Genomic DNA, 116,502 nt, shown 5'->3' on the forward strand with positions numbered 1-116,502 from the left:
GTACTGAAAGTTAATAAGATATGTATACATTCCCTGAGTAGGCAGGGAACAATGAGAACTTAGAGGACTGTCCGAACACTCATAGGTTTCAGTTTTCTTTTTCACAGAAAGAAATGAAAATGCTTTTTTTTGTTGTTGTTGTTGTTAAAATACCCAATTTTTAAAATATAAATTTATTATTTATTTTATTTTTGGCTGCCTTGGGTCTTCGTTGCTATGCGTGGGCTTCTCATTGCAGTGGCTTCTCGTTGCGGAGCATGGGCTCTAGGCACACGGGCTTCAGTACTTGTGGCATGAGGGCTCAGTACTTGTGGCTCACGGGCTCTAGAGCACAGGTTCAGTAGTTGTGGTTCACAGGCTTAGTTGCTCTGCAGCATGTGAGATCTTCCCAGACCAGGGCTCGAACACATATCCTCTGCATTGGCAGGTGGATTCTTAACCACTGTGCCACCAGGGAAGCCCGAAAATGCTTTCTATAGATTAAAAAAATTTAATAAAGTTGCTTGCTATTAAAAAGCATGATTATTGATAACCAAGATCTAGACACCCACTGACTTTTCAATAAAGTAAACAGAGATTTCACCAAGTGACAGCATATTATAATTCTATAAATATTAACTGTAGAACCAAGTAATGTGATTAGATCCTTAGTGATGGAAATATACTCCTATGTCATTAAAACTTTGCAACTCAAAAGGGAGCCTTCTTCCATGTATCAGGATCTTATGGGTCTTTAATTTTTTCCCAAGGTTTTTCACTTTGTTTAGTCTTATACCTCTCTTATTTATATCCCATATGGTCCTCTTTGTTAGATTCCATTTTCATTTTGCTGAAGTATATCTATGAGTAATTTTTCCACATAGAATATATGGTGTTAAGCATTTTGAATTCTACATGTTTCTTATTTTGCCCTCACATTCAGTTGACAGTTTGGCTATGTATAGAATTCTGAAAAAGACTCTCTTCTTGACCAAACTTTAGACAGGCTACTCTGAGCCCTCCTTTTGACTATTCTTCACCCTTGGGCTCAGGGCTCAACTTGCCTAGCCCAGTTTTAGCAAGAATCCTGCTAAATTAGTTTAGCAAGAATTCCCCCATTCTTAGTATCTGATCACCATTGATATCTGATGAAGTTATTCATTCCCCACCCTTGATGTCTAAGTCCTTGTCCTGCCCTTAGCAAGAATCCTGTTAGGCAAGTTTAACAAGAATCCCCCTACCCTTCAGGTCTCTCCTCTTAGTAGCTTCCATCCACTGACTCCCTCACTCTGCTCTTTGCCAGCTGTCTTTGCTGTATTTGGAGTTGAGCTCAGTTTTACTGAAGCCCCTCTCCCTTGTTGCAATGGTACTAAATAAAATCTGTCTTTACAGCCTTTAACTAGTGTCTGGCTCTATTTCTTTTTAACAATTCTAGATTCAAATAATTATTTCCTCACAACTTTGAAGACATTCATTGCTAATGATGACAAGTCTCATTCCTTTATAAGAGAACCTGTTTTGTTTGTTTGCTTTTCTTCCTCTTTGGTTGCTTGGTTGCCCACTCATATTCCTACATAGGGAGTTAGCTTGAATTTCCTCTGCATCTGTGTTTTTCCGATAGGCCTATCCCTTAAATTTGGGCTCTATGTGAGAAGGAGGTGAATATCATATCATCAGGCAGTCTTCATTGTAGCCTGCATGGGGAGTAGGCAGGTAGTCTGGTGACCTCTATAACTGACTCCATCATGATGATGGAATGCATTATGTGAATCATTCCTGAGTGAAGCTGCTGTCCCACCCACCCGCCCCTTCCTTTTATACAAGATCTACCTTTTGTCAGATGAAATATTCTCTCTAGGAGCCTGCTCCAGTCGAGTCCCCACTGTCTTCAAAGAGCAGGTATGATGTGATTAGCAGACAACCCCTTAAAAGAAAATAGTTAGTTTCTTCCTTTGATGAATGGCTGTGTCAGATTGTCTGTTGGAAATTCACCAGTGGAGTTCAGGTTACTGCCAGTCAATGAAAGGCATTCAGATGACATTTGGAAAGCAAACAAGAAGCGGAAGCTATATATTATTGCTTTTTGGCCAGCAGCAGGAAGACAAGAGGTTTTACAGTAGCCTCCAAGTAGTTCCCCACAGATTGCCCGCCTTGGTGCTGCATGCAGGAGTAATCATTGCAGTTCCTAAAACTTCTGACTCTTTGAAACCTAGTGACAAGTCTGAGAGCAAAGGATGACTTACTCTGACCTTCAATCCTCCAGCTCTTCTAATGGTTTGATTAAAAGACTATTTCCCTGAAATAAATTCCTTCCTGCTTGAAATATCTAAAATAGTTTCTGTTTCCCTGACTAATCTCCAACTGACACAATGACAAAGACAAGGAGAGCTGGGAAGATAAACAGGCTTTAAAACAAAATTAGGGGAATTCCCTGGCAGTCCAGTGGTTAGGACTCAGCGCTCTCACCGCCGAGGGCCCAGATTCAATCCCTGGTTGGGGAACTAAGATCCCACAAGTGACATGGTGCAGCCAAAAAAAAATTTTTTAAAGACAAAATTGGCTAGAGAAGATCCCATGTGGTAAAGGCAGGAGGTGACAGCTCTGAGAAGAGAGAAGATGAATCCCTGGGGCTCACACAAAGAGTAAATAGCTCAAAAGCCCTTCAAGAAGAAAGTGCCCGGGGGGTTGCTTTTAGACTGTGAGGACACATCCTTGTTTAATACTATAGCCCTAGAGCATAGCACATGTTTGACACAGAATTGGTGTACGATAAACATATTTAACAAATGCATACCCCAGTAGAGAACTGTGCCTTTCTTTGTGCTTCAGTTCGGATGCTTTTGCTTGCAATTAATAGAAAGTCCAACTCAAACTGGCTTAAGCAATAAAGGGGATTTATTATTCCACGTGACTGAAAATTTTTCAGAACTATGCTGAAACGTACTATCAGAACTTCAGGCAATACTTAGTCCAACAGCTCAACAAGGATGTAATTTATTTTCATCCCTTAACTCTGTCTTCTAAAATGTTGGCTTCATCATAAGACTGACTTCTTTTGTTGATTGATTGATGCCCAGAGCTCCAGAATTACGCACTTCCTCTTTTTTTTTTAAAGTAAAATCACTCATTTTATTCATTCATTCCATCAGCTGAGAATTGCTCTATCGTACAAATACAGTATTGTACAAAAAAAATCACAAAACATTACAAAATTGAAAAGTACAAACAGCCTTACTTAATAAATATGACTAAAAGTAGTTAAAGTGGAAATGAGATAGACTTTAGGTTGAAACCATTGTTTGACCCAGCAAACCATACAAGCTCTGTATAGACATTTTTATTTGTACATAATACAGGGCAATCCTATTTTGCCTTGTGAAAGAAATTAAAAGGAATAGACTATGAAGACAGTATTCTCCTGCTAGAAAATAACTGCCAAGTTTGGTTGGGGGCATTTATGCCATTAGTTTTTAAATATCTCAGTTGAATCCAAGAAGCTATATATAAAGCAGGAGGCTTATCTTGTCACAAAGTCTTCTATCTTGTTAAAAAATTTTTTTCCAGAAAACAAGAGATATAAATAAAAACAATTGAGAACCCCAGGCAATCTACTCTAAACATCAACCAGAATACAGAATAATCACTCTGCCATCATCAAATATCAGATTTTCATGCAAGTAAGAGCTGGCACTATTCTTGCACTTTCTCTTTTATATTTTATAGAAAACAGGGAATCTTTGGCCTAGCATTCCTAAAAAAGATATGATTGGATTGGATTAGATCACATGTCCACCCCTGGATCTATGACTGTGATCAAGTGTGCACTGATCTGCTCCACTCCTGAATTAGAGTCAGCTTCCCTGGACAAAATGAATACTATGAGGAGAGACAAAAAAAAAGTTTTCTATTCTTAATATCTGACCTACTCAACTTTATTGCTAATTCTTGGGGGGACCCCCATCTCTGTATGGCTGGGACTGGACTTGCTGTGGGAGTCACTAGATAGATGCATATTCGACAATGGGTAAGACACATCCAAATGACTCCACTTAGTGAGAGAGGATCCCATCTATCTCAGTGACCAGCCCCAACCATGCTTTGGGCAAAGATACTCATTCCCTGGACCTACCCTAGGACCTGACCCACAAGAGGCAAGGCCTGCGTCTTCAGAATTTCCTGTAGCTGCTGAAATGAGTGATCTACAACCCTAGATCCCACTTCCTCTTAACTACTCCAGGAATTAGCTCACTAATTTATTTCCTCTCACTTCTACAGCATCAGAATTTCCTTCTCTATTTGATTGTTTCCATGAGCATACAAACATGCTGTAATTTCTCCTATCTTAAAAAGGGTACCTCCCTTGAACCTCACACCTTCCTCTGGCAATTACCACATTTCCCAGCTTCTCTTAACAGAAAAAAAGGTCCCTTTTAAAGTCGTATGTACTAGAAGTCTCTATTGCCTGTCCTCTCATTTTCTCTCTTTTTAAAAACTAGTCCAATTTTTATCTTGATTTTTTTAAATTTTTTATTTTTTTATTTATTTTTGGCTGTGTTGGGTCTTTGTTGCTGTGCGTGGGCTTTCTCTAGTTGCAGCGAGCGGGGGCTACTCTTCATTGCGGTGCACGGGCTTCTCATTGCGGTGGCTTCTCTTGTTGCGGAGCGTGGACTCTAGGCGCGCGGGCTTCAGTAGTTGTGCCGCGTGGGCTCAGTAGTTGTGGCTCACGGGCTCTAGAGCACAGGCTCAGTAGTTGCGGCGCATGGGCTTAGTTGCTCCTCAGCACGTGGGATCTTCTCGGACCAGCGCTTGAACCCATGTCCCCTGCACTGGCAGGCTGATTCTTAACCACTGCCCCACCAGGGAAGCCCTCATTTTCTCTTAAACCCATTTTAAATAAGCTCTTATGCTTGTAACTCCACTAAACTGCTCTCAGCAAGGTCACCAGTAATTATCACTTTGCTAAATCCAAGGGTTATTTTTCAGCCCTCACCTTTCTCCAGCTTCTCAACAGCATTTGGCACAAGGGATCATTCCCTCCTTCTTGAAACCCATCTTTCATTTGGCTTCCGAGACCCCCCACTCCCGACACTTTCCCTCCTATCTCACTTGCTGCTCTTTCCCAGCCCCCTTAGTTGGTTCCTTCTCCTAGTCCTAACCTCTAAAGGCAGAGTCACAGATCAGTTCTCTGACCTCTTCTCTATTTATACATACTCCCTGGGTAATGTCATTTGTTTAAAAACAATCTATTACATACTGAAGTATTTATGCGGAAAGCAATAAATATCCAGAGTTTGCTTTAAAATACGCCAACCCAGGGAGGAGCAGGGGAGGATGGGACAAGACTAACAAAATATTAATAATTGATGAGGCTAGGTGATGGGTACATAGGTGATGGGTACATAGGTGATGGGTATATTATTCTCTCTACTTTTGTATGTGCTTAAAATGTTTTTCCATAATCCAAGCAAATAAATACAATCCATATACTGAACTCTTCTATATTTATGCTTCAAGCCCTGACTTTTTTTTTTCCTAAACTTCAGACAAGAATTTTCAACTGCCTATTCAACATTTCTACTTGATTCTTTAACAGTCATTTCAAACTCAACATGTCTAAAATGAGCTCTGGACCATCCCCCCTCTCTACCACCACCCTCCCCACCCCCGCAAAACCCTCTTCCTCTCCCAGGGTTTCCTGTCTCTGTACATGACATTACATTCATCCAGCTGCTCATACCAAAACCTTTTTTTTTCATTTGTTTTTTTGAATTTTATTTTATTTATTTTTTTTATACAGCAGGTTCTTATTAGTTATCCATTTTATACATATTAGTGTATATGTGTCAATCCCAATCTCCCAATTCATCCCACCACCACACAGCCACCCCCCCCCAGCCGCTTTCCCCCCTTGGCGTCCATACGTTTGTTCTCTACATCTGTGTCTCTATTTCTGCCCTGCAAACTGGTTCATCTGTACCATTTTTCTAGGTTCCGCATACGTGCGTTAATATACGATATTTGTTCTTCTCTTTCTGACTTACTTCACTCTGTATGACAGTCTCTAGGTCCATCCACCTCTCTACAAATGACCCAATTTCATTCCTTTTTATGGCTGAGTGATATTCCATTGTATATACGTGCCACATCTTCTTTATCCATTCATCTGTCGCTGGGCATTTAGGTTGCTTCCATAACCTGGCTATTGTAAATAGTGCTGCAATGAACACTGGCGTGCATGTGTCTTTTCGAATTATGGTTTTCTCTGGGTATATGCCCAGTAGTGGGATTGCTGGGTCATATGGTAATTCTATTTTTAGTTTTTTAAGGAACCTCCGTACTGTTCTCCATAGTGGCTGTATCAATTTACATTCCCACCAACAGTGCAAGAGGGTTCCCTTTTCTTCACACCCTCTCCAGCATTTGTTGTTTGTAGATTTTCTGATGATGCCCATTCTAACTGGTGTGAGGTAATACCTCATTGTAGTTTTGATTTGCATTTCTCTAATAATTAGTGATGTTGAGCAGCTTTTCATGTGCTTCTTGGCCATCTGTATGTCTTCTTTGGAGAAATGTCTATTTAGGTTTTCTGCCCATTTTTGAATTGGGTTGTTTGTTTTTTTAAATATTGAGCTGCTCATACCAAAACCTTTGGAGTCATCCTTCACTCTTCCCTTTCTCTTATAATCCACATCCAATCCCATCAGCAAAATACATTCAAAACCTGACAACTTCTCACCACCTCCACTGCTACCATCCTTGTCTGTCATTTCTCCCTGGAGCTACTGCAAAGGCCTTGTAACGAGTCCCCTTGCTTCCACTTTGGCCCCTACACTTTGTTCTCTACAAGCAGCCAGAGTGATTCTTTGAAAATGTGAATCAGATCATGTTAATCCTTCCTCTCAACTTTCCAGTAAGGTCCCATCACACTTAGAATAAAGCCCAACATCCTTACGATGGTCTGCAAGGCCTTACGTTATCTGTACCCAGCCTCCAGCCTCGTGTCCCTGGCTGCATCTCTCATGGCTCTCACTTTATCCCCTGAGCTCCAGCACACTGGCCTTCTGCTACTCCATGAGCCCAGCAAACATACTCCCACCTCAAGATACCTGCTATTGGGAGTTCCCTGGTGGCTTAGTGGTTCGGATTCTGGACTTTCACTGCCATGGCCCAGGTTCAGTCCCTGGTCAGAGAACTAATAACCCACAAGCTGCCCAGTGCAGCCAAAAAAAAAAAAGAGAAAGCGATACTTGCTATTCCTTCTGCCTGAAATGCTCTTTCCCCCAAATATTTGCATGGCTGACAACCTCACTTCATTCTCATCTCTGTCCAATGGTCGCCTCTGTAAAGCTTTCAGCAAATAATACGTGTTAGGGCTTCCATGGTGGTGCAGTGGTTAAGAATCCACCTGCCAATGCAGGGGACACAGGTTCGAGCCCTGGTCTGGGAAGATCCCACATGCCGCGGAGCAAGTAAGTCCATGTGTCACAACTACTGAGCCTGTGCTCTAGAGCCCGCAAGCCAGAACTACTGAGTGTACGTGCCACAACTACTGAAGCCCGCATGCCTAGAGCCCATGCTCCGCAACAAGAGAAGCCACCGCAGTGAGAAGCCTGCACACCGCAACGAAGAGTAGCCCCTGTTCGCCGCAACTAGAGAAAGCCCGCGGGCAGCAACAAAGACTCAACGCAGCCAAAAATAAATAAATAAATAAATAGCAAATAAAAATGATAATACGTGTTTATATGTATACAATTATCTATCCCCTTTCCTGTTTAATTTCCACTTATTATACATACATTAGTTTATTACTTGCTTTGTAAGATACATAAGAGCAAGTATTTTGTCTTGTTTACTACTATATCCCTAACACCTAAAACAATTCAAAGCATAAGTAGATAACCAATGTTTGTTGAGGGAAAGAATGATTGAATGAATGGGTCTTAGGTAAGGGTGGAATATAGCTCTACTTTTGAACACTCTAGGATGAGGGGATGTAACTCTTCCCTTCCCCACTGCCAGCTTCTCCTGAACCATGGTGTGTCCCTGTACCATCTACAAGGTTTGTTCTTAGGGTAGAGCCAACTAAGTGGGTATAAGTTGGAGACTTCATGAAGGAGTTGTGAAAGTTCAGCTTGTGATGGTCATGCCCTGAGAGATGAGAAAAGGAGTACAGGGGTTAGTCCGTTCATGTGGGAAAGTGGGAGATAGTTCAGTGGCAGAGAGGACTGGAAACCCTCTAAGAGGACTGAGTGCTCTGGGCGTAGGCCTCCTGCTGGGTGCATTCTGCTCACTCAGATGATATCCTGAGACCACAGATGACTCAGTGGCTTTCTCCTTCTGAATACACAACTTATCGATAGCCCAGGAATAGTCTTGGTTCAGGAGGAACCATGAACAGTACTTCTAGTTACCTCCGTCCCGAGGGAGAGCATTGTTGGGAGAAGGATGGGCACTTAGGGAGAATGAGGCCATTGGTGCCATGATTTTGCCTCTGTCTGCTGGTACCCAATAAACAAGCACCTTTCTCCCATCTATTAATAGCCTCACATTAGGAGGGACCCTTTCAATTGCCTCTTGTGGATGGATTAGGAAGAACTGGAATTTCTTCTATTCTTAATTCCTCTGGCTCACTTGAGAACCATTCAGAACAAAAGAGACCCCAATTTATTCAAAACTATTCTCTTTGAGGAGTTGCTCTTGTCTGCTGAAAAGCAAAATAAAAGACAGCAGGTTAGCTCTGAAAAGCACTGGGATGCTTGAAGCTCAGCTTTATTGGATATTAGCCAGAAACACTAAGCCAGCAGGGCAGACTGAGTCTATTCAAGTGGACATGGTCATTTATTTGCTTAAAACAAATAAAAACTTTTATCTAAGTGAAATAAAAAATGCACACAAGATAATATCATCATGGGGCTTCCCTGGTGGCACAGTGGTTAAGAATCCACCTGCCAATGCAGGGGACTTGGGTTCGAGCCCTGGTCCGGGAAGATCCTACATGTCTCAGAGCAGCTTAGCCCGTGTGGTGCAACTACTGAGTCCATGCACCACAACTACTGAGCCGACGTGCTCAGTAGCATGTTAAGGGGGGATCTTAACACCATCTACAGGTCAGATCAAAACCACCTGAAGGCTATGTATTTGTTTGTTAGAATTTGTTAGTAGCCATAGCCTCCCTGGAGGCCCTGAGAAAAGACAAAGACCAGTCATTATCACTGTGAAAATTAATAAAGGGAAACCTCACTAACGTGAAGTCAGAAGGCCAGAAGGGGGAGCTCTCACTGCAGTAGCCCTATAGGACGATTACTGGAGAAGCTGTCAATTACAGACCCCAGTGGAAGAATCCACAGGAAAGAACCATCAATTAAAGGCCCTAACAGGAAAAGATGTACACTGCATCTCCTGCAGGAAACTGACTACACCAGCAACTCAGTCAATGAGAAACCATCATCACCCTGAACTCTCACTTTGCTCCAATGGGCTTTCATTCAAAACAACCCCTTCCAACTTCCTCCTTTTTCTCTATAAAGTAACATTCCTCTCCTTTAGTTATTGGGTTTGCCTACAGCTTTTGCTATGGCTTGTTTGTCCCAAATGCAATTCCCCTTCTATTCCTGAATAAACCCATTTTTGCTGGTAAAAGAACTGACTGTTTTATTTTTATTATAAGGTCAACAACACTAACATTTATGGAGCACTTGCTATGAGCCATGAACTTTGTAGGAGGTCATAAAGGAAAATCTACACTCCTCCTGTGTCTTTCTCCTTTACTCTCACACTTCCATGGCACTTTGCTTCTGACACCAGATGTGTGGGCTTTCCACATATCAAGCGATGCTCCAACAGCAGCTGGACGTCCTACAGTTTAATTCAGTTCTGACACTAACTTGTCAGATCCCACAAGTCAAGGGCTCAGCCTCACAAGACTGTCTGCCCCCTTCAGATGTTAATCACAAGTCCCAGGTTGTCACTTGTACTTCTGACCAACCGGCTGTAACTCCAGATTCCCATGACCCTTTCCTTAGGTGCAATAATTTGCTAGAATGGTTCACAGAACTCAGGGAAACACTTTTGTTTACTAGTTTATTATAAAGGTTTATTGTAAAGATTATAATAAAGGATGTGAATGAACAGCGAGATGGAAAGATAGGTAGGGTCAGGTCCATGCAGCTGGGCTGTGCCACATTCCTGGCATGTAAATGTGTTCACTAATCCAGAAGCTCTCCAAACCCTGTACATTTGGGATTCTTATGGAGGCTTCATTGTGTAGGCATGATTGATCTTAACTCAGTTTCTAGCTCCATTCCACTTCCCACAGGATGGAGGTGGGTGGGGCTGACAGTTCTAAGCATCTAATCATGGCTTGTTCTTTCTGGTGACCAGCCCCATCCAGGAGCCCACCAAGAGTTGCCTCATTAGGGCTTCCCTGGTGGCGCAGTGGTTGAGAGTCCGCCTGCTGATGCAGGGGACACGGGTTCGTGCCCCGGTCCGGGAAGATCCCACGTGCCGCGGAGCGGCTAGGCCCGTGAGCCATGGCCGCTGAGCCTGCGCGTCCAGAGCCCTGTGCTCCGCAACAGGAGAGGCCACAACAGTGAGAGGCCCGCATACCGCAAAAAAAAAAAAAAAAAAAAGAGTTGCCTCATTAGAACAAAAAACCACTCCTATTGCCCATGAAATTCCAAGGGATTTGGGAGCTCTGTTTCAGGAAGCAAAGACCAAATATTAGAACAAAAGATGCTCCTAAGTGCTCTTATCACTTAAGAAATTACAAAGGTTTTAGGAGCTGTGTGCCAAGAACTGGGGGGCAGAGAACAATTCATATTTTTTCCATTATTTCACAGAAGTTTATGGAGTTTATTTAATTAAGCCAACAACAACCTCATGAAGTGAGCCCAATCATCCTCAATTTTCAGATGAAGAACCCAAGCTGTGAAGTTGTCAAGGTGAGAGAGCAGGTAAGAAACAGAATTTGAAGCCAACAGTTTTTACTCCAGAGAACCACTGCTACCTACGACTTCCAAGTTCTTACGAGACTTATGAACCCACAAGGCGCAGTGGCATCCTGGAGTCACATTTCTGAGGAATCAACTTTTATAAAGGATTTTATGTGGTCTAAGCCTGCACATGCTAAACCATTCCCCCCAGTCCAGTTCCGCCTCATCCATCCCAATCAAATCCTATATACTAGTAGCATTTAAACCCTGGTGGGTGGAACAGATTTTTAACCGGGACAGCTAGAAAGAGGAAACCATTAGGCCCAGATTAAGAGGTGTTTTTCTGGAGAGGTGTGGGGTTCTTGCTGCCTTATCTTCTTGTGGCATCATGGAGTGTTGTGATATAGAGCACCTTCCCATAAACCTTTAAAAGCCCTCAGATGGCCCCCCAAGAAGGCCTGATACTTTCAAAACAAGGCTATTCCTTCCCCATCTTATCTAGCAATACACCAAGACAAGATAAATCCTGACAACATTTTTCCAACTGTTCTCCACACTCCAAAGGAGATTGTAAAACATACTATTGAAAGAGAATCAAAGAAAAGGAAGAGATATCAGGTCAAGATGTCCAAGGACGGCAGGCCTTTGTACCCAAAGCTGGGTGCCTGGCTTTCTCAAGGGATATGGTGCTCCATTTCAATTTCTAGTTTATTGCATGTGTTCTGGCTGTGAGTTGCTTCAAATATTTTTTTATCTTGTATGAGTTTGAACACAAATAAATCTATTTAATAAGTCATATATTGTTGGTACAGAAACTCCTTTTTTACTTATGAGAGGTGGATGTGGTATAAAGAGATCAAGAGGAGGAGCCAGACCGTTCTACAACATCTCTTACCAGAGTTTTTTCACTTATAAAACTGGGAGTGGGGTGCAATGGGCTAAGTTACTGTTTAATTCTTTCAGCTCCAAGATTCTGGGGTTCTATGGGGTCAGATTTGTCAGTAGACCTTAATTTAGTAATTTCCTACTTCATGTTTTAAAAAGAAGAGAGCAAAGAAAATTGTACCATATTTAAGAATTTAAAGTTGTAGGCAACAGCTCCGTATTTAATATGAAAATAAAATACTCTTAAATTTCAGTTTAAGACGATACAAATTTAGCAAGCTAGTTTATTAACTATAAGACATGTACTGAGCAAAGCATAGAATAAAATAATGTTAAAATATATTAAAATACTCATGCTAGAGATCAACATTTAACACACCTTCTTGTTTTTTGAACCCCTTTCAGTGTAACCTATACTCTAGTAAAACTTCTTTTAGTTTAGCATTTCTAAATATGTTATTATTATAAAGTTCATTTTTAGCACAGTCCTTAAATTATATTTATGACAGAGATATAAACTTTTTCCAATTTGACAACTGACACACACTGTTTAACTTATTTCAACTTAATTATTTAAGAAAATTCATAATTTATCAACATATAAGTTTTAAAATATGTTTAAAAATAAATAAAAATAAAAAACAAGGGCTTCCCTGGTGGCGCAGTGGTTGAGAGTCCGCCTGCCGATGCAGGGGACACGGGTTCATGCCCCGGTCCGGGAAGATCCCACATGCCGCGGAGCGGCTGGGCCCGTGAGCCATGGCTGCTGAGCCTGCGCATCCGGAGTCTGTGCTCCGCAACGGGAGAGGCCACAACATTGAGAGGGCCGTGTACCGCAAAAAAAATAAATAAATAAAAATAAAATAAAATGATATGTTTGTTGACCGAATATATTACAAAGTGAAAAATAAGCAAAAGCTGTCTTCCTGACCAATTTTTAAGTTATTATGGGTTACAAATTAATTATTTGATTCGATACAGTGGGGTTGCTGACTGGCAAATAAGAGCTGCCTGACTCATGGAAATAATTTTTATGAACAAAAAAAACTACTGTTTTTAAGGAGAAACTTTTGCTGTAATTTGTGTGCATGTGCGTGTATGTTTGTACAGGGGGTGTGTTTTCTGTGTCTGCAGTTATTTGGAAAATTTGGGGGCAAAACCAAAAATGAACAGAGTTTGACTTAATTTTGTTAATATCTAAATGCAATGCATTTTCAAAATGTAATAGACAGAGCTGGGGTAAGCAGGCTGGCCCACTGCTTTACGAGAATGCAATTTTATCTTGAATCCTTAATAAGGAAGTAATGAGATTCTGGGAACCCAGTTAGAGTTTAACTGGCTGTGCAATTTATCTCCTGGAGACCAGCACAGATAGTCTGATCGTTTCCTACTTCAATCCATGGACTTTCAAAGAAGTCCTGTCTGCAGGTGAGAGTGTCTTGTTAGGTATAATTTGTAATATGTAATATGGATTTTTTGAAAATTCTTGATTTTTAAAAGTCTTTTGGAAATTTGGAATTGGTAGTGAATAGAGAATACCTATATATTTTTAAAATTCACTTTATTGAAGTATAGTTGATTTACAATGTGTTAATTTCTGCTGTACAGCAAAGTGATTCATTCATACATATATATACATTCTTTTCCACATTCTTTTCCATTATGGTTTATCACAGGATATTGAATTCCCTGTGCTATACAGTAGGACCTTGTTGTTTATCCATTTTATATATAAGTTTGCATTTACTAATCCCAAACTCCCAATCCATCCCTTCCTCGCCCCCCTCCCCCTTGGCAACCACAAGTCTGTTCTCTATGTCTGTGAATCTGTTTCTCCTTCATAGATAAGTTCATTTGTGTCATATTTTAGATTCCATATATAAGTGATCTCATATGGTATTTGTCTTTCTTTTTTGACTTACTTCACTTAGTATGATAAGCTCTAGGCCCATCCATGTTGCTGCAAATGGCATTGACAATACCTATATGCTTTAAAAGGCTTTGGAAATTATCAAGTTCACTCATTGAATTCATGCAGTTAATATTTATTGACAGCCGCTATATGCCAGGCACTGTTCCAGGCACTTGGGATAGGTCAGTGAGCAAAGTGGACAAAGTTCCTTGTGGTGCTTATCATAGGAAAGACAGACACCAGCAATAAATACAAAAAATAAGTAAAGTAAATAATGTTAGTAGGCAGTAAATAAAATGGAATTAAAAAAATAATAGAACTGGGCAAGGATTGCTCGTGCCTGTGAGGGTGTTGTAATTTTAAGTAGCATGGTCAAGGTAGATCTCATTGAGAAGGGACATTTGTTCAAAACCTGTAGAAGGGGGGAGATTTAGCCATGTGGTTAGTGGGGGAAGAGGCTCCTAACTAAAGGAACTAACACATGCAAAGCCTCCAAGGCAGAAATGTCCCTGGTGAGAAAGAAGAATAGACTAGTGTGACTGAAGGACAGTGGAAGGAGCTGACAATAGAGGCAGCCAGCCCAGGGCAGGTAGAGCTGTATCAGCCATGGTAAGGACCTTGCTTTTTACTCTAGATCAATATGGCACTATTGACATTTGGGGCTGGATATTTCTTTGTTATGGAGAACTGTCCTGTGCATTTTAAGATGCGAAGCAGCATCCTTGGCTTCTCCCCACTAGGTGCCAGTAGCACCCTGCCAGTGAGACAACCCAAAATGTCTCCAGCCAATGTCAAACGTCCCCTGGAACAAACCCTCCTCCCCTCTGACCCTTGTCATGAACCTCTACCCTTCAGCATCTTTCCCACTTTCGCCCCCCGAACTTCTATCCTCTGTATTTTCACTTTTACATGATCAAGATTGGAAATACTTACATCTGGTCTTCTGTGCTTTGTGTATAAGTTGATTCCAAAAGTGGAAATCAACAACATAATACTTCTGGTGTTTTGACTACGTAATTATTATTCAGAGCAAAGCCAAATCATAAATTCTAATGTATATAAATGTATATAAATTTCCTTTCTTGTGGGATTTTTTTTTTTTGGCCACGCCCCATGGCATGCAGGATCTTAGTTCCCTGACCAGGGATCAGACCCGTGTCCCCTGTGTTGGAAGCGCAGAATCTTAACCACTGGACTGCCAGGGAAGTTCTTCCTTTCTTGTGGTTTTTACCCAGAAGGCAGGAGGAATAAAGCAGAGTTAAAGCTGTACTTGGGAAAGAAGTAGTAGTCACTCATATAATCCAGGAAAATGGAATCTTTTATTGTGGTTTAGACAACACTCTTGTTTCCATCTGCTCAGACATGATTATGGAGTGGTCTTGTTTTGTCTGCCTCTGTCAAAATCAGAGTGGCCTTATCTGACGTTTGTGTTTATGTTCAACAGGAGAACGCTATGGCCAAGCTGTGAGTACCAGGCTAGCTCCTAGCTATGCTAAGGTCCAGATGTGAGTGCCAGGACAGTTCCAGAAAGCATTTAGGTACTGCTTTCACTTTCTCACGATATTAAGAATGTTTGTGATATAAATATATTATGTATTAAAAATTTTAAAGCTGACAATTTTAGGTAAGAAAAGAAATGAAAATTGAGAGAGGTATGTTGGAAAATATAAGTACCATGGTAAAAATAGAGCAGGATAGGAAGGATCAGGAATGTTGGAGAGGGGGAATTGCACTGTTAAATGATTAGAATTAAAATTTTTATTTAGAATTATTATTTATGTTAGACTAAGATAAAAATAATGAGGTTGGGGTTAAATTGAATTCATGACTCTGAAAGGCTTCTACTCAGCCAGTGATATGGTTAGTGGGTTTTTTTTTTTGTTGTTTTTTTGCGGTATGCGGGCCTCTACACTGCTGTGGCCTCTCCCATTGCGGAGCACAGGCTCCGGACACGCAGGCTCAGCGGCCATGGCTCACGGGCCCAGCCGCTCCGCGGCACGTGGGATCCTCCCAGACCGGGGGACGAACCCGTGTCCCCTGAATTGGCAGGCGGACTCTCAACCACTGCGCCACCAGGGGAGCCCATGGTTAGTGTTTATTTTTGGCCAGCTGACACCCAACAGTCACTGAGAATGATACAAATGCAGCCCTAGTACCTAAATCCTTCACGTTTATGCCTCACTAAAAGGAAACCGTGCTTCATGGAAGGCGACCAGTGCCAAATCTCCAGGCAGAGAAACTCCTGGTACGTTTTGTTACTGATGGGAAGCAGCAGTTCGTTAGAGATTTCATGTATAGTGTTGGAGGAGGCAAACGGGCCAGTTTGAGAAGAAAGTTTTCACACCCAGGGACAGTCAAGCACGACAAGCCGAATATTGAAAATCAATGACTGTAATCAACTGGAACAAGTTGAAGCTATAAAATGCCTTGGGGGCTTCCCTGGTGGCGCAGTGGTTGAGAGTCCGCCTGCCGATGCAGGGGACACGGGTTGGTGCCCCGGTCTGGGAAGATCCCACATGCCGCGGAGCGGCTGGGCCCGTGAGCCATGGCCGCGCTTGCGCCGCGACGGGAGAGGCCACAACAGTGAGAGGCCCGCGTACTGCAAAAAAAAAAAAAAAAAAAAAGAGTTGCTTGGCTGAAGAATAACTGTGAAAAAAAAAATCAATGCTTACTCTGATAACATATTCCTCATATGTCCAAGTTGTGAAGAAAGGCAAGGTGTACCTAATAAAGTGGTGGACTTCATAGGAAATCACAGAAATATCTATTTATAACGATAGCCAACACTTATTTAGCACTTTCTATGTGTCAGGCACTGTACCATGAGCTTCACAAGGGTTATCTCATTTCCTTTAATCTTCACAATACTTGATAAGGCAGTAATAATGGTTGACATTTATATAATATTGTTCTAAAAATTTTGCATATATTAATGCATTTGATCCTTAGGCAATCCCATGATGCTATTTCTTTTTTTTCTTAATAAATTTATTTATTTTATTTCTTTATTTTTGGCTGCATTGGGTCTTTGTTGTTGTGCGCAGGCTTTCTCTAGTTGCGGTGAGCGGGGGCTACTCTTCCTTGCAGTGCACGGGCTTCTTATTTCAGTGGCTTCTCTTGTTGCAGAGCATGGGCTCTAGGCACGCGGGCTTCAGTAGTTGTGGCACTTGGGCTCTAGCGCGCAGACTCAGTAGTTGTGGCGCACGGGCTTAGTTGCTCCGCGGTATGTGGGATCTTCCTGGACCAGGGCTCGAACCCGTGTCCCTGAATTGGCAGGCGGATTCTTAACCACTGCGCAACCACGGAAGCCCCCAAGATGCTATTTCTATCATTATTCCATTTTAAAGGTCTGAGACACAAAGAAATTAAGAGACATCTAAGTGCAGAGCCAGAATTTGTATGCATATTTTAAAAATATATATTATTTATTATTTTTCTTGTCTTAGAGAAGGATCATGTTGAATGATTTGATTTCAAATGTATTGTTTGAGCAAATTAATCAAAGATCATTTTATACAGCTGAGTGATACTGGGTCATTAAAGATGTGACTGTATAGTATTTGTTGAATTATTTTTTCTCCATGAATAGGATAAAGGAATCCTATCAAGAACCGCTAAACTCCTCATAGCTCTGAAAAGGTCTTTGGAACAAACACCAATGACAGATAAGCTCTCTTTTTGATGTAATAGCCTTGGGGAAAGTGGACCTGGAGGATTATTGAGCCTGATGTCTTATGGGTAGAAACAGGGATGGGAGATCTCATAAAATACTGTCTTCGGCTTTTCAACATTCTTTGTTACAGGGATCCAGTACCACTAAGGCATGTCTCAAAAGGGTCCCTAATTTCACGTGTGTGGCTAGTCACGAGCTTTCTAAGGAGACTCTTGAATTATAAGAATGTGTACCAGAGAATACCCTGGCAGTCCAGTGGTTAGGACTCGGTGCTTTCACTGCCATTGCCCGCCTGGGTTTGATCCCTGGCTGGGGAACTAAGGTCCTGCAAGCTGCGTGGCATGGCAAAAAAAAAAAAAAAAAGACTCCCCTGGTGGTCCTGTGGCTAAGACTCTGAGCTCCCAATGCAGGGGGCCCGGGTGTGATCCCTGGTCAGGGAACTAGATCCCACATGCCGCAACTAAGAGTTCGTGTGCCTCAACTATAGATTCCCGCATGCCGCAACTAAAGATCCTGCATGCTGCAGCTAAGACCCAGCACAGCCAAATAAATAAATAAATAAATATTTTAAAAAAAGAATGTGTACAATTTCTTTCCATAGAAAAATATATTTTTGATTTTTTATGTAAAAAAATCATTCTGGGGACTTCCCTGGTGGCAGTGGTTAAGAATCCACCAACCAGTGCAGGGGACACAGCTTTGAGCCCTGGTCCGGGAAGAGCCCACATGCCACGAAGCAACTAAGCCTGTGTGCCACAACTACCGAGCCTGCACTCTACAGCCTGTGAGCCACAACTACTGATCCTGAAAGCCACAACTACTGAAGCCCATGCACCTAGAGCGCATGCTCCAGAACAAGAGAAGCCACCGCAGTGAGAAGCCTGTGCACTGCAACGAAGAGTAGCCCCAGCTCGCCACAACTAGAGAAAGCCCGTGTGCAGCAACAAAGAACCAACGCAGCCAAAAGTTTTTAAAAAAATATTAATTAATTAATTAATTAAAAAATCATCCTGAAATTCATATAGAATCTCAAGGGATCCCCAATAGCTAAAACAATCTTGAAAAAGAAGAACAAAATTGTAGGTCTCACAGTTCCTGATTTCAAAGCTAATCCAAAGCTACAGTAGTCAAAAGAGTGTGGTACTGGCATAAAGACAGACATATGGGCCAATGGACAAGAATAGAGTGCCCCCCAAAAAACCCTTGCATATATGGTCAAATGATTTTTGATAAGATTGGCAAGTCTACTGGATGGGGAGAGGTCATGCTGGAGGCTCTAGGGGAGAATCTGTTCCTTACCTCTTCCAGCTTCTGGTGGTTGCTGATATTCCTTGCCTTGTGGTTACACCCCTCCAGTCTCTCCCTCCTGCCTTGTCATCTTCTTTCATGTTATCCTTCTCCACCTCTTTCTTTTTTTTTTTTTTTTTTTTTTTTTTTTTTTCTCGTACGCGGGCCTCTCACTGCTGTGGCCTCTCCCGTTGCGGAGCACAGGCTCCGGACGCGCAGGCTCAGCGGCCATGGCCCACGGGCCCAGCCGCTCCACGGCATATGGGATCCTCCCAGACCGGGGCACGAACCCGTATCCCCTGCATCGGCAGGCGGACTCTCAACCACTGCGCCACCAGGGAGGCCCATCCACCTCTTTCTTAAAAGGACACTTGTGATTGCATTTACAGTCCACCTAGATAACCCAGGATAATCTCCCTATCTCAAGATCCATAACTTAATCACATCTGCAAAGATCTTTTTGCCATATACAGTAACATTTACAGGTTCCAAAGATTAGAACCTGATATCTGTGGGGGCCATTATTTAGCTTACTACCTCCTCATTCTTTGACCACTTCCTTTCTTTAAAGAGGAACCAGTAACATGCTTTACTGCCCCAGTCATGGGATCAGCCATTTCTCCAGAAGTTTTTGTTCCTTTTTAGTGAAGAATGATATTTGAAAATCAAAATGTAGATGCTAGGTGGGCTTATTGCTACTAGGGTGTCATTCTTGTACATCCTTTCACTAGGACTAGGAAATAGGACACCAACTAGGAAATAACGTATGGGTACACACACACACATACACACACATACACACATACATATTGTGTGCATTCTGAAGTGTTGGGCTGGAGTCAGCTTGTATGGGCTTGCAAAAGCCAATAGTTAAATATTCAGGAATTCTGTGAGTGACTGTTAAACTAATGGCAGTTTGAATAAGCTATGGTGGGAATATTTACACCATGGAAATCAGCAAACATTACAAATCAGTGGGGTTTATTCTTTTTTCTTTAAAATCAATGTTTTTTTTTAAATGAGAAAGCCACTTTACCAGCACACTACTACATATGTATCACACACATATACCCTCTCTCTCTCTCTTTATACGTAATATTTAATATTATATATATAAGTATACACAACACACACAGATACACACACACATACATACACCCATTGGGCTCACACCTCTACTTCTAATTCTAGTCCAACATCACACAGTTTGTTCTAGTCTTTCCTGTTTCTATATTTGTAACTATCTTCTCCAGTAGTAAGAAACCTGACTCCCATTATTCTCAATATATTGACTTACTTACTCACTTCCCTGACTGCATGAACCATCTCCTTGGCTCTGTCTCCACTGACCCTGACCAAGAGAACTGCCTCCTTTGCCCTGAACATGAGGGCCATTTATCTGGCCCTGGACCTACTGGTCCTGACAGACCTTTCAAGCTATACCTAAGCCCCAGCCCTGCCAGCCCAGGCCATCGGAATTGCCTCCTTGGCCTGGGCCCCACGTGCCCTAAAGTCACCAGCCAAATCTTGACCTTAGCTCTTCATATTTCCTTCTTTGTCTACACTTCCCATTAAAAATGCTTATTTCCCTGTTGTTTTTAAGTGCATGGTGACAAGCCATCAATTTGACTCAGTCATGTGGGTTGTCATCTGGGACATGCTTATAAATAATAAAACATTATTTATTATTTATCTGAACTGGAAATCTAACTGATGTCCTGCATTTTTATTTGCCAAAATCTGGCAATCTTAGTTAGAGAGAACTACAAATAAGCTTCCTTTAATCCTGAAATACCATCTATAACTCAAGACTTCCCTGCCCTCGCTGGGCTCCTAGCTCTTCCTGTACTGAGTTCTTTCCACCTCACACTTCTGCTTCAAAGGCACAAGGTGTGCCCCTTTCTACGCTTACTTTCTGTACCACACCTTTTCTCTACCCTTGACCTGCACATATTGCTTTTGTTCCCCTCCAAAGAGCTGTCAGAGTTACAGACAGTTGCACGCAGTTTAGTCTACAACTAGAGGGTTTAGTTTACTAATTAGTTCATGTGTTTTTATCTCAGAATACTCATAAAGGAGATGCCATCCTCCAGAAAGCTTTACATAGTTAGCCAGTAATTTGTACACCCACGGCATTCTTTTCATTCCTCCACCAGTATTTTTATCTTCTGTTAACCAAAATTTTAGAAACAAAGACCCGATTGAAATGAAAAGGTGTTTATTTGTGGTTTATTAGGACTGCAGCCCAGGAGACACAGATTCAAGAAGCACTTGAATTGTGTTCCACCGGACTACAGAATGAGGGAGGCTTGTAAAGGCCAAAACTGCAAGGTTACAGTTAGTTACATGAGTTGTTTATCAAGAATTATAATTGGAGCTGGCAAGCAATAAGGGTGCTTGTTAAGTAAGGATTGGTTGGGATCAGAAATGGTTGCATAGTTACAAGGGAGACCTTGAGACCATAAGGTTGCAGCTGGCAGGTGTTGTTCCGAATACAGCTGGTAGTGTTCTTGGGTCTAGTATGGTTCAAAGAAAGTTCACGTTCTCAGTGATGCAGAGAGGTGTCTGAGACCAGATCCTCAATGGCCACCTGACTTCATTTTTGTATGCCTGAACTGTGATTACCCCCATTATAATTTCAATTTGTCATCACTTCTTATGTTGAAAACTATCTATTTTATATGTTTGTTGTGGAATTATCTCCAGAGTAGACTGTTCAGTGAAAAAATAAAATAAAATAATATAAGGAGAAGAACTAGAATAAAGGGAATAAAGCTACTGTATACAAAGCTGTGAATAAAGTATTTCTGAAGGGGCTTCCCTGGTGGTGCAGTGGTTGAGAGTCCGCCTGCCAATGCAGGGGACACAGGTTTGTGCCCCGATCTGGGAAGATCCCACATGCCACGGAGCAGCTAAGCCCATTTTGCAGTGGTGACTTCCAAGGAGGGAAACTATGAGACTGAGAGACAGAGATGTGAGGGAGACACTTTTACTGGAGACACTTTTACTATCTATTCTTTTGTACTAATTTTAAAAACTAAGTGCATATTTTAATTATTCAAAAATATTTAATTTGGCAGGGTGGTGGGGGCGGAATTCCCTGGCCATCCAGTAGTTGGGACTCCTCACTTCCACTGCAGGGAACATGGGTTTGATCCCTGGTTAGGGAATTAAGGTCGCGCATGCCGCGTGGTGAGGCCAAAAAAGAGAGAAATATATAATTTTTTAAAGGCGAAATTATCTGCTTATGTAGGTGTGTCCCTCCTTAGACAGTAAGCTATTGCTTGAGGTCAGGGACCACGTCCATTTCAGTTTGTACTCCAAGAGCCCAGCACTGTGTCTAGGTCAGAATCATAATTTTGGCTCTTTATACATATATAAAAATAGCCTTCCCCCCACTGATTAATTTCTATTGCTATTACTGATATTACCTCAGTTAAATTAAACTGTATTAAATTACTTAATGTCAAACATAAAAATTAATGAATAATAAAAATGATAAATTTCAAATTCAATTATTAAACTAATTTAAATGAGATAACTGTTAAAATAATAAAGCCTATAAAAACACTGGAATTTTTAAAAAATTAGCTGTATTGAGGAATAGTACACAAACAATAAAACACCCATTTAAGTGGGTTTGATGAATTCTGACAAAGGTATGTACACATGTAATGACCACAATCAAGAGATAAAAAATTTCTGTTGCCCCCAAAAGTTCTAGGTCCCCCCTTCTCAATCAATTTTAACCTCCCACACTTGGCCACTGGCAACCACTGAATAATTACATCACCATCTATTAATAGATTTCAAATATATTTAACTACACACATTTAATTTATTAACAGAAAGTCTGTATTTTGCTATTAAATCAAAAAGCAAATGCTGGCCCACAAAAAAAAAATGCATAGTTTGACCATGTTCTTGTTTCAATTCATTTTTTTCTCATTCTTTATGAGAGAGTAAATTTGTCATGTGGCATAAGAAGGAAAAGTGGAGAGGCTGCTGTATTTTCAAGAGCAATAATAGCAATTGCCATTTATTGAGCACCTAATATGCACCAGGCACCATACTGACCCTTTACATGAATCCATTTTCTCATTCCATCCTCACAGCCACCCCAACAGCTGGGTATTCATTATTAAAATCATTTTGCGTGTGGTTTAGAAGTACCCCTGACCTCAACTAAGTATGGTTAACACAAATGCATCACACATTTAACAATACCCCAAATCTCCAAGCTTTAAACAACCCACAACATACTTAAGTAGCAGTAAATCCTGTTAAACCGGGTGCCCTCCCTAGTTCTCAGAAATAACCAGAACTACCACTGTCACTCTGTGGCTCAAGGATTGCTGATCTTGTCCAAGTCTGTGCTGCCCTTTCCTTGACCAGTGAACGTTTCACCTCTGGCCCACTGTCTATGCTGGAGCCAACTCCCACAGGGCTGTGCTGGAGCCCTCCTCCCTCTCCAGGGCTTGAGGGTTGCTCACAAAGATTCTCCAGTAGTCCTGGGATTCTGAATCCACTATCCCAGAAACAAAGGTCTTCTAGGGGGCAGTGTAGATTTACTCCTTGGGCTGACCTAAGGAGGTAGCTCTGCACAAGTTGAAATTCAAGTTACACATAAAAGATGAAGCTTGAGACTCAGAGAAGTTAAAAATCTTGGTCAAGATCACCAGCTGGTCAGCAACAGAATTAGGATTCAATCTCAACCTGTCTGACTTCCAAACAACAACTGCTTTTCACTCTGTTGGGCTATCTTCCTGACCATTCTTTAGACTAAAGGGAAAAGGACATAGCAAGTAAGGAGTAATTAAATAAATATATGTGGAGCAACTGCTCTGTGCCAGGCCCCAACCTATGACATGAACAAAAGAGAAAAGACAGAACTTGTGAGGAGAAATGTTCTTTGGGGAGAACCGGGTCTCAGTTAAAGCAGAGAGGAGACTGATGCTCTAGGGGATTTTGCTGATGAAAAATTACAAGTTCCATGCATTGTAACCCATTCAATCGCTCATGAAATATTCAAGCTCACAATGACCTGGGGCTGTGTTAGGTGCTGAGACGGAGTGGGGAACAAACAGATATGTACACTGTCTGCAAGTTTACAGTCTCATGGAGGGGGAGGCATAAACAAATAAATGAACACTCACATGTATAATTACAGATTGTGGTAAGTGATATGAAGGGAAAAGAACAGGTTGCTAGAAGAGAGAAAAGAAAGGAACCTACTTTAAAAGAAGAACCCCAAAGATTGAGAAGGCACTGGACAGGTGAAGAATGTTTCAGAGAGAACAGCAAGTACAGAGGCCCTGAAGTAATAAAAAATGAGGGCTTGGGCTTCCCTGGTAGTGCAGTGGTTGAGAGTCCACCTGCCGATGCAGGGGACACGGGTTCGTGCCCTGGTCCGGGAAGATCCCACATGCCGCGGAGCGGCTGGGCCCGTGAGCCATGGCCGCTGAGCCTGCGCGTCCGGAGCCTGTGCTCCGCAACAGGAGAGGCCACAACAGTGAGAGGCCCACGTACCGCAAAAAAAACAAAACAAAACAAAACAAAACACACACACACAAAAAAAAAACCCCAAAAAATGAGGGCTTGAGGAGTTGAAGGAAGGCCAGTGTAGCTGGGGCTGCTCAACTATCACTGGATGATACTGTGTCTCAATTCCATTTAGTACATGTGGGAGGGAGTTCCAGGAAGAGGTGACAGATTGAGCAAAGACACAAAGGCAGGAAAACTATAAAGTGCGGTGGAGTGGTGACATGCTTGGGGAGCTAACAAGCAACTCTGTGCTCTTAGGAGTAGCAAGCAGTTGAACTTAAAAGCCAGGTTGTGGGGCTTCCCTGGTGGCGCAGTGGTTGAGAATCTGCCTGCCAATGCAGGGGACACGGGTTCGAGCCCTGGTCTGGGATGATCCCACATGCCGCGGAGCAACTAGGCCCGTGAGCCACAACTACTGAGCCTGCGCGTCTGGAGCCTGTGCTCCGCAACAAGAGAGGCCGCGACATTGAGAGGCCCGCGCACTGCGATGAAGAGGGGCCCCCACTTGCCGCAACTAGAGAAAGCCCCCGCACAGAAACGAAGACACAACACAGCCAAAAATACATAAATAAATAAAATAAAATTAAAAAAAAAAAAAGCCAGGTTGTGTATTTTTATTCTATTTGAAGCAAAAAGGGGGTAACATGTTTAAACAATGGAGGTAAATTTAAGAAGATGGTCAGGGAGTAAGTGGATGACCTGGAAACAGCGATATCCCTTGGAGCGCTCTTGCAATAGCCCAAGCAAGAGGAAAGTAAGATTTGCCTAAGGGTAGGTGGTACAGTGAAGGAACTGCCCCTTCCTTATATCCAACAGATATAAAATTCCCCAAAAGGAAGAGCAAAGAAGAGTCCTCCAGGGGAAATCTCTGGCAGGAGGGAAAAGGTTGAAACAGTGTCTGTGAGGTTTTCAGAGTTTCCACCTCCTTTGGGGGTTCTCTACCTTTGAGGCCCCTGACTCTTCATCAAAACACAGAAACAAAGCCTCCTAGCAAGGAATACCTAAGTTCCTGGGGTTCCTGTGAGCTGATGAGAGCAAGTCCAAAGGAGAGGGCCTGCGAAGGAGTGGTGACAGTCATGGGGGATAATCACTCAAAAGGAGGTTCTAGGGTATAAATACTGCTACCTCACGTGGCAGCTACTCCCTCCCACCAAAGTCTTCTTAGACCTTTAGAAGATATGTTCTCTTTCCCTGAGCATGGCTAAGTGGAAATAGGTCAGACATGGGTGGAAGAAAATTTCCTAAGGACAAATTGGTAGGATTTGGCATCTAACCCGATTAGATTTTGAGGAAATGAAAGAGAGAATAGAAAATAATTATGAGAGAAGCCTGGGTGTTGGAACAGGGGTGATTTAAGATCTTCTAGCTGCCTTTACACTGATTCTTACCCTCCGTAAGCAAACTTCTGATGCTAATATTTTTCCCAAGCCAACTTTTCTATAGGTATGCCGTTATATTTCTCAGGATAAATTAGTAAATTGGGCTCTTGTGATTTAATCGTCACCTAGGTGAAATGACAGAATCAAGTTCTTGAGTTTGCAAGTCAGAAATTCTAGCCTGGGACTTCCCTGGTGGCTCAGTGGTTAAGAGTTCGCCTGCCTGTGTGGGGGACGCGGGTTTGATCCCTGGTCCAGGAAGATCCCACAGGCCACGGAGCAACGAAGCCCGTGCACCACAACTACTGAGCCTGTGCGTCACAACTACTGAAGCCTGCACACCTAGAGCCTGTGCTCCACAGCAAGAGAAGCCACCGCAATGAGAAGCCTGTGCACCGCAACGAAGAGTAGCCCCCGCTCGCCGCAACTAGAGAAAGCACAAGTGCAGCAACCTCACATCCCCTTATAGCACAACCCCATTTCTATGCCAAAATCTTCTCAGAGGGGTTAATTCTCCCCACCCTATCCCTTTGCTTTTCACTTCTTCTTGAATTAATTCTTCAACCCTCTCTAGTCAGGGTCCATACCAGACAGCCACAGAAACTTCTGTAGTTAAGGTTATGAACAATACTCATGGGGTCATATCAAATGATCACTTTCTGTCTTCATCTTACCCAAACGCTTGTTAACGGTCTACACTGCTGACTATTCTTTTCCTGCTACTTTATTCTTTTGTCCTCAGAAATATCACATTCTTCTGGATTTCCCTCCACCTCTTTGGTTGCTTCTTCTCAACATTCTTTGCTGGCTGGATCCTATTCTTCTGACATGTCGATCTTGGAGTGGTCCAGGACTCTCCTCTTTTTTCTGTTTGAGGTCACAAACTGTCAACTCATCACCCAAACTGAACTCACAGGTGGGTATTATATGTTATGCAGTTTTTACAATGTGAAATTGTGTTTCTTTTTAAAAAAACAAGCCCATATTTCCAATTTCTCTTGGAGAATTAGAAGATCTAGCAAAATAGGGTTTGCATTCTCACACCGCTGTAATTTGCTGGAACTGAGTACATTCTGCCTGGGTCATTTCTTTTTGTGTGTGTGGTTTAAACAGCAGCAATTTATTTTCTCACAGTTATAGAGTCTTTAAACCCAAGATCAAGATGTCAGCAGGATTGGTTTCTTCTGAGGCCTCTCTCCTTGGCTTCCAGATAGTCACCTTCTCACTGTGTCCTCACATGATCTTTCGTCTCTGCACATGGATCCCTGGTGCCTGTGCATCCAAATTTCCTCTCTTATAAAGACACTGGTCAGATTGGGTTAATATCATGCTTTGTAACAGTCAGATTGAATTAGTACCCTAACAACCTCACTTTAACTTAATTGTCTCTTTAAAGGCTCTGTCTCCAAAAACAGTAACATTCTGAGTTACTGGGGGTTAGGGTTTCAACATTATCAATTTTAGGGGGCAAAATTCAGCCCATAACATCTTTATGATCTTTGTTGATTATAAAAGTAATCTATGGTTTTTAAAAAATCAAATTATACAGAAATGTGTAAGTAGAAAGTCAAAGTCTCCTGTCATCTCACTTCTCATGACAATATCTCCCAACAGTTAGGCGTAATCAGTGTTTCTTGAAAGAATGAGTGAGTGAGAATGGGGTGGGCTTCATATTACACCTGAAAAAAATGAGGCACCAAAGAGGCTAAGCAACTTTTTCTAGGTTATAAAACTAGTTAATGAAAAGAGACCCAGGACTTCCCTGGTGGCGCAGTGGTTAAGAATCCACCTGCTGGATTCTGTTCGAGCCCTGGTCTGGGACATCCCACATGCCGCAATGCAACTAAGCCCATTCGCCACAACTACTTAGCCTGCGCGCCACAACTACCGAAGCCTGAGCACCTAGAACCAGTGCTCCGCAACAAGAGAAGCCACTGCAATGAGAAGCTCACGCACTGCAGCAAAGAGTAGCCCCTGCTCGCCACAACTAGAGAAAGCCCACGCACAGCAACGAAGACCCAACGCAGCCAAAAAATAACTAAATAAAATACATTAAAAAAAAAAAAAGCGGGGCTTCCCTGGTGGCGCAGTGGTTGAGAGTCCGCCTGCCGATGCAGGGGACACGGGTTCGTGCCCCGATCCCGGAAGATCCCACATGCCGCGGAGCGGCTGGGCCCGCGAGCCATGGCCGCGGAGCCTGTGTGTCCGGAGCCTGTGCTCCGCAACGGGAGAGGCCACAGCAGTGAGAGGCCCGCGTACAGCAAAAAAAAAAAAAAAAAAAAAAGCGAACCATACCCAGTTCTACTAATTTCTCATCCAACATTCCTTCTACTATCTTATGCTACTCCTTTTTTATATTTGTTGCAATTTTTTGTGTGTGTGTGTGGTACGCAGGCCTCTCACTGTTGTGGCCTCTCCCGTTGCGGAGTACAGGCTCCGGACGCACAGGCTCAGCGGCCATGGCTCACGGGCCCAGCCGCTCCGCGGCATGTGGGATCTTCCCAGACTGGGGCACGAACCCGTGTCCACTGCATCGGCAGGCGGACTCTCAACCACTGCGCCACCAGCGAAGCCCTGTTGTAATTTTTGAATAAAGACGCGTTCCTCATTTTTAATGTTAAAGTTGGTAAGTTAAAGATTTTATATTTCTCTTTAAAAGTTACCAAACTTGGGAATTCCCTGGCGTGCCTGGGTCATTCCTTAACCAGTTCACTACTTCCAAACATCTAATATCCAGCCAGCTTTACTCATTTAGGTCACCTGTCTATGTCATGTAAGAATATGAGTTTATGACGCCTGATTTACCTTTCCCCAGGTAATCTCATCTAGTCCCACTTAAATACCATAAACTTTTACATTTTCTTCTTTTGTTTAACAAATATTGATTGCCCACATGCCAGGAACTGCCTTACCAGACACTAGGGATAGGGCATTGAGTAAAATAAGTCACCCTACTTTCAAAGAACTTACCTTCTAGCAGGTGAGACACACAAAATAGTGATAATGTAAAGCCAATTAATATGAACAAAATGAAAAGACAGCAAGGGATAGAGAAGGCTATTTTAGACAGGGTCATCTGCCCCTGTGAGGTCATAGTTGAACCTGAACGAAATGAAAAAAGGAAGGATTCGCCAGAGAGAGGAAACAGTAAGTACAAAAGTCATGGAGTGGGCTTCCTTGGTGGCGCAGTGGTTGAGAGTCCGCCTGCCGAAGCAGGGGACACGGGTTCGTGCCCCGGTCCGGGAAGATCCCACATGCCGCGGAGCGGCTGGGCCCGTGAGCCATGGCCGCTGAGCCTGCGCGTCCAGATACTGTGCTCCGCAACGGGAGAGGCCACAACAGTGAAGAGGCCCGCGTACTGCAAAAAAAAAAAAAAAAAGAAAAAGTCATGGAGCTTGTCTGTCTTGTTTAAGAATGGCAAGGTCAGTGTGGCTGGAGCCCAGTGAATGAGATGAAGTGGTGGGAAGAGCATTTGGAGAGGTAACAGGGCAAATACAGATAGGACTTTGTAGGCTCTGGTAAGGATGACGGGGAGCCACGTGAATGTTCTGAGCAGGGGTGAGTGATGTGATCTGAACTATGTTTTGTTTTGTTTTGTTTTGAATTTATTTTGGTTGCACCAGGTCTTAGTTGTGTCCCGCGGGCTCCTTAGTTGCGGCTCACCAGCTCCTTTAGTTGCAGCATGTGTGCTCCTTAGTTGCGGCTCGTGGGTTCCTTAGTTGTGGCATGCGAACTCTTAGTTGCAGCATGCATATGGGATCTAGTTCCCTGACCGGGGATCGAACCCGTGTCCCGTGTATTGGAAGGTGGATTCTTCACCACTGTACCACCAGGGAAGTCCCTGAACTATGTTTTAAAAGGAGTTATGTGGCTATCCTGTGGAGAACTGACTGGAAGAGGGCAAGAACAGAAATAGCTAGCTCACTGAAAAGGTTATTACCTAAGTTTAGATGGGAGGTATTAGTGGAGGGGTCTAGGGTGCTAGATCTTGAGGAGGTGAAAAAGGGTCAGATTTGAGAATATATTTTCAATTTAGAGCTGGGATTAGCTATGGAGTGTGAGAAAATGGAGTTGAGCACGAATCCAATGTCTTTGGCTTAAGCACCTGAATGAATAGAGGGGTCACTTACTGAGAGAGGAGCAATTTTGACATGTTTTTTTGTGAGATGACTACTAGATTGCCAAAGGAGATAGTTAGGGGGCAGAGGCTGGATTTCAGGGCAGTGGTGATAGCATGTCCACCTTTATTATTTGTAGGGCCTGGAAGCATGAGCATAAATGGAGGCACACACACCATACGTCTAACTATTTAGAGTTATAACCAAGCTAACAACACACTGTTAGATAAAACACGTTCTATCCTTCTAACTTAATAAATGCACCTTTACAACCATGAAGTTATAAAAGATACATTACAAAACTGTAATATTTTTGTGTGTGTGACTGAAAATTGGCAAAATATCAAAGATGACTGAATTTAATTTTTATACATTTCTGGGCGCTCTATTGATGGGCCAGGGATTTTTCTAAAATAAATTTATTTAGTTTATTTATTTATTTTTGGCTGCATTGGCTTGCTGCGAGTGGGCTTTCTCTAGTTGCAGCGAGCAGGGGCTACTCTTGGCAGTGGTGCGCGGGCTCCTCATTGCGGTGGCTTCTCTTGTTGCAAATCACGGGCTCTAGGCGCGCGGGCTTCAGTAGTTGTGGCACGCGGGCTCAGTAGTTGTGGCTCGCAGACTCTAGAGCACAGGCTCAGTAGTTGTGGCACATGGGCTTAGTTGCTCCACGGCGTGTGGGATCTTCCCGGACCAGGGCTCAAACTCGTGTCCCCTGCATTGGCAGGTGGATTCTTAACCATGGCGCCACCAGGGAAGTCCATGTGCATCTTTAACTTGACTAAGTATTACACATTCTTCTCCTAAATGATGTACCAATTTATACTTCCACCAGCAGTACATAAGTTCTATTTTCCTAACTCCTAACACATGGTACTAATTTAAAATCTCTGCCAATCTGATGGGTATGAAATTATATCTCACTGTTGTTTTAATTTGTACTTTGATAGTTATAGTAAAGTTAAATATCTTGTCATGGGTTTATTGGCCATTTGGGTTTCTTTTTTTTGGTGATCTACCTCAATATCCTTTCTCTACTTTTCTATTGGATTGTTTGCTTTTTTCCTTTTGATTTTGGGAACTTCTTGGGATAGTAATCCTTTGATGGCTATATATATGGTGAATATTGTCTAATCGTTGGCTTGTCGTTGTGTGCCATCTTTTAAAACTTGTGTTATTACAGAATTAACAAATTTTAATGCAGTAAAGCTAACAATATTTTGCCTTATGGTGTGTGCTTTTTGGATCTTATTTAAGAAATTCTTCTCTATTTTGATAACATAAAGATATTTATATTTTCTTTACTCCATCCAGCATTTATTTTTTGGATATGCTTTGAGGTAAAAATCCAATTTAATTTTTTTTTTCCCCTTTTGGAAAAAAATGTTCCAGCGCCATTTATTGAAAAGTTCACCCTTTACGTACTGACTTGTAATGCCCTCTCTATTATAAACCACTTTCCCATGGGCTAGTCTTCATTTCGGCCTCACAACCTCCATAGGCTTGCTTATTTTTCTTCTACTGGGGATGCTTTCCTTTAACGCTCTTCTCAGGGCTGCATCTCTCCCGTTCTTCAGATCGCAGCTCAAATGTCATTCCCCCATATCTAGATTATATCTACAGGTATGTCTGTCTCGGTGACCCCACGACTCCAAAAGGTCTGGAAGGACTGCAGTGGGCAGGAGGCCCTGGTCAACTGCTGCCAGGCCGTTGCCCGGGCGGCTGTCGGGGAGGCCGCGGGGGGGAGGAGCATCCCGAGTTCCAGTGACGGAATCCAGCGGGCGTCGGCGTCGCCCAGGGGTGCGTCACAGAGCGCGGTTGCCCGGGGGCGGGGCCAGGTCTGAGTCACGTGGCTTGGTTGCCTACGCGCTGCTGGGCCGTGGGAAGATGGCGGACGGAAAGGGAGACGGCGCCGCCGCCGCCGGGGCTGGGGCTGAGGCTCCGGCGGGAGTCGGAGCCGGAGACGGAACCGAGACAGAGTCCATGGCTCGGGGTCATAGCCCTACATCTCCGGCGCCAGGAGCCTCAGGGCTGCGACCGTGTCTATGGCAGCTGGAGACAGAGCTGAGGGAGCAGGAGGTGTCGGAGGTCTCATCTTTGAACTACTGCCGGAGCTTCTGCCAGGTGAGGGGCGGACTGGCTGGCTGAGGGCGGCAGGGCGGGGAGGCCAGGGGAAGAGGCCCCGGGCCCGTTGCTGCAGCCGGGGCCGGACTGAAAGGCGCCACCTCCATGTCTTGCCGCGCCCCCGGGCCGGGAAGGCCCAGTTCGGAAGCCCGACCGCTGGCCCCCCTCAGCCACTGCCCGACTTCGGCCACCGCCAGGGCGGGTTGCGCTGGGTTAGACTGAGAGCCCGAAGGGCGCCGGCAGCTCCCTGGAAGGGCCGTGCCCTGTCGTCGTTGCCTGTCCCCCCGGCTGGTGGTTGGAGCGCCATTGCCTCCTGAGGGATTGATTGCTCGCTCGTTCCTTCCCGGAGATGCTTTTTTGAGTAGAGTGCAGATCTCCAAATTGGAAAACCTGGGTTTTCCTAGATAATCCGGAGATATATGTTGGGGCCAGAGACTTATGTTTGGAGTCAACGTCTTCTGGGCCCCTAAAAGATATGACAGTTGGCTTTGAAAGGCGTCTAGGGCTTTCTGCTTAAGGATTGTGGAGCTGGTTGGCTGGTTGGTTTTTACTGCCTTTTGGGGGGGGGGCATCAAAGCTGTTCTTTCGCCTCTTCTATATTCCTTTGAGAATTGTGCTGCCAGAAATGAGGCTCGTGATCCTTGTAGTGGTTATTAGGCTCTTTGAGTAGAAGAGGATTGGGAAAGATGAGGAGTGTGGTCTCTTTTGGCAGTTCTGTGACCATTTCTGTGCCGTAGTAAGTCCTAAACCTATGATTACATATTTCTTGGTATGCTTAGTTTCGTTTCCAGGATCACGCCAAGATTTTTCTTTATAAATTTAAAGATGTGCCATTATTATTTCTACGTCTGCTTGTTTGTTCTAATCAGGTTTTGGAGCCGCCCCTCTGCTTCTCACCTGGTGCACCTTAGAAAATGCAAAATAATCGTTGGCACTTGGGCTCTTAATGAGTAGTTGAGTGTGCTGAATAAATTGCGGTGTTCCAAAGTTATAATTTTGAGGGACAATTTGCTCTGTTGGTCCGGAGAAGAATCAAAAATTGACTTGATTGAATGTTTTTCTCCCTCCTCTCTGCTGAGCCAGAAGCACTTCATCTCTGAATGGGTTTTGTCCTTGTTAATCTTTTCCATACGTTGTATCACTCCAGTTTTTATGTCTACAACCCTCAGCCTTTCCCTGAACTCTGAAGTACTAAGGTGTTCTTTGCTTCTTCACCAGCAGTGAACATTCTTAGGACACATATTTACTTTACAAAGTTTTACTGACTCCATAGGATGGTGCCAAACACTTTACCAAGGGCTGAGGAAACATAAATAAGACTGCACTTACCCTTGATGAGCTTACGGTTGGGAGGCGGTAGTAGAAATAACATTATTGCCAGTGCAGTTTTGGTAATGATGGAAGAGGAGGCGTTGTAGAAATACTGGGAGAGGCCAATTTAGATGGGGTGGGCTGGGAAGGCCCTATGGCTGAAGGGATGAAAATGAGTCTTGAATATCGGGGAAGGGGATGGTATTCCAATGTCAAAGGTAGAGATGAGAAGGAAAACAGTGCTTTGGGAGAAGAGGGAGCTAATTGGACCCGGATTAGTGAGGAGGAGAGCAGAAACACTGTTGGTTTTGGGTAAGCCTCCTAAGCTTGCGTTGTTTTCCTAGAAGAATAGCAAGAATGGATATAACCCATCAAATTGAAGCTTGTCAGCGGATAACATATATATATATATATATATATATATATATATATGTATTCATTCTGCTTTATGCCAACTGCTGGCAGCTCTGATATCATTTTAACTGAATTTTAATGTATTGAGTATTAGTGATACTTAGATATGTGAGGGCACAGAAGAATTTTAAAAAGAAAGTACTTTTGTAATTTGTCTTTTTTATGAAGTTCCTTTTTTTGGCCTGAAATTTTCCCAAAACAATTTTTTGCACTAATAAAATAAAAGGAGTATCTGTGACGGTATATTGTAATAGAAAGCACATTGGATTTCGAGTTAGTTGGGTCTTAATTGTGACTCTACTACTTACTAGCTAATAACCTGGGGCAAACTATGACTGTGAGATTATGTTTTGTTTTCTGACCTTTATCTTGTAGTGCTTTATACAAACAGTAGACAGAAAGTTTATATTCAACCCTTCACAGTATTTATCACAATATTTTTGTCACATTTTCCCCCCCAGATAAAATCAATAGGGTATCCTTTCTTACCAGATACAGAAAAGTTTTTAAAAATTTTATGATGAAGTAGGAATAATTTCACTATCCAAATTTGAATAGCTTTTGGTTTCACATTTGAAAGGCAGAATAAAATTTATTCATCTACTGATTGTGTGTGTGTGCCTGACATTGCATTGAGTGCTGGAGATAGGAGCCTGCCCTGCAGGAGCGCCTAATGAATGTGTAGAGAGATGTAGTTGTATTACATTATCATAAAGGCCTGACCTGTGCTCTCTGGGATGCTTAACTGCCACAAAATTATTTCCATCATGTGTTTAGTTTAGAGATATTGTCTTAAGGACTTATACTGTGCCAAGTAGATCCCTCCTGCAACAGGCTGGGACCGTATTCTCTCTAGCTCTTGCAGCACTTAAAAGAAATGGCTCTGTCTTTGGAATTGCACCAAATCAAGAAATAAACTAACATATGAAAGGATAGAGAAGCTTGTTTCATTCTGGGCATGTTTTCAATTTTCAGAAGTTTGTGAAGATGATCAAAATGAAACTTCAGAAGTAATAGTTACTAAGAAAATGATATTTAGATGAAGTTGTAGTCAGTGAAAATTTGTATTCAGTGATTATGGGATGTGTGTGTGTGTGTGTGTGTGTGTGTGTGTGTGTGTGTGTGTTTTCCCCTTCCCTCAGTTCCTTTTCTGAAAACATTGTCTGCCAGACAGACAGTATGGATAAGATTAACTCCAGAAAACAGTCTTTCTTTGTTTTGCTGAAAAATTGATGATATCCTCTCAAATTCTTGCTATATTTTGGGAACCCAGATTCCTGAAGTTTTCCAACTGGTTGTTGTATTTGTAACACAAATTTTGAACACTTTTAAAGTAGACTTCATTAATAACTTGAAATTATACTTTGAGACTATCAAGCAGAGTAGTTTTATGAGTAAACCTTGTTTATGAGACACTTTGAGTTCTGGAACTAACAGTGACTTTGTAGATTTTTAAATGTTAAATTAGGTAAGTACTGAATGTATATCATTTTCCCCTAGATTAGTGATTGAGTTCAAAGGGCCTAAATGAGATGGGCATACTGGCTTTACCATTTAAACTAGCTGTGTGACCTTGGCACATGTTATTTTCTTTAAACCTTAGTTTTCTCATTGGCAAATGGAATAATAACAGTACTTACTGTTCTCTATGTAAATACACTGTTGTGTGGACTAAATAAAACAATCTCTGTAAAAAACAATGGCCCTAGAATTATCTGAGTTATCCAGATTTCTTGGAATAAAAAGTCTTAACAGCCTTGCCCCCAGCTTACTTTTCAGCTCTTACCTAGCCTATCCCATCACCCCAGTTCTACTGTTACTTATTCAGGAGTACTTTAGTTGGAGTTCGTGGATCAAAGTGGGATCTCAGTTACTCCTATGATTAAAATTTTGCCTGTGAATTTCCAGATGCATTATTTTGGAAAAGATGATCTTAATTTTCATTGGATTCTTCAAGATCCAAGACACATGTTAGGTTTTCAGTAAATATTTCCCAAGTGACTGATCTACAAAAGGATGGAATTACTACTTTAACAAAAGCTCAGCTCATTAAGCATTTTTATGTCTTTCCCTTTCATTGTGCTGTTCTATCCTGTTCTCTCATTTTCTGCATGGCAAGTTTTCCTTCTCTAGGGCCCAGTGCAAATGTCACCTTGTCTGTGAAGCTTTCTTTGATTTTACTAGATAGATTTCCTCTTAGTTGTTTGTGTTCTTTTGACACTTTGCACATACCTGTGGTTTTAACTCCTTTCCTTGCTGTCACCGTCTTAGTTCAGGCTTCATAATGTCCTTTTGCAGCAACTCTTCACTAATCTTTCTTGCCTTCTTACTGGCCTTATCAGCAATGCATTTTGATGTTCCTTTTAAATTATAAACATTATCTTATTAGTCACTTTATTCCCTAAAATTCTTCAATGGTTTTTTCCCAAAAGGCAAGATAAAATTCACACTTATCAGCCTGGCATGCAAAGCCTTTTAGGATCTGGACTTGCTCCACCGCTTACACCCAACTTTTTTTTTTTTTTTTTTTTTTGTCTACCTTCATCCCAGTGTTCATCTCTCAGTTCACTTGATTAACCCCAGGGTCACCCCTTCCTCATCTGCTTATTTATCCTTTAAGACCTGGCTCAAATAATACGTTTTTTTTTAGAGCATTTTCTGATTTCAGCAGACAGAATGAGGTGATTCTTTCACTTAGAATATGTACTCCAGTAGCATCTTGTACATCGGCCTGGTACCTGAATGTTTTTATCCATGTTTATCTCTTGTATTGACTAGTAAGCCAACAAGTCTTTGTTGTATACCTGGTACCTAGCAATTAATACAATGCCTGGCCCACAAAACTAATCTGTTGAATGAATTATATTGTAGGAACTTCATAATATACTCAAGAGATGAGTACTTCAAAAGAAACACCTAGGGCTTCCCTGGTGGCGCAGTGGTTGAGAGTCCACCTGCCGATGCAGGGGACACGGGTTCATGCCCCGGTCCGGGAGGATCCCATATGCTGCGGAGCGGCTGGGCCTGTGAGCCATGGCCGCTGAGCCTGCACCTCCGGAGCCTGTGCTCCTCAACGGGAGAGGCCACAACCATGAGAGGCCCGCGTACCGGGGTGGGGGTGGGGGTAAAAAAAAAAAAAGGAAACACCTAATGTAAAATCTAGTATGTTAAAAGGCAGTTTTACCATAAGAAATTCCTGTAAAGGAACAGGATAGGAGATTTTGGTCATTTCTTAGAGACAATACTTGTCAACTTAGCTTACATTCATATAATAAATATAATAAAATACACATTTACATGTGTGGATTGAGGGCTAGTGTTGATGGAGGGAGAAAATAGGAGGCATTATATGGTATTGAGGAAGAGTTACCAGTCTAATAGGACAACAGTTTGGAGATGTTGAGATAGGGAGGATCAGTCTTCCTAACTCCTTGAGGTTGGTGGCCATGAAGACTCTTGAGTATTACCTCTTTCATTTATTTTTACCTTTTTCAATTATTTATTTTAAAGGGCTTTTATTAAATGCATTAGCTTTTCTTCTTGTGCTGCCTTCTCCTGAGAGATGTCTAAATAGGAACTAAATGACAGTTAGTTATAACAGCAAGAGCTAGCTTTTCAGTGTGTGTAACCAAAACATATTATTATAAATGTGACCTGTGAAGCAGTGAGAACTTTGGGTGCTGTTTACTGTGGTACCACCCAGTCTCTTGTACTGTGGTCCCTAGTGACTTCTGTGTCTACCTGTGGATCATACTCTTCTGAACAATGTTAGTTAAGAAATCTAGAAAGAACACACCGCTTATTTCAAAACTGCAAAGGCATTGGCAAACTAAAATGTGCTTTGTTTTCGTTCAGTTCTAGACATCTGTCATCTCTCCCAGAGGTCTTCTTTGACTCTCTTATCTAAAACAGCACTTCCCCATCTTCTTTGGACTCCTTAACACTGCTTTATATTTCTTTTTAATCACTGACTCTGTCTGATATGTGTATTTGTCTGTATCCCCACCTGGAATGTAAGCATCATGAGGGTGTTTATTGTTTTGTTTACCCAGTGCCTAGATAGTCCCTGGCACTTAATGGCTACTCAGTCAATATTTATTGATCTTTTATCTCCTTCCTTCCATAAATCCCTGACTAGACTTCTTAAGAGTAACAAGCAAGACTTAGCTTATCTTTATCAAGAAATAGGAACTTTTCTTGTCAACAGGTTTATGCTGCTTCCTAGTAGGGATCAGGTCTTATTGTCCTTTGTATCTTGATTAACTAAGAGTAGAACCTCATTTTAATTTTATTTATATTTTCTAAGAACTTCCCCTGGTTGCTTATATTCCACCAATATTTAAAGTAATGAATTTTCCAGCAAGCTTTCTTAGCCAGATTGAAGCATTTATTTTGGATATGATTGACACCATACTTTAAAACCCAAACATAGATTGCATATATTGGTATAAAAAATAGATTCCTAAAACTTTCATTGCTGACATAAGCCAACATAGAAACCATATGAAAAAATAGAGGGATATTTAATTTATTGAGCATCTTTTGTGTGCCAGGCACTTGGGTAGGTGGTGGTATTTTCCTTTTACAGGTAGAAAACAGATCCAGGGAAATTATGAAACTTTCCCAGGATCACACAGCTGTGGCGAAGTCTTTGACTCCAGAGCCCATGCTGTCTTTCTTATATCAGCATTTCCTAAATTATGTTTTGTTCCATGAAATATATGTATTCGTAAGCACTTCTTTTTTTTTTTTTGCGGTACGTGGGCCCCTCACAGTTGTGGCCTCTCCCGTTGCGGAGCACAGGCTCCGGACGCGCAGGCCCAGTGGCCATGGCTCACGGGCCCAGCCGCTCCACGGCATGTGGGATCTTCCCGGACCGGGGCACAAACCCGTGTTCCCTGCATCGGCAGGCGGACTCTCAACCACTGCGCCACCAGGGAAGCCCATAAGCACTTCTTGAAATAAGGATTATTTGTTCATGTAAGTTGGGAAAACGTTGGGATAAACGTTTTTTGTTGTTGTTTTTTAATTAATTTATTTATTTTTGGCTGCATTGGATCCTCGTTGCTGCACACGGTCCCCCTCTAGCTGCGGTGTCTTTGCTGCAGTGTGTGGGCCCCTCAGTGCGGTGACTTCTCCCGTTAAGGAGCACGGTCTCCAGGCAGGCGGGCTCAGTAGTCGTGGCTCGCGGGCTCTAGAGCACAGGCTCAGTAGTTGTGGCGCACGGGCCCAGCTGCTCCACGGCATGTGGGACCTTCCCGGACCAGGGACCGAACCCGTGTCCCCTGCATTAGCAGGCGGACTCTCAACCACTGCACCACCAGAGCAGTCCCTAAACGTTTTTTTAATATGACACATTGTGACTCTTCTAGAGAGACATTTAAATATTGTACAATATTTGCCAAAATTAAGGTGTCTAAAACATTTAACATTTGGGAGATTGGGATTGACACATATACACTATTTATACCATGTATAAAATAGATAACTAATGAGAACATACTGTATAGCCCAAGGAACTCTACTTAATGCGCTGTGGTGACCTAAATGGGAAGGAAATCCAAAAAAGAGGGGATATGTGTGTATGTATAGCTGATGCATTTTGCTGTACAGTGGAAACTAGCACAATATTGTAAAGCAACTATACTCCAATAAAAATTAATTTAAAAAAATAAATGAAACATTTTGCCATGTTCTAAACCTTATGTCAGCCCCCAAATCACATGCTTTACTTTCATTATAGTAAAGCAAATTAGTGTGGTGAAGAGTTGATTGCTTTATGTTTCTGCACACCACCGAGTTCTGATTTCCTGGTGTTAGCCTAAACATGACTGTGAGTTTTTTTTTTTTCTTTCTTTTTGGCTGCATTGGGTCTTTGTTGCTGTGCGTGGGCTTTCTCTAGTTGCGGCGAGCAGAGGCTACTCTTTGTTGCAGTGTGCGAGCTTATTGCGGTGGCTTCTCGTTGTGGAGCACAGGCTTTAGGCGCATGGGCTTCAGTAGTTGTGGCGTGTGGGCTCAGTAGTTGTGGCATGCGGGCTCAGTAGTTGCGGTTCTTGGGCCCTAGAGTGCGGGCTCAGTAGTTGTGGCACACGGGCTTAGTTGCCCCGTGGCATGTGGGATCTTCCGGGACCAGGGATCGAACCTATGTCTCCTGCATTGGCAGACGGATTCTTAACCACTGTGCCACCAGGGAAGTCCTGACTGTGAGCTTTTTATAAAAAATATTTCCCTCCAAAGTTTTTGCAGGTGTTAGATTATACTTACTGTCCCAAAGGAAAAATATTTTAATGTATTATAATTTTTTGGAAGTTGAGAATGAATTACATTTCAGACATATTTTGAGTTCAAGTTTATTTATTCATCTAGGTTTACCTATATTTCTGCACATAGGAAGCTTCGAAACTACTGATGTATTTGTCTTTTCTCCTCACTTTTGTGCTGTGCCTGATTTCTCTAATGTGTTTTTTAGAGGACTTTTCTTATCCTTTTTGGAGGGATCTAGTAGCTTATTGTGCTGACATTTGATCTCATAGTATTTTTACTTCCAAAGAAATAACCCGAGTGTGTCACATTAGCCAGCACAGTAATGCCTTCTAATATGGACACTTATAAGAATTATTACCAGATATGATAGAATGAATGACTTAGCTTGGGAATTGTATTTTTATGATATGTGGTTGTATAAAATAGGCATATTTTAATTTGGGATTTCATTTTCTTTTTTCCATATGTATGTTTAAAATATATAAGGTATCTTAAAGAAATAAAACTAATTATATATATTTTTTGTTTTTTTGTGACTCCAAACTGATACATGCTCATTCTAGAAGCTTAAGACAAGATGTATAAATGCATAAAGTAAAAAGTGAAAGTACCATGTAGTCTCACTGTTAATAACTTGATGTATTATTCTGATTTTTGGAAAAGCACATATAGTATATGTGTGTATATAAATATTAAAAGTTTTAGTTGCCCAAGCAACTCATGAACACACTCTAATTGTAAAAACTTAGAATAACGTAAAAGAAGAGAAAGTTAAGATGAAAACTACCATATACTCCCTATACTTCAGTACTACGTTTTCTTAGGTTAACAGTTTGGGAATGTATACTTACAGAATTTTTCCACATGATATGTATTATTTTTAGAAAAATAGTGTCAAGTTTATATACTAAAACTTGTTTATTTCATTTAATATATTGTAGATATCTTTTCATATGGAACACACACATATTAACTACGTTAAAAAAACTGCATAGTATTCCATTGAAAACTGCATTGACTTTATTTTTATTTTTTAATTAATTAATTTATTTTTGGCTGCGTTGGGTCTTCATTGCTGTGCACGGGTCTTTCTCTAGTTGGCGGTGAGCGGGGGCTGAGCAGGGGCTACTCTTCATCACTGTGCGTGGGCTTCTCATTGCGGTGGCTTCTCTTGTGGAGCATGGGCTCTAGGTGTGCAGGCTTCAGTAGTTGTGGCTCATGGGCTCTAGAGTGCAGGCTCAGTAGTTGTGGCACATGTGCTTAGTTGTTCCGCGGCATGTGGGATCTTCCCGGACCAGGGCTCGAACCTATGTCCTGTGCACGGGCAGGCGGATTCTTAACCACTGCGCCATCCGGGAAGTCCCAAAACCTTCAATGCTCTTAATTTAAAAAATTTTGAAACTGTAAAAGCTATGCTCAAGGCAGAATATATGAAGCTACAGAAAGGTTTAAGGGAAAAGTAGAAGCCCTTTTTTGCCTTCAGTTCCTCCAGTCACTCCCCAGAGCAGTTAATGGTGTCTTGTGTGTTCTTAAAAATTAAAATGCACACTCTTCTGCAACTTACATTTTAATTAATTAATTTTTGAAAAGAGTTATTATTTTTTTATTTAATTTATTTTTGGCTGCGTCGGGTCATAGTTGTAGCACTTGGGATCTTCCTTGATACATGCAGGATCTTTTGTTGCGGCGCATGGGCTCTTCGTTGTGGTGCACAAGCTTCTCTCTAGTTGAGGTGTGCGGGTTTTCTCTTCTCTAGTTGTGGTGCGCAGTCTCCAGGGTGCATGGGCTCTGTAGTTTGCAGCATGCAGGCTCTAGTTGAGGCACATGAGCTCGGTAGTTGTGGCGCATGGGCTTAGTTGCCCCGTGGCATGTGGGATCTTAGCTCCCTGACTAGGAATAGAACTCGCATCCCCTGCATTGATTGTAAGGCGGATTCTTTATCACTGGACCACCAGGGAAGTCCCTACATTTTGATTTAATATACTGAGGACAACTTTCTGAATCAGTACATGTTGAACATTACCATAATTAAATAATTTTTATTCTTTTTTGTTGTTACCACAAATAAGGTTGAAGTGAACAACCTTAAACCTTAAGCATTAGTTACTTATATCCATAACATAAATTCCTGGCATTGACATTACAGTACTGGACTAAAGAGAATGTTTTTTTTTTAATTTTGATAGCTACTGGCCTACGAGAATTTGAGTATGTACTTCCACCAATAGTGTTATGGAATCCCTGTTTCACTATATCCTTGCCAACCCTGGTATTACTAAACTTTTTAATATTTGCCCATCTGATAGTGGCAGATAATTGCTATCACACTATTAATTGGTATTTTAAAAGCATTTAAGAAAATATTTATATATTCATTTATTTTGGCTGCACCGGGTCTTAGTTGTGGCACACGGGATCTTCATTGTGGCATGCAGGATCTTTAGTTGTGGCATGTTGGCTTCGTAGTTGTGGCATACATGCTTCTTAGTTGCGGCATGTGAACACTTAGTTGCGGCATGCATGCGGGATATAGTTCCCCAACCAGGGATTGAACCTGGACCCCTGCATTGGGAGCACGGAGTCTTACCCACTGGACCACCAGGGAAGTCCTTGTTATTTTTTCATGTGTATTAGATATTTACTTTTTTTTTCCCTGTGAGGTTTGTCTTTACCTTTTTTTTTTTTAACATACTTCTGTTTTAAAATGTTATTATTTAAAAGTCATTAAAATTTGGTTGTGTCTAATCATCGAGTGTGACCTTGTAATCTTAAGATTCCAAGCTGCTTTGAGGTTCTCAAGAAGCAGAACATACTACAGAGCGTTAGTTGCAGCCTAACCTGAGGCCATCAGAATGTATCATACAATTTAGTGATTGATTGTTGCTGTGAGAGATTTGTCAGTGTACTCATTTCCAACAAACATTTATTGATCGTTACTACTTTGGGGAGATTTGGGAATCTTTGGGAAGACTGAGTCATAGCTGAATAAATGGAAAGACCCTAGTGCTTTACGTTAGCCAAGTTTTTCTTATGTTGTTATTTTTATATGTTTTCAAATAAAGTGTCACTGAATGGATGTATTACCTTGCACCAAATCGGTTTGTTATGGGGCCTCAAATTGCTGCTTAAATGAGATGACCTTTTAGATGTGATTCTCCTCTAAAACGACATAAGTCTATTGGGAAACATTTGCTAAGGATTATTTTCTAAGTCATCTCCAAACATTTGCCTTGTGTATCCTTATTGAAATAAATAAATTTTAAATGTTCTATTTATGCAGTACCAATATATAAATTACAAGCAAACACAGAAGTGTAAAAGGGATGAGACTTTTAAAACTAATTTAAATAAAAGTTTCAATATTATATTTCTGCCCCTTGATGGGTTATCATTTACACCTTTAGGGTAAATGCCCATCCCAGTGGAAACCACTCTACTAATTTGAGCTGAAATTATTTGTTTACACTAGTTGTTATGCTCACTATCCTTATTTGGCTCTTTTCTTCATAATGAAAGCTTGATTTTGGTAAATGAAAATGTTAAACCTAGAGTAAATTATCCCATGAAGTTCTAACAGTAAATGTGGGTAAAACATCATGTTTCGTCAATATTATGTTTTATTGTCTTATGAAATGGAGAACATATACAATAGAAAGTACATTTGAAGTTAAGAGGTTTTGCTTTAAATCCTCATTCCAACACTTTTGTGATCTTTTTTTTTTTTTTTTTTTTTTTCCGTACGCGGGCCTCTCACTGTTGTGGCCTCTCCCGTTGCGGAGCACAGGCTCCGGATGCGCAGGCTCAGCGGCCATGGCTCACGGGCCCAGCCGCTCCGCGGCATATGGGATCCTCCCAGACCGGGGCACGAACCCGTATCCCCTGCATCGGCAGGCGGACTCTCAACCACTGCGCCACCAGGGAGGCCCCACACTTTTGTGATCTTAAACCTTGCTGTGGGTCTATATTCTTGTCTATAAATTGGGGGTAATAGAAAGCTACCCCGTAGGTGGTTCTGAGGATCAAATGGGACAATATTACAGTACCCTTAGCATAGCTTTTGGTAGCAGCAGATAGGTACCCAGCGTGTGGAGCACAGGCTCCGGACGCGCAGGCTCAGCGGCCATGGCTCACGGGCCCAGCCGCTCCGCGGCATGTGGGATCCTCCCGGACCGGGGCACGAACCCGTGTCCCCTGCATCGGCAGGCGGACTCTCAACCACTCCGCCACCAGGGAAGCCCCCGTTTCTTTATTTCCTTTCTATACTGAGTATTGTTTTAGAGAAGTATTTCATGTAGCGTGGTTTTCCTCCATTTTCCTGTCAATGTAGAGCTCACTGAAAGAAAAAAGTTTCCTAAATGCTTTCAGAGCATTTGCTAACATAATTTTAGATTCAGAGAGCCTATGATGAGTTTTGCAGACTGGAAGTGTAATTTACAGTAAATTTCTATTACATTGAAGCAATGTGGATGCCTTTTGGGGTTTATAGTAGGTATAATGCGTTTGACCTGTTGCAACTGATAGAATATTGTATATGAAATATTTTTTATTCATTTGGCTGTTGGCTTTAACTTGGTTTATTGTTTGGCATTTAAATTATGTGTTTCATTTTATTGAAATGTGCATATATCAAAAGTGATTTGAATTTGTAACATGGTGGATTTGAGTTCTTGGGAAAAAGTTGGCCATGTTTTCATAAAATTGTAGAATCTTATGTTTGGGGGAAGAACTTTGGAGGTTATCTGCCCCATTCCCTTTCCAGCTTAAAACTTGTAAGTTAGAAACTCCCTCTCAGTCGAGGATGTTAGCTGAGGATCAGAATAATTATATCAGTATTGTGTGATATTATGACAGCTGTAATATCAGTAAAGTTCTGAACTTTGACATAGCTATTTACTATCAAGCAAAATTGAGGATTATCATTGTAATCTGATGTGAGCACCTTTCTGAAAAATACTGTGATCTTCTGCATTTTCTTTTTAAAATTCCCACAAGTGCCGTTTGGTCAACATTATGCTGCTCTCCTCCTTTACAGGGTTTGAAGGAAGCAGTGAGAATTTGGAGTTCAATCTACTTAGTTGAATTTGTTTTAGTATACAGGCATATTTCATGCTAATCAAAGATGTGTATCGGAAAAATTGTCTTAATCAAACTTCAAAAATAAGTTGGCATATCCTTTAATAATTGAGCAAAGAATCAAAAGCAAATAATTACAAAATACCTGTTATGTGCTACTTGGGGTTCTGGTCTGCAGTGAGCTTATTGTCTAGTGGAGAAGGTAAATATTAAGCAGTTTTTCCTGTTAAATATGCTTATTGGTACAAAAGAGCAGTAGTCAGTGTTTGACGGTTATATGTATTTATCTACCTTCCTACTAGTTTGTCCTTAGGTAACACGAACATAAGCAAAACAATTCCCTTGCCTAACTATTGCACAATAATTTTTAGATCTAACATAAATGGTTTTGAGTAAGCAACATTATTGCTCTTTCCAGTTGGTATAGATTATAAAGAAATGATTTTCCGTGCCACTTTTCTATAATCGGCTTCATTAGTGTTTGTTGCCAAACTGAAAATTTGAAGCAAGTGCATGGTTAAGAAGGGAAAACCCTACTAATTTAAGGGAGAGCAGGAATGCCAGGAATCTGTCTTGGACTAGATGAGGGCTTTTATAAGATCTTTTAGATTTGGAAATGCCAAAAAATAAGTACCCTTTGAACACCCCAGAGCCATAAAACATTTGAGCACAGGAGATTATTACAAAGAATTAGAAAGCTTTTGTTTATGTATATAAGGCATATGTACCAAATTGTACTTATCAGGGTTATTTGGTGATAGAGAGTAGGGGTAGAATTAGATGGAACACTGGTGTGGTCTTTCACTTCTTTGTTGCATAGAAAATTTTAAAGTGGTGGAATTATGAGTGGATTTTCCCTTTTTATTTCAGTGTATTTCAGTATTTTTATTTCAGTGTATTTCAGTATTTTTTCAAATAAAATTTAAACAGGCAAAAAGGTAGTACTATATGTATTGGTATGAAAGGATAGCCAAGATCTGTTGTTTTAGAAACAGTTAGAAAACTATATAATATCCCATTTTATAAAGCAATGATGTATAGAAAAAGTTTTGAAAGACAGTTACTAAAGTGTTATCATTTGTTACATTTCAGTGAAGAATAAGTGGGACATTCACTTTATGTTTCTTGTGTTTTTGTACGGTTTATACTTATATATTACCCTTTTAAATTAATTTTCATTTTATCAACTATTGTTTCATTACTTTTCTTTGCTTCTTTCCTTTGTTAGATACTGTTTCCTGGCCCTCTGTCTTTGTCTTGTTTTACTCCCCTATTTGGGGTGTGAGGAGTTACCCTCCAGTAGCTTCCTGAGGAGGTTTCCCCTCTGTTTTGTGTTAGTTAGGCTGGGTATAGGAATCTAGGTTGAAAATCCGTTTTGCTCAGAACTTTGAATGGTATGTTACTTTTCAAAAAAATCAAATATTTCCAACATACAGGTAGTAAAGTGTGTACTAAAATGAACACAACCTAAGAAATAAAATAATTGAAGCTACCTATGTACCCTGTTACAGACATCATCTACCTCCCACCATCATCCTGATTTTGGTATTTAATCTCTCCTCCATCTCTTTAGTTTGTATTTGTGTATTTTAATATAATGTGTAATATTAAGAATTATGGGGCCTCCCTGGTGGCGCAGTGGTTGAGAGTCCGCCTGCCGATGCAGGGGATGCGGGTTCGTGACCCGGTCTGGGAGGATCCCATGTGCCGCGGAGCGGCTGGGCCCGTGAGCCATGGCCGCTGGGCCTGCGCATCCGGAGCCTGTGCTCCGCAACGGGAGAGGCCACGGCAGTGAGAGGCCCGCATACCGCAAAAAAAAAAAAAAAAAAAAAAAAAAAAAAAGAATTATGTTTTCCAGCTTTGCTTAAATGATGTACTGTATGTATTCTTCTGAAGCTTTCTGAATTCAACATAATGTTTCTAAGGTGTATCTAGTATGTTTGTATACTTTTTAGTATGTATAGTCTTGATACATTCATTTTTCACTGGTGTGTAGTATTTCATTATGTAAATATATCACAGTTCATTTGTCCGTTCTTTTACTGATGGATTTAGAGGCATTTACATTAACTGCTGGGGTAGATATCTTTTCCTTATATGTTTATACGTGGGTGCAAGAATTTCTTTTAGGGTATGTGCTTACAGTGGAATTGCTAGCTTCATATATAAGCCTATCTTCAACTATAATAAATACTGCCAAGTTACTCTCCAAAGTATTTGTAGCAGTTTATGCAGTCACCAGTGTATGAAAGTTACCATTGCCCTTCATTCTTGCCAATACTTGGTATAGTCGACAGTTTAATTGTAGCCGTTCTGATGGGTAGACTGTGGTATCTCATTGTGGTTTTAATTTTTTTTTCTGTTTACTTGTGAGGAGTTGCTTATCTTTTTGGTTATATTTATTGCTATTCAGATTTCCTCTTTTCTGAATTACTTTTTCCCATTTTTTGCTCATTTTTCATTTGGGTTTTCTTAACAGTTTTTATGAAATTATATTCTAGACATGAATTTTTTGTTGGTCATTACTTAGGAATTATCTTTTCTTCTGTTTATCTTTTCACTTTTTATATTATTTTTAATGTAATTTTAAAACTTTTTCTTAAATTTTATTTTATTTATTTATTTTTGGCTGCATTGGTCTTCATTGTTGCACACAGGCTTTCTCTAGTTGCGGTGAGTGGGGGCTATTCGTTGCGATGCAGTGGCTTCCCCTTGTTGTGGAGCACGGGCTCTAGGCATGCGGGCTTCAGTAGTTGTGGCACACAGGCTCAGTAGTTGTGGCTCGCGGGCTTAGTTGCTGTGCGGCATGTGGGATCTTCCCAGACCAGGGCTTGAACCTGTGTCCCATGCATTGGCAGGAGGATTCTTAACCACTGTGCCACCAGGGAAGTCCCTTATATTATTTTTATGCACAGAATTTTTACACTTTATTGCAGTAAAAATAGTAAATCCGACAAGTGAAATGTAAAATTTATTTAAATTCCTTTTATGATTTTGTGCATTTTGTGGAGCATTGTGTTTTTTTTAAAAAAAGCTTTATTGAGGTATAATTGACATACAGTAAACTGTTTATATTTAAAATGAACAATGTGATAAGCTTTGGCATATCTGTATACCCATGAAACCACAATCAAGATAACAGAGGGGCTTCCCTGGTGGCGCAGTGGTTGAGAGTCCGCCTGCTGATGCAGAGGACATGGGTTCGTGCCCCAGTCTGGGAAGATCCCACATGCCGCGGAGCGGCTGGGCCCGTGAGCCATGGCCGCTGAGCCTGCACATCTGGAGCCTGTGCTCCACAACCACAGGTTCCACAACCGGAGAGGCCACAACAGTGAGAGGCCTGCATACTGCCAAAAAAAAAAAAAAAAAAAAAAAAAGATAACAAATATATCCGTCACTCCTAGAACTTTCTTTCTACTCCTATTGTGTTTCCTCTTTCTTACTTTCCTCCCGTACATAACCATAACATCCTCACTCAGCTATGCTGCTTTCTCTCTATATAGATTATATTGCATTTTTAGAATTTTACATAAATAAATCTATAAGTCTCTTCTTGGTGTCTTGCAGTATAATTATTTTGAAGTTCTTTTATGTTGTTGTATATATTAATAATTCCTTTCATTGCTGAGTATTCATTGTATGGCTTTATCATGATTTGTTTATTCACCTGTTGGTATATTTGGCTTGTTTCCAGTTTTTAGCTAATACAGACAAAGCTGCTATGAACATTCATGTGTAAGTCTTTGTGTGAACAAACGCCTTCTCTTTCTCTTGGGTAAATATCTGGAATGGCTGGGTCACATGTCAGGTTTTTGAGAGTAGTTGTATCATTTTACATTCCTACCAACAATGTATGAGAGTTCTAGTTTTCCACCTCCTGATCAACACTTGGTGTGGCCAGTCTTTTTAGTTCTAGCCGTTCTAAAATTAGTGGCAGCTCATTGTGGTTCTCATTTGCCTTTCCCTAATGACTTCTGTTGAGTATCTTTTCATGTGCTTAGTTACCAACCACATATCTTCTTTGGGAATGTATCTTTTCAACTCTTGCTCATTTGAAAAAATTGGATTGTTTGTTTTCTTACTGTGAGTTTTGAGGGGTGTGTGTGTGTGTTTCTGGACCCAAGTCCTTTATGCAATGTATTCTTCTTTTTTTCCTTTTTTAAATGTTGTGACTTAGATGGCAAAGGGTAGACAGATTGGGGATGGTGATTTGTATCACTTTTAAGTTACACACATTCTGCCTCTGGTTCACTTGGGATCTCGGGAGGGAACACCCTTGGCTGTGACACAGATTCCATTGTGTTGATGTGGGCATGGAGAAAGCCTGAGGTGCTCTCTACCAGCTTAGAAGGAGTAGGTCATGACAAGGATGAACTGAGGCCGAACAACATGGTGGCAGACACACATTGTGGACAGAACTGTTCTAAACTCATGAGAGACACTATCAAGAACTTTAAGGAAAAACTGGGTGAGACATTAACAGGAACGAAAAGTCCTGCATTACTAGATGGGCATAAGAGCAGCCAAGCCATGGCTTGTTGGCATGTATTCTCCTAGGCTGTGGTTTGTCTTTTTATTCTCTTAACAGTGTCTTTTGAAGGACACAAGTTCTTAATTTTGATAAAGTTGAGTTTATTAACTTGTTCTTTTGTTTTTTTATTAATTAATTAATTTTATTTATTTCTGGCTGTGTTGGGTCTTCGTTGCTGCGCACGGGTTTTCTCTAGTTGTGGTGAGCAGGGGCTACTCTTTGTTGCGGTGCACAGGCTTCTCATTGAGGTGGCTTCTCTTGTTGCAGAGCATGGGCTCTAGGGCGCACGGGCTTCAGTAGTTGTGGCACATGGGCTCAGTAGTTGTGGCTCGCGGGCCCTAGAGCACAGGCTCAGTAGTTGTGGCGCACAGACTTTGTTGCTCTGCGGCATGTGGGATCTTCCCTGACCAGGGCTCGAACCCGTGTCTCCTGCATTGGCAGGCAGATTCTTAACCACTGAGCCACCAGGGAAGCCCAACTTGTTCTTTTATTGATTGTGTTTTTCATGTTATGTCTGAGAAATCTGCCTAACCCAAGAGCACAAAGGCTTTCTATGTTCTCTTCTATAAATGTTACTGTTTTAGGTTTTACATTTAGATCTATGATCCATTTGGAGTTAAATTTTGTGTATTGTGTGAGTGATGGGTGGAAGTTCTTTTTCTAAAAATATGAACATCTGAATGTTCTAGAATCATTTGTTGAAAAGACTGCTTTCCCATTGAATTGAGAATTGCCTTTGCGTTTTGCTGAAAATCAATTAGCCATATGTATGTAGGTGTGTTTCTGGACTTTATTCTGTTCTGTTGATCTGTTTGTATACCCTGATGCCATTACCACACTCTGTGTTGCTTTTTTCAAACAGAAAATACAATGTTATGAAAACTATATTACACATAGAGACAGGAAGTAGAATGGTGGTTGCCAGGGGCTGGAGGGAAGGGGAAATGGGGAGTTATTGTTTAATGGGTCAGTTTCAGTTTTGCAAGATGAAACAAGTTCTGTGGATGGATGTTGGTGATGGTAGCACGGCAGTGTAAATATACTTAATGTCACAGAACTGTACACTTAAAAAAGTGGTTAAGATAGTAAGTTTTGTTATGTGTATTTTGCCACAGTTTTTAAAGCTATATTGCGCAATGTCTGGTGCAAAATGAGTACTCAGTCATTTCAGTTAAGTGATTTTTAAAAATCAAGACCTGAAGAGGTTAGCTGGCAAATGATGGTGCTAGAGGTTTGAATCCACAGCCAAAAGGCATGTTATTTCACTCTATTACACAACCACCTCAGAATTGTGATCCTTTTCCCCAGTGTGATAAAGCTTGGATTTAAAAACCTCAAGATTTAAGAGGTATTCTAGATCAATCTCTTTAGTACTAGTGACTTACTAAAACAGAAATGTGAGGTATTTGAATTTATCCTTCTCTTTCCCCAGTCTTCCTAATCATGCTCACACACTTCTGTTTCTTGAAAATTGCTCTTCTTAAATCTCAAGACATGAAGTTAACTTTTTTGGGTATTTTTTAATATTGTGGTAAAGTATGTATAATATAAAATTTGCCACTTTAGCTATTTTTAAGCATACAGTTCACAGTGGCATTAAGTATATTATGTTGTTATGCAACTATCACCACCATTCATCTTCAGAACATTTTCATCTTCCCACACTGAACCTCTGAACTCATCAGACATTAATCCCCCATTCGTCCCAGTCCCCTGCCTCTGGTAACCACCATTCTGCTTTCTGCCTCTATGAATTTGACTATGGTGCATTCTTATAAGTGGAAACATATGTCTCTTTGTGACTTGCTTATTTCACTTAGCATAATGGCTTTAAGATTCATCAAGGTTGTAGCATGTGTCAAATTTCCTTTCTCTTTAAGGCTGAATAATATTCCACTGTGTTTATATACCACAATTTGTTCATCCATCCCTTGATGGATTCTTTGATTGTGTCCACCTGTTGTAAATAATGCTGCTATGAATATGGGAACAAATAGCTCTTCAGGTCCCTGCTTTCAGTTCTTTTGGGTGTATATCCAGAAGTGAAATTACTAGATCATATGGTAATTCTGTTTAATTTTTGGAGAAACCATCATACATTTTGCACAGTGGCTGAACCATTTTACATTCCCACCAGCAATGCACAGGGGTTCCAAATTCTCCACATTTTTGCAAACAATTGTTATTTTCTGTTTGTTTGTTTTTGATAATAACTATCCTAGTGAGTGTGAAATGGTATCTCATTGTGATTTTGATTTGCATTTCCTACTTACTGATGTTGAACATCTTTTCATGTGCTTATTGGCCATTTGTGTATCTTCTTTGGAGAAATGTCTGTTTAAGTCCTTTGCCCATTATGAATTGGGTTTTGTTGTTGTTGAGTTTTAAAGCTTTATATATTTTGGATATTAATCCATTAACAGATAGATGACTTGCAGATATTTTCACCTGTTTTTCAGGTTTTCTTTTTACCACATGGACGGTATCCAAATTTCGGGGTACAAAAGTTTTTAATTTTGATGTAGCTCAGTTTATCTGTTTTTACTTTTGTTACGTGTGCTCTCAGTATCATGACTAAGAAATCATTTCCAAGTCCAATATCATGAAGCTTTTCCACTGTTTTCTTCCAAGAGTTTTATGATTTTAGCTCTTAGATCTATTTTTTCCTTTTTTCTTTTCTTTTTTTAATTGAAGTGTAGTTGATTTACAATATTGTGTTAGTTTCAGGTATACAGCAAAATTATTGTTATACATATATTTTTCAGATTATTTTCCATTATAGATTATTACAAGATATTGCATATAGTTTCCTGTGATATACAGTAAATCCTTGCTGCTTCTCTGTTTTTGTTTTGTTTTGTTTTTTAATTTATTTAATTTATTTATTTTTGGCTGCGTTGCGTCTTCGTTGCGGTGCGCAGGCTTCTCATTGCAGTGGCTTCTCTTGTTGCGGAGCCCGGGCTCTAAGCCCATGGGCTTCAGTAGTTGTGGCTCGCAGGGTCTAGAGTGCAGGCTCAGTACTTGTGGCACATGGGCTTACTTGCCTCGTGGCATGTGGGATCTTCCTGGACCAGGGCTCGAACCAGTGTCCCCTGCATTGGCAGGTGGATTCTTAACCACTGTGCCACCAGGGAAGCCCTGCTTATCTGTTTTATATGTAGCAGTTTGTATCTGTTAATCCCATAGTACTCCTAATTTATCCCCCCCTTCCCCTTTGGTAACCATAAGTTTGTTTTCTATGTCTGTGAGTCTGTTTCTGTTTCGTATATAGATTCATTTTTATTATTTTTTAGATTTCCCATATAAGTGATATCATATGATATTTGTCTTTCTCTGTCTGACTGACTTCATTTAGTATGATATTCTCTAGGTCCATCCATGTTGCTGCAAATGGCAATATTTCATTCTATTTTATGACTGTGTAATATTCTGTTGTGTGTGGTGTGTGTGTGTGTGTGTGTACACACACACACACACACACACCCCACATCTTCTCAAGCCAATTGTCTCTTGGTGGGCGTTTGGGTTATTTCCATCTTGGGTATTGTGAATAATGCTGCTGTGAACATAGGGGTACATGTATCTTTTCAAATCACAGTTTTTGTCTTTTCAGGATATATGCCCAGAGGTGGAGTTTGCTGGATGATATGGTAGCTTTATTTTTAGTTTTTAAAGGAATCTTCATACTTTTTTCCATAGTGGCTGCACCAGTTTACGTTCCCACCAACAGTGTAGGAGGGTTCCTTTTTCTCCATGTTCTGTCCAGCATTTGTTATTTGTAGACTTTTTGATGATAGCCATTCTGACTGATGTGAAGTGATTTTGTGGTTTTGATTTGCGTTTCTCTGATAATTAGTGATGTTGAGTATCTTTTCATGTGCCTGTTGGTCATCTGTGTGTCTTTTTGGAGAGATGTCTGTTTAGGTCTTCTGCCCATATATTGATTGGGTTGTTTGGTTTTTTGGTTTTTTTTCTGCGATACGCGGGCCTCTCCCATTGCAGAGCACAGGCTCCGGACGCGCAGCCTCAGCGGCCATGGCTCACGGGCCTAGCCGCTCCACGGCATGTGGGATCTTCCCAGACCGGGGCATGAACCCATGTCCCCTACATCGGCAGGCGGACTCCCAGCCACTGCGCCACCAGGGAAGCCCATTGTTGTTTGGTTTTTTGATACTGAGTTGTAGGAGTTGTTGGTACATTTTGGATATTAACCCCTTGTCAGTCACATCATTTGCAAATATTTTCTCCCGTTCCATAGGTTGTCTTTTCGTTTTGTTGATGGTTTTGTTTGCTGTGCAAAAGTTTTTAAGTTTCGTTAGGTCTCATTTGTTTATTTTTGCTTTTATTTCTTTTGCCTTTGCAGTCTGACCTTAGATCTATTTTGAGCTAATTTATGGTATAAGGTAAGAGTCTAATTCTTTTGCATATGGATATTCAATTTTCCCAACACCGTTTGTTGAAAAGACTGTCATTTCCCCCACTGAATGGTCTTGGCACCCTGGAAAATCATTTGACCATATATGCGAGGGTTTATTTCTGGAGTCTTCTATTTCCTTGGTCTGTGTGTCCGTCTTTACTCAAGTACACACTGCTTTGATTACTGTAGCTTTGTAGTAAATTTTGAAATCAGAAAGTATCAGATTTACAACTTCATTCTTCTTTTTCAAGTTTGTTTTGGCAGTTCAAGGTCCCTTGAGATTCTGTGTTAATTTTAGGATGGAATTTTCTATTTCTGCCCCCCAAAAAAGTCATTGGGATTTTGATAGGGATTGCATTGAATCTATGGGTTGCTTTGTATAGTATTGACATCTTAACAATATTGTCTTTGAATCCGTGGACATTTTTATGACATGTCTTGCCATTTATTTGTGTCTTCTTTAATATCACTCATCAATTTTTTTAATATATAAATTTATTTATCGATTGATTGATTGCTGCTGCACTGGGTCTTTGTGGCTGTGCACGGGCTTTCTCTAGTTGCTGCGAGCAGGGGCTACTCTTCATTGTGGTGTGTTGGCTTCTCCTTGCAGTGGCTTTTGTTGTTGCAGAGCACATGCTCTAGGCGCGCGGGCTTCAGTAGTTATGGCACTCAGGCTCAGTAGTTGTGGCTCGCGGACTCTAGAGCGCAGGCTCAGTAGTTGTGGTGCATGGGCTTAGTTGCTCCGCAGCATGTGGGATCTTCCCGGACCAGGGCTCGAACCTGTGTCCCCTGCATTGGCAGGCGGATTCTTAACCACTGTGCCACCAGGGAAGCCCTCTCATCAAGTTTTAATAGTTTTCAGTGTGCAAGTCTTTCACTTCCTTGGTTTATTCCTGTTTTTTTTGATGCGATTGTAAATGGAATAGTTAACTTCCTTTTCAGATTATTTATTGTTAGTGTATAAAACCACAACTGAGGGAATTCCCTGGCAGTCCAGTGGTTAGGACTCTGTGGTTTCACTGCTGTGGGCCCAGGTTTGATCCCTGTTGTGGAACTAAGATCCTGCAAGCTGTGCGGCGTGGCCAAAAACAAAAAACAACTGGTTTTTGTATGTTGATTTTGTATCCTGCAACTTTGTTGCTGAACTTGTTTATATGAATAGTTATTTTGGTGTGGAATATTTAATATTCTATATATGTAAAATCATGTCATCTGCAAACAGTGATACTTGTATTTTTCTTTCCAATTTGGATGCCTTTTATTTCTTTTTCTTGCCTAATTGCTCTCACTGAGACTTCCAGTACTGTATTGAATAGAAGTGGTGAATGTGGATATCCTTCTTCCTGACCTTAAAGGAAAAGCTTTTAGTCTTTCACCATTGAGTGTAATGTGAGGGTTTTTCATTCATGGTCTATATTATGTGGAGGTAATTTTCTTCTACTCCTAGTTTGTTGAGTGTTTCTTGCCTTTTTTTTTTTTTAATCATGCATGAAAGGTTGTTGAATTTTTCAGACACTCTTTCTGCATCAGTGGAGGTGATCGTGTGAGGTTTTTTCCCTTCATGCTCTTAATGTGGTGTAGTACACTAATTGATTTTTATATGCTTTACCATCCTTGCATTCCAGGAATAAATCCCACTTGGTCATAGTGTATAATCCATTTTAATATGCCATTGAATCCAGTTTGCTAGTATTTTGTTGATGATTTTTGTATCAGTGTTCATAAGGCATATAGATCTGTAGTTTTCGTTACTTGTAGTCTTTGTCTGGCTTTTGTACCAAGGTAATGCTGGCCTCATAGAATGAGTTAGGATGTATTCCCTCTTCAGTTTTTTGGGAAGATTAACTGTTGATGCTGTTCTCATCCAAGCTCTCTTCCTTACTGTTATTGATAACTGAAATGAAGATACCATATGGGTGCTGTAAAAGAAACATGAAAATTTTTATTCAACCGCAGTAGTAATGAAAAGATTATAAATTGAATAAACAAAATAATGTATTTCCCTTATCCAGTTGACCCTCAAACAGTTGTATTTAGGTTGTAATGTACAATAATTGTGACAGTTCCTCAATCTGTTACTATCTTCCATAAGTAATAGGAATGTAAATTGGAACAAATTTTCTGGTGCAGAATTTGGCACTATGTGAAGTCTTAAGAATTATGCATCCTTTGACCCAGCAATTCCATTTATAGAACATTGTCCTAAATATTATATATAATAATGCAGTGTTAGAAACCATCATGCCCACAAACAGGGACTTGAGTAATAAACTGTGATACACACGTGAACTATAAAAATACTGATGTTGAAGAAAATTTTACAAAACAATGTATAGTTTGAGTCCATTAAAATACTGCTATTTAGGCATTAAAAACCCCTCAAGCTTAATATTACCTGTTAACAGTGGTCTGTTTTTGGGTAGTGATAGTGTAGATTGTTGACATTTTTATTTTTACTTCTCTGTTGATCTGTATTTCTTAAACAATAAAGGATATTAATTGTATGAAAAAACAGCAAAAGATATTTTTGAAAATGAAATGAAGTTAGATAGCATAGTTAAATCCCATGACAGAATCACTATCTAAAAATAATCTTGGTAGGCTGGGATGATGAACTGAATCCAGGATAGATGAATAGGTAGGTAGATAGAGTAATAAGTAAGTCATATTTCTGGATTTTAAAAAAACAACTGTAACCAATATAGAAAGTGTGAGGTGGGGCCTAATAGCAACATATGTAAAAGACTTAAAAGTTGTAATTTACTCTAGCCACTTTCTGAATGTAAGCAAGCAGTCAGCTGTTCTCTTCCCATTCCATCTTACACCCAGCTTAGTCTCTTCTAGGGAAACCTCCCGTGCTTCCTCACCAACGGATGTAAAGTCTTGTCACTGTTTGCCCTATCTGTTCTATTGGTCTTTTCTGACTTTGTTCAAGTTACTGTGTACTTGGAGTCCTGTTCCCCTCACTTTTGCATTTTCAAACTTGACCCGTACCTCAGAAATCCAGCGCAAGTGCTACCTCCTGCTGAAAGTCTGTCTATCATAGTGCAATCACATTTTACTCAAATTTGTGTAATTCTGGGAATTTCATGAATTGAGAAATTAAAATCAATAAGATTTCTCGCTTTATGTGCAAAATTTGAAATAATGAAAATCCTCCTCTATGAAAAGTCACATAATTTCCTGTTGCCATAGGACGTGCAGCTTTAACAAGTACCAGATATTTTTTGTCATTTCTTTGTGAACCACCAGCATTCTGAACTGTGGAGTGTCAATCAGCACTATTGCTGGAAAACTCTCCCCAGAAGCAGTCACTTTAAATGGAAATTAAATGTTGTAAACTCTCAGGAAGAAGGCCAAGTGATGACCATGATACTACTTGCTGTAAAAGGTTAAAGTTAACACCTGGTGGGGAAAGTAGAGTTTTAAAACACACCTAAAATAGTTGTAGAATTGTGCATTCTGAAAAGTCTTGTAGCACAGTAAGTAAGTGTGGGCTCTGGAGTCAGATGACCTTAGTTCGAATCCTAACATTTACTACCAGGTGTCTTTTGGAAAATAACTTAATCTCTCTGTGCTTTGGTTTCCCCATTTTAAAAATGAGCTGATGATAAATCACCCAGCTCTTCAGGTTGTTGTATTAAATGTTTGTAGCATGTAAAGCTCTTAGGAAGATACCTAGTGCATACTGTGTGCTCAGAAATATTAACTATGGGGCTTCCCTGGTGGTGCAGTGGTTGAGTCCGCCTGCCGATGCAGGGGACACGGGTTCGTGCCCCGGTCTGGGAAGATCCCACATGCCGCAGAGCGGCTAGGCCCGTGAGCCTTGGCCGCTGAGGCTGCGCGTCCGGAGCCTGTGCTCCGCAACGGGAGAGGCCACAACAGTAAGAAGCATGCGTACCGCAAAAAAAAAAAAAATTAACTATGGTTATTCCATTGGAAAAATTAGTCTTGAACCATTTGACTTTTAAATTGGAATGCATCCCTGCATAAAATATGACCATCATGAAGAAAAAAATTCTCCTTCCTTGATAGTTTCAGAGAATAGTCAGGATGCTACCAACCTGTTTGAAACCATGTAGTAAGGAATGTATGAAACCATGTAGTGAGGAATATAGATAGAATTGGGATAGGGAAGAGATTCTTTCCTTCACTGTAAACATAATAATACTTATTAAAGAAAATTTGGGAAGAATTTCAGAAAATTATAAAAATGATAGAAAATTGTTTATAATCCTACTACTACTCCAGTGCTAATAACCATATTAGCTGAGTTCCTTCTAGTTTTTTTCCCTGTGCATTAATTTTTTTTGTGTACAGATACGTTATGACTACAACACATACACAGAACCGGAGGATATTTAGCCTAGAGAAGTAAACTGTTGTAGCATTCCAGGTGAGGGATGTTGGGGCCCTGGTCTAGGTTACTGGCTGTAGAAATAAAGCATAAGATCACAGACAAAGGTATTTCTGCAGTTGAATCAGCAAACTTTGGTGTGGTGGTTTCAAGGACAGGTTTTTTTAGCTCTGGCTCCTGAAAAGAAGCAGATGGAACATAGGAGGAAGAACATATTTGCTGGGGAAGATGTTTGTTTTCAACATGTTGAGTTTTAGATTTGACTAGGACATCCAGATGGAAATGTCTAACAGGCATTTGAGGTATATAGCAAGGACTTGAGAGATAATCTGCCTGGGATATGAATGAGAGCACCTCAGTAAGAATGTTTAAAATAATCAAAGATGGTACCTGATTGGGCTAATTTATCTGACCTCTCAGTGTATTTAGTTCTTTAAGGGCAGGATAAGAGCCTTCATCTCTAGTACCCAGCACAGTATTGCCACATAGTAAGCTTTTGTAGCGTAAATGAATTTCTGAAACAAAGAGAAGAGGCCATTAATTTGGTCTCTGAAGAATGCCAGTGAACTTGAGGGAATCATAGTTATCATTTATTGCCCCTTTCTTATTCAGTTTTGTTGGTGTCTAAAATTTGAATGTCTAAAGAAAAATAAGAGACTTCCATTTTTCTTTTCTGCTTCTGATGGAACTTTGTTTACATGAGGTACTTAAAATGTCATTTGGGTGGCTATAATTCATTCAGTTTAATCTTGCATTTTAAAAAAAGATGATAATGAAGATTGTTCCAGTGATTCTTCCAATGTCCAGAGTATGCTCATAGTGGACATGTTAAGGACACCTCCTTAATGTGATTAACATGTAAGGGGGAAAAGATTTAGGAATATAAAAAATATATAAATCAGTATAGGGAAAAACGTAAACATAAATAGTCATGGGGTATTGAATCTTTGAAATTGTGTAACTTGTTGGGAGTCTTAATGGAATGTCTGTGTCAGAAGATACTAGATTGGTGGCAGGAGCTTCTGAGTGGGAAGGTGGACTGTGGAAAGAATAACCTCATCTGTATGCACTATACCCTTCTCTTTGCATACTTTAGCCAGTAGTTGGTTAATTTGTATGTGTGGTTTCAACTGTCATGCTGTGTTGACTCATTCTGAAAGCTCCGCGAAGATAGGCCCCCACCTCTTTCCCCCCAGTACCTAGCTCCTTACTAGAATAGGCTATCAAAAAATATTTGTTAAATGAATAGAATGATGAGTTTATTCAGTAAAATGGTAAATTTATTCAGTAAACATTTATTGAGACTTGAATGTCCTATGGAGATGGAAGCGGGTAGAAGAGTGTTAGGCCTGTAAAGATTGATAAGATAAATCTGACCTCAGGAGCATAAAATCTGCTACTGAATATAAATTTGTAAAGCCCTCTGGTTTTCAGATTAACCAATGCAGACAGTAAGTAATTTGCTGACCTAAAACAATTTCTTTCTGACATAGATTTTAATAAATTTCTTCAGAGAGATTATGTGAAATCTTATTTATGTAACTGATAAGCACACGATTCTGCGTTCTTTCTCTTCACTGTTTTAGCTAGAAAGGATTTTTGTGGGCTCAGTTTTATGATCCTCTGTTATTATTGTTTTTTTTTCTTATTTTACTAAAATTTGGGATTTGATTAGATGGGGACATAATGCTTTTCTGAAAATACAGAAAGAGCCCACTTCTCTAAAGTGACTGTGATAAAGCAGCAAGATACTGAATTGAAATGGGTATACTAAAATAGCTTAACTGGCTTGATCATTCAAGTATGCAAAGATCAGATAATCCAATGTGTTAGTTAAGAGAGCTTTTACTGTATATGGTATAATGGTTGATCATATATTTATTTCCCTGTTAAGTTTGTTTGTTTTAAATAATCAAGACCAGTCAGTTCTTAATTATCAGAACAGATATAGGGACTGTTATTGTGAAAACTGCAGAAAAAAACTGCAGATCAGTGGAATCCTGCAGTGCCACCACAGCTATTTGAAGTTTGCTAAGCAGAAAAATCAGAAGACAGGAAGTTAGAAGAAATTATTATTGAAGTAGCCTTAACTCCCTAGCCCAGTCAGAATGTGTGTTCTGGGGGGGGGGGGAACTTGCACAATTCAAGTCTTAACCTAATGAGATGTATCAGTTAAGCATAAGCAAAACCTATTCAGTTGTTAGAGGAAAGAAATATATTAATAGTAGGGAGAGCAACTTTGTGGAACCTAGAAAGAGAGACCCCAAACCAGAATTTGGCAGATTTTCCACACTGTCCAGAGAGAATAGAAGCCAGCTTTCTGTCGTCATTTGAGCACATGTAATTTATCAGGCTTTATTGTGGTTGTGTTTTCCTTTGTTTTAGATTTTAAACTCACCAAATAACCTCTTATATCAAAGTATGGGGAATGGGGACCCTAGGTGGTAATATGACTGTCCCCCATTGTAAACAAATAAACTGGCATTTGGCATTATATTAGTTTTCGAAATAAACTTCATTAAAAATAAAAACCTCAACCTTTTATAAATTGGTAAGTATAAATTAAGCCTAATAAGTTCTACGTGTGTAGAAAAAAGAGCTGAGAGGGCTACACTCAGCAATAAGTCTCTTGTGTAAGTCAGGGATCATATTCTTATCCTTGTATACCCAGTGTATTGGCACATGGTTGGTGTTCAATTTAATGTTGTATTAATGAAACATTACTGAATTTCAGAGATGGTAACTCCAGACCTCTAGTGAGAACAACTATAGGCGTTTTATGGCTTTATTCTTAGATTTATTCTCATGTCAAAAGAGCAGTTCTGCCTTTTCTTTAACTCAGCAGAAACAATTCATTAACAAACAATTAACAAACATTAACAAACAATTCATTTGTTTAGAATCCTCTAAACAAACCAAATGCAAATCAAAACTACAGTGCGATATCATCTCACACCGGTCAGAATGGCCATCATCAAAAAATCTAGAAACAGGGCTTCCCTGGTGACGCAGTGGTTGGGAGCCCGCCTGCCGTTGCAGGGGACACGGGTTCGTGACCCAGTCCCGGAAGATCCCACATGCCGCGGAGCAGCTGGGCCCGTGAGCCATGGCCGCTGAGCCTGCGTGTCCGGAGCCTGTGCTCCGCAACGGGAGGGGCCACAACAGTGAGAGGCCTGCGTACCGCAAAAAAAGAAAAAAAAAAAATCTAGAAACAATAAATGCTGGAGAGGGTGTGGAGAAAAGGGAACCCTCTTGCACTGTTGGTGGGAATGTAAATTGATGCAGCCACTATGGAGAACAGTATGGAGGTTCCTTAAAAAACTACAAATAGAACCATACGACCTAGCAGTCCCACTACTGGGCATATACCCTGAGCAAACCATAATTCTAAAAGAGTCATGTACCAATATGTTCATTGCAGCTCTATTTACAATAGCCAGGACATGGAAGCAACCTAAGTGTCCATCAACAGATGAATGGATAAAGAAGATGTGGCACATATATACAATGGAATATTACTCATCCATCAAAAGAAACGAAATTGAGTTATTTGTAGTGAGGTGGATGGACCTAGAGTCTGTCATACAGAGTGAAGTAAGTCAGAAAGAGAAAAACAAACACCGTATGCTAACACATATATATGGAATCTAAGAAGAAAAAAAAAGGTCATGAAGAACCTAAGGGTAAGACGGGAATAAAGACACAGACCTACTAGAGAATGAACTTGAGGATATGGGGAGGGGGAAAGGTAAGCTGTGACAAAGTGAGAGAGTGGCATGGACATACATACACTACCAAACGTAAAATAGATAGCTAGTGGGAAGCAGCCGCATAACACAGGGAGATCAGCTCTGTGGTTTGTGACCACCTAGAGGGGTGGGATAGGGAGGGTGGGAGGGAGGGAGGTGCAAGAGGGAAGAGGTATGGGAACATATGTATATGTATAACTGATTCACTTTGTTATAAAGCAGAAACTAACACACCACTGTAAAGCAATTATACTCCAATAAAGATGTTGAAAAAAAGGCAAATAAAAGGTGTATGCATCTGTTACACAAAAAGGAAGGGGTAGTGCATTTGAGAACAAAGATAGTCTTGTTTGTTTCATTGTCCTTATTTTTTTTTAAATAATTAAAACTCTAACTTTATTTTTTAGACCTTATTGCAATATGCAAGCAGCAAGAATGCATCAGAACATATTGTGTATCTTCTGGAGGTATATCGACTTGCCATCCAAAGCTTTGCCAGTGCTCGCCCGTATTTAACTACTGAATGCGAAGATGTCCTCTTAGTGCTTGGCAGATTAGTACTGTAAGTTTAAGAACTTAAATTCCTCTTAAAATTGAGTATTTTGGGTTGTAATGTTTGCCTGACTTCTCTTTACTATGGTATCACATTGTTCAAAGCAACATCAGGGTCATACCTTTGAATGAAATTTCCTTTGCTCTGAGCCTTTATATTCACATTTTCAGGAGATGAAGTATAAGTGAAGCTCCAGCCAAGCAACATAATCTTTAATTGCCTCGAGTCTCTTTTCCTACTCAGGCTTAGAATGATGCATTTTCTCTCTGTCCTTAAGAATAGATCAAGTGAAGTGACAAGAGTATCTGGAAGCTGTGGTGGTCTTTGAGGAACACTTTGGGGGGAAACACTGTGAAATTCTGCAATATAATTATATTATTTGAAATAAGAATTATACTACCAGAAAATATCAGGGTACAGTATAAGATTACCACCCCAAGGGTCCATGATAATCTAGCTGCTATTTTAATATTTGGCCGCCTAATAGCAGACAGAGTTACACCTTTAATGTATTTATTTGCAAATTGAAAAAATACAACAGCTGTTAGTTTTTAGTTGTGGAATCACCTTGATTCAGTTTGCAGATTGTTTGGTGGGATAAATTCTAGTCTGGGTGGTGGTCCATTTTATTTTTCTCTGGTCTTACCTGTTTTCCTTCCTATTTTCCCAAACCCCAAACCTCTAACTTTATACTTTTTTTTTGCAAGATAAACATTCCTGGTTTTGTAATCCCATTATTCCTCCTCTAAAGCCTCATAGTTTTTCTTTTTTCTCTTAAGTTGAAAAGTTAATATAACAATGTTGAATGAAATTTTGAAGAGTGAAAAACAAATTTAAAATAGTCTAAATAAATGTAAAATGTATATTCAGTATCACTGTCATACTGTACTTGATTATGACTATAACCACCGTTATATACTGACTTAGTTATTCATATTCCAGGAGTTGTTTTGAATTACTGCTTTCAGTGTCTGAAAGTGAACTGCCATGTGAAGCCTGGGTACTCTTCCTTCAGTCTTTACAGGTGAGTTGATGTGGCCTCAAAAAAGGTCTCTGTTTAGGTATTCAAGACACATAGTTAATTTCTCCCAGCAAACCAAAATTGGAAACTTAGAACAAAAACAAATTCATAATATATTGGTCGTAAGTTCATGAAATGAGAAGGAGGCCTTCCAGATGAAGGGAGTGTGCTAAAAGTTGTTGTTTTTTTCTATCATTTGGTTTTGTTAGCCTTTACATAGCTTAGAAATCAACAAAAAAAGTTTTCATTCTTCAGAAACAAAGTTTTAGGCAGAATAAAGCTATTAAAATGTAAAATTGTATATGTTTATAAGGTAGCAGTATTTGCTTCATTGATAGTACACTTATCTAGTAATTTCCCCCTAACACTTCAGGGACTTAAAATGCTAACTACGTCTCTTAAACCGTCAAAATAGTCATCAGAGATTCTGTGCATGCATTTTTCTTACAGGAGAGCTACGTTGGCTCTTATATTGGCTTGATTATCAGAATTCTTAGATGAGCAGATCAGAAAGTAGCAAGTTGGAGAAGGGGGAGTAAGGTAGGAGGAAAAACAATAGGAGGCAAATTTGCCTGTTACCAGTAGAGATAGAAAAACTATTTAAAGAAAATAGACATAATAAGTAAATAGCTACCATTCATTTATTATCATTAATTATGTACCAAACCGTACTCTACATTGTTTTTACATTTTGTATCTTTTAATCAAATTGCAAACCTTATACCATAGAGATCATTTGAATCTCCATTTATAAATGGGGAGACAGGCATAGAGAGGTGAATTAGCTTGCCCAAAGTTACACCTAGATTTATACCTAGAGCTTGCTTTGTTTAACTGCTTCCTCAAGGACACAAACTCCATGGTAGCCTGCACCTGTTTCATGAAGGCATAAGTAAAGATTTGCATGTTAACAGACACACCTCGTTATCTGGAAATTTCTTTCCTCTAGGATAAAAAATCCAAAATGAAATGATATAATGTTAATCTTTAGATTTTCTGTTTGAGGAGAAGAATTCTTTGTCATGTTCTTGGCCTGATTTAATCCCTATAATGTCCTAACTCTTCACATATTCATACAGCTGCTGTTAAAATCATCTTTCATACAGAGCATATTGATTTTGTCATTCTGCCTGCCAGTAGTTTTGTCCTGGCATATGACATTCTAGAAGGGCAAGTGTCCTTATTCTTATTAAGGCTGTTACTATTATTATTAGTAGTATCCTTTGAAGAGAGAATACTCTCATATTTCTTTGTTCTTTTCTTAGATTGTATGCCTGAATAAAATATTTGCCTTCCCTCCGACCTGTGTAACTTTGCCCGGTGTTTATCAGACATTTAGGATATATATATTCACATTTCTGAATATGTGTTTAATAAATGCAGTAGAGGTACAGATAAATATAAGACATGGTCCCTGTAGAAATCTGAAACATAAAACCTTGAGGTTTTCTTATTTTAGGTGATAAATGGATAAGGCAGCAGGTAGTTTTGAGGATACTTTGGTAAGAGAATAGTTTTACAAGAGCAGGCCACTGAGAGCATTCTCAACCACTATTTACAGCTTGTGTAACACCTCCAGACCTTTTCATTATGGATATAAAAATACGTTCTGAAATGAAATTTTAAATAAAGAAAAATGAGATCCTGTTTTTTTGCAACTTTTTTTAACTTAATGATTTTAACGTGGACATGTATCTAGGATTGCATATGTAGCTCTCCCTTGATGACTGCCTGGGATTCTGTTATGTGGTTGCACCATAAATTATTTGACCAAATCTCTTTGCTGTTTATTGTAAACAGTGCTAGAGTGAACATCTTGTGCTAGTATTTCTGTATTGTAGATTTCAAGATATGGATAGTTTTACCTTAAAAGAGAAACAAATCTAAGTTTTTTAATTACTTTTAAAATTCCACCATAGTTTTTAAGGACTCTATTTAATGTTATTTTTTATTTTTTTAAAGTGCCTTCCTCCCTGCCTCCCTCCCTCCCTCCCTCCCTTCATTCCTTCCTTCTTCTCTCTTCATTCATTCATTCATTTATTCATTCATTGGCTGCACTGTGAGGCTTGTGGGATCTTACTGCCCTGACCAGGGATTGAACCCATGCCCCCTGCAGTGGAAACGCAGAGTCCTAACCACTGGACCACCTAATGTTATTTTTTAAAAGTAACTTTGCTATAATATATATATATATATATACGTGTGTGTGTGTGTGTGTGTGTGTATGTGTATATATATGTAATAAAGGATTACACATCATTCTTACTCAGAATAAACTGTATTTTGAACAGATGAAAAATTAGAAAATTGTTTTTGTTTTTAACCCAAACAGTGGCTTTTTATTTTAGTTGTTATGTATCATGGGGGTGACAGTGTTCTGCTAAAGTGTAATGGTATAGGGCTGTTAGGTATTACAAATATGTTAACCACACACAGCACATTCTGACATAGAATCTTCATCTTCACTGCAAAGTAAATGCCTGTTGTCCTAAGTTAAGGAAAAAGAAGCCTGAGGACAGGTCAAGCCATTTCAAGCCATTAAAGGAAAATTATAGCATTTAAATATTGCTGTTAGTTAACTGTCAATTGGAAATATCACTTTCTGTGTCAGTTTTAAAACCTTTCTTAGCAGAAGATAACTCAGTATATGGTGTGTGTGTGTGTGTGTGTGTGTGTGTATTAAAACTGTCATTCTGACATGAAAATTAAGGGGAAAAAAAGCGAACTTTATTTTTTATATTTCACTTAGGTGAATATAAGATTATAGTCTTAGGTCTGTGAACATTTTTAACCTATATTTTATTTTCCAAAGAAATACTGCTACCAGTCAAAGCTTATGTTCCTTGAGAATTTCAGCAGTCTAAAATAAGGGAAAACAAAAGTTTAGAATATGGAAACAACCAATAATCCTCACTAGTAATAAAAGACAGTGAGATATATGCTTAATCATTTATGTCAAGTTAAATTTCTGACCCCTTACCTCCCCGCCCCTTGTGTTTATAAGTATTTTAAAGAATAAACTATTGGCAATTGCATTTTGTTTGTTTTCTGAGGAGATAGAATGACAGCTAATAACATACATTTCCATGACTTTTAACTGGAGCTATCTATCATTTTTTTGTGTACTTTTTAAAATTTTTTGTCTGCGCAGCATGTGAGATCACAGTTCCCCACCAGGGACTGAACTGCGCCCCCTGCATTGGAAGCACAGAGTCCCAACTGCTGGACCGCCCAGGAAGTCCCTGGAGCCATCTATCATTTTAAAAGTTCTTTGATAGAAGAATTTAAACAATTAAAAAGATATATAACAATAGATGCCATTAAGTCATACTTCTCTTAGAAGGAATAGGTTGCCTGTGTGAATACTGCAGAATCTTTTTAAAAGAAATCTGTGCCAGTGGCCTTAAAATAATTGAGTAATTCAAGGATGTAAATTGAATTGTGATAATTTTACCTAGGAGAATTCAGGAAAATATTTTAAAGGTACTCTTTAACTTAGTGAAAATGCCCTAGTTTCATGTTTTAAAAAGCAGCAACAGAATTTCACAAAACTTTGAGGATATTTTTTTTTCTGCTTATTTATTTCTAGGAAATCCAAGATACGGGTCTTTTCATAGACATTCAGATATATTGAAAGGGAAAAATGACGTTATATTGGCTGTTTTCTGGATATGCGTTTTTTTTTTTTAAGGAGTCACATGATGCATTATTGGAATTTGGGAATAATAACCTACAAATACTGGTTCATGTTACCAAGGAGGGAGTGTGGAAAAACCCTGTTCTTCTTAAAATTCTGTCTCAACAGCCAGTAGAAACAGAAGAAGGTAAGCTTAAAACTATACTGACTATTGAAGGAGGATTTAGTTCTAAGAGAATTAAAAATTTTTTCTGGGTTAAAATTTTGTGAATTTCACCTGTGTATCTATAACCAATCATTCTCGTATCCTTTGAATAGTAAAAACTAACCATTAGCACTTAATGTTTTGCTTAAGGATTCTTGAATATTTATGTAGTGTTTTAAAAGTATCCCTTTATACTTGTTTTTCAATGTTGCATTGACTGACAATGTTTATACAGAGTTCCTGAGATAGAAATTAATAATCTGCTTCCAGTCCTTGGTATATAATAGAGCTTTGCTTATAATGATATTTTGTTTACTGGTTACTACAGCTGAGGATTATGAAAAAAAATTACTTCTTATTTTAAATTTATGAAACATTGGAATTTAGCGTTTTTATAGAGATATGCAAAGAAAGAAAATTCTTACAAAGTTGTCAGTTTAAGTCCAGAAGATTTATGGGTTTGAGTTGACATAGTTGACATTTGCATTTTAGACACACAACATGTCTCATTTTATATGTCCAACAATTATGATTTCATTTGCTTTAAGTTAGTGGAAAGTTAAAAAGGATCACGTTCTGTTAAGTATGTTTCTGGAATAATAATGAGTTTCAGAACAGCTTTTATTTACACTTTAGATAGATCTTTTTTAATTTTTATTTTATTTAAGACATTTTTTAAAATTTATTTTTGGCTGCATTGGATCATTGTTGCTGCATGCGGGCTTTCTCTAGTTGCAGCGAGCAGGGGCTACTCTTCGTTATGGTGCATGGGCTTCTCATTGTGGTGGCTTCTCTTGTTGCAGAGCACGGGCTCTAGGCCTGCGGGCTTCAGTAGTTGTGGCACGGAGGCTCAGCAGTTGCGGCTTGCGGGCTCTAGGGTGCAAGCTCAGTAGTTGTGGTGCACGGGCTTAGTTGCTCCATGGCATGTGGGATCTTCCCGGACCAGGGCTTGAACTCGTGTCCCCTGCATTGGCAGGTGGATTCTTTTTTTTTTTTTTTTTTTGCGGTACGCGGGCCTCTCACTGTTGTGGCCTCTCCTGTTGCGGAGCACAGGCTCCGGACGTGCAGGCTCAGCAGCCATGGCTTACGGGCCCAGCCGCTCCGCGGCATGTGGAATCCTCCCGGACCAGGGCACAAACCTGCATCTGCTGCATCGGCAGGCGGACTCTCAACCACTGCGCCACCAGGGAAGCCTAAAGCACTGGCTTTTCCCCATTTTCCTTGAGACTCAGGAGAGCCAAAGCAGCATCCTTTTGTTCTTTTTTTTTCTCTCCCCTACCAAGGGTTGAGGGAAGAGATCCATCCTAATTGTTCAGAGGTACTAACTTCCTCCCCTAAATCAAGCTGAGAAGGAACCAGCCAGCTCTTACTTCTTCCTGGTTGTTTTTCTTTCCCACCCCAGTTCATTTTTTCCGTTCTACCACCTACCTCTGAAGCCATTTTATGAATTGTCATGTGCCACCTGAGCCTTCAGTAAAAACAAAAACACTCTTTTCTGTTAGAAAAGAACAAAATTTTTAGCTGGACCTTAAATGTTACCATTTTTTACATGTTGAAGTATATATGAGGTAAACTGCCATGATGTTTGCACCTTACTTTTTAAGTGGCTGAGAAAAAGAAAAGCTAGATAAAGAAATATGGCAAAACAGTTCAGTTGTTGAACCTAGATGGAGGAGAGGGTATATGATTAAACATTTTTATTTTGTATTAAAATGTTTAGAAAAAAATAATATACAGAAGGGATCAGTTGGGAGTGAGACATCTTAGTGTACACTTCATTATGTCATTTTAAATATTGAAATGTGAGCTTCCCTGGTGGCGCAGTGGTTGAGAGTCTACCTGCCGATGCAGGGGACATGGGTTCGTGCCCCGGTCCGGGAAGATCCCACATGCCACGGAGCAGCTGGGCCCATGAGCCATGGCCACTGGGCCTGCGCGTCCGGAGCCTGTGCTCCGCAACGGGAGAGGCCACAACAGTGAGATGCCCGTGTACTGCAAAAAAAATAATATATATAATTTTTGAAATCTATGGATGGATTTCCTTTTTAAAAATACAGTTAAGTATTGATTTTAACATAACTTAAAATGATTTTTAAAATGCAAGTTTGATCTGTGTGTTAAAAATTGATATAGTGGTTTAACTGTGGCTGTAACATGTTGAGTAAAATAGTTTTACCTCATAGAAATAATAGCTACGATTTATAGAATGCCTGCTATGTGATGGGCACAGTATTAGTGCTTTCTATCTCCCGTAATCCATTAAACAGGCAAGAGATTACACATACCCAGGGCCGTGTAGTTAAAACTGTGGAGGCAGGATCTGAGCCCAGATGCGGAGATATCTAAAAGTTTTTGATTGATTAAAGTGATAACCATTGGTTGCTAAATATATGGTTTTATTGAACATCTGTAATATATAAAGCATTGTGCTTAGTGCTGTAGGGGATACAAAAGTTAACAAGGCATGGTATTCGTACACAAATTGCTGACAGTGTAACAAGGGGGATATCAGGGACAAATAATAGCAAGTAGTATTGAGCATTTACTCTGCCTGGCCCTGTGCTCTGTGTCTTACTTGCATTCTGGTATTTCATTTATGATTCTTTCATCTCTTTGGGGGTAGATATTACTAACCTTTTCATAGATGAAGAAACTTGAGGCTCAGACAGGTCTACTAATTTGTCCAAGGGCCTCACAGCTAGTATATGTGAGAGTCATGATTCAACCTCAGTTTTGTGATTCCACAACCTGAGATCTTACACTCTAATCATTTATTATTGTACTTAAAGAGAAAACTAAGTGTGGTAAAAGAAGTAAAATGCTGTGGGAATTTAGAAGGGGGTGGGTTGTATACATAACATGCCTGTTTTCAGGTGTGAGATTTGTGAAAATGCATACAACTTGGTAGAGCAGATAAATAGAGCATAATCTGATATTAGGCAGTTTAGGATGTAGGGGACAGATGTGGCAGGAAATAATATGGAGGAGCTAGGTTGGAGAGAATTTAAAAAAGAATTGCCAGGACACAGTAACTAAGTTGATTTCCTTAGGAAAGAATTTGGCAAGGAAGGATAATGCCAAAATTTCATTTCTTTATGATTGAGAGAATACCATTACTGAAAATAGAAGTAAGGAACGAGGAGCTATTTGAGATATGATTGTGAGTTCATTTTGTGGAATTTAGTGCTTGTGGGACTAAAATAGAGAAAAGTCCAAATGCAAATGATCTATTTTCTGTCCATGCCTTTTGACCTTGACTGTGTATTAGTATCTGTGGAATTTAAAACCAGAACACACACACACACCACCCAAGGTCCAGGCTCTACCTGCTAAATCAAAATCTCCAGGGTTGGAGCTCTGGAATACAGACCTTTTTGAAGTGCCACAGGAAACAGGCAGCTTCCACCTGTAAGTGCTGGGAGTGTAAATTGGTACAATCTGTGGAGATTAATTTGGCAGTAATTTCACTTCTAGGAATTTTTGCTATAGATACAGTCGTGCATGTGTGAAATGGCCTCTGTACAGGACTGTAAATTGTAGCCTTATTGACGGTTGTCAAAGATTGGAAACAACTTGCAAGTGTATCAGGAGGGGATTGGTTAAATTAGTTATATCCCTGCAGTGGAACAGTACTTATTTGTTAAAAGTATTGAGGTAGCTCTCAATGTACAGTGATGTGATAGAATGACCCGTATGATATAGTAAGTGGGAAAAGAAATATGTCTTCTGTACTAAGAATGTTTCTGGAAGGATAAACAAAAAATTGGAAATGATTATTGTTTCTTGGGGAGAGAGACTAGGGGACTGGAGTCAGAGTAGAAGGGAGACAACTTTTAACTGTATACCTTTTGGTGTGCCTTTTGAATTTTGTGTCGTTTGCGTATATGGTGTTACCTATTTTTTTAAAAAGAATTTTAAAATCTCTACAGTTGATTCTGATATGTAGTTAAGATTGGGCCAGTGGTCTCTCCCTCCCCTTCCCACTATCCCGGTGGTTTATCATTAATATTAATGATTTCTATTCCACATGTGGCCTGTAGACCTAGTAGCATGGCTATTACCTGAGAGGCTTATTAGAAAAGCACAGTCTCAGGTCCCATCCCAGACCTACTGAATTAGCATCTGCATTTTACTACAGTTCCCCCAGTGGTTCAGAAGGCACTTTCAAGTTTAAGAAACACTGTTTTAGGGCTTCCTTGGTGGCGCAGTGGTTGAGAATCTGCCTGCCAATGCAGGGGACACGGGTTCGAGCCCTGGTCTGGGAAGATCCCACATGCCACAGAGCAACTAAGCCCGTGTGCCACAGCTACTGAGCCTGCGCGTCTGGAGCCTGTGCTCCGCAACAAGAGAAGGTCGTGACAGTGAGAGGCCCGCGCACCGTGATGACGAGTGGCCCCCGCTCGCGCAACTAGAGAAAGCCCTCGCACAGAAACGAAGACCCGACACAGCCAAATATAAATAAATAAATTAATTTTAAAAAAAAAGAAACACTGTTTTAGGTGAACCACCTAAAGCAGGTTGTTTGCTTGCCACTCCTCTTGACATGTATATTCCCACCTCTGTTCTTTAAATAATACTGTGTAACGATGCCACACACTTGTTAAGTATTTACTATTTGTAAATCGAGGGCTTGTCCAGAACACTGTACAAATTGGTGTTCAGGTGCTTAATATTGAGTACTGCTCAGAGCAGCATTTTCCAAAGTGTGTACTGAACCAGGAACGTAGATTTTACGTTGTGCTAATGATATGTGTAAAAGGGTTCTCTGGTCAAATCAGTTTGGGAAACATTGGGTTAAATAAAAGTGAACAGTTTTCTTCATTGCAGGACTGTTCAGAGATTTGACCAAGGAATCCTTTTTTTTTCTAGGACTATCTCTCAGGTCTTTTGGTCGGTGGAACACACTTTGAGAAATGCCTGGTTTAGAGGAAAGACCACCACTGGCTTTGGAATCCTTGGCAAGTTACCTAATTTCTCTGAGTATTAATTTTCCTAACCTTAAACTGGGGATAACAGTACTTGCCTTGGTGGTGGTGTGAAGAATAAATGAGAGGTATATAAAAACAGTCAGTTTAAAGCTTGGTACCTCATAAGTGTACAAGTGGTAGTTGTTAATATTACATAGGATACTTGCCTTTTTGCCTTGTACTTAAGTTTATAGTTCATTTCATTGTTCCTTACTATCCTTATCAGAAAGTGAGGGAGGAGAAGGTGAAAGAATAAATTTTGATGAAATGTTAATAGTAGCTTTATTAAAAGGTATGGTGTTCAAAATAAAACTACTAAGTAATGTGGGAATAATTAGCAACATTAATTTATTTTGCTCTTTGCTCTGTTAGATGAGTACTGAGATTAGAATAAACTTCCAGTTATATCAGCTGACTTTTTGTCCACTAAAAACAAGCAACAACAAAAGATATCAAACTTTCATCTTTACAACCTTGACGTGTTATGTGGTATGTTATCAAACTGTTTTATTTTTCCTTTTTTCTAGTCAATAAATTGATTGCACAAGAAGGACCTTTCTTTCTGCAAATGCGAATAAAACATTTGTTGAAATCTAACTGCATCCCCCAGGCTACTGCTTTATCAAAACTATGTGCAGAATCTAAAGAAATTTCAAATGTGTCATCTTTTCAGCAAGCCTATATCACGTGCTTATGTTCCATTCTTCCTAATGAAGATGCTATTAAGGAGGTAAGTAAAGCAAATAACTGCTGTTGTCATTCACACTAACTATGAATTTAATAGATTTTAATAATTGTATGCCAGGCTGAAACCCAGACTCATTTTTTTTCAGGCTATGAAAAGTACCATTTTAATTATATATTTAACTGTTCAACAGATTGGATATAAAGTTATGTCTTGTAGGTGGATTTGAAAAGTAGATAATTAAAGAATATGCAGATGAATGTTTATGTATTTGGGTGATGGTTTGCTTTGAAATCTTTAAATATGAAAGTTGCTTTTTCCTCTTAAACTAATGATTTCTCTCTGGGAAATGTGGGAATTATTAATACTGGTGTCAAGAGATAAACTAAAGAGAATGGCAGTTAACTTTATTTAATTTAAGTTAGTTTATATATTTAACTCTGTAAGCAGAGAGGTGTAGGACTTTAGAAACCATGAATACATTTTGAACAACGATTAAGCAGACAGGGTGTTTTTTTTTTAAACCTGAATCATTGTTTTCCTTAGAAAAGTTGGAATTAGTTTTCTCTAAGAGTTTTTGATAAATTATACAGAGAAAATGAGGAATTCCAAGGCTGTATTCCATCATCTACCTTTAATTCTCTTACCTGCCATTCGGGTCTTACATACGGATTCTCATTTTACCTCTACACTGAACTTTCTTATTAAATGTAGGAATCCCAAGGATCTGGTTCTATGCTGTAGTAATTCTTAACCTTTTATGACAATTTCAGCTGTAAATATCTTACTCTCCAAATGAAACTCTCCACCTTTCCACTTCACTCCCTTTAATATTCAGACTCCACCAGGACCAACAGTCTATCAGTCTGATCAGCTTTTCACTCTCCTTACTCTGATTTTCCATGGTCAATCATTATTAGCACTCCTTTGCATACACCCTCAATTCCTCTCCTGGTCTCTCTCTTAATCGTACTTATTTGACTAACCTGTATCCTCATTATCCCTTCATCTCCACCTGTTTTGTATCTTTACCTGCACCAGTGGGGCCAAACTTAGGTGGAGAATAACCTGGCAACTGATTTTACTTTAATTCAGTCACACTGTGTTTCTTTAGTTCATTCACTCTCCCTCTCTCTTAGATTACTATTTCATACTTTTTCCTTTTTTTTTAAACCTATGCTACAATACCTTCTGTCCCATCTCCGTCTCCACTGATGAACTTTCTTCCTGTTTCTCTGAGGAAACTGGGACAGTTGGAAGAGAATTTCCATGACATCTATTCACCTACCTGTATTTATGCATTTATACCTTCTCTTCTGTTACTAAGGATAAACTATATCTGTTTTCCCCTGCTAAGGCCAACAATCCCCTTGACTTCAGTGTCAGATCCCATCTGCACTTGCCCCCTCAAGTATAATGCTGCAGCAGTTTTCCCTTTCTCTACTGCATTTATCAATTTCCCCCTCTGCTGTAACTATCTCATCAGCATTTATGCTGTTGTTTCTTCCATTTTTAAAAGAGAAAGACTTCTTCTTCCAGCTACCACCCCATTTCTGTACTGCGCTTTCAGTGTAATTTCTTGAACCATTGTCTGAATTTACTGTTTAACATTTTTCTCCTTGAACGTATTCTAATATGGCATTGACTTGTGCCAGTCCACCACATCACTAAATCCACCTGCAAAAGCAGTTCTAAGAGGGAGGTTTATAACATCCTCAGGAAACAAGAAAAATCTCAAATAAACAACCTAACCGTACACCTAAAGGAACTAAAACAAAAACAAAAACCAACAAAACACAAAGTTAGTAGGGAAGAAATCATAAAGAATCAGAGGAGAAATAAATGAGGGACTTCCGTGGTGGCATAGTGGTTAAGAATCTGCCTTCCAATGCAGGGAACGCAGGTTTGATCCCTGGTCAGGGATCTAGATCCCACATGCATGCCACAACTAAGAGTTCATGTGCTGCAGCTAAGAAGCCCACGAGCTGAAACTAAGGAGCCCACCTGCAGCAACTAAGACCCGGCACAACCAAAATAAAAATAAATAAATAAATGAAATGGAGATTAAAAAAACAATAGAAAAGATCAGTGAAACTTTCAAAGAGCTGGTTCTTTGAAAAAATAAACAAAATTGATAACTTTTAGCCAGATGCATCAAGAAAAAAAGAGGGCCCAAATCAATAAATTCAGATATGGAAAAGAAGTCACAACTGACACCAGAGAAATACAAAAGATCATAAAAAATTACTACAGACAGCTATATGCCAATAAAATGGACAACCTGGAAGAAATGGACAAATTCCTAGAAATTTACCATCTCCCAAGACTGAACCAGGAAGAAATAGAAAATATGAACAGACCAATTACCAGTAATGAAATTGAATCAGTAATTTAAAAAACTGCTAACAAACAAAAGTTCAGTACCGGATGGCTTCACAGTTGAATTTACCAAACATTTAGAGAAGAGTTAATACCTGTCCTTCTCAAACTGTCCCAAAAACTTGTAGAGGAAAGAATACTTCAAACTCATTACATGAGGCCAGCATCACCCTGATACTAAAATCAGATAAAGACACCACGAAAAAAGAAAATTACAGGCTAATACCACTGATGAACATACATGTAAAAATTCCCAGCAAAACATTAGCAAACTGAATTCAACAGTACATTAAAAGGATCATGCGCCATGATGAAGTGGGATTTATCCCAGGGATGCACGTATGGTTCAATATTCACAAATCAATCAGTGTGACACACAAACATTAAATTGAAGAATAAAAATTATATGTTTATCTCAATAGATGCAGAAAAGGCTTTTGACAGAATTCAACATCCATGTATGATAAAAACTCTCAAAAAGTGTGTATAGAGGGAACATACCTCAACATAACAAGGGCCATATCTGACAAGCCTACAGCTAACATCATACTCAGTGTTGGAAAGCTGAAAGCATTTCCTCTAAGATCACGAACAAGACAAGGATGTTCATTCTCACCACTTTTATTCAACATAGTATTGGAAGTTCTAGCCAAGGCAGTCAGATAAGAAAAAGAAATAAAAAGAATCCAAATTGGAAAGGAAGAAGTAAAACTGTCACTGTTTGCAGATGACATGATATTATATGTAGAAAATCCTAAAGACACCACTGAAAACCTAGAAGAGCTCATCAGTGAGTTTGGTAAAGTTGCAGGATACAAAATCTGTTGCACTTCTGTACACTAACGTGAACTATCAGAGAAATTAAGAAAACAATCCTATTTACAATTGCATCAAAAAGAGTTGGGCTTCCCTGGTGGTGCAGTGGTTGAGAGTCTGTCTACCAATGCAGGGGACGTGGGTTCTTGCTCCGGTCTGGGAGGATCCCACATGCTGTGGAGCAGCTGGGCCCTTGAGCCATGGCTGCTGAGCCTGCGCATCCGGAGCCTGTGCTCTGCAGCGGGAGAGGCCACAACAGTGAGAGGCCTGCGTACCGCAAAAAAAAAAAAAAAAAAAAAAAAGAGTAAAGTACCTAGGAATAAATCTAACTATGGAAGAAAATACCTGTACTCCAAAAACTGTAAGACACCAATGAAAGAAATTGAAGATGACACAAACAGGTGGAAAGATATACTGTGTTCATGGATTGGAAGAATTAATATTGTTAAAATGACCATACCCAAGGCAATCTACAGATAAAGTGCAAACCCTATCAAATGCCAGTGGCACTTTTCATAGAACTAGAACAAAGAATTCTAAAATTTGTATGGAAACATGAAAGATTCCCGAGGAGCCAAACCAATCTTGAGAAAGAAGAACAAAGCTGGAGGTATCATGTTCCCTGACTTCAGACTATAGTACAAAGCCACAGTAATCGAAACAGTGTGGTACTGGCACAAAAAAAGACACCTAAATCGATGGAGCAGAATAGAGAGCCCAGAAATTAACCCACACTTATATGGTCAATTAATCTATGACAAAGGAGGCAAAAATATACAGTGGGGAAAAGACAACCTCTTCAGTAAATGATGTTGTGGCGCATGGGCTTAGTTGCTCCGTGGCATGTGGGATCTTCCCAGACCAGGGCTCAAACCATGTCCCCTGCATTAGCAGGTGGATTCTTAACCACTGCGCCACCAGGGAAGCCCCATCAGGGAACTTTGAATCAAAACTACAATAAGGGGGGCTTCCCTGGTGGCGCAGTGGTTGGGAGTCCGCCTGCTGATGCGGGGGGTGCGGGTTCATGCCCCGGTCTGGGGGGGATCCCACATGCCGCGGAGCGGCTGGGCTCATTACCCGTGGTCGCTGGGCCTGCGCATCTGGAGCCTGTGCTCCGCAGTCGGAGGGGCCGCGGCGGTGAGAGGCCCGCGTACCGCAAAAAAAACAAAACAAAAAAACTACAATGAGGTATAACCTCACACCTGTCAGAATGGCTGTTATCAAAAAGACAACAAATAACAAGTGTTGGCGAGGATGTGGAGAAAAGGGAACCCTCATGTACTGGTGGTGGGAATGTAAATTGGCACAGCCACTATGGAGTCAGTGTGGAGGTTCCTCAAAAAACTAAAAATAGAACTACCATACGATCCAGCAGTTCTACTCCTGGGTATTTATCTGAAGAAAACCAAAACACTAATTAGAAAAGAATATGCACCCCTATGTTCATAGCAGCATTATTTACAATAGCCAAGATGTGAAGCAGCCTAAGTTGATGAATGGATAAAGAAGATGTGAGATATATATATATATCTCACATTGTGTATGTATACATATACATATACATATATGCAATGGAATATTACTCAGCCATAAAAAGGAATGAAATCTTGCCTTTTGCAGCATGGATGGACCTAGAGGGCATTATGCTAAGTGAAATAAATCAGATAGAGAAAGACAAATACTGTATGATTTCATTTATATGTGAAGTCTAAATAAACAAAACAAGTGAACAAACTTAAAATAGAAACAGAGTTCTAGTTGCAGAGAACAAACAGGTGTTTGCCAGAGGAGAGTGGGCAGGGAGGAGGAAAGAAATAGATGGGTGAGATTAAGAGGTACAAACTTCCAGTTGCAAATATATGAGTCATGTGTAAGAAATATATAGTATGGGGAATATAGTCAATAACTATGTAATATCTTTGTATAGTGACATAGCATAACTAGACTTATTATGGTGATCAGTTTGAAATGTATAGAAACATTGAATCACTGTGTTGTGAAACAGGAACTAACATACTGTTGTAGGTCAATTATACTTCAAAAGCAAACAATCTCATAGAAAAAGAGATCAGATTTGTGGTTACCAGAGGTGAGGAGTGGAGTGACGGGGAGTTGGATGAAAGCAGTCAGAAAGTACAAACTTCTAGTTAGTAAGATAAGTAAGTACCGGGATTGTAATGTACAACATGATAAATATAGTTAACACTGCTCTAGGTTACATATGAAAGTTGTTAAAAGAGTCAGTCCTAAGAGTTCCCATCACAAGAAAAAAGTTTTTTTTTCTATCTCTTTAATTTTGTGTCTATATGAGATGATGGATGCTCACTAAACTTATTGTGATAATGGTCTCAAGATGTATGTAAGCCAAATCATTATGCTGTACACCTTAAACTTATGTGCTGTATGTCAATATTATCTCAATACAACTGGAAGAAAAAAATCCACGATGACTTCCCAGTTTTCACCTTACTCCATCTGACTTACTAACTGTCTTTTAAACTTTTAACAGATTTTTCCACTTGGCTTCTAGGGTACTATACTCTCTTTGTTTTCTATCTACCTGGCTGATTGATCTTTCTCATTTCTACTTGCTCTTCCTCCTCCTCTCTCTGATGATTGAATGTTATATTACTCTAGGACTCTTTTTGTGTCCTCTCTTTTCTATTTACACGTATTCCCTTGGTGATCTCATTTAGGCTCACGGTCTTAAATGCCAGTTATGGCCTGAATCCCAGATGTTTTATCTCCAGCTCAGTCCTCTCCTCTGAGCTCCAGACTCATATATTCACTGCCTAATCACTATCTCGACTTGCATGGCTAATGGCATCTTAAACTTAACATGTCCATACCTAAGCTCCTGATATTCCTGCTATTAGGGCTTTGTTTTGTTTTTATGAGCTTTCCTCTAAATGAAGTCAATTGTAAAACAACTGTACTCCAATAAAAATTAATTTAAAAAAGAGACAATAGTTAAAAAATAAAAATTAATGTAAGAATAAGAATAAATATAAATGAAGTCAATTGCATTCCAACTGTATTCTCATTGTTGGAGGGGGAGGAGGTGGGTAGAGAATAACCAGCTACCACTTTTTTGAGCTTTTACTATGTATTAGGCACTATGCTAAATGCTATGTATACACTGTCACATTTAGTTCTCACAACTCTTAGGTAGCTCCATTTTGGTAAGGAAGTGAGGCTCAGATTAAGTAATATGTTCATGGTTATAGAACTTAATGTAGATAAGCTGAGATTCAAACCTGACTTTGGTGTACTACCACTAATATTATATTAAAGATATAGGATGATAAATACTATTCTTTGTGGTATATACCTAAGTGTCTATATGTCATATGGTGTCTTAGGCATTGGAGATACAAAGATGAATCTAGAAGCCTTTGAACTGGTGTACTTGCTTTCACTCTTATCTTCTACATTTTATTTTTCCCCGAAGTAGCCAGAATAATCTGTAAAACTTAAATCAGGCCATGTCACTTCCTTGATCAGAACCACTCAATAGCTTTCTGTCTTGCTCAGAATAAGTCCAGAAGTCTTTATATGCTGTGTGCCATGGCCCCTGGCTACTTGTCTAACCATCTCTGACTATATCTTCTACAGCTTAATGCTCACTCCTCTCCAGCCCTCTTGTCTTTGCTGTTTTTTGAACAAGCCAAACATATTCCTACCTTAGAGTTTTGCCTTAGATCACTCCCTGGAATGCCTTGCCACAAGATAGTTTGGATAGCTCATTCCCTTACATCATTCACATCTCTCCTTAATATTGCCGTATCAAAGAGGCCTTCCTCACTGCCCCACCTGAAGTAATACCCTATCTCCCCCTACTCAGTCTTGTTTTTCTTTAATAAATATCTCCTGTCAATTATTATAAATATATACAAATCCATCTAAAATGGCCCCCATCACTCTCTGCCCCCTTACCTACCTATTTTTTTATTTATAGTACATACCACTATTTCTGGACATAATATTTGTTTATTCTCTGTTTCCTCCCACTAGATTGAAAACATTGTAAGGACAGGGACATAAGTTTGCCCATTGCTGTATCTCTACATCCTAGACAAATAGGTAGCCACATAGTAGGAACCAAACATAAGCCTGTACATTTATTTGTTTGCAATGTTGGGAAGAGTAAGGAGATGGGAGACTGCTTACCTCTAATAACAGCTGCAATATCATGTGTTTGGGAAGCTTAATCAGAATAAGATGGAGTAATGGTTATTCTCAGCACCTAATATATGCCAAAAGAATTCAGAAGAAGCAAAACTGCTAGACCTTGGATTTGATTCCTCTATCTCTCAATCTTTGTTTATTTAAAACCTATTTTGTTTTTAGCATTGTATTAGGCATTGGCAAATACATAATGGTGTACATGGCCTAGTTTGGTTGCCAGAAACAGTAATAGGAAGATAAGTACTAAGCCATGTGATAGTGCCTCTAAATTCCGTAAAAGTGTAGAGGTAGAGAATATCGTTGTGGACTGGCGTATAAGGCTTTATAAAAATTGATCCTTGAGTTGGACCTTGAAATAATGGTGGGGTTTGGGTGGGTAGAAAGAATGGTTTGGGGATAACTGACTCTGGTAGTAAAGGCAAAGAAATGAATATGCACTTTGTAGGGAACCACTAGGGAACACCTTGCCTGGAGCAGAGAGTGGACGTTTAGGTCTTGTGAGAAATAAGACCTGTTGCGTAGGAAAAGTAAGGCCTTGGAAACTCCAGTGCATTTGAACTTAGATTCAGTGCAGTAGAAATTAGGAAGGTTTTGAAGATAGGAAGTGAAATGACTGAAACAGTGTTTTAGGAAGCATAGACAGAAAGAGTATATATTAGATTTAGGAGAAGAGATTGGAGTTAGCAAGAGGAGAAAGGATGGGACTTGCTGACAGGACAAAAATAAGGGATAATGTGTAGAGATCCCTTTAAGAGACTCAAGACCTGGGAGACTGGAAGAATGGGGGTGCTCTGCTACTGACAAGAATGGCAAAGAAGAGAGGGGTATGGGAGAACAGGGAGGATATGGGATGCTTTGTACAGGATCTTTCCTGGTTTATTAATAACAAATCAAGAAAACAGGATTTCTTCCTGAAGTTATAGAATTAATTCCTTTCAACAAATTTGTGGAGAATGCAAGGAACTGGGTTATTGGAAATGTGATCTGATTTACTATGGTCTGTGGATCAAATCCACCCGGCTACTTGTTTTTGTAAATAAAGTTTTACTGGAACACAGTCACGCCTATTTGTTTATTGTTTATGACTGGTCTTGCTCTACTATGGCAGAGCTGAATAGCTGTAACCAAGACCATCTGGCCCGCAAAGTTGAAAATATTTTCTGTCTGGGTGTTTACAAAAAATGTTTGCTGACCTTTGCTATGCAAGATTCAGATTTCCTAGTGTATTACAACCATTAAATATCATTTAGTCTAACCTTCCATGATCTACCAATGGTGAGACTGAGGCCAAGAGGTAATGTTTCCAAGGCCCTGCCTTCATTAAGCTAATTATTAAGTCCAAGCCCAGGCTAGAACACAGATCTCCTGGCTCCCTGGCCAGCTCTCTTTACACTGTACAACTTACTTCTAGCTGGTAAACACTGATGAGTCATGTTCTAACAGGAAACATTTTGGTGGTATTTTCATTCCATTCATAGTTATACATTTATGTATAGGTGCAACTTAAAATATTTTTATAATGATTGGGATTCATTTGTTAAATATGTCAATGTGACAACATTTGGCACACATCATAAAATTATTTTAAAAGGAACACTGGTACCATCATAATTAGTCTCTTATCCAGTGATGCTTTCTTTTGCAAGTGAGAGCAGAATTAAAGAAATCTTTCAAAATTTGCTTTGGGAAAGGACCAGTGAATCACTAGATGTTCTTTAATTGGAGTTTAAAATCAGCACATGTTCTAAGGCAGCAAAGTTACACACAACATTTGCCATCTACTTCAGCTGAGTTCAGGAGAAGAGTCAAATTAACTTGAGTAACAACTGGGAATAAAAGTACTTATATTTTGGCACCTGTAGGTATCACAATAATGGGTGTGTGTAATAGGAAACCTCTGCTGGGGAAGATTTAGCCAGACATGTACAATTAAGATTAATTGATGGGGTCAGCTTGAAAGCCAGAATTCAGAACCCAAAATTTAGAACTCCATGGAATCCTCAAGTTCTAGGTTGTAAATACCGTATTTAGAATTGGATGAGATGACACTGTTATTAATTTTACATATGAAAGGATTTTTTAAAAAATATTTATTTATTCATTCATTTGGCTGCACCAGGTCTTAGCCGTAGCATAGGTGATCTTTGTTGCTGCGTGAAGGATCTTCACTGTGGTGTGTGGGATCCCCAGCTGCAGCGTGCCAGCTCCTAGTTGTGGCACGCGGGATCTAGTTCCCCGACCAGGGATCCATCCCGGGCCCCCTGCATTGGGAGTGTGGAGTCTTTAACCACTGACCCCCAGGGAAGTCCCTACATACGGAAGGATTTTAAGGAAAGTTACAGACTTGGCCATGGCCTAGTGTCGCAAGTGGATGTTTCCTATGTGTATATTTTTTATTACTGAGAGAGGAAATCTTTGCAAAGGTCAAGTTTCCCACATATAGTATAAAGGATAACGATGTTTTAAACATGAAGCACTTCTGTTATTATGAAGAGCAAGAAATCTGTCTGCAGAGTTCTTGGCACAGATAAAGAAGTGGTTCATTTCAGTCTTGATCCCTGAGTGAACTGCATCTTCAGTGTCTGATGTGGTTACAAGGCTTGCTTCTTCTCTTGATGAGGAAAGGAAAAGACAAACAGGACCCGATTTACTCACCAGTCTAACACTGTTGGGAATTGACACAGTCACTAGGTATATAAATGATAAACAGAGCAAATACACTTAAACAGGACCCATTAGGAATCCAGTTTGGGAGTAGAAGAAACAGTAAACAACAGCATAGAGATTCCAGATGTACCTTTTTTTTAAATTTTTTTATTTATGTATTGATTTTCGGCTGCGTTGGGTCTTCGTTGCTGCGCGTGGGCTTCCTCTAGTTGCGGCTAGAGGGGGCTACTCTTTGTTGCGGTGCACAGGCTTCTCGTTGCGGTGGCTTCTCTTGTTGCAGAGCAAGGGCTCTAGGCCCGCAGGCTTCAGTAGTTGTGGTGCACGGGCTTAGTTGCTCCGCGGCATGCGGGATCTTCCCGGACCAGGGCTCAAACCCATGCCCCCTGCATTGGCAGGCAGACTCTCAACCACTGCGCCACCAGGGAAGCCCTGGCAGGCGGATTCTTAATCAATGCACCACTGGAGAAGTCCCCAGATGTACCTTAAATAAGAAGATTAAGATGGATCCTGAACAAGGAATAATAAAGTGTATAATTAAAATTAAAATTGATAATATTACTTTATGTATCCTTATGGTCATATGGTGAATGAGATGTACTTTCAGAAAATACACTAAAGGTAGAAGCCTGTATGAAGAACTGGAAGATTTGCCTATTTAAATATTTTATCTCCGAAAGCAGAGTTCTTTTAAATAGCTTTGAAGAGACATCTTCCTAAAACTTAGTATATATTTGGATCTCACCTCTGCTGTTACTTTCATGGGTTATGTGTGGGTATTTTGGTTGATATATGATTATATTGGAGGGGTCATCATGGAGAGTTAGTCAGACACAGTCATTTTCAAGAATTCAATAGGACAATTCAGGCTTCTCTCAGATACTCAGAGTCATAGGATTTAACTAGAAGCATCAGTGACCATTTATTTCTTTAGGAAACATACAAGTGACCACTCAATAGCATAGTATTGGTCTGTGGTATTGCTGCAGTTTAAAAGAAACCTGGTTTTTAGAAGCACAACCTTTTTTCCAGGTGATGTCTATGAACCTAACAGGGATGATTCTCTCAAAAGTAGACCCAGGGTTACATGAAATGGAGGCTTGCTAACTGACTCCTCCCTTTCTCCTACTCGGGGATGCAAGTGAGAGAAATCTTATTATGTGGATAACTTCCACTTTGATTCCTTTTTGAAAAAACCATTTACCAGCTTGTTTTTTAAAATCCATTATTAGGAACAAATTATTTGCATTATATCCCAGAACTGATCAGGAAAATACTAGATTGAAAACCATAGTTCTAGAGAAAGATAAATGTTAAAATATTCCAGTAATGGCACTGGCCAGAATACTAGTTTACCTTGGTTAGCCTAAGCGTGAAGATAACTTAAGAAGACAAATAAGCCATCTCTACCCACCTTCTCTTGTGCCAGTTGACTACCTGTCGTACCATTGCTGTTTAATTCGCTGATTATTATGAAAGCCTTCTAATTGCATCTGTTCTTGTCCCCAAAATTCATTCTCTGCAATAGCCGAGGTGATCTTTTTTCTTTTTAAAATAAAATTAGGCATTTTATTTTGAGATAACATTAGATTCAGATGTTATTGTAAGAAATAATACAGTCCTGCCTTCCAGTCATTTAATATATATTCACTGGAGACTGTGTTAGGCACTGGGAATACAGAGGTGAAAAGACACAAGGGAGAGCAACAGCAGACAGTATTCACACAATGTGAGGCTTGGGGAAAGGTCTGTGCTGGAAATTGAGTTCCAAGTTATCAGCATTTGAAACCAGAGAGTGGAGGGCATTAACTTTTTCAGAACTCTGGAAATTAACTAAAGGCTTACTGTAATCCTAGGAAGTTTTATTCAAGAAAAACGCATGAATCTCAGAACAGTGAGCTTGGTGGCATTTTAACTTGCCCTACTTCTCATTTCCCTCTCCCTAGCTTCACAGTAACCTTGAAAACCAGCAGCCTAGCAGCCACCAAGGAAGCAGAATGGTTTTGGAACTCTGCAAAAGCCCATCCCCAGAGAATTGTCACTATTTGACCTACTTGGCAACTTTCTGAAAAGCTGTGTTCTCAGGATTTGTCTTTATTTGACTCAGAGCTCACTCCACCAGAAGTTCTGTCCTGGGGCATTTATCAAAAATAATGATTGGTAATTGTTTAACATGACAGTTGTCTGAGGAGGAATTGCCAGTTGGGCCTAACAAAAGACTGACAAAAATTAAAAAGAAAAACTGGGATATAAGATGTCCATAGAGGACTTTGAAAACCTCTGATATATTCCTAGTACTCTGGAAGGTAACACAAATGTATAGTGCTGTATGTCTGCCAAGGAATGACCTGAGAAGGCTCTAATCCCTCACCTCTTGGTTACCTTGAGGCTTCGCACAAGTAGGAAATGAAGGACAGGTTAGAGCTGTAAACTGCCTACTGAAATACTGAAAGGATTCCCCAACACACACACACAGCTGCTTGGCAAAAGCAGAGAGACTTTCTTGTTCAAGGCATTTACGCAACATATTCAACATCTTGAATTAAGCTAACCAAGCAGAGATTGTAGTGGCCACACATGACAAAGAATACAGGCTTTACAGAATTATTCCAAGAAAGTCACTAAACAAACAGTAACAATAATAAACCCCAAAGAGGTGAAAGATTCTGATTTCCAGAGTTGCCACAATATATTATTTAAAATATCCACTTATCATTATAAAGAAATATGGTAGTCCATACACAGGGAAAAAGGCAGCCAACAGAAACTTAGGATGCCCAGGTGCTGGACTTACTAGAAAAGGAACTTTAAATCAGTTATTGCAAATACACTCAATTCGTGGTAGTTATGTTCTATAGAGTCACTGCAAACACTGAATTAGCTTATACTGAATCCATTGCTCCTAGGGGAAATACAAGGTTAGGTTCCTTCAAGCCTCTGGTCACATAATTTTTGTCAACTGATCAATACATAACCTTGTTTTATGTGCGCTTCTGTTTAAAATACCTTATTTAATTTATATTACTGATTTATTAACATTGAACTCATAGCCAACAGCAGTGTAACTCATGCCTGCATGAAACTTATTTAACACATGTATTTTCTCCATAAGGCACATCACAGTCTCTTGCACTTAGGAAATTAGGCAGCACTTCGGCACTACAACTAGGGGCTATTCTAAACAGTGAAATCACCAATGAAAGATACAAAAACATTAAAGAGTGGCACTAAATAGAACATGAAAAAGATACTTGTTACAGTATGAGAACTGAAACAAAAAGAGCAACACCTTGTTTGACCTTAGCTGGGAACCTGCTCAAGAGAGGATTCAAATTTTTTGCCATTATATGCATGTTCATGAATGACTGGGAGAGCACTGTGAGTATTGAATTTGGGGGTTAAAAATAAATTTCATCAAGTAGGCTAATTTGTAAGTACAGAATCTGCAAATAATGAAGATTAACTGTATATTCAAAGAACTAAAGCAACTAAAGAAAAGTATGAGAAAAATGTCTCAAGACGTAGACAATAGAAGTAAAGAAATAGAAAAAAAGAACCAAATAGAGACTGTGGAGTGAAAAAGTACAATAATTGAAATTAATTCACTGAAGAGGCTCTACATCAGATTTGAATTAGCAGAAGAAAGAATTAGCAAACTTAAAAGAAGTCGATTGAGATTACTCAATCTGAGGAACAGAAGAGCCCCAAAATACATGAGCTGGCAGCATTGAAGGGGGAAATAGACAATTCAAATACAATAGTTGGAGACTTTAATACCCCACTTTCAATAGTGGATAAACCAACTAGACAACAAGGAAATGGAAGGCTTGAGCAGTACTATAAGCCAACTGGACCTAGCAGACGTTTATAGAATATCCAAGAGCAGCAGAATATACATTTCTTCTCAAATGCACATGGAACGTTCTCTAGGATAGATATATGTTAGGCCATAAAACAAACTGATAAATTTAAAAGGATTGAAATCATACAAAGTATGTTTTTTGGCCACAATGGAATGAAATTAGAAATTAGTAGCAGAAGGAAATTTGGGAAAGTCACAGATATGTGGAGATTAAACAACACCTCAGAATAAGCAATTTATCAAAGAAAAAAAATGAGAAGTTAGAAAACACATTGGGATGAATGATGAAAACACAACATATTGAAATTTATGGGATGCAACTAAAGCAGCATTTAGGGGAAATTTACGGTTGTAAAATGTCAATCTTAAAAAGAGAAGGATCTTGGGAGTTCCCTGGTGGCGTAGTGATTAAGATTCTGGGCTTTTACTGCTGTGGCCCAGGTTCAATCCCTGGTCAGAGAACTAAGATCCCCCTGCAACCTGTGCAGTGTGGCCAAAAAAAAAAAAAAGGTCTCAAATTAATAACTTAACCATCTACCCTAAAAGACTAGAAAGAAGAGCAAACTAAACCCAAAGCTAGCAGAAGGAAGGAGATAATAATGATTAGAGTATAAATAAATGAAATAGAGAATACAAAATCAATAGCAAAAAGTAATAAAAGTTTGTTTTTAAAGATCGACAAAATTGATAAACTTTTAGTTAGACTGAACATGAAAAAAAGAATACTCAAATTACTAAAATCAGGAATGAAAGAGAGGACATGACTACTGATATTACAGGGATAAAAAGGATTATAAGAGCATACCATGAACAACTATACACCAAAATGTTATATTTACTTAGATGAAATGGACAAATCTTAGAATGAAACAAACTACTGAAATTAACTCACGAAGAAATAGAAAAACTGAATATACCTATGACTAGTAAAGAGATCGAGTAGGTAATTTAAAAACTTCCCACGGGGCTTCCCTGGTGGCGCAGTGGTTGAGAGTCCGCCTGCCGATGCAGGGGACACGGGCTCGTGCCCTGGTCCGGGAGGATCCCACATGCTGCGGAGCGGCTAGGCCGGTGAGCCATGGCCGCTGAGCCTGAGCGTCCGGAGCCTGTGCTCCACAACAGGAGAGGCCACAACAGTGAGAGGCCCGTGTACGCAAAAAATAAAAAAAATAAAAAAATAAAACTTCCCACGAAGAGAAGCCCACACCCACATGGCTTCACTGGTCAATTGTACAAAACATATACAGAAGAATTTACACCAGTCCCTCGCAACGTCTTCCAGAAAATAAAAGAGGAGGGAATCCTTCCAAACTCATGCAGTGAGGCCATTATTATCCAATAACCACAACCAGACTAAGATATCAAGAGAAAGAGAGGTACAGACCAATATCTGTAACAAATATGGATGCAAAAATCCTCAACAAAATCCAGCAAAACAAATCCAGCAATATAGAAAAAAGAGTACTGTCTGCCCTCTGTATCCATGGGTTCCGCCTCCAACTGTGGATTGAAAATATTCAGGGGAAATATTTCCAGAAAGTTCCAGAAAGCAAAACTTGAATTTGCCCCCTCCAACAACTATTTATATAGCATTTACATTGTATTAGGTATTATAAGTATTCTTGAAGTGATTTAAAGTATACAGAGGATGTGCGTAGGTTATATGTAAATGCTGTGCCATAGAATAAAGGACAAAAGCTACATGTTTGTCACAAGAGACAGAAAAAGCATTTAACTAGATCCTACACCCTTTCGTGTTAAAAGCACTCAGCAAACTAGGAATAAGCTGGAAACTTCCTCACCCTGATTAAGAGCATTTGTGGAAACCCACGGCTGACATAATACTTAGTGATGAAAGATTGAGTGGTTTTCCCCAAAGATCAGGGACAAAACAAGAATGTCTCCTTTTTTGACATTTCTATTCAATATTGTGCTGGAAGGTTTAGCCAGAGCAGTTAGGCAAGAAAATAGTTAAAAGGCATCTAGATTGGAAAGCAAGATGTATAAGTATTTCTAATTGCATATATCATGATCTTGTATATAAATGATCCTAATAAGATCAATATACAAAAATCATTTTTATTTATATACATCTAGCAATGAACAGTACAAAAAATGTAATTAAGGAAACAATTCTGTGTACAATAGCATCAAAAAGAATAAAATATTTAGAATAAATTTTTTAAAAGAAGTACAAGACTTGTTTGTATACTGAAGACTTTAAAACATTGTTGAAAGAAACTAAGTAAATGGAACAACATCCCATGTTGTTGGGCCAGAAGACAGTATTGTTAAATGGCAGTATTCCCCAAATTGATCCTCAGATTCAGTGACATCTCTGTCAAAATTCTACCTTCCTCTCTTGCAGAAATTGATAAGATGATGCTAAAATTCATGTGGAAATTCAAGGGACCCTGGATAGCCAAAACAATATTGTAAAAAGAACAAAGTAGGAGGACTCACTTCTTTATTTCAAAGCTCACTAAAAATTTTCAGTAATCAAGCCGGTGTTTTCCCGGCAAAAGGGTAAGCGAAAAGATCAATAGACTAAAATTGAAAGTGCAGGGCTTCCCTGGTGGTGCAGTGGTTGAGAGTCCGCCTGCCGATGCGGGGGACACGGGTTCGTGCCCCGGTCCGGGAAGATCCCACGTGCCGCGGAGCGGCTGGGCCCATGAGCCATGGCCGCTGAGCCTGCGCGTCCGGAGCCTGTGCTCTGCAACGGGAGAGGCCACGGCAGTGAGAGGCCCGTGTACCGCAAAAAAAAAAAAAAAAAAAAAAAATTGAAAGTCCAGGAATAGGACTTCCTTGGTGGTCCAGTGGTTAAGACTGTGCTTCCAATGCAGGGGGCATGGGTTTGATCCCTGGTCGAGGAAGTTCCACGTACTGTGTGGCGCAGCCAAAGAACAAAAGAGAGAGAGTCCAGAAATAAGCCCTCACACTTACAGCCAGTTGATTTTCTACATGGATGCCAAAGTAATTCAGTGGGGGAAAGGATAATCTTTTCAGTAGTTGGTTCTTTAACAAATGGATATCTACTTGTAACAGAATGAAGTTTGACCCTTAATACCACACGTAGAGATTAACTCCAAATGAATCATAGACTTAAATGTAATAGCTAAAACTGTAACATGTTAGAAGGAAATGTAGGAATAAATCTTTAAGACCCTGGATTAGGCAGTTGTTTCTTATATGTGACACCAAAAACACAGGTGACAAAAGGAAAAGTAAATAGGACTTCATCCAACTTTGTGTGTCAAAGTCAAGAAAGTGAAAAGTTGATCCACAGAAGGGGAGAAAATATTTGCAAACCATATATATGTAATATAATCTGATAAAGGACTTGAGCCCAGAATACATGTAGAACTCTTTAAAAATCAGTAATCAAAAGACAAATAATTTTTTAAATGATCAAAGCGTTTTTTTAATCATTAGATTTTTTTTTTTTGAGCAGTTTTAGGTTTACAGAAAAATTGAGTGGAAAGTACGGAGTTCCCATATGTTCTCCCTCACCCCAGAGTCACCTATTGATGTCTTGTGGTTGGTGTGTTAGATTTGTTACAGTAGGTGAGCCAGTACATTATTATTTACTAAAATCCGTAGTTTACATTAGGCTTCACTCTTGGTGTTGTACATTCTATGGCTTTTGACAAACGTATAATGACATGTATCTACCATCACAGTATCATATAGAATAGTGTCACTGCCCTAAAGATTTCCTATACTCTGCCTATTCATCCCTCACTCTCTCCTCTCAGGCCCCTGGCAACCCCTGATCTTTTTACTGCTTCCATAGTTTTACCTTTTCCAGAATATTACGTAGTTGGAATCATATAGTATGTAGCCTTTTCAGATTGGCTTCAGATTGGCATTAAAAGTTCTTCCATGTTTTTGTCTCTGTCTCTCTTTTTCCCGAGTTATTATCAAACTCATATTGCCCTTAGTTAATTTTTTTAAACCAACCAAAGTCCATGGTTGGTTCAATCTTTGTGCTGTGCATTCTGTAACCTGCAATTCTCAGGAGTCTAATACTGCTGTTTATTGTGTGTGCTGACATTTTCTGGAGTGGCTTGTTTATTTGTGCTTCTTATAGTTTGGGATTGTGAGCCTCAGTTTTGGCGGGTTGAGTGGGGGTAGGGAATACTTTATGTCTGAGAATTCTCATAGGCCTTAGTTAGCATATATCTGTATAAATCACGTTTACGTTTGCTTCTGCCAGGCGATTTAAAGATATTACCAGCCAGAATCTTCTTTTTATTTTATTTGTTTTTCTCAGTTTGGGTTTTTTAGACAATAGAATAGTATTATATCAGACTCCAAGTTTGAACGAGGAAAGGTTATAAATTCTCAGAATGTTTTTGATCCCACAAGAACCCAGGTTGCGATGGACAAATACATTTTCCTGTTATATCCCTGCCCCCCTGCCCACCTTTTTTTTAGTCTACACTTTCTCTGAGTTTTTAGCTCTTCAGGGGTTCCAACTTTATGCCAAAGGGCTCAGTGCCAACTTCTCAGGTTCAGGCTTTATCATCTCCTAACCACGACTTGTAAAACCCAAGCCTCTTAGTGAAATTATCTACAACCCAGCAAGTTAAGGCAGTTGTCCATTCACACTTAAACTTCTTTCTTGAGTTTTCAGCTATGTATTTAGGAAATATTTGTATTTGTTGTGTTTTATCCAGGATTTCTAAGTGCTTTGCCACAGGAGAATTTTAAGCCATTATTCTTGTTAAGTCCAGCTCTTTGTTTTTATTCCCTATTCAGCACCAGGGCTGGCAGGAAAGTATGTAACCATTATATATAAAATTCATAGGGTAAGATGGTATGTTTTCATCTTTGATACCTGAGTTCCCAGCATTAGCCACTTCTTGTCTTTATCCTAAAAATTTTTTTTTTCCTTCGTTACGTGGACCTCTCACTGCTGTGGCCTCTCCTGTTGCGGAGCACAGGCTCCGGACGCACAGGCCCAGCGTCCATGGCTCACGGGCCCAGCCGCTCCGCGGCATGCGGGATCTTCCCCGACCAGGGCACGAACCCATGTCCCCTGCATTGGCAGGCGGACTCTCAACCACTGCACCACCAGGGAAGCCCTATCCTAAAAATTTTTGATTCTGGTAAATTCAAATGTCATTGATAGTGCTTATGCATGATTTATATTTTTGTATCATTAAGTTTATCAGACTTTCATTATGAGGTAGACCTTGATAAGGAAAGATCTGAGGGGACTGGTGAGGATTTGAAAGAGGCTTAAGGTGAGAACATGGTGTGGAATGAATGAGCCTGAATAGTCTTTCACATGCTTCTGAGTTCTTGGCTGGTTCTGCTCACTATCTATTCATTTCAATTCAGTAAATGTTTATTGACTACCTTTGGACATAAAACAGTCACCATATTCCTAGCCTTCAAAGAGCACACAGTAATAAGGTATTATCATTTCCACTGTTAGAGCATCTCACTGTAGCATAGTGGCTAAGAGTATGGACTCTGGAGCCAGACCATCTGGGGTAGATCTGGGGGTGTTTATGTAAATTTGTAGAACAGTACCTGACATATAGTAATGCTGTATAAGATTTAGAAGTATTATTATCATTATTATTACTTTTTCACTGCCTTTTTTTTTCTTATTCACATCTCCTTATTGCTCTCTCTGCCTCGACAATCAGCTTACCCTCTCCTGTCTATCTTGTGGACTGATAAAAACTCTTGCTTAAGTCACACCAGAATATTAGGGTAAAAGAACAGATATACAATCAACACAATCCAACCTTTCTTTAAAATAGGTACATATTTGTAGTAGTCATGTATTGTTTGCTCTACAGTTAGTGTGTATAGACAGAATACTGGAGTAAAACTCACATTGGTTATTATTGAGTTGTAAAATCTAAGGCTAATTTTTATTCTCTATATTTTTCAGGTTTTCTATTATAAACATTTTTATAATCAGGAGAAATCTAATAAATAGAAGTTAATCAAACTAAAAACTATACTGATTTCAAGTCATTCCTTTCAGATATATATCCAGAAAGCCTTGCCAGTCTTACAGATCTTAACCATGTTGATAAAATGAGAAAATACAATAAAAGTTATTTGAAATGGATAAAAAATATTCTAGAAATATAAGTTGTGTGTTATTTCCATTCTGATTTATATGTCTGGCATAGAGAGCTTCTCATGCTATTTCTCAGCTTGGAGATGTTATATTGCTGCCAAAATTGAATTTTAGAATTCTTGGTTTTCAGCAGAAGCTTTAACATGGTGTGGATGGTAGGTGGTGGTTGTTCTGGAACAGCTGGTTTTACTTGCTGTGGAATTCTCACTTTGGTCTTTCAATCAGTACAATTTTAAGTGGCTCTGTGGTGAGCATTTCCTCTCTGGATGACCCTTCTGATTCATTCAGCTATGGATGAGGATATGGTTGTTTAGGGCATCAGTAAAATTCCATCTTCGTAATGTATGATTTTATTTTTTTCCCTGAAACCTGAGTTTAACTTTAATTATGTTTAGGCTTTAACAACTTAACTTTCCCTCCCAATACTCGTTAGATACAAATTTACATCGAGTGATTTTGCATCTGAGAGTGATCTTTTGAAATACTTTCTAGTATTCTTAAGGTTCACTTTCTTTTTTATTTTTTCTTTTTAAAATTTATATATTTTGTGAAAACAATTCTTTTGTCTAGCATTTTATTTATTACTTTTAATGAAAACAATTTTTAACAGCACTTTTAAAGTGCTTCCTTTTTGCCAATCCCTTTTTTTAAAATTTAATTTTATTTATTTTTGGCTGTGCTGGGTCTTCGTTGCTGCGCATGGGCTTTCTCTAGTTGCAGCAAACGGGGGTTATTCTTCGTTGCGGTGCGCCAGCTTCTCATTGCGGTGGCTTCTCTTGTTGCGGAGCGTGGGCTCTAGGCACGTGGGCTTCAGTAGTTGTGGCTCGCGGACTCTAGGCGCAGGCTAAGTAGTTGTAGCGCACGGGCTTAGTTGCTCCACGGCATGTGGGATCATCCCGGACCAGGGCTGGAACCCGTGTCCCCTGCATTGGCAGGTGGATTCTTAACCACTGCACCACTAGGGAAGCCCTGCCAATCCCTTTTAAAACATATTTTTTTTTAAACTTAGCTCTAATAGGTACACATAGCACATTTTTTAGAAATTGAGGTATAATTGACATATATTAGTTTTAAGCGTGCATCGTGATTCAGTACTTGTATATATTGTGAAATGATCATCACAATAAAGCTAGATAACATCTGTCACCATACATAGTTACAAAAAATTTTTTTCTTGTGATGAGAACTTTTAAGATAAACTCTCAGCAACTTTCAGATATGCAACATGGTATTATTAACTATAGTCACTGTGCTGTACTGAAACATGTTAAAAATTCTTATAATAACTATGAGGAAGGTTCTGTTATTCCCATTTTAAAGATGAGGAAACTGAGGCACTAAGTTACTGAGAAGTTACGTAACTTCTCCAGGATCACATAGCTAGTAGCTATAGAGCTGGGAAGAGAATGTATACAGTCTGGTTCTACAATAGTTGCTTTTAACCACTGCACTACACTGCCTATTATGTCATTGCGTTGCCTTTCCAAAGATTAGAAAACACAGTATTAAATAAGTTGCACTTTTTAAACACGAACTTTTTATCTTTAAGTTAAACTTGATTCATTTATTCCATTTAGCAGCATGTATTTACTGAGTGTCTTCTATGTTCCAGACACTGTGATAAGTGCTGAGTTTTGAGCAAGATGTACATAATCCTGACCACATGGATTTTATATTCTAGCAGAGAAGACATGCTAATAAGTTGTTCAACTAATGATTGAATTGCAGTGTGGTAAATGCTACAAAGGAGAATTTGAGAGTAGTTTTTGCCAGGGATTCTAACGTGCTTTTAGCAGTTAGGGAAGGATTCAGTGAGAAAATGGCATTTGAGCTAAGCTGAGAAAGAAGCCTTTCTGTGCCTACCTGAGGGTATAACTAAAAATAGAGACTTAGAACCACCAGAGTGGTTCTGCATAGCACTCTGGAAGGAGATGAGCTAAACTCTATATGCCTCATTTGCCCTTATACACACTTCATTTGTCCTGAAAGTATCACTGTTTTGTATATTTGGTGCCTAGTATAATTGACATTTATAATGCTGACACAGTCATGAAATAGACTATGTTCTTCATAGTCTGTTTATTAAGACAGGGAAATGATAAAATAGAGAGTGAGAAAGGGTCTTCAGAAGTCTTAATCTACTATTTTACCACTATACAAAAAGAGCCCCGGAAAATTCTACTGATTTGCCCAGAGGTTAGTTGTTTTTGTTTTTTTTTAAGATTCCTATAAATAGTGTAAATGAAAAAGATGTGTTTCTAAAAGTGTTTTAGTTGTGTGAAAAACTCAGTTATACAAAATAGTTTTTCCTTAATTACATGAGAAAATGATACGTTGATATAGTATTTATATTTAAAACAGTTTCTCATCTGGCCTCCTTTAGCCCTACTGGGAGTAAGGGTAAGCTTGTTATTTTTCTGTCTATAACTAGAGGGACTTGAATTAAATTGAAAAAGAAAAAAAGAAACAAAAAACAGGAAAAAAGTTGATGGTACTTCAGGTGAAAATAACCTGAAATTATACATAATTTGATTCTTTTATATAGTAACAATGTTCATGAGTAATTTTTTTAACTGTACAAAAATGTTTTATCTGTGTTGGGACTACAGTGGAACTTCCTCATAGCATCTGTTCTCTTCTCTGTTTAATAATTTCTTATATGAAATTTTTATTCCAGAAGACTCAGCTATTAGTAGAAGAAAATTATATCTCCCTAATTCTTGCCTCATTAATTACCAAAGATAGAAAATGTTTATAAAGAAGTTTCATGTTATATAACAAAGTTTACAGAAAAGTCACCATTTTCTTTTTGACTTAGTCATTTCATTTTTGATAGATTGCAAAGGTCGACTGCAAGGAGGTACTAGACATCATATGTAATCTGGAATCCGAGGGTCAGGATAACACAGCATTTGTTCTTTGTACGACTTACCTTACCCAGCAGCTCCAAACTGCAAGTGTATATTGTTCTTGGTAAGTATATTTAGTTTTTATTCCCTTTATTTGTTAGTACATAGTATATAGCATTTAGGGTTTATGTAATGTTGGTTTATTTCAAACGTGAAGACTAAGCAGATTAAATGATGACATGAGAATTAAATCTTTCTTAAAAGCTAAACCATTTAATTAAAAATATTATTGGTTTAGTCTTTTCCAGGAGAGTCCAAAAATAAAGAAAGAGTAAAAAGTCTGAGCTCCTCTCGATTATTCCATGGAGAGTTGTCTGTTAACTTCAATATATATCTTCTTTGAAGATAAAATTATGGCAGTATAAACCAAATTGGTGTTAGGTTGTTTTCCTTTACATTTATTACATCTTCTGATAGTCACTTTTCCCCTCTTATTTGGAAACTCACTAATTATCTAGGTTTCTAGGTCAAACTTGCACTAGAGAAGGAAACCCATTTGAATTGTAATCTTTTTTTGCAACTTTGGTACTATTAAGCACAATTGCATTATTTGGTTTTAATTCAATTTATATCTTGTTTGCCTACAGAGTACTTAGTTGCTAAAAAGGTCACAGTAAGTGTAACCCTTGGTTCTTTCATCCTAACTGTATTGAAACTATTTAGGACAGCAGAACAAATGTGGTACACAGGAAACCTCTAAAATGCAAGACTCTATCGATAAGTATCAGATTAGTGGTATGGAAAACACTGTAAGAGATTAGAGAAGGGTGCTCACTGTACACCAGTGTTCAAGGAAGATGTCAGGGAGGAGGTAGTATTTGAGCTTTATTTCAAAGAATGGGTTGGATTTGCATAACCTTGATTAGAGGAGCTTGTAAGAATGGCTTGAAGTTGGAAGTAAGCATTTTGTTTATAGGAAAACCTAATAAAACCTTTCATATACTTCAGCCCTTATTGATCTTCCTTTGGAGCATTGGTGTATATCTATAAAGTTTTATAGTTATTAGCATTTTTTATGTTGCTGTATTTCTTTTTATTTACTGATTTTTATAGAAATACTATTTGAGTTCCTTAAATTATCTCTCCCAATCCTCCTAATAATCATTGTACAGATAAAGCAGTGGAGGATCTGAGAAGTCTTACAATTGCCCACAGTCTCAGAGCTAAAGTGGTAGAGAGTAAAGCCCAGGTGTTTTGACCCCTAATACAGTGCTTTTCTTCTGTGCAGTTGTTTTCTTGGTACAGGGACAGAATTCACATCACAGTCTTCTACCAAGTCCTCTGTGCCAGACTTATGAGAAAGGAGATACTGGGATAGGGGCTTAAATATCATTGTGGGCATTTTGTTAGCTAACCAGAAAAAAAAAAAAAAAGGTGCTATAAGTAAAAAGAATTTTAGCAGAGCAGTGAGATTTTTGATCACTATCAAGTAGAAGAATTTGTTTTTCATGCATTAGAAATTAGAGATTTAACCTCAGTAAAGCAGATGTATTTACTTGTGGAATAACCCCCATTTTTTTCTTTTTACAGTTGTTTTCTTTGCCTATAATGGGAAAATATCTGGTAGCTATAGCGAGGTTTTTAGTGCAAAGAATACGTTAAATCACATATGGGATGTGTTACGGGTTATAAAGTGTTTTTCAAACTACACTCACACAGTTCTTTTAATATTCTTGATATAGCTTCCCTTTTTTTTAGTGAGTCTAGGATTAATGCTGTTCTGCAGCAGGAAAGGATTAAAAGGGATTTTCCTCTTATTGGCCTCCTGAGGAGCTATAATGAGTAAAGGAGAGGAAAGAAAATCTTAAATCACTTCACACTTTGTTAAAAGTAAGCTTCTTCCAAGCAATTCAGAGGGAAATAGAATATAAAGTTTTAGAATTTTAAAACATTTCTTTTCACCCTTCTGTTGTTTTCAAAGGCTTTGGGGTTGGGTGGGTGGGGAGGCGGTGGTAGTGGGATATTGGAGTTAGCATAGCCCTAACATAAAAACAGTGAATTTTACTAAGGAAAATGAGTCCCAGGAATTCTGTTCAAATAGGATAGATTCTTTTGTTGTGCTAGAGGTGTCCTGTGTTGAAGATAGTAGGCTATATGGGAGTATTTGTCTAGAAAAGAAAAAAAATTTTATTAATTGGTGTTTTATTGATGACAATAAAGTTGGAATATGATAATAAAAGCAGGCACTTATTTTAAATACACATATTAGAATTTATTAAGTGTCATTCTTGAATTTGGTCACCATTGAAGATATTTGAAAGGTAAACTATGTAACTGTCACCCAAAACAGTTTTTTATTCTTTTAAATTTCCTTCAGAGACATTTACAAATTACAATAAAATATATCATTACTTTATAGCAATTACCATATTACTGATCTCAAAAGGTATATCACTCAGCTTATTCATTAAGCTTAACCCCAAAAGATTTTTGGCTATTTGCAAAAATCAAAGAAGTGCTGGAGGAATGAGTTCCCTATATATGTCTAGCAATGGTAACATAATTAGAGTAGCCATGCAAGTAAGAAAGATAACCCTTTTGAATGGGACAGTGTACATACAGATGTGTAGTTGCTGCTGCTTCTTTAAAATAAAATGATACAGTTGAACGTTAAACCTCCACACTAAGCTTTCAGTGAGTATTTGATAGGTTGACGTTTGGTTTCTGTAACACCTCTGAGCTTTAAATCTTTTATGTTGTATATTTGTGTTTCTTCAGATGTAATTTCGTGTCTCTTCTCTCCCAACTAGACTGTGATATACCAGGGTCGTCATGTATGTTGTCTAATTTACAGTTCAGTCCCCAGCACCTGGCAAAGACCAGTAATAGTAGTTTTAGTTTGTTTTGGTAATAGTTTTAAATCACTCAATTGTAACTGTGGAAATAAGTGTACAAATATAAAATACATGATAGAAATGTTCTTTTTTGATCATGTTTATTTGGAGTTAAGGTAACTAGAGTTTGAAATATTTAATTTGGAATAAATCAAGCCCTAGACATTCTGATTTTTTTTAAAAAATAATTTTGAGAGACTTTAATTCTCAACCTGCCTTTTATCACGTTATCAGATTTACCTAACTTTAAACTTGTAGCTAGTTGGTGAATTTTAGATAGTAGATATCCTTTACCCTTTTATCTTCATAATCAGGTTTTACTAGCTTTGATAATTTTATTCTTTTCAAATAGCATAGATTTCACATATATTTTGGTAGGTACTTATTTTATCTCAGAGCATATGTAATTCTCCATTTCCTTTGTTATTCAGAATTTTGCATTATTCTCTAAAGTTTTATTAGTAACATGCTTACATGTGAATGAAGCAGTCTTCTAAGTTTAGAAATGAACAGTCATCCCAGTTACTTGCCTGCCTGGTAGCTGTTCTCAGTTTTTACTTTTTCTGGTTAGGAGAGCAATGCTAGTCACCAAACACAAATATTTAAAGGCATTTTAAGTTAATTTTACTTGTTATATATAGCTCAAATTTTCCTTCATTAAATATTGTAAGCTTTAATCATATATGTCTTGAGACATATATTTATTTCAATCTTTGAAGCAAGTTTTATATCTACGTGAGAATTTTACCATATGAGAATCCCAGTTACCTCCTTAAAAGTATAAGAAAATACGTTCTGTTAAATATGTTTGTTTTTAAATCTATTATAAAAAGAGGTGTATTCATTTCTTAAGCTTTGGATTTGTATCGTTTCCTGGAATAGTCTGTGTTAATAGCAAATCTAGGATATTAAGTGTTCTAAAACTGGCTCATGAAAATAATATTATTTTTTAATGGAAGTCACTTAACAAATACACAGTATCCATTGAGGTTGTACAGAAAAGAGTCACTTAAAAAATTTTTTTAAATAAATTTATTTATTTATTTTTGGCTGCGTTGGGTCTTCGTTGCTGTGCAAGGGCTTTCTCTAGTTGCAGCGAGCGGACGCTACTCTGGGCTGCAGTGCGCGGGCTTCTCGTTGCGGTGTCTTCTCTTGTTGCAGAGCGCGGGCTCTAGGTGTGCAGGCTTCAGTAGTTGTGGCGCACAAGCTTGGTTGCTCCGTGGCATGTGGGATCTTCCCAGACCAGTGCTCGAACCGTGTCGCCTTCATTGGCAGGTGGATTCTTAACCACTGCCCCACCAGGGAAGTCCCCAGTCACATTTTTTAAAGTGATAACATTCTCTTCTGTTTTGCTAAGGAACTTTCCTTGAATTCACATTTCATATTAACATTAGCATTTCTATTCTGGGCATTTGTTGAGTTTCTAGTGCCTTTCCTTTAGAGTTTTCTCTTAGCCCATTCAGTACTTTTATTTAACTTATTCTTTTCAAGCTGCTCTTTGTTTCATAATGAATATTTGTGGGATTCTTGTATTTTAGCCATTTCCAAGAGTGCCATTTTAATAATTTTATTAGTAATATTTAAGGTATTATCATTCCAAGATACAGGCCTAAGTAGCATCATGACATTTCAGAGATGGAAAGGGCCCATGAGATTAACGTGGTGAAGTACTATACCATTAGAATATTTCATAGTTGTATACACTTTGTTGGCAGCGTATTGATGTCTGATGATCCTTGCCCACTAGGACAGGGCTTAATTCAGTCAGTATAATTACCAATGTAGGGGGTAAAACCTTTTGGAACAAGATGGGATCTAAGTAAGTCTTTGAAAATGTCAGCATAAAGGAAGTAGTCTTTTGTTGTTTTTATTTTTGCCCAGGTACAAAGAAGAAAGAAGTGGGGGAATTTTCAAGGAGGATTCTTCTTAATAATTTTACTAGTTTGAGAGGAAGCAGAATATAGACAGTTTTTTTTCTTCTAGTTTTTACTTACTGTCACCTTTTTGTCACAAACCAAAAAATTGGGGTAGCAAATACCAGTTGCTTTAAATGTTTTACCGTAATCTTTCTTTTTATAGGGAATTGACTCTCTTTTGGAGTAAACTGCAAAGAAGAATCGATCCTTCTGTAGACACTTTTTTGGAGCGCTGTCGTCAGTTTGGTGTCATAGCTAAAACACAGCAGCATTTATTTTGCCTGATTAGAGTTATACAAACTGAAGTGAGTAATTTATGCTTTTTATGCTGATTGTTTTGGAGGGAAGAAATGAGTGGGGAGATAACTTCTCAGGCAACTCCTTTTAAATAAGGGAAAATGAGAAATAATGGGGTTTAATAAGGTTATGGAATGGGACATATCTAGCTGTTTCTACAGACTTACTTCCTAGGAATCTACAATATTCTTTCATGGGAAATAGTGATTGACTTGACAGACCACTGGAGGAGGGAAAGATTATGTTTCTTGGTTGTTACCTCAACCACCCTATATCTGCTTTTCCTAGAACAGTGTTCTGTATTTTATACAGGCATGTTTGTTTGCAAACTAACATAATAATTATAAATAAAGAAAGTAAAATTGTATTTTTCAGCTCCTTCAGGATGGAGTGATAGATTAGGTTTTGGAGTAACAGAACAGTTCCAGAATCGACTGTACACAAATTATAAACTTCTGTGCAAATTAGGAAACAAGTTAGGTTTTTTTCATTTTTTGTTTTTTGTTTTTCTTAAAGAAATAAATATTTCCTAAAATGAAATGAAGTGCCTTGTTTTTTTAGTTCAGCCCCATAAATGTATGCTAAGACTGCCAGCCTGGAGATTTGAGATGATTCTTATGCTATGTTCTGTTTCTGTTTTGTTTTTAATACCTACTCATGACTGAGATCTCTGTATACCCATATCTATAATGGTTTATGCATATGTTTTATGGGTTACATCTTTGACAGCATCCAGGGATTGTTTATACTAAAGTCAAGGGACAGTTGTATCTTTGATACCTCCCATCTCCTTTAATGTAACCTTCCATATCCTATACTTTATTTGAAATACGTGTATCTAGTCTTCTCCAGTGAAGATAGGAAAAGGTAAAAGTTGTCTGAAGCAAATTCATGGTCAGATAAGCTAAGTGATAATTATTTCTAATCACTGCAAATGAAGTTGTGTCTCCTATCTCATAGGGAACATGTTCAAGTAATTACAGAACTTGCCTTGTTTAAAAAAAATTAGTACAACTGGCCTTTAAAAAGTTGTGTGTTTTTTTCCCCAATCTTTAAGGGAAGTATGAGTTTTCTGTTGCTGCATAACAGATTACCACAACTTAGCACTTCAGTTAACACCCATTTATTAGCTCACAGTTTTGTAGGGCAGAAGTCCAGCACAGTATGGCACGGTTCACTGCTCAGTATCACAAGGCTGAAATTGAGGTGTTGGCCAGGCTGAGTTTTTATCTGGAGGCTCTGTGGAAAATCCACTTCTAAGCTCATTTTTATTGTTGACAGAATTCAGTTCCTTTCAGTTGTAGGGCTGAAGTCCTCATTTTCTTGCTGGCTGTTAGCCACGGTCTGTTTTCAGCTCCTAGAAGCCACCCTCATGCCATGCCTTCATTTTCAATCCAGCAAAGGCACTAGGAATTCTTCAAATCTGACCTCCTCTACCTCTGACTTCCAGATCTAGGTTTAAAGGGCTTGAGTGATTAGGTCAGGTCTAGGTAATCCACTTGTCTTAAGATCAGTGGATTTGAGGCTTTAATTACATCTGCAAAGCCCCTTTTGCCATGTAACGTAACATAATTATAGGAATGATGTTTATAGGTTCTGCTTATACTCAAAGCAAGGGGATTATACAAAAGTGAAGGTCAGTGGGGGTCATCTTAGATTTCTGTTTACCTCAAGGAACCACAAAAAATGGGAAAGCTGCTAGAGGATTAAGGAAGGTGGGCTTCTGACACAGACAAGGAATTTGCTGTCCATTTGTATAACCAGAACCCATTTCTTTCTCATCTCAGTCTAGGACATTTTCCACTGTAATCCTTGTTTATATTTGTCCTGAAGGGTAGGAAAGTTATGGACTGGTAGGTGGAAGGGGAGTGAATGTGGAATTCTTTTCAAATTGAGAGACTTACCTCTAGCTTTTTAAAAGAGAGGTGATCTAACCTGTATCAGTTGGGATCTAGTTCTACTGTGAATGGTAGATATCCCACAGTGATAGTGGTGTAAAGAAGATAGAAGTTTCTCCCTCTCCTATACAGGTAGATAACCCAGGTAGACAGGCCAGGGTTGCTGTCATGGCTCCATATATCAGAAACCCAGGTTCCTTTTATCTGCTGTTAACACTTAGCTTCTATCTCATATTCCAATCCCAGCTATAATGTCTCCATTCCAGATAGCGAGAAGTGGAGTGGAGAGCAAACCACACTACGACACACCTTTTCCCCCACTCCTTCCAACACACACACACACACACACACACACACACACACACACACACACACACACACGCATGCGTGCACGCGGTTACATCTAGCTGCTGCAGGGGAGAGCTAGGAGATATGTTGATTATTTGATTATTCCAGGTGACTTTGTAACCAGATAAAACCAGGTGTTCTGTTTTTGTAAAAGAAGAGGTGAAACGATATTAGCACAACTAGCAACCAGTCACATAGCCCTTGGGAAGGAAAAGGTTAATGATGCTGAAAAGCTTTTGTGGGCATTGGGTCTCTTGCGGAAGGAGGGCCTTGTAATAGAACCTCCTTATTTTCTGGGCTTCAGTTTTCTATAAACAAAGAGCTTAAACCAAATGATCAATTAAAAGTGCTCAGAGTTGTTAAATTTTGATTCTGTGACTTGAGAAAGTCATATTGGAAGGGATAACTTTAGAGAATCCAGGGTCTCTCTCAAGACTTCAAAAATAGTACGACAGAAGAAAAGATGTGGCTGTGGTTATATTTGAAGTAGAAGGCATAAGAAGAGGGATAATCTTGAAGTCAGTTTATTTGGCCTTAGGGCCCTTTTTGGTGGAACATATAAGTAGTACTGTTTTGCAAAACATGACTTTGTTTAGTTTAATCCCTTCTCTTTAGTAATAAAGAAGCTGAATATTAGAGATGCTTGACTTGTAAGGATCTAGACCATGGGTATCTTGACAAATGGCATAATGTGATGTAAGGTTATCATTTGTAAGTCAGAGCACAGAGGACTTGGAGAAAGTCTGTTAAGTTTTAAAATCATAGGTTCTTAACAAGTTACTTAACCCCTTTGGAAGACTCTGTGAGATAAACAGCAAAGAATGTCTGTTCTTTCTTAAACACCATAATCTAGTTGAAATGGTAAAATTTGTGAAATCATTAAGAACACTTTTCAAAAAAAAAATAACTACCATTATACATTCTGAACAGATATACCAAGAAGTTACTTGTTAAAGGAGTGATGAATAAATTAGAATTAGGATATGGAATGTGGAGCTGAATTTTGAAGAAACTGATAGATATGAATAATTTGATAGGTTTTAAACCAGGAAGCTGAAGAAGTACCTTGGCATATTGTATCAAGGGCACATGGCATATAGCCAAGTCAGTTAACCTTGGAGTTGGTATAGAGTGTAAAGTGGTTAAGACTCAGACGCTGGGAAAAGATGCTTTAAGTTTAAATTCTTGCTCCTCTGCTCACTATCTGGTGACACTGGCAACTAATTTTCTGAGCCTTGGTTTCTTCATCTATAAAATGAGGATGATGTATGCAAAAAGTTTATTTAGAATAGTGCCTAGGATGTCGTAAGGAGTCTGTAAATTGATGGCAGTTATTTCTTTGTGTTCTCAGCATTTAGAATGGTGCCCAACGAGAATAATTGCTTAGCAAATTGATGTTTGAACAGTGGAATTTATCCTCAAATATTTTACATGGGGTTCTGTTGAATTTTTACTATGTGCCAACATTGTAATACTCATTTTGTGTTACCTTATTTCATTTTTATAACAGCATTAGGAGGAAAATCCAGTACTGCCACTATAATTATCATTGTACAGATGAGGAAACTGAGGCTTAGAGGAGTTAAAAACTTCTCACTGTAGTGAAGCTGGGGTTCAAAGTCATACTCAAAATTCTGTGCTCTTAAGTACCGTATTTTAAGCCACTCTGCCATAAGATCCTGCTTTTCTTGGTTTATATTATTTTCACGCACCCTTTCAGCCTCTCACATGAAAGAATCATCTTAAATGCACTTGCCTTTTATCATATACGACCAGATCTTTTTTGTGATTTTTAACTGATTTCTGAGAACCTGCTGCTATAGAGAAATTTTCTGTTGTTTTCCCGTGGGAAACTGAGATTTCAGTACCCCTGTAACTATAGAGTGAGTATTAATTCTTTTAGGAGGAAGTGGAAAGGATCATTTATTCTAAGCCTTGAGGTTTTGAAAACACCCATCTGTTCATGACATAGACATATGAGTTTTTTAAATTGAATTCAGTCTTAGACTCACTTTTATACATGTGTTTCCTCTTGCACCCATTTATTTAGGCCCTATCCTTGCTGTCCAGCTTGAGACAATTCTTTTTTGAGTCCTTCAGTGACCTTATTTATCCTGACTGAGCTCCTTTGAATTTATGTGCCTTTATACATTTGGCACACAGATAAATTCCTTGAGGGTTAAGGACTGCTTTAATATGCAGTGCCTTATAAAGTTGGATACTCTATAAATGTACATTGTTGTTGTTCATGGTTGTAACCTCTAATCCAGTCCTTTGCATGTTGAAAGAAGGAGGATCTAAATGTAACTTGCAGGAAGAAAGATTTAAGAACTTTAAGTTTTAAGAAGTAAGTGTGTGTGTGTGTGTGTATCTTATCAGTGAAAGTTATGTAATGTTTCCAAACTGGGGAAAAAAAACCTTTTCTTCCCTATTTTTCTTAACAGGCACAAGATGCTGGTCTTGGGGTGTCGATTTTACTATGTGTCAGAGCTCTTCAACTCAGATCAAGTGAGGATGAAGAAATGAAGGCATCAGTTTGTAAAACAATTGCTTGTCTTTTACCAGAAGATTTAGAAGTTAGACGAGCCTGTCAGCTTACAGAATTCTTAATTGAACCCAGTTTGGATGGATTTAATATGTTGGAAGAACTGTATTCCCAACCAGATCAAAAATTTGATGAAGAAAATGCACCAGTTCCGAATTCTCTCCGATGTGAGCTTTTACTAGCTTTAAAAGCCCACTGGCCTTTTGATCCTGAATTTTGGGACTGGAAAACTTTAAAACGACACTGCCACCAACTTCTAGGACAAGAAGCCTCAGATTCTGATGATGACCTAAGTGGCTATGAACTGTCTATCAATGACACCGATGTTTTAGAGTCATTTCTTAGTGATTATGAGGAAAGTAAAGAAGATAAACAATATAGAAGAAGAGATTTGACAGATCAGCATAAAGAGAAAAGAGACAAAAAACCCATTGGTTCTTCTGAAAGATACCAGAGATGGCTTCAGTATAAATTTTTCTGTTTGTTATGTAAGCGGGAATGTATAGAGGCCAGGATTCTTCATCATTCTAAGATGCATATGGAAGATGGAATTTACACCTGTCCGGTTTGTATTAAAAAATTCAAGAGAAAAGAAATATTTGTTCCTCATGTGATGGAACATGTTAAAATGCCACCAAGCAGAAGGGACCGCTCTAGAAAGAAGTTACTGTTGAAAGGCTCTCAAAAGGGAGTTTGTCCCAAGAGCCCTTCTGCAACCCTGGAGCAAGGTCAGTCATTGAATGAACAAGCCAAAGGAGAGTCACATGAATATGTCACATTCAGCAAATTAGAAGATTGCCACCTGCAAGACAGAGATTTGTACCCATGTCCTGGCACAGACTGTTCCCGTGTGTTTAAGCAGTTTAAATACTTAAGTGTGCATCTTAAAGCTGAACACCAAAATAATGATGAAAATGCCAAGCACTACTTAGATATGAAAAATAGAAGAGAGAAGTGTACTTACTGTCGACGACATTTCATGTCTGCTTTTCACCTGCGAGAGCATGAACAAGTGCATTGTGGTCCTCAGCCTTATATGTGTGTATCTATAGATTGCTATGCTAGGTTTGGATCAGTGAATGAACTGCTTAACCATAAACAAAAACATGATGATCTGCGTTATAAATGTGAATTAAATGGCTGTAATATTGTTTTCAGTGACTTGGGACAGCTTTACCACCATGAAGCACAACACTTTAGGGATGCATCTTACACATGCAACTTCGTTGGCTGTAAAAAGTTCTATTATTCCAAAATTGAATACCAGAATCACCTCTCAATGCATAATGTTGAAAGTTCAAATGGAGATGTGAAGAAATCAGTGAAACTTGAGCCTGCAGCAGGAGAAAAGCAAGGTTATATTGGTCCGCCCCATCTACTTGACCAAACTGATAAATCACATTTACCAGAGGATCTTCTTTTCTGTGCAGGATCAGCTAGTTCTCAAATAGAAACTGCAGAAAATCTGAAAGAAAACAGTGACAGTAATTCTAGTGATCAGTTAAGTCATAGCTCTCCAGCTTCCATGAATGAAGAGTTAATTGACACACTGGATCACTCTGAAACCATGCAGGATATATTATTGTCTCACGAGAAAGTCTTTGTGCCCTCCAGTTTAAAAGAAAAATGTTCCAATGTGGCAGTTTGTTTTGATGGGACTAAGTTTACCTGTGGTTTTGATGGCTGTGGTTCCACATACAAAAACGCAAGAGGCATGCAGAAGCATCTAAGGAAGGTTCATCCATACCATTTCAAACCCAAAAAGGTAAAGACAAAAGATCTCTTTCCCTGTTTGGGTAATGAACATAATCCAACAACTGAAAAGTTTGATACAGAACCTAAACCTAGCTCGGATACAAACAGTGACTCCCCAGATGAAGGTCTAGATCACAGTATTCATACTAAATGTAAACGAGAACATCAGGGTTATTCCTCAGAAGCCTCCATTTGTGCTTCTAAAAGGCCGTGTACAGAGGATACCATGTTGGAACTTCTGTTACGCTTGAAGCATTTAAGCTTGAAAAACTCAATAACACATGGATCTTTCTCAGGGTCATTGCAGGGGTACCCATCCAGTGGTGCTAAGTCTCTTCAAGCGGTGTCATCTACCATCTCAGACCTTAATTTTCAGAATCAAGATGAAAATATGCCAAGTCAGTACCTGGCACAGCTGGCAGCCAAGCCTTTTTTCTGTGAACTTCAAGGATGCAAATATGAATTTGTGACCAGAGAGGCTTTGTTAATGCATTATCTTAAAAAACATAATTATTCAAAAGAAAAAGTCCTTCAGCTAACCATGTTTCAACATCGGTATTCCCCGTTCCAGTGTCATATCTGCCAAAGGTCATTTACGAGAAAAACACACCTTAGGATTCATTATAAAAATAAACATCAAATTGGCAGCGACAGAGTAACTCAAAAACTATTAGATAATGAAAAATGTGGTCATGAAGGCCCATGCTCAGTAGACAGGTTGAAAGGTGATTGTTCCGTGGAACTTGGACGTGATCCCAACAGTAACTCTGAGAAGCCACACTGTCATTCTAAAAAGGATGAATGCAGTTCAGAAACAGATTTGGAGTCATCCTGCGAAGAAACAGAAAGTAAAACATCTGATATTTCATCACCAATAGGTAGCCATAGAGAAGAAGGAGAAGGAAGAGAGGGGAGAGGTAGCAGGAGAACTGTTGCTAAAGGAAATCTCTGCTATATTTTGAATAAATACCACAAACCATTCCATTGTATCCATAAAACTTGCAACTCCTCATTCACCAATCTAAAAGGCTTGATTCGCCATTACAGGACTGTACATCAATACAACAAAGAACAGTTATGTTTAGAGAAAGACAAAGCGAGAACCAAAAGGGAACTTGTCAAATGCAAAAAGATATTTGCTTGCAAATATAAGGAATGTAACAAGCGTTTCCTGTGTTCCAAAGCTCTTGCTAAGCACTGTAGTGACTCTCATAACCTAGACCATGTTGAAGAGCCGAAAGTGCTTTCTGAAGCTGAGTCAGCGGCCAGGTTTTCCTGTAACCAGCCTCAGTGCCCTGCTGTTTTTTATACATTCAGCAAGTTGAAGCACCACTTGATGGAACAGCATAATATTGAAGGAGAAATACATTCAGATTATGAAATTCATTGTGATCTTAATGGCTGTGGCCAGATTTTCACCCATCGCAGTAATTATTCTCAACATGTATATTATCGACATAAGGACTATTATGATGATCTGTTTAGAAGCCAGAAAGTGGCAAATGAAAGGCTACTAAGGAGTGAAAAGGTGTGTCAGACAACTCACACTCAGGGGCATGAACATCAGACTACCAGGAGATCATTTAATGCTAAGGCTAAAAAATGTAGCTTAATCAAAGAAAAGAAAGCTCCGATTAGTTTCAAAACAAGAGCTGAAGCCCTCCATATGTGTGTGGAGCATTCTGAGCACACGCAGTACCCTTGCATGGTTCAAGGATGCTTATCTGTGGTGAAGTTGGAGAGCAGCATAGTGAGGCATTACAAACGTACCCATCAGATGAGTAGTGCCTATTTAGAGCAACAGATGGAAAATCTTGTCGTTTGTGTTAAGTACGGTACCAAAATTAAGGAGGAGCCCCCTTCTGAAGTGGAGCCCTGTATAAAGAAAGAAGAAGATAGAAGCTGTGAATCAGAGCTCACAAAGCACAGCCATTCCCCAGGTGACAGTAGCATACCTGTCCAGACCGCCGATTCCCTTTATCCAGGTGAAAGGGATGGAGGTCAGAAAGGATGTACAGAAAGCAACCCAGTTTTTGATGCAGATACTCTGCTCTACAGAGGAACTTTGAAATGTAACCATAGTTCAGAAACCACTTCTTTGGAACAATGTAATACAGTTCAGCCTCCTCCTTGTAAAATAGAAAATTCCATACCTAATCCTGATGGGACTGAAAGTGGGACTTATTTCACAAGTTTCCAGCTGCCTTTACCAAGGATCAAAGACTCAGAAACCGGGCAGCAAAGTTCAGGGCAAGAAAACACTGTAAAAAATTCAACCCATGTCCCAAAAGAGAATTTTAGGAAGCATCCACATCCCAGGTCATTTGATTTGAAGACTTACAAACCTATGGGATTTGAATCTTCATTTCTGAAATTTATTCAGGAAAGTGAAGAGAAAGAAGATGATTTTGATGATTGGGAGCCTTCAGAGCACTTACCATTAAGTAATTCTTCACAACCCAGTAATGACTTAACAGGGAGTGTTATGGCAAATAATATGGTGAATGACAATGACCCTGAAGTTGACATACCTCATTCTTCCAGTGACTCTGCAATTCATGAGAACCTGACTGCAATCCCACCTTTAATAGTAGCTGAGACGACAACAGTTCCTCCCTTGGAAAACCTGAGGGTCGTATTGGACAAAGCATTAACAGACTGTGGAGAACTTGCCTTAAAACAGCTTCATTATCTTCGGCCAGTGGTTGTCCTTGAAAGATCTAAGTTTTCCACACCAATTTTAGAGTTGTTTCCAACAAAAAAGACAGATGAGCTTTGTGTAGGAAGTTCCTAAATATTTTGTTTTAGAAACAGACTGGCTCCAACACTGCAACATGGGGACAATTGCCAACTCGAACAAAGGCTGAGAACCAGCCACACCATTGTTTAGGGTAGAATAGGCTGTGTATTTACATGAATGTATAATATCTATGTCAGCAGTATTGGCTGAGTCCATTAGCTCTCCAGTTGGTTTATTGATTGGGGTTTTTTTGTTTGTTTATTAAAAAAATGGAACTGTACTCTTGTTTGGTGCTAATTAATACATCAAAATATATTGGGGCTTCCTTTTTCAAATTAAGTGTGCATGATTGTATATGGAACAAATACTAAGATCCCAGGGTGGGAGGGCTAGGGAAAGGGATATGTTCTTACTTGACTTGAATGTGCACCTGAGGGTGCTCTGTGTAATATATTGTACACTACAGCATCTTATATTTTTTGAGTTGAGTTTCAATAAATTACAATTTTTCACCCATTTTTTGTTTAGTCATACTGAGTTTTCATGCCACACATAAATTGGAATTGCACTTATATTTTCTGGAATGTGCACTTATATTTTACCCTAGTAGTTTTTTGTTTCTTATTAACCAAACCATTCAGATGAAGCTTCCTTTTGAATGACTATTGTCTTAAAATTTTTGTGGAAAGAAAATTCTGAGATAGAATAATTAGCTCTGGGAGTCAAGATAGCTCCCAGAAGAGGATGTCCGGGAGTTGTCCAGGTAGAAAGGAGAGCGTATGCCGAGCATAATGTGAAGGGCACAGCAAATTCAGAGATGTAAAGTCATGTTTCCAGGCAACTACAAATAATTTGATAGGCTGGCAGTAAAAGGGGAGCACTGGAGCGGATGAGATTATTGTAGAGATAGGCAAGAACCAAACTGTGAACACTAAGGACTTTGGACTTGAGTCCATAGGCAGCTGAGAGCCTTTGAAGAATTTTAAAACATTCATATTAATCTATAGATCACTTGAAATGAGTGTGATTTGAGGGGCTGAGAATGGAAACAGTAGATATTAAGACTATTGAAGTAATTGAGGCAAACTTGGTGAGAGTCTGTACTGACAACTGCAGCAGAGGGATGAGTAGATGAAATTGCAAAATTCAAGAGGATTAGTGGATGTTGGAGGGTGAAGAAAACGTTTTGAGGAAAACTTAAGGTTCAGTAGTGATACAACCAATTGAGGTGGGACTACAAAAGGAAGAAATGGATTTGGGGGAAGAGGATGAAATGTATTCTTATAAATACAGCAGCTTTATTCTCTGTTCCTTTAAAAAGTTTTCAGCCACTTTCATTAGCTAGCAATGAAACGACTCATACTCCTAATATCCCTTTCTTATGCCTCTGGTTAAGATTTTAAGATCTTTTCTCTGACCCTTAAACCTTGTTTTATCAGCTCTTCAGGGATTTCATTCTGCCACCTCCTCACCCTAAGAGTCTAAAGCACCCCCCAAGCCCAAGTCATTTCTTGGCTCAGATCCTAGTAGGTAACAGGATTCTCAAACAAGATTCTGTTGAAAGAAAAAGTGACAGAGTGGAACATCTTAGAGGTTGAGGTCACTACTGACTCCTTTGGGATCTTTGGCTAATTTCTTCTGTGACCTTCAGTTTCCTCACTTATGAAGTGAGGAGGCGTAGGTGATCATTTTGAAAGGTCCTTATCTGTGATCTGAGCATGAGAAATAACCAGTGGCCTCATTTTTAAAATTCCTAATACTAGAGATTTTTAGATCAGACCAAGAGAAAGCTGCTAATTTGTTTAAGACTCAACTATATCCAGCAAAAAAAAAAAATTGTAAAAATTTAAAAATAAAGGGGAGGGCTTCCCTGGTGGCACAATGGTTAAGAATCCGCCTGCCAGTTCAGGGGACATGGGTTCGAGCCCTGGTCCAGGAAGATCCCACATGCCGCGGAGCAACTAAGCCAGTGAGCCACAACTACAGAGCCTGTGCCCTAAAGCCCGCGAGCCACAACTACTGAGCCCGCACACCTGGAGCCCGTGCTCCGCAACGAGAACCCACCACAATGAGAAGCCTGCACACCGCAACAAAGAGTAGCTTGCTTCGGCTCGCTGCAGCTAGAGAAAGCCTGCACGCAGCAACGAAGACTCAACGCAGCCAAAAATAAAATGAAATTTTAAAATAAATAAATAAATAATATAGGGGAATTCCCTGGTCATCCAGTGGGTAGGGCTCTGCACTCCCGCTGCAGGGGGCAGTTTCGATCCCTTGTCAGGGAACTAAGACCCTGCGTGCTGCCCAGTTCGGCCAAAATAAAATAGACTCAACTATATCCATTCAACCACCTCTAACTCCTACCTCCTGGAAGGACCAAGTGAGTCCATTTGCAGTGGAACCAAACCCTAATTTTCAGAACCCAATTGAAAGTTTGCTTTAAGATGACCCTAAGATCATTTTCTGTTCAGTTGTAGCGGCTTGCTTCGTTTGATCTTTATTGAAGACAATGTTCTGTTAAAAACCAGCATGTGTGATTATATGATAATACAGAAGATCAGAGGGTTATTTTTGAAGTTTTTAGTACTGTCATTTTTACTTGATGTCTCTTTGGGGTTTGTCCCCAGCCCCTGACACAGACCTGGAAGCACTGAGTTTGTGCCCCCTAAAATGATAGGTGGAAGTCAAGAATGCCAGACACTTTGATTCTTGAATTTTACCCAGAATTCTCTTGCTTCCATGTTTCCCCATGTTCATGAGCACATGTGTGAAAGAGAGCGAGTGGGGAATGATGGAGAAGAAAGGTTTTGATGAGCCTTCCTAGGGATTTCATCCCTAATCTATCCTCTAGGTCCCAGGTTACCTACTTTTGACCTGCACTTCGAAGGACAGTCGCTGGAGAACAGAGTTAGTCATTAGCCAAATATTTAAAGATAATTCCAGACATTTGGGGAGATAAAAGTAACAAAGCAGATTTGTTACAGGATCTGCTATCATGGAGCTTTAATGTGAGAGCTGGGGTAGCTTAAACATTTTAATCAAAGTGTCATGGATCAGCAGCATGGGCATCACCTAGGAGCTTGTTCAAAATGTAGAATGTCAAGTCCAGACCTCCTGGTCCAAAATCTGCTTTTCAGTAAGATCTCCAGATGATTCATAGGCACAGAAAAGTTATAGAAGCAGTGGCCCAGAATACGAAGTGGGAAGTGCTGTGAGAATGCAGGATAATTACACTTTTTTTTAGCACTTTACATAAAATTATCTTGTTGAATTTTCATAACTCCATGAAGTCAGTACTGTTAGTATGCTTATTTGACAGATAAAAACTTGAGAGGGATGAAGTGTCTTGCCTAGCTGATAAAGGCTAGGAAGAGGTGGAGCCCAGTTTCCAATCTCATCTGACTGGAAAAATATCAGGGAGGGGAACGTAATGTGAAGGAAGAAAGATGGAAAGTGGCAGGTGGTATTTAAAGTACCAAAAATACCACAGTTCTGTAATTAAGCTGTATTTTTTGTGAAAGTGAGTAGTGGGAAATAAAGTTTGAAGCATAGGTAAAAGCCAGGTCATGCAAATACAACTCCAGTCATATGTCCAGTGTTGACAGTTACTCATTTGAGAAAGAGGTGGAAAGGAGAAACTTGTTTCGTGAATATCGTGTGACCTATGAAAAAGTCAGTTTTTCTTTCGGAAAGAAACTTCTGAAAGTCAGAAAAGTTGCTTGGTCCCCTCTTCACCCCCATGGTAGACTGTGAGGCCTCGCGGCTTTATACTCCTGATTCGGGACACAGCCTCCTATTCTGTACAGCTGAGTCTGCAAAGAGTGGCCCACTGTGCTAGCAGGCCTGCTTTGTCTACACTTGCAGAAATATAGTCTGTGACGGCCTGCATTTGGAGCCCTGAACCTCTCTGAGGAAGTAACTGGGATAGTCAGGAGATTTAAAAACCTGTCAACCTGTATTTGGCAGGTTTAGCCTGGAAAAGAGAAGACAAGAGGCATGGGAAAGCTATAGCCAAATATTTACTAGGCACACACCTTCTGCCAGCTCCTGGGGAGAATGTTGAACATGACAGGGTAAGTTTCCTGCATCCTGGAGATTAGAGTCTAGTCAGGAAGACAGACATTAAAACACTACAAATAATTAGTTAAATAAAAGTGCTACAAAAGATGCCCTGACTGAGGGAACCAAAAAAGAGGACAGGAAAATCTTCCTTAAAGGAAACAATGTTTAAACCTGAAGAAATAATAGGAGTTAGGATAATCCAATTATGTGCCAAGGCTTTGTGGTACAACAGCTTGGTGTGTTAGTGACATTGACAAATCTAGTAGAGCTATAGAGTTAAGAGAATAAAAGGGAAAGGGGTAGGAGAGAGGATTGGATAGGTCAGCAGGAGCCAGGTATTTTAGTGCCTGTAACCATGGTCTAGATTTTGGATTTTGTTTGAAAGACAGTGAAGAACCTAGTGAAGGTTTGAAAGTAGGCACTGCATAAATCATAAGTTGCAGTGTAAGTCAAGAAGTCCTAATAGGGCACAATGTGGAAGTGACTGAGGGATGGATGGATGAAACTAAAGGTGGGCTGAGATAGCTTGCATGGTGATAAATTCATCATTGGAGGTGTTCAGGTGTCCAAGAGGGGAGTCAAACAATAAATGGGTTTTCAGACTAGATTCTCTTTGAGGGACTTTATACTATTGAGATCCACAATACCTTGCATTTGGTCATAAACATCACTATAAATAATAGTTGCCCTCTTTTACACAAATTATTGAATTCTCATTACAGTAGCCCTACAAGGTAGGAATTACTCTCACTTTACCAATGAAGATATTGAGCCTCAAGTTAAGTAACCTGCCCAAGGTAACAAAGTTAGTGAATAGTACAGCCAAAATTTGAACCCAGATCCATTATACTCCCAAAGGCCTATCCTCTTAACAGCTACTCTATAAAGCTTCTATAGAAACGAGTACACAAATATGGTAATAGGCACTTGATGATTGAACAGTTTAGGCTATAAAGATATTTGGAATTCTTCTAGGGGACTTTGTATTTACTTAAAAATATTCGAATGCCTGCTAAATACTAAGCACTAGGGATACAGTAGTCAATAAAATGGACATGGTCCCTGTCTTCCTTGAGTTTACAATAGTCAGCAAAGATATATTAAACCCAAAATTGCACAAATAACCTTAATCATGTTAAGTGCTTTGAAAGTAAAGTCTAAGGTGCCATGTAACAGGGGGATCTCCTCTAGTATAGGAAGTCTTGGGTAATGATTCAATTGTCACAACCATATTTTTCTCCAAAAAGTTTTTGGTTATCATTCTTTAATGGTTTCTGACATATGTTTAACTTGTTATAGTAAAATCCCAAGTCTTATCTGAGTAATTTGTATTCCTTTCTAGAAAAGATTCTGGTTGTGGTCAGTCACTAGCAGACTATGGGTTTAACATCATTAGTAGTCGCTCCTAAATCAGTAGATCATTTCGACATGGTACTATATATCCAACAACATTCTAGACTCCTCTTTCTGGACGTGTCCCTGACACCTCAAGCAACTTGCCATACCTCTGATTCCTACAAGAACAAAACAGTTATTCTTTCTCCACCAGGCTTCCCTATTCATTTTCTTTCTTTCAGTCAACCAGATGAACAAATCAGAATAGTGTCAGACGATATTTTTCTAAAAGTTGTCATAACTGACCCTTTCTCTCCTTACTTATCATGCCCCTCCCCTCCTCTTAGTGCAAACCCTCTTTTGGATTCTTGCTGTCTTGGTAAATGATCTCACAATTTATATTATACGCTTGTGTGTGAACTACCTTTTTTCATGTAAGATTTTTGGGAACAGACCTTATATTTTATACTTTCATACCTCCTTGTTGAGTAGATAGGTACTAGTCAGTAAATAATGGATTTGATAACATGGCATATAGGTTATGGTACAGCATGCTCCTGTTTACAAAGTGCTTAGGAAATTATATCATTTGTTCCTAATATAAATCTTATGAAGGAGATGTAAACAGATGAGCAAAATGAGGCTCAAATATGTCAAAAGCTTTTCCAAAGATCACGATTTCTAAGCAGTAGTGACATATGAAAAAGTAAATGCTACAAAATGATCCAGTAATAACCCCCCTCCACATTTACCAAGTAAACTATTCACTCTTTAGGAAAGTCCTTTTCAAATCCTGTCTCCTCTCATCTCCACTTAACCTCAGTTTTCTCAGTTGAAA

At 39.3% G+C, this 116,502-nt stretch overlaps 1 protein-coding gene across 1 annotated transcript; it reads left to right on the forward strand.

Moving 5' to 3' along the window:
- The first annotated feature begins 31,584 nt into the window (after nt 1-31,584).
- RLF (RLF zinc finger) lies at nt 31,585-110,786 on the forward strand. Its single transcript, XM_082613622.1, has 8 exons — nt 31,585-31,826; nt 62,353-62,507; nt 63,441-63,522; nt 67,211-67,343; nt 72,856-73,058; nt 95,865-96,001; nt 100,851-100,992; nt 105,675-110,786. The coding sequence occupies exons 1-8, from the start codon at nt 31,590-31,592 to the stop codon at nt 110,322-110,324; spliced, it is 5,739 nt and encodes a 1,912-aa protein (XP_082469748.1). The 5' UTR covers nt 31,585-31,589; the 3' UTR covers nt 110,325-110,786.
- Nucleotides 110,787-116,502: the final 5,716 nt, after the last annotated feature.

Source organism: Mesoplodon mirus (genome assembly GCF_964341445.2).
Source record: "Mesoplodon mirus genome assembly, chromosome: 3".
Lineage (NCBI taxonomy): Eukaryota > Metazoa > Chordata > Mammalia > Artiodactyla > Ziphiidae > Mesoplodon > Mesoplodon mirus.

Excerpts from the sequence above, each read along its gene's own strand:
- RLF (XM_082613622.1), top strand. The coding sequence starts at position 31,590 with ATGGCGGACGGAAAGGGAGACGGCGCCGCCGCCGCCGGGGCTGGGGCT. Across the intron at positions 31,827-62,352 it reads ACTGCCGGAGCTTCTGCCAG|ACCTTATTGCAATATGCAAG; the intron begins GTGAGGGGCGGA and ends TTTATTTTTTAG. Across the intron at positions 67,344-72,855 it reads GCCAGTAGAAACAGAAGAAG|TCAATAAATTGATTGCACAA; the intron begins GTAAGCTTAAAA and ends CCTTTTTTCTAG.